Source organism: Gopherus evgoodei, chromosome 4 (assembly GCF_007399415.2).
Source record: "Gopherus evgoodei ecotype Sinaloan lineage chromosome 4, rGopEvg1_v1.p, whole genome shotgun sequence".
Lineage (NCBI taxonomy): Eukaryota > Metazoa > Chordata > Testudines > Testudinidae > Gopherus > Gopherus evgoodei.
The window spans coordinates 18,890,443-19,034,621 of NC_044325.1; the positions used below are offsets into that span (position 1 = coordinate 18,890,443).

Genomic DNA, 144,179 nt, shown 5'->3' on the forward strand with positions numbered 1-144,179 from the left:
TGTCTTTAAAAGAGCATAATTGACACTAATAAGTCAGCTATTTTATTCATAGATTCATAGTCTGAAGGCCAGAAGGGACACTGTGGCCAAAAAGCTAATGCGATCCATGGATGGATAATCTTATGTAGAAATAGAGAGGTTATTTTACCTCTGTATTTGGCACTGGTGGGACCGCTGCTCCAATACTGTGTCCAAATCTGGTGTCCATAATTCAAGAAAGATGTTGAAAAATTGGAGAGGGTTCAGAGAAGAGCTACAAGAATGATTAGAGGATTAGAAAATATTCCTTATAGCGGTGGACTCAAGGAGACCAAACCTATTTAGCTTAACAAAGAGAAGGTTACCGGGTGACTTGATTACAGTCTGCAAATACCTACATGGGGAACAAATATTGAATAATAGGCTCTGTCTTCTGGCACGATCCAATATCTGGAAGTTGAAGCTAGACAAATGCACATTGGAAAGAAGGTGTAAATTTTTAACAATGAGAATAATTAATCATTGGTGGTGGTGATGGTAGTGGAGGATTCTCCATCACTGACAAATTTTAAATCCAGATTGGATGTTTTCCTTAAAAGATCTGCTCTAGGAATTATTTTGGGGAAGTTCTATGGCCTGTGTTATAGTTGAGGCCAGACTAGATGATCACAATGGTCCCTTATGGTCTTGAAATCTATGAATTTACATATCATTAAATCATCTAGTCTGACCTACTGCATAACTCTGGTTATAGAATTTCACCCAGTTGTCCCAGTATTGAGCACAAAAACTCATGCTGGACTAGAGGATAGCTTCCTGAAAGGTATCTAGTCTTGATCTGAGGACATCAAGCTGCAGAGAATCTATCACTTCCCTTGCTAGTTTGTTCCAATGGAGAATCACCACTGGGAGATCTAGGTTCAGTTTGCTGGACAACCACCAATTTCCTGTGTGACTTTGTACTGATTTGAATGGGAATTAGGTGTCTTGGTGTTTTGCAAATCCCACTGTTAGCCTCTCTGTGCCTTAGTTCCCCCCACCACTACAATAGATTGGGATAATAGCATTTCCCTACCTCACAAAAGTATTAAATATTGTGAGGTGCTCAGAGCCACATTAGTACCTGAGATCAATTAGAATCATAGAATAATAGAATCATAGGACTGGAAGGGACCTCGAGAAGTCATCTAGTTCAGTCTCTTGCACTCATGGCAGGTCTAAATATTATCTATACCAGGGGTAGGCAACCTATGGCACGTATGCCGAAGGCAGCAAGTGAGCTGATTTTCGGTAGCACTCACACTGTCTGGGTCCTGGCCACTGGTTTGGGAGGCTCTGCATTTTAATTTAATTTTAAATGAAGCTTCTTAAACATTTTAAAAACCTTGCATGGTGTCAAGTATCAGAGGGTAGCCGTATTAGTCTGGATCTGTAAAAGCAGCAAAGAATCTTGTGGCACAGGATTCTTTGCTGCTTTTAAAAACCTTGTTCACTTTACATACAATGATAGTTTACTTATATATTATAGATTTAGAGGAAGAGAACTTCTAAAAATGTTAAAATGTATTACTGGCACGCAAAACCTTAAATTAGAGTGAATAAATGAAGACTCGGCACACCACTTCTGAAAGGTTGCCGACACCTGATCTATATCAATCCCTGACAGGGGTTTGTCTAACCTGCTTTTAAAAATCTCCAGTGATGGAGATTCCAGAACCTCCCTAGGCAATTTATTCCAGTGCTTAACCACCCTGACAGTTAGGAAGCTTTTCTTAATGTCCAACCTAAACTTCCCTTGCTTCAATTTAAGCCCCTGGCTTCTTGTCCTATTCCCAGAGGTTAAGGAGAAGAATTTTTCTTCTTCCTCCTTGTAACAATCTTTTATACTTGAAAACTGTTATCATGTCCCCTTTCAGACTTCTTTTACAGACTAAACAAACATAATTATTTCAATCTTCTCTCATAGGTCATGTTTTCTAGACCTTTAATCATTTTTGTTGCTCTTCTCTGGACTTTCTCCAATTTGTCCACATCCCTCCTGAAATGTGGCACCCAGAACTGGACACAATACTCCAGTTGCGCCCTAATCAGCACGGCGTAGAGTGGAAGAATTACTTCTCCTGTATTTATTATTATAATAAATGATTTCAGCATCTTTAGCCTAATATCCAAGTTGTATCAAAAGTACAGCAAGAGAGTGAAAATTAACTTGCAATTTTTCCTCAGTCAGTGCCATAAAATAATCTCAAGTTGAAATGGGTGTTGCACAATCCAGTTGTCAAACAGTGCTGCCACAGTACAAAGATGAATGTTTATTGGCTTAACTTTGAAACTGAAGCGAATGCACTTCTATTCAATTAAGTAAACAAATGCGATGTTGAGTATATAATAGGGTCCTTTCAAGTAAATTATGCTTCCTAACTCATGTGTAAAGAAAAATGCCTTTTAATGATTATATTCTTGTAAAAAAAAATCAAGGTTTTCTTTCTGTTAAATAAAAATTTAAAAAGGTTAAATTATGTTCATTTTGTGACAAACTGAGCAAAGCGAGGCAAGTCAGTGAGGCTGACAACCCGACCTTTAATCTCGCTGTCGTGATAGGGCCAGAAAACAAGTCCCAGTTCTGATCTTATTTACAGTGGCGTAAATCTCCACTAACTTCATTGACTCCAAGGAGTTACTCTGGACTGATGTGAGGATAAATGAGATCAGAATCTGGTCACATGTGAGCTGAGGACAGCATAGCGGCGTTCACTTAAAATTTCCTTTCCTTCCTCATGTAAAAACAAGAGATAAAACTGTTATTATGAGAAATGACTAATTGTATATTATTGGTTTAACCTGAAGGACTGGAATGGCTAGTTAGGTACAAAACAGAATGGCTTGGTCAGATAAATACTTAATTAGATGCTTGCCCTGCAAATGGATCCATCAGCACAGACATTTATGTCCATCCAGAGTTTCAGAGACTGCAGAATCGGGCCTTTAGGCAGTAGTTTAAAATGAATATATATTGTGCATCCAGTACATTGAAACCATCTCCTCCTGAGGTTACTTATTTTGCTTATGCCAAAGGTTGGCCCTATGTGAGCTGTTACATATTCTTATGAACTTACATATTTAGACCATGGATTATATATATATAACAACTTCCAAAAAGTGACTAATATGGATTCTTACTTAGCAGCTGATCTCATTATTATTAAAGTCACAGAGGGGTAACAAAACTAATACCAGAAAAAAAGCTATAAGATTGGTGACCCTGTAATTTTAAAAACATTTACCCTACTGGAGGGAGTGCACCCCTGTTCTGACCCAGACTCCCCAGTGGCTGGATAAAACTGTTCCAAAAACAAGGCAGGTTTCTCCTGCCCAGCTTACCTGTCCAGCTTCTTGACAGCCCACCTGATGGGCTGATGAGGAGTTCAGATTTTCAAGGGCCCCCAGGCTGGCAGTCCCCTCACCAGGCTCACTAGAGGTTCCAGGGTTCACGGTTCCAGGGCAGACAGACAGATAGCACTTTGTATTGTCAAAGGCCAGCTCCCACTAACTTCACCTGCAGCTGAGAGTACTCAGCACACCTACAAATCAGACCCCAGGATCTCAAGTTAGGTATCCAGAAAATGAGGAACACACAGCTAGTGAAATGTTTGGTTTAAGTGACATGCCCGGCATCATACACCACATCACACAGGAACTCCAAGGCAGAGGGAGAGAATCCAAATTTCCAGTGCAAGATTCAACTGCTTTAATCATGAGACCCTCCCTTTTGTTCCAGCAATCCCTGCCTCATTCATGGAACACCTTCCAACTTCTGCCATAAATGAAGTAAGGGTCTTACCGACAAGTCTTCTTCACTACACACCCCAGATTCATTCCCAGACCCAGTCCCAGGTGACCTTATCTGCTCACATGGCTTTAGCACCATCTCTTTGCTGATGATTTACAGATCTTCCATACCACTCTTAATTTGTCTCAGTCTAGTCTTGTATTTGGCCCATCTGTCTGACCTCGCTTCCCGAATGCCTTCCTGCCAATTTAAACTTAACACGGTCAAATCTGAACTCCTTCTCTTCTCTTCCAACTATCCCTTTCCAAAAAAGCAGCAAAGAATCCTGTGGCACCTTATAGACTAACAAACGTTTTGGAGCATGAGCTTTTACGCATGCATCTGACGAAGTGGGTATTCACCCACGAAAGCTCATGCTCCAAAATGTCTGTTAGTCTATAAGGTGCCACAGGACTCTTTGCTGCTTTTACAGATCCAGACTAACACGGCTACTCCTCTGATACTATCCCTTTCCAGTTCTCCATCACTGTCTACACTACCTTTCTTCCTGTCATACGAGCTCATAACCTGGGTGTCAGCTTTGCAAATCCAAATCATGTCCAAAACTCCATAACATTTCCTGCCTCTACTTTCTGCCCACACTGCCAACATTCTCTCATCCAAACCACAATCATTTTCATCCCATCTTGTCTGCTGCAGTCTCCTCCCTCTAGCCTTCCTGACTATCACCTTACTTCAACGGGCCCATTCAAAATATGGCTCTTACGATCGTCTTCCAGGCCCATCATTCTGACCATGGTACCCCTCCTTACCAAGTACCTCCTTTGGCTTCCATTTCCCCAAACTTCCAAAGTTTACTTTCAAGTCGCTTCACAATTTTGCCCCTTCCTATTGACTGTTCTTGTATCCTGTTGTCTCCCCTATTGCACCTGTGGTGCCAGCTTCTATTTTCTGCTTTATCAGTTTTTCCTGCAAGCACCTTTGCTCTTTGTTCCTTGCTGTCCCTAGTGTGTGGAACACACTCCTGGAAATAGTCTGTGGAGACCTTACCCTGTCTTCATTTGGATCTCTCCTCTAGACTCTCTTCTACTATGATGCCGATGGGAAACTGCCAGCTAAGCTCTTTGCGGGGTTTTGTTCTGTATTTGTACAGCACTTAGCACTATGTTGTCTTGGCCCTGACTGGAGCTCCAGGCACTACCTTAATACAGGAAGGTGACCAGTAGGGAGCTCTTATATTTATGTCTTAGAATGTATTTTTAATTTTTTTTTTAAATGTTTGAGACTGAAAACCCTTCTGTGCACTAGAGGTGGTCAGAGAAATTCTGATGAAACATTTTTTTTTGTTAGAATTGGCTTATTCATCTAAATGCTTCACAGAGATGGTTCAATTTTGATAGAACTGTTTCCAGAAACCAGGATGGTTTCACCTGCGCAGCTCCTTGGCAGTCCACCTGATGGGTTGACAGGGAGTTCAGTTTTCCCAGGCTGACTGTCCACAGCAGACTGTCCCACAGCTGGACTTTCTAGGGTGTCCAGGGTCCATGGCTGAAAGGCATCCAGAAAATTGCCCTGGGGCTGGAGTTTGATTCCCTTACATGGAGAATTTCAGAATTTTGGGGGTTTATTCCAAATCAGAACAAAACCAAATTTCAAGATATCAAAAACCTCCCCTGAATGAAATTACCTTCCTCAGTTGTTCTCAACCTATGCAGCCCACAATGTGTTACCTTTGCCACAAGTCGAGGATCAAGCAGGCCCCACTCCACCACACCCGGAACCCTCTCACAGACCACTATATCCAGCACCTCTCACCCAGAGATCCCTCCACAGAGTGGAGCCAGGGGCGGAGCCTGGGCCCTGCTATGCAGGGCCTGGTAGCAGCCCCAACCCTGGACCCAACTGCGTGGGGCTGGGTGGCAGAGGACCTGGGTGGCAACCCGGACCCTGACCCTGCGGGGCTGGGTGGCAGCCCTAATGCCAACCTCAGACTTTGATCTTGTGGGGCCAGGCGGCAGCCCTGGTATCATAACCTAGTCCCAGATTTGGACCTTAGCGTCCAAAATATGGGGGTTAGCATGAAAACCTCCAAGCTTAGTTACCAGCTTGGACCTGGTAAAGCTGCCACCACCCAAAAAATTAGAGTGTTTTGGGGCACTCTGGTTCCCCCAAACCTTCCCTGGGGACCCCAAGACCCAAATCCCTTGAGTCTCACAACAAAGGGAAATAAACCTTTTCCCTTCCCCCCCTCCAGGTGTTCCTGGAGAGATATACAGAAGCAAACTCCGTGAATCTAAACAGAGAGATTCCACCCTCCCCCCGTTTCCAGCCTTGGAAAACAGAATTACCGAGAGCTAATCTCTCTTCCCCCCTCACCCAGAGGGAATGCAAAGTCAGGCTAGTAAATCTAACACACACAGATTTCCCTCTGACTTCTTCCTCCCACCAATTCCCTGGTGAGCACAGACTCAATTCCCTGGAGTTCCCCACTAAAGAAAAACTCCAACAGATCTTAAAAAGAAAGCTTTATATAAAAAGAAAGAAAAATACATAAAAATGGTCTCTCTGTATTAAGGTGACAAATACAGGGTCAATTGCTTAAAAGAAATATGAATAAACAGCCTTATTCAAAAAGAATACAATTCAAAGCACTCCAGCAACTATAGACATGTAAATACAAAAGAAAAAAAACAATAACCCCTACTGTTTTTTATGATCTCTGTACTCACAACTTGGAAACAGAAGATTAGAAAGCAGGAAATAGAAATCCCCTCATAGCTGAGAGAGAGTCAGACAGAAGACCCAAGAACAAAGGACTCCCACACAAAGTACCCTCCACCCAGATTTGAAAAAGTCTTGTTTCCTGATTGGTCCTCTGGTCAGGTGGTTCAGATTACGTCTTTCTAGGTGAAAGAGACGTTAACCCTTAGCTATCTGTTTATGACACCTGGCCCCCGGACCACCACTGTGCGGGGCCAGGCAGCAGCCTTGACCCTGGACCTTGCATGGTCAGCCAGCAATCCCGACCCTGGGAACCATGGCCAACGGGAGCTGCAGGGGCACTTATGGGCAGCGTGAGTAGCCCCATGGCCCCTCTGCCTAGGGACCACAAGGACATGCTGGGAGCTGTGTGGAGCCAGGGCAGGTAGGGACCTGCCTTAGCCCTACTGTGCTGCCAGCCAGGAGCTGCCTGAGGTAAGCACCATCTGGCTGAAGCCCATGCCCTGATCGCCCTCCCACACTCCAACCCCCTGTCCCAGGTCGAAACCCCCTTCTGCATCCTAACTCCCTCCTAGAGACCGCATCTGTGCCCCAGCCCTGATCCCCCTCCTGGAGCCTGCACCCTGCACTCCCAGCCCTGAGCCACTCCCACACTCCGAATCCCTCGGTCCCAGCCTGGAGTCTCCTCCTGCAGCCCAAACCCCTCATCCCTGGCTCCACTTCAGAGCCCGCACCCCCTCCTGCACTCCATCTCCCTGCTCCAGAACAGAGCCCCCTCCTGCACCCTGAACCCCTAATTTCTGGCCGTACCCCAAAGCCCATACCCCCAGCCAGAGCCCTCATCGCCTCTTGCACCCTAACCTCCTGCCCCAGCCCAGTAAAAGTGAGTGAGGGTGGGAGTGAGCGAGCGACGGTGGGAGGGGGGATGGAGTGAGTGGTGGGAAGGGCCTCTTAGAAGGGGCAGGGCAGGAGAGTTCGGTTTTGTGAGATTAAAAAGTTGGCAACCCTAGGATACAGACACTGCTGTCTTTTCCTTCTTACTGTGTGTTACATTCTCTTGTACCTTTGTCTGAATTAGACTGTAATCTCTTAACGGGGAGAAACCATCTTTTAACCTGTGATGAACAGGTCCCAGTACAGTGATCCTAATTCCTCTATAGCCTCTAGCTGTAATACAAAATAAAAAAAAAAACGGACTGTTCTTATCTTTTTCTTTTCTCTCTCAGGAGTTTGTTGAAAAATAGAAGTCTTCCATGTAACCGTTTTCTTCTGATAGCTGCAGGCTACATTTGCTGGATAGTCATTAAAATAATTAAAACAGCATCTGAATTCTACATGCATATTGCTTCGTAGTTTTTCACAAGCTATGTTTTTGCTCATTCCCTAAAAAGCAAGAAAACGTAGCCATGATAAATACAGCAATAAGGTTTTGCTTCTTTTATTTCCCCTCCCTATAGCTAGGTTGTATCAAATAATAATTTGTCATACTGTATTATGAAATAATTTCTTGTAAATGATCTGATTGATTGTTTGAAATATATATTTATTTTGAGGACCTTTTTTCTAACAAATTTGAGCAGAACTGAATTTTATTTGTAATCATGCAAATATTTATTTTTATATTGCATGGCTTTTAGTTTCTTCTTTCTTAACTCATTTGGTGTAAGGATTTTAATGATGATATGCACTATAGTGATCAGTTTTTCATCAGCCCCCATCCCCAATGGGCTGATGGACATATTAAGGCCTCTATACTGCAAAGATATTTGCTTAACTTTATGTATCTGAGTAGTACAACTTTATGTATTGAAATCAGCAGGACACTACTCATGCTGGAGATTAAGCGTATGCATAAATCCTGCGTATGCAGGACTGGGAACTAAACAGTCTTTTCTTATTTAAAAAAGGCACATTTTGACTATGCTGACTAAATCCTTTGAATTTAAACTGCTCAAATATAAAAATAAAATCAGGCTGCAATATTCTTCTAGCTAAAGCAGGCACAGCTCAACATGTTATACATGACAAAGACCACACATACTACCTGCCTTACTCAAGCGTCCAGTTCCTATGAACCTGATTCTGCAAATATTGACACGAGTAGTCCTGCTGAACTCTTCTGATTGGGACTAACCATGTGACTAATGTAAGCAGGCCTGGGCACCTATGAAATTGTTGGATTATAATGGTATGTGCTGTAATGCTGACTTCTGATTGTGTACTTTGTAATGGGAAAGGAACAGGTATTACAAACTAAAATAAAAATTTTAAAAAATCACCAAATCCACCACTAAAACAAATCCAAGATGCTCCAGGTTTCTATTTACAATGCCAGAGGAATTGCGTAAGCATGATTCCTGAGTTTTACAGATATAACCAAGGTGGTTACGCCCCAGAACAGAATAATAATTAAAATCTAGGTATTGGCAGCTTTGGGCTTGCTTTTCAACAGTAGCCTAAGGGGTAAACTTCAGTAAGCAAGCTTTAGAGTAGCACCTTTATTGAAATAAGCTAGGGAAAGAAATTGTGTTTGATTCACAGAAAGCTATTCTGGCAGATGCCTCTTGTTATGCATGGAAGGCCCCAAACACAGTGAGATGCTTCAAGAATACCAGCTCCAAGAGTTCAAAAATCATGACTCAGGAATCCTGACCCAGGACCACCCAGAATCATGAGATTTTAAAAATATATATTGTTCTTAGCCTTTTTATTCACCTTCTGTTGTTTGATCTTTTAGGGATTATGTTTTCCAGCTTTTCTCCACAACCATATGGGTTAGAAACGTACTTTCTTTCTAAAATCATATAACTCCAGGAGCTGAGGCTTTAAGAAAAATCACCAGATGAAATCACCAGAGTTAGCCGCACTTACAGTGACATGGCGGTCATATGTCATTGCTTGCCTGCCAGCCAAGTGAGACAACAGCAAGTGAGACCCTATTTCACCCTTAGAGTTAAAAACTAACAAAAAGGCTGCAGTTAAAATGTGATTGTGCATGAATGAAATGGGCAGCTCAGGCACTTTGCTAAGCTGCAGCAAGAAGAGGGAAGCAGTGCGCAGCAAGGGACATTCTTCTGTGTCCAAGGTAAACATCAGGCTGCTGCCTGAGTAAATGGGCTGAGGCAGACAGCAGAGGGCTGCACTGACTCACTGCAGTCACACAGGCAGGTGCAGATGGGCGGGTGTACTCAGACCCTGCAGCTGCCAGAGGCGGGAGGAGGGCAGAGGCAGCAGGGTGTCTAGCGCCAGGCTCGCGCGGGAAACATTCCCCAGCAGCAAGACCCATTATATCCCAAAACAAACAGCCATAAAACAAACACTTCTTATAATGATGCAGCCAGACCCTCTGCAGAGCAACGGTATGCAGAGCCCTTGCTCAAAAAGTGGGATGGGGCAACAGCTTAGTCCCTGCTGAAATTGCACACTCTGGGCTTAACCAAAAGAATAATATTGTTTAGATGTATTTCTGGCAACAAATGGGGTGTACATGGCATCAATAGAGCGTACACCATGTTTTGCAAGAGGGTGAGTGTCAAGTGTGCCTCTGAAGTCCCTCTTAAGTCCCGTGGTTCCAGAGGTGCAACTACTAGGAGAGCAGCACGTCCTTTCCTCTCCTCCCAGTTGGTCCTATCTTGCTGATATACCCTCAAGAACAAATATGCTCATGCACCCCTCTTTCATCGCCTACTTGTTTTTAATGCAGTCACATCACTCAATTATTTGACCCTTAAGGACTTATGTGGGCAAAACTCCTCTCAATTTCAGTGGGATATTTTCCTGCACTGGGACTAAAAAGCTGGGTAACAAATCGGTAGCTCCTACATATACACAATAGTCCCACAGTCTGTCCTATTTCTTTTTGCTTTTTTTAATTAGTAGGCCTAGGAAATTAAAGAACTTTTGGGGAAAGCAGCTATGGCAACAGTTAAAAAGTAAAATGTGAAATGGGCAGGAGTGTAGCATATAATACATATGCTTTGTTTTTAAACACGATAACAAAAGAAATGTAGCTCTTACTGGAAATGGCAACCTGTCCATTCTGACCCCTTCCTGAACACATTTTTGGGAATAGGATTAACAATGAAACATACCGTCGGATGACACAGAGTACGTATTTCGCAATCATGTCAACAATTCATGGTGTAGCTTGTGCAAACTGAAAACTAAGGCATACATTTACAGATGGGGAAACTGGATGGCTAAATGTCCTGTCCTGCAAGATATTCATACTAATGGGAGTTAAAGGAAGCTCAGTATCTCTTAGGACTGGGTATATCATAGAATCATAGAATATTAGGGTTGGAAGAGACCTCAGGAGGTCATCTAGTCCAACCCCCTGCTCAAAGCAGAACCAATGCCAACTAAATCATCCTTAAAAACTTCTAAGGATGGAGATTCCACCACCTCCCTAGGTAACCCATTCCAGTGTTTCACTACCCTCCTACTGAAATAGTGTTTCCTAATATCCAACCTAGACCTCCCCCCTGCAATTTGAGACCATTGCCCCTTGTTCTGTCATCTGCCACCACTGAGAACAGTCTAGCTCCATCCTCTTTGGAACCCCCTTTCAGGTAGTTGAAAGCTGCTATCAAATCCCCCCTCATTCTTCTCTTCTGCAGACTAAACAACCCCAGTTCCCTCAGCCTCTCCTTGTAAGTCATGTCCCTAAGCCCCCTGATAATTTTTGTTGCCCTCCGCTGGACTGTCTCCAATTTGTCCACATCCCTTCTGCAGTGCGGGGACCAAAACTGGATGCAATACTCCAGATGTGGCCTCAACAGTGCCGAACAGAGGGGAATAATCACTTCCCTTGATCTGCTGGCAATGCTCCTACTAATGCAGCCTAATATGCCGTTAGCCTTCTTGGCAACAAGGGCACATTGCTGACTCATATCCAGCTTCTCGTCCACTGTAATCCCCAGGTCCTTTTCTGCAGAACTGCTGCTTAGCCAGTCAGTCCCCAGCCTGTAGCGGTGCATGGGATTCTTCCTTCCAAAGTGCAGGACTCTGCACTTGTCCTTCTTGAACCTCATGAGATTTCTTTTGGTCCAATTTGTCTAGGTCACTCTGGACCCTGTCCCTACCCTCCAGAGTATCTACCTCTCCCACCAGCTTAGCATCATCCACAAACTTGCTGAGGGTGCAATCCATCCCATCATCCAGATCATTAATAAAGATGTTGAACAAAACCGGCACCAGAATCGACCCCTGGGGCACTCTGCTTGATACTGGCTGCCAGCTAGACATCAAGTGGTTGATCACTACCCGTTGAGCCTGACAATCCAGCCAGCTTTCCATCCACCTTATAGTCCATTCATCCAGTCCATACTTTTTTTAACTTGCTGGCAAGAATACTGTGGGAGACCGTATCAAAAGCTTTGCTAAAGTCAAGATATATCACGTCCACTGCTTTCCCCATATTCACAGAACCAGTTGTCTCATCATAGAAGGCAATCAGGTTGGTCAGGCATGACTTGCCCTTGGTGAATCTATGTTGATTGTTCCTGATCACCTTCCTTTCTGCTAAGTGCTTCAAAATGATTTCCTTGAGGACCTGCTCCGTGATTTTTCCATAGGCTGAGGTGAGGCTGACCGGTCTGTAGTTCCCTGGATTCTCCTTCTTCCCTTTTTAAAGATAAGCACTATATTTGTCTTTTCCCAATCATCCGGGACCTCCCCCGATCACCATGAGTTTTCAAAGATAATGGCTAATGGCTTTGCAATCACATCAGCCAATTCCCTCAGCACCCTCGGATGCATTAGATCTGGTCCTATGGACGTGTGCATGTCCAGCTTTTCTAAATAGTCCTTAACCTGTTCTTTCACCACTGCGGGCTGCTCACCTCCTCCCCATACTGCCCATGTTGCCCAGGACAGCAGTGTGGAAGCTGATCTTGTCTGTGAAGACAGAGGCAAAAAAAAGCATTGAGTACTTCAGCTTTTTCCATATCAACTGTCACTAGGTTGCCTCCCCCATTCAGTAAGGGTCCTATACTTTCCATGACCTTTTTCTTGTTGCTAACATACCCGTAGAAACCTTCTGGTTAACCTTCATATCCCTTGCTAACTGCAACTCCAGTTGTGTTTTGGCCTTCCTGATTACACCCCTGCATGTTTGAGCAATATTCTTAAACTCCTCCCTAGTCATCTGACCAAGTTCCCACTTCCTGTAAACTTCCTTTCTGTGTTTAAGTTCACCGAACATTTCACTGTTAAGCGAAGCTGGTCGCTTGCCATATTTGCTATTCTTTCTGCACATCAGGATGATTTGTTCCTGAGCCCTCAATAAGGCTTCTTTAAAATACAGCCAGCTTTCCTGGACTCCTTTGCCCCTCATATTAGCCTCCCAGGGAATCCTGCCCATCAGTTCCCTAAAGAAGTCAAATGACTTGGTCAAGGCCACGGAAGAAGTTGGGATTAGAATTCAGGAGCTCAAGTGCATATTCTACATAGACTAATATGCTACACCACTCTCAAAGTTTACTTGTGATTATTCTGCTGTTTAAAGAAATGTTACTGACCACATGACAGAGGTGCTTGTGATGCTGAGCTCTTTGGAGAGTTACTATATATATAGTAACTAAGGCACTCTGGTGAGGGCTAAATCTAGTAGTTATTCTAACCTAGGATCAATATGTCTGCTGTTGTATCGATGGCATTTTGGGAGTTCAGGTGCAAGTCCTTCAGGATCAATCCATTTTTTTCCTTTATTTTTCCCTGGACTTCCATCTGAAAGGCCTTTTCTTCCAGCCAAGAGCTGGCTAAATGGATTCACTTGCCTACAAAGCCTTTCAACATTGGTTCAGAGCAGGCAAAGGGGTCTTGTAGTGGCTGGAAATGTCCACATCACTTACTCCTCCCCTCAGGCTGAATATGCCCACCTTAGAGATGGTATTTTAAAACTGAAGAGGTACGGTAAAAGCTGTTTTATCTGGCACTTTATCAACCAGAAAGCTCTATTAACCTGCATTTCTGATATCTCTGAATACAAATCTTCAGTCTAGTAACCGGGACTAGTATACTGCCCAGGAGGTTATGCAATTGCACATTCTGCACTCTACTTTGATATAAAAGAAGCAGAAGACAAGTAAGCAAGCTGATATCAGGGATTTATTCAAAAAAGCAGCTCCCAGGGTGTGTCATGGGGTCATTATAGATTCAGCCCAATCTCCTACACCTTCTACATCGACCATAATAATTGATGTTGATAATGATGATCCAGAGGCACTGCAAGATCCTGAAGTGCCCTTTGAATTATCAAAGAAAGATTAAATTATGTTCAGCATAGTTTTAGTGTCAGTGTATTTTTAGTGATCTGGGTGTATGCCATGCGCTGCCTATAGTGATAACTTACTGTATAGAAAACTTTACCTGTATACACCTAAGTGCTTCAAGAAACCAACCACTCTGCAGTGCAGTACTACTACTGGATTGGTGAGTACCTGTATACTATTTTATACATTATTTATTTTATTATATTCTAATTCTCTGAAAATTGGTATTCCATTGGTAAGTATAACTCTTAGTTAACCAGAATTTTTGACTAACCAGCACCCACTATTCTCCCAACATGTCGGATAACAAAGCTTTTACTGTATATGCACATTGATACTTACAGTCTCATAGCATTTTATTAATCACGACTAGATAGTGTGTTTTACTCACATATGGGAAAGTGAAACTCACTTCCATCTCCATTCTTGGCCTACTAGGTTCTTGAGTCTAGGTCTGGTACTGTGTGCAGCCCATTGTCCCAGGATACTCTCCCCTGTCAGCAAGTAGGTGGGTAGTGAGGTATAGCTTTGGTTCCCTGACCCCCTGCAACTTGCTGGTCAAAGTAGCTAGCCAAGCACAACATTGGTGGGAAAGTAAACATCATCCCTTTAAAGCCTGCAGCAAGTTAATTCCCCCTTCCCATCCTCCAAGGAAGATGTGGGACTAGGAGATGAACTGTGACTCTGTCCCACTGTTGTTAATTTCTATCCCTTCTCCCACTTGTACCATGTAACAAAATAAAGGAGACGGATACCTCATGTCTCCCTGCAGTATCAAAGCAAAATGAGTACTTTCCCGAGCTCCCCTCTCCTGCTTCAGGCATGCCAGAACCCAAGTACTGGGACTGGCTAGACCCCTCTGGAGTCAAAAAGAGGTCCTGGCTTACCATGTCACCACATGACCCTGTTGCCTGTCCCATATCCTCCTCCAATCCCACTTCCTTGTTCACCACTTCATCCTTAGGGTTGACTTCACTGGCCACAGCATCCAGGCCCCCTGAAGTATCTTGGTGGTGGAGGTGGAGTCGCTGCCAAAGATGGCATGCAGCTCCTTGTAGAAGTGGCATATCTTCGGTGCCACACCAGGGCGATGGGTGACCTCCCTTGCTTTTTGGTGTGCCTGCCTCAACTCCTTGAGCTTAGCTCAACACTGCTAAATGTCCCTTTCCTGCCTCTTCTCCTCCATGCCATGAGCAAGCTGCTCATAGGTATAAAAATTCCTACGGCTGGAGCAGAGCTGCAACTGCACAGCCTCCTCTCCTCACAGACCCAGCAGATCCAACAATTCCAGTGTAGTCTAGGCAGGAGCATGTTTGCTGCGGAAAGCCGACATGGTCAGTTGGGAAGATGCTATATCAATGCTGAGCAAACAGGAAGTGGAATTTCAAAAATTCCCAGGGCTTTAAAGAGGGAGGGGTGTATGCTTGTGTACCTGGCTGCAGGGCAGCAGAGTTGAAACCGCTGACCAGAGTGGTCAAGATGGGCACTGTGGGACACCTCCTGGAGCCAATTAGGGCAACATAAGCAAGCAGTGTTTACACTGAGATGGTGTCACTCTAACTTCATAGCAAAAAAGTTCTATTCCTCTACTCAAGGTGGTTTTATTATGTCAGTGTAGCAGGAAAGTTAAATCGGCATGAGGAGCAGTGCAGTGCATACACCCCCACTGTTTTGGTGACAAAAGCTGACTTTTGTCCACAAAACCGTGGACTGCTTCTGGGCTAGAGACTTTTACATGCCAGGTTCTACCCATGTCTGAGCCCAAAGGCTCAATCTGGCCCTTAATGAAGAAGCTTAATGAAATCTAAGCCCAGCTGCTCTGTACCAGTTCTGCCATTCATGTCATATTTTTTTGTAGAGACAAGATGGGTGGGGTAATATCTTTTATGGGACCAACTTCTGTTGGTGAGAGAGACAAACTTTTGAGCCACACTGAGCTCTTCTACACTGCATAAATTTTTCTGTTAATTTTCTCACTCAGATTTCAGACTACATAATGATAACTCTGAGCATGTTATGTAAGGGTCTGTTACTCACTCTCTATTCATTAGATCCTTAGCTCAGCTAGTACCTTCACAAAGAACATTGTAAACCCCTTTCATTATCAGAAGAGTTCCTTTTCTTTGGATTACAACAGCAATTCCACAACCCCAGAAAACATATGGCTTTTTCAATGAGAATTTTCTCAAATATATTTCCCATTCAACTTCCATTTATTATCAAAGATGATTTACTTCAATGCCTCCTGCTCAAAGTGAGGAACATGTGTGTTTGCAGAAGTTGGTCTATGAAGTATCACAGGTCATAAATACATATTTTAAAATTTTAAATTCTAAAAGCTTCCTGTACAGCACTGAGAATGGTATGAGCAATCCGTTATACACAATGATATCTTTCTAAAACAAAACAAAACAAATGTAAAGTGGGATCAGAATGTTTATGTCGCAGAGTAATCTGATTTGCTTAACAGATTCAGATGCTCTATACCTTTTAATATAAGTAAACAGTGTTACTGTAAACTTACTGCACATTGGAACTGTGTTTATATTCCAACTGGGCTTGAAAAATTGAAATAATTTTAAAATAAAAGTATTAGTTACAGTTCACTGGAATTTTGAATGATCTGAAGATTATTTTGACCAAAAGGATACGTAGGGACAAATTCATGTCTGGTGTAATTCCATCTATGCAAATGGAGTTATGACAGGGATTAATTTAACCGATGTTTTTCAAATCATATAATCCAAGAAAATCAACTAATAATATTCATTACAACATACATATTTTAAAATATAATACTATTCAGGCCCATAATATGAGTGACAAAATATTAAGATTTTATTAGAATTGACGGTAACTGCTCGTAATATAAAAGGTAAATAATTTATCACTAAGTAAATTTTATGATAGCAAAGACTCCTGTCATTTTAATCATATTGGTAAGGTTCTTACTATTATATGAGATGGCAATAAACTTTGTAGATGATGTAACAAAAAGGTATTAGATTAGAAGGCAAAAATAAACAGATGGCTGGCATATCAGAATATTGTCCTAGTGCAATCAATATATTGACAAAATAGTTTGAGTTATGTGGTGATTGCCGAATAGTTCTGCACACAGACATCTGCCTTAGGGTTGTATGGAAAGTGAATATAAATCACAGAGATAATAACTATGACAAATTGTGAGCTTCTGTTGTTCAAAAACCTAATGCTGTTAAATCAGTATTGGGAGTATCAAAAACATGAAAGAGATCCTAGCCTTCTGTTGTGTATTGATAGCCAAACTCCTGGTAAGACTAGTGACCTTCAAATCTAATGATGATCTATTTAAAAAAAACCATGAGAAAGATGATTAATAAGAATGTTTTTTGGTAGATGGGAATAGTGAAGTCAGACTAGATAATCACAATGGTCCCTTCTGACTTTGGAATCTATGAATCTAACAAAACTTCCGTTTATTCTTCTACTAGAGAAGATTGATGTTTATGTTACTTCCATTTCACATGCAGCAAATACTGCAACAAGGTATTTTATATTTAATAATAATGAAATTTTATTACCTTGCCTTTTACACTTCAGTGAATATGAAGATATTTTAGTTTTTGCAATATTGTGACAGTTTTTTTATTCCAAAACAGATTACTCAATGTTCACAAAATATTTTTAATTAAATAGCTTCAAGCAAGTACAAATGCAATTATAATATTTTTGCTCATATTCCATTTAAAGAATCCTAATCACTTTATAAATATTAACACATTTAGCCTCACAACAGCCGTATACTGTAGGCAATGTTTATTATCTACATTTTATACATGAACAAATTGAGGCTGAGAGATATTTCACTGCATCATTGAAGTCAATGGGAATTTTGCCACTGATTCAATCAGAATAGAACTGGACCCTAAATTCTGTCCAAAATTCATACGAGGTGGGAGACCCTTAGTTGGTAAAATTGTCATAGTGCCATTGAGGTAAATGGCGCTATGACCATGTACATCAGCTCAGGATCTGCCCCAAGACTGAGACAGAACTAGGAGTGTAATAATCCAGCTCTCCTGACTCCTAGTCTTGTAAATGAACCATAAGTCCATAATTCCCAAAGCACCAGAAACCCATCTGTTGACCTCAGAGGCATTGTGTAAGACCCTTTTCTTTTCTCAGGGCTTTGCCAACAGGTGTTGAATCTGAGGGTGGTATATAGTTTAGTGGGGACCAAGAGTCACCCAGTGTAAGCTATTTTTAAAAGTCACGCAGGCTCCAGATAGTATGTTTATAAATATATGTATACAAATTAAAATAACATGAACTAGAGGTGATATTACTGAAATAGCTTACAAGTCCAATGCACAATAACAAAAATAGTGAGTAAATATGGGGCACTCTTATAAAGTAACTAGGCCATAAGATCGATGATATCTGCTTAGAATTAGAAAGAAAAATTCAGACAAAATAGATATCAGTAAAGGAAAAAATTTGTTTCTGTTTATAAAATACTGTGAAATAAAATAACTGAATAGTACAAGTACCAAGTAGTATTATTTATAAAGTTTTGTCATTACTCCATAATCACCATCACAACATTGTAGGATATAAAAAAGTTGACAAATTGGAGATTAAGATTTGAATTTATTATTGGTTGATTGTATGTGTATATATTAACCATTGCATTGCAGTGAAGAATTCAAGATATTTCTGCCTGTATTGTACTTGCAAATATATAATAAACGAGGTAGGTTATGTGGATTGTGACATTGAACTAAACTAGCAAATTATACAGTTGACTTTAGGTCACTTGCATAATTCATTCTTACTGGCTAAAACATAACTTTTGGCTTTGATGTTGGAAACATTTAAAGTAATTGTATTTCACGACAAAAGCAATAAGCTCTGTTTAGGACACCTGTATCCCCCCAAAAATTAATTGCAGGCTCAAGCAAATATGTCAGAGACATGAAATGTACAGTTTACTTAGTTGTAAGATGCAGCTTTCTGGCTAATTGGCAATGGATTTTTTTGCACAATAAATCTTGTAATTAAAGTACAATAAATGTACTAGTAGTAGGCAGCAATTTTAACACAAGTCTTGCAATATGTGGAGTTTTTTCTTAAAGCTCCAGCTCCTGAAGTCATGTTACTTTGTGAGATTCTCAGCTTTCTTTTTCTTGGCCTCTGTGTGCAAAGTTAAACACAACACGTGTGCTAGTCTTTGCAAGACCAGGGCCTACAGTTTTATATAAAGGTGACAAAATGAAGCTGGTATATCAAAATACTAAGTTCTGAAATTTAATATCAATTTAAAAAAATTACTTCACAAATAAGTATGACATTTTGTGAACTATAAGAGTATAAGACTGAACCCCCCCCCCATGGTCTCTGCTACATCCTTGTTTTGCATATAGGATGTGGATATTCAAAGTCTGTTCAGAGATTAAGGAAAGCAAGAGACAGAAGCAATTTTTAATAGATTCATTATCAAGATACCTATCTATGTTAGAATGTCTATCTATGTTACATATCTATGCATAGCCTGGGACGTGGAGATTATATCCAAGGAAAATGTGAAGAGATATATATCTTTGTTTTTTGTGACACATAATCAGTGGTGCATGGGAATGTGTATGCTTTGAAGGGATGTTTGTAAGGTGAGGCGTTGTATCTTTGGGTGGAGATGTATTTTTCAGAAGGCAACATGTAGTGTACGGGGGTACAGCTTTGTGGCCTGATCCCATTTCCCATAAATACTCACAAACACATTTTATTTTAAGTAAATGAGGCCATTTCAGTGGGAGTACTCATGTGAGGACTTATCTATAGTTAACAATTAATTAGACCTAGCTGCATCACTCAAAGGTATGAAAAATTCACCCCTGCATGCTGGAGCTAAACTGACCTAACAAATTAGGGAGGAGGCTACTGCTGCTCAGGGAGGTGGATTGCCTATGTAGGTCTTACATCCACGGAACAATCCCTTCCAGTGACACAGGAAGTGCCTATACCAGTGGTTCTCAAACTGTGGTCCATAGATGACTAGTGGTCTGCAAGCTCCATTCAGGTGGTCGTGGATAGTTCCCTCTAAGGTGCACAGCTGGGCAGCCACATGAGAGAAGAAAGGGCCACCCATCTAATTAGTGAAGCCATGCAGGTGTGGCTCCACTAATTAGGTGCCTGGACTCTGGGGAAGTTGCACTTGTAAGGTGACGTGGTGGCCTTGGTGGGAATAGGGGGCAGTGGAGTGAAGCGAGGGGGTTGGAGGAATTTGGGATATGCAGGGCTGCGGAGGGAGAAACCCACCTTCAGCTCTGGGCTGCTGCCATGGCAGGGGAAAGAGGGTACGTCCATTGCATTAGAAAAGTGAGACTACTGACATTAAAATGAGTTGTGCGCTTTTATTTGTAGAACAAAAAAGTTTATTATTGTTTCTTTTTTTTAATATTGCACTTCTATCCAAAGCGCTTTACAATAGCTAGCTGAGGGTACAAGCATTTGGAAAGATCATTAAGTGATCTGCCGAGACCCTGAGCAATTTTCAAGTAGTCAGTGGGAAAAAAAAGTTTGAGGCCCACTGGTCTACGCTGCAGCAGCTTGTGTCCATAATGCAGACGTGCCCCTAGCCAGTGACGGAAGGGGGCCTGGAAAACACAGCAGCTGAAATCCAGGCTCCCCAGAAGCGGCTGGGATTTTTGCCATTGACCTAACCCCACATGTAGACAGGTGCTTGGGTGCACTCGGGGCAGGGAGAGGGGTTTCGGTTCCCTCTGGCTGTGGGGAAATGTGAGAGAAAACTCCCCTTCCCGCTTAGCTGGACGGCCTTGTGGGGGAGGGGGAGTCCAGTTCCCGCTCAGCTGGGGGTGGGTGATGTCCCTCCCTTCCCCGCTAGCTGGGCGGTTGGGGGGGGGGGGGTTCCTCTCTCCTTAGCCGAGGACGGTTGGCGCGCGGGCTGCGCGCGATGCCGCGCTGACTCCCTGCCTCTGGCGGAGCTGCCGCGCTACTCTGCTGGCCGCGGTGAGCGCCCGGAGGCTGCCCGCAGTCACGCCCCGGTTCCCGCGGCGAGGCGAGGCAAGGCCGGGCCGCTCCTGCCGCAGATGGAGGCCATAGAGGAGCTGGCGCTGGCGCCCTGCGCTTCCTCTCAGTACCTGCGGCCCTACCGGCTCCGCTACCGGCAGGTGAGTCCCGGCTCCTGCGGCGCGGCGAGCGGGAGTCCGGGGATACAGCTGGGCCTAGGAGCGCGCCGGAGCGCTGCCCTGCCAGGAAGTGCGGCCTGGCCCGTGGCGGAACGGTGCGTTCTCCCGCGGACCTGCCCCCTTGTCCTGCCAGCCCCTCCCAGCCCCCTGGCTCCGAGTCCTCACCAGCGGCCCGTTCGCACGGGTGTCTGCCAAACCTTTCCCTGCCCCTAGGGTCCCACTGGGCTCTGTCGCTGGTTTTCGTTGCTCTCCCAGCTGTGTCCAGTCAGGAGGAGGGGGGGAAGGTTGGCAATAACTGACACCTGAATGACCTCGACAAAGCGTTGGCAGAGGTGACTTTAGTTGTTCCTAATAGCTGAACAAGGCACGAGTGTCCCCCATTTAGGGGGGAGGGATAGCTGAGTGGTTTGCGCATTGGCCTGCTAAACCCAGGGGTGTGAGTTCAATCCTTGAGGGGGCCATTTAGGGAACTAGGTTAAAATCTGTCTGGGGATTGGTCCTGCTTTGAGCAGGGGGTTGGACTAGATGACCTCCTGAGGTCCCTTCCAACCCTGATATTCTGTTTCTATGATCACAATTTCTTCTCAGGCAGGTTTATCAGGATTGTGATGGCTTGTGGTATTTATGTGGCAGCAGTGATATTGTCCTGAAGAGTGCAGTAGTAGTCTTATAATGCATGTTAATTATGGTCTTTTATATGAATCTACTCTTATATACAGCATCTTTCATCCCCAAGCACTTTACTTTTGCTGTGTAAACAGGAACCACTTGATCCACCCACCACTGAAATACGGTCACCTCTGGGGTATAATGCAACTGTTGTAGGTTGCTGTGCGCTGTTAAACATCATAGTTTAGGACTGGAAGTGAAGGCAGATACCATATCTGATTGAAATTAAAGTTGATACTTTCATTGTAAACTGGAAATAGGCCAAAATACACCTGCCCTTGCAAAAAGTATCATTGGGTTTTGTAAAGGACTGCAAGTGGTCATGTATGCAGTGGTCAGACTCAGAACCTTGGTTTTATTTCTCATCTGAAAGACTGAATTATAGTGCCCCCTATTGCCGGTGCTTGGGCATTGGGTTGATACTGATTAGGGCTGAAACACTGCTGTCTGCAGCAACTTGATTTTCTTTGCAGGTCTCACTAAATACTAATCAATTTGGACCTCACTTCTTGGGTAATGTCGTGTAAAAAAGTCATTTTGTTGCAGGAATTGGAGTAAAGTTGGATGATTGTCTAGATCATCAAAAGTTATGAAACTGCCATCTATGGCCAACTTTACAGCACCTGTATGTGGGAAGCAATGGAAGTGTAATAGGAAATCCTTTTCCTTATTATGTCAATATAAACATGAACCACCTTTCAAATGATCCCTGAGAATTAGAGCCCTCAGCAATATAAAGAGTACATCTGATAAAATTAGATTAGTATCTGCTACTGTAACATACATACTGTGTTTTTCCCTGCAGAATCTGTTCTGTAAATAGGTTTACAAACACAGTTTTTTCTCTAATTAAATGTACTGTGGTGGTCACTCCAGTCTCAGTATTAACCTAGTCCATTAGTTTATTGCAATTCCATGGCTGTTGCAAATACAGCAGAACTCAGTCCCTTCAGAAGTTAGCAATGCCAAGCTACTTCTCTTCATTCTACTTCACCCTTTTATCCTTTCTTTTGTTCGTTTTTAGGCCTGGCCTACACTACGGAGTTACGTCAAATGTAAGGCAGCTTATGTTGGCATAACTCTGTAAGTCTCTATACTACTATGTTGTTTCCACTGATGTAAGTTGCCCACTACACTGACCTATTAACTCCACCTCTGTGAGAAGCATAGCATTTAGGTTGATGTAGTTAGGGTGACACAGTGTCTGTGTGGGCCCCAGGGCAGGCAGAGCTCCAGCTGTCAGTGCCCCACACAGTTAAGTCAGTGGAAGGGGCTTACTGTGGTGCCTGTGCGTTGACATAACTTAAGTCGACTTAATTTTGTAGTGAAGACTTGCTCTTAGGCCTGGTCCACACTACAGTGTTAAATCGATTTAAACAGCGTTAAATCGATTTAATGCTGTACCCGTCCACACTACAAGGCACTTTAAATCGATTTTAAGGGCTCTTAAAATCGATTTCTGTACTCCTCCCCAATGAGAGGAGTAACCCTAAAATCGATATTACTATATTGATTTAGGGTTAGTGTGGACGGAAATCGAAGCTATTGGTCTCATTCTTTTACTGAGCTACCCAGACTGCACCGCTCCGGAAATCGATGGTAGCCTAGGACCATGGACGCACACCACCGAATTAATGTGCCCTAGTGTGCACGCGTAAAATCGATTTTATAAAACCAGTTTTATAAAACCGGTTTTAATAATTTCGATTTTATGCTGTAGTGTAGACGTGGCCTTAGAGACACTCGTTAAGGAATGAAGAGCAGGTATATGTGTAGAGGAGATATATTTAAGATTAGGAGTTGGAGTGTCGGAAAAGGAAAAGCAGGACGTGATCAAATAGAAATGGACAGAGGAGGAGGGAACATTTTGAAGTTGGAAACTGCATATCACAAATAGTGTCTTCCTGTACAAATAGAAAATTAAAAAAATTCTTGTAAATAACTAAAGTTTCTGATCACGGATTACCTTTAAATATTGATGAACTCTAGGTACCTCCAGAACATCACTAGTGATCTTTAATTGGTCCATCTAAAGATTACAGTATTTGGCTGGAGATTCGATTGTAAATTCATGACTCTTTCTGGTCATATCTCCACAACTAAAACAATCAGTCAGACAACAGTGGTTAAACTTAATTTTGAGGTCTAGATGACTTAAATTACAATTTAGCCTGCAGGTATAGCCTTGTCCATGAAGGCTGGACCACATTTAGTTTTAAATCAGTAGGGCCACAGCCATGCTCAAAAGCCATTGTTGAACTTGCTTGTTTTCATAGTGTAATCAAGGCCAAAAATATCTGATGCAGAAAGTTGCCCTGATGTGTTTCAGAAATTGAGTTTCCCTTGGGGACTATATTCCCTTCAGTATAGTACATTTTATTCAGTACATATTTCTTATGATTTGATTTCATTGCAGAGAGAGATGTGGTCTAGTGTGCTAAGCACATGACTGAGAGCCAGAATCTCTTGACTTCTAATCCTGGTTCATACACTAACTCCCTGACTCGGGCTTTGTTTTAGAAGCCTGTTTTGACAAGACAGCTGTCATCACTGCTTCCTACCATTTAATTTTTAGTATATGATCTGTCAAGGAACTTTTGGAAGTGAACAGGCTAGACTAATATAAACTGCAATTTTAAATTCTCTAGTATATATGGACAAGCCTGTGCTTGACATTCAAACTCATTGCCATGAGATGTTATGATGGCAAAGAGTATAACTGCATTAAAAAAAGAACTAGATAAGCTCAAAACTTCATGGAGGATAGGTCTATCAGTGGCTGTTAGCCAAGATGGTCTGGCACTAGGGTGACTAGATGTCCTGATTTTATAGGGACAGTCCTAATTTTTGGGTCTTTTTCTTATATAGGCTCCTATTACCCCCTCACTCCTTGTCCTGATTTTTCACATTTGCTGTCTGATCACCCTATCTGGGATGTAACCTCATGCTCAGGGTGACCCTAAATCTCATACTACCAGAAGTTGGGAATGGAAGACAGGTGAATCACTCCATAATTGCCCTGTTCTATACGCTCCCCCTGAAGTTCTGGTGCGGGCCACTGTCAGAGACAGGATATTAGGAAAGATGGACTATGGTCTGACCCAGTATGGCAGCTCTTATGTTCCTATGACAAACCAGAAAAATTGTTCTAAGTTGCGGGTTAGGATCTAGTTTACTCACATAAGGGGATCAATTGTAACAAGAAACTTTGATTATTCTTACGTGAGCTTTACTCTGTTTTCAGAGCTTCAGATGGTTTAGTGTTTCGCTTTGTCATTTGGTTCTATATTGATTAACTAATGTTTCCAGTTATTCACTCCTGAGTTAAACATATAATACATAAAAATGAAATGAAAATGGGAAAAATCTTCTTAATGTGTGGCCTTTTCTTTTACTTTTAAGGGAATAAAAACATTTAAAGTTGTTAAAATTCTGTTTTTTAAGACAATGTTGTGGATCTGAATCCATGGTGTATTGAGTAGTGAACAGAAAATGCCCCATGTAACAAGGGAGTTGGGGGTAATTTAACAGTGGACTGTGAATGAGGATTCCTGATTTTGAAGAGATCTGACTCTGACTTTCTCCGTGGCCTTGAGCAAGCCCCTTAGTCTCTGTGTTTCCACACTTTAAAATAGGATTTAAGATTTACCTATCTCACTGGGATATGAGGATTAAGACCCAGTTCTGCAAGGAACTCCATGCAGGGGAAGCAAGATTGGGGCCTAATTAATGGCCTGAGAACTTTGAAGATGAAAAGCACTAAGCAGATGTTGTTATTATTATACTGTACCAACTAATTCCACATTTAGAAATATTTTTTATATAGTAGCATGAGTGTTCCCAGCTGCCTAAAATGGTTTCTGAAGCTTCATTCTGCTTTTGGGTAAACATATAACATTCTTTTCTAGTTTGACACTTAAAATGTTGCTATAAAAATAATAAACAGAATTTTAGGTAATCTGTTCAAACAAGTAGCACTGGTCTGTTAAATCTTCCAAGACTCCACTATTAGGAAGTGTTCATTTGTCAATTGTCAAAGCAATCATATTAAGGATGATGGTGTTATTTCTTTTGTAGAATTTTTCTGAATTCCTTCACCTTTTCTAGTACTCATGATAATATTATTACATGCAAAATAATAATAAGACAGCATAAACATAAGGAACCTTGAAGTTATAGTTTTCACAGCAGCATGAGAATACACTGCATTTTAGGTGAACAGTGATCTTTAAGTTAAGGCACAGGATTGGGGCTAGAAGTGAGGGGACCTGGATCTATTCATGGCACTGCCAAAGACTTCTGATGTAATGCTATTCAAATTTCAAAATAATTTTAGCATGGGATATAGTTGGGAGTTGCTGAAGGGAAGATATGAAGAAAACTTGGAAAGTCAGAGAAGTAGTAGAAGGGAAACATCAAGGTATTTTTGTGTGTGCTGTAATGAAGGTTTATTTTCATTCAACACACTTTGGCCGCCAGCCTTGCACCTGTTTCTAGTGTGAAATAGCTTAGAGACAGTTAGAAGGTAATGGTTGGTAATGGGAGATTGGTTAGCAGTGACAGAAATTTCCAGCATTTTAGGTTAAGCATAGTCTTTATATTAATTTTAACAAACTCTTAACAGTAAATATCATCTTAAATTGGGAATCTTGCTCCTAATGATTTCATGTATGCAACCTAATGAAACAAATTAACTGAACTTCATCTGTTGTGTCTGTTTAGTTGTATAAACCCAAGAGAATGGTAGGCATTTTACAGAACAGTAAGAAGAGACAACCTGTACATGTAAGAGATTGCAATCTGCATACAGTGGAGTACAATCATTTTTCATGTTACTTAGCTACAAACAGGGAGCAGCAATCTCAAATTATAAAGATGATAAAAATATTAAAAATAAATGTACTTGTACGAGTGTAGTGAGATAACTTAGGCTTCCTCAGGAACCAGGATCTTTAGGGGACATGAGAGTTGAGAGATTGTCGGGAATAATAGGCTAGGAAGGCAATGAGAAACTGAGGTAGAATTGTTTGTTGTGGACATATGGGTGTAGAGTTATGAGGGCAACAGCTGATCAGAGAGCAGGAATTCACTTTGCGTTCACTGAAGCCAGTAGCAAAGGTGCCAGTAATTACAGTAATGCAGGTCCAAGCCTGCAATATACATTCTCTGCATATAATTTTTACAAGTATGTCTACATTTTAGAAATAAATTAATTAAGCAAACAATGGCGTTCTAATTTAATGTCCAAAGGCCATTAGTAGCCAGAGCACAGGAACTGGCATATTGGTTATTGAAAAACAGCCATGCACTTATGCAAATCAGACTCCAAAGTTTAGAATAACTGTGAAATAACTGCACAGTTGAGTGCTAGTAAATGTATTTCACCCGTATGCTATGGTTAGGCTGGGGTTATTCCTCTTCAGAATAATGATTGCTAAGGGCTTGTCTAAATGGGTACATGCAGAAACATTTATCCAAATTAACTAAAGGTGTGAATTCAAAATAGGTTTGTTAAACTGCATTAAACTCCTGTGTAACACTCTCATTCAAAATTAAAGTGCTGTTAATTGGGTTTATCTTAATTCACTTCCAAATTAAGGCTGGGTCTAGTCTTAAAAATTAGACCGACATAGCTATGTTGCTCAGGGCTGTGAAAAATAATGTGTCCTTAGCACCATAGTTTGGTAGACCTAAGGCCTGGTGTAGGCACAGCTAAATCAACAGAATAAGTCTTTTGTCAACCTAGCTATCACGTCTCAGAGAGGTGGATTGCCTACATAGAAAGGAAAAATTCCTTCTGTCAACATAGGAAGGGTCTACACTATGCTACACTACAACATCTACACACATCTAAAATATGTTGGCACACCTGCAGCGCTGTAGCTGTTCTACTATAGTGGCTGTACTGTAGACATACTGCAAATTAAACCAAATTAAGGCCACTGGAATGCTAAAAGAGAGTGAGCACAGGAGTTTAATGAGGTTTAACTAATCCACTTTAAATTTATACCTTTAGTTAATTTGAATTAATTTTTCTGTGTGTCCCCAAGTACACAGGCCTCAGGATGGAAATAATCAGGTCCAGAGAAAACGAGCCGCTTTACAACATCTGGTGTAGATTTTTATTACAATTGCTATGTAAAAAAAAATGACTGGTGTTTTGTATACTCCTAGTAGTAGTCTCATCACATTTTTTGTACAATCTCTAATTTGTTTTTTGTTTAAACTCATGATTTTTTAATATAAATTGAGCGAGCTCGGAGAAATGTACCCATATATATCTGTAATTTTTTAATTGAGATTAAAAAGTAAAAATGGCTACTTATTTCCCAGTACAAAAAATTCTGTCATCTGAAGCAGCGTAGCATGTAGCGGTATACATATGGTGTACATTTTAATACAGATGATGAGCAGTAGTGTACAAACCTTTACAGTGGATTTGAATGTTCTGGAAGTTATAAAATCTTCTCTAAGTGGGAATATCGTGTAAAATGTAAAGACAGAAAAACAGATTTTAATGCTTTATATTAGATGAGTATAGCACAGTTTTAATGATACGAAATTACATGTAAATGGCTAGTTATATTGAATACACATTTTTACACTTTGCAGCCACAACTTGTATGTTTTTAAATTATTTGCTTTGAAAACGCTATATAGAAAATGATGATTTAGCACAAACAGGGACATTATATTTTTTATTCCACAGAATATGTAAAATAACTATCTGACTTAAATGTTTGTGTGAATTAATCTTTCTGCATAATTTATAGCTAAATCAAGCAGCATTCCCTGATCTCCAAGAACTTAGCTTTCAACATGTTGTCTCTTAAACATAGACCAAGGTCTTGTTAATATAGTAATACTGAACTTAAAACAAACTAAAGCTTACTTTTCATTAGTGGTCAACTAGTGTCACACGAAAGCCATGATGGCTGATCAAAACAACATTAATTATCTGTTTCACATTGTGCATGCTCCGTCAAAATCCTTCAAATGTTGCATATGAAGCTGAGAGGGAACCTTAAGGCCTGTGACAGAGCAGCTGGTCTGGACATGGGCTGATGCCCTCAGTTGACAGGTTGTTGGATTAGAAAGAATATCAAAGGCAGTGAGTAAGATTAGGGATAAGTGAACATCTGACAGCAGTTTGCAGCAGGGGAGAACAGATGATAAACAATGGGAGCTGGGTACTTGGGGGGTGGAGGGGGGACTGAGAGGTGAGAAGGCCATGGGAAAAGTGTGGCAGCAATCATTAAAGCTCCAGGTTGCTGAGCCTCATGAATAGAACAGGAAATAGGATTTGCTAGGACAGATGTGCTGAGTGGTGATGAATACATTATAGGGAAATGAGGGCAAACTCCTAAAGGTGAGGGCTATTCTTTCTCCGAAAATGTTAAATATAAATGTGGGAAAGATTCACCCTTCTGTAAAAAACAAAACATTTCAGTTTGTTTGAAAAATAATGCAGAAAAGGAGAGAATACAGCTTTTGATTTTGACTTCATTAAGTGTTTGTTCTTCAGTTATACTTTTAACAAACTACAGAACACTTACTGCTAAACCAATAATAATATCACAGGTACTTATTTTAACAGCCTAAAATGATGAAGAGATGGAAGTCATGGTTATTTTAGATGGTGTTTTGATGCTTTTTAATTTGTTTGCAGTGCACAATATCTACATAACATAGTGGTGGGGCATGTTGCAGATATCTACAATTATTTCTCAGAATAACTGTGTGGCACTTCTTGGGCTTTTTGTGCCACAAAACTGTTGTTTTTGTGGCTACTTCTTGCTGGATCCATTTCCTCTGTTCATGATATAGCCAGGTAGGCAAAGCCAATGGACTGGCAAATATGTTCTTTGTGTAGCTTCTAAGAAACATGGATGCTGATTTGTGTATTTCTGCCACTTTCGTTTGAGGCCTGAAAAAGTTCTTGAAATTTGAAACTGAATATATTAGTTTATCAAGAAGAAATGTGTGAAATATATGCAAGCCTTTGGTACCCACAGAGGGTATCAGTAAAGCTTGTTTCCAGACTTCTAGGTAGTTGTCCCACTAAATGAAATATTTCCCCAGATTGTAGAAGGCACTGCAGGCTCATTAAGCCAGAGTAGAAACTGAGATGATGTGAGAGTGTAGCTGCGAGACAACTCAGCGACTGGGGAACAACTGTGCAATCCAGGACCCTTTCCTCAGGGATGGCTTTATTTTCAAACAAGTGTTCCGAAACAGATGCAAATAAACTTGAAATAGTGGGTACTAACTACCTCAGACTTCCAGCTTCTGCCAGGTTGGGGGGCGGGGGGGGGGGGGGGGGGAGAGGACACACACTTCACAGTAGCAAGGGATGGGTGACTAACAGGGGAGGAACCCTGACTGGACTTTCCTGATCTTGAGTCTCTCATGTCTGTGCCCTTGTCCTAGAGATAAGAAATCTTATATCTGGCATTCTATAGGTCATATGCTTGCTCCTAGTCATATGCCCTGCAACTATAGCTCCCAGTTTTAAAGGACCCCAGGGCGGTAACAGGCACATTGGGATGCATGCATGTGCTCCAAGGTCCTATTGCAGGGAGAGTTGCCAAAATGTTATATACTGTATCTTGAGTGGAGCAGTAGCTTGAACAGTCTTTCTCTTCCAGGAAATTCTAAGAAGAATTGTACTCCAAACAGGTATATTAGAGTAGTAACATGTTAAAGGTGCTCAGATACAATGGTTATATTGTGTTCATAACATACTTAGATAAAGTATGCTTTAGTACTGTTTCGTTTCAGTGCCCAACATAACTCTATCACTACATTTGGACAAGTCACAATCTGAAGAACTCCTAGTTTGCTTCAGGTTCAACATTTGTTTAGGCTACTTAGAGATCATTTGACAGTATTGTTTCTTTGGAATAAATCTATGTATTTAAAATATTATGTTGCATTTATAGGGAGCCTTTTGTCCTTTGTCCTTTTCCCAAAAAACTTCAGTAACAATCAGAATATACATAAGCAAATCACTCAAGTTCAAGTCGTCATTTATATTTCTCTGTTAGGTAGCAGATGTTTTGCTTTGTACTCATATCTTCAATATAGGTGGTAAGTTAGCAGAAGCTGCTGCTTGAATCTTTCTTCATTTTCAGCTTTCTCAGATGGGAAGATGAAGAGTTGGTCTGTGTTACAGAAAACAGATGAACTTTTAGCTTTTTTAAATTAAAAGGTAATAAGAAAATATGAAAACATAGAGCTAGTTGCTTCTGTTAACTGTGCTGGTTTTGTTGATAGGGGGAGGGCGGGAGGATGAAAGGTCTTAAAGATCTTTGTGAGAAGTGCCTGTGAGAAAGTCTTAGGGGGAAATCTAAAGATTGTTACTAAGCCTTGGCTTCCATTAGCCCCCTGCTGCTGTTCTTCATCAAGTTATTTTAATAGCTTTCAAAGCAAGTGAGTGGAAAATGGTTTCTCTGGAACTTTAAGGAGACTGAACGGCAAACTGTCATTGCTTTACAAGTAAAACACATCAAAGATTGATGGAAGAATTGCTTGTTAAACACATTAAAGATTCTAATTAAAAAATGGAGATACAAAAGAGACATCACAGTCATCATAATTACTCAAAGGTGAAAGCTTAATGGCTTGTCATCTGCTGAGGATCCTGTGTTAAAATACCTCTTTCATATTTTTTGTATTCCTTTATATATTTGAGTTTTTTACATTTGCATGAATGAAGGACATGTATTAAAAAAAAAACCCTTAAAATGCAAAAATAAAATCTCAAATTAATATGCTTTTCAAAAATCCCCTTGCATATATTCAAGGATGCCTTTGAAGATATCTGAACCTTCAAATTCTGACATCTATGTATCTTTTAAATATCTAGCTGTTTCTCTAACTCTGTATAATACAAAATATTTTTATATACTGTATGTGTGTACTCTGTGAGAGACACATATGGATATTTTATATGTCATACACAGTAAATAACCTTGTAAGTATTTTCTGTAGAACCTGCTCTTCTCCATTTTCAAGCCCCCCCCATTAAAAAATATTGTACTCTGGATGTCAATGTGTTTTAGGGCTCTACAGTTGATATCTTCTGAATAGGAAAAAAAGGGTTCAGTGCATATAGATAATAACACTTCTACTGAGAGTTTAAAAGTCTGAGCTTTCTGCGTCAAAGCATGATGCATACTATAGTATGTAAGGCTGGTCAAGATCATTGTATATATTTAATAAACAAACATAATTTAATACACAAGCACCTTTCTACAATATGAAAACTATGATTTGCTAAATACTTTATTAGTAAGCACAAAAAGCACCTATTCCATTATGCTATTCACTAGTCCTTCTCCATACTGCAATTGCAAAAGTCTCATGTAAAGTTTCAGTCTAAATTCAGTTTTTTGTAGTTTCAGCAAGTGAAGTGATTTATTTCATTTATTCACATATTCTTAATTAAGAAAACAATTCTTGTCAGTAACCATAGCAGTGAGTGGATTTTTGCACATGCTGTGGTTAAAGAAAAATAGAAATAGTATAGATAGTCCTAATATGTTGTAATAGTAAAAAGTCTCTGAGGACTTCAGTGTCACAGTCTCATATTTAGAGGAGGAAGTAGGATGGTAGCTTGTTCAAAATTAGATTACTGAGAGTTTGGTAACATTTAGCTTAAGTATCTTAATTATCTACATTACAAATTATATCACTTAATGCTTAATTCTAATACTGGATAATCATTAAGCATCACTTCTCTCCTATCCTTCCCCGCTAAAGATGTGTAAATGTATTCTGAAAATCTATGTGAAACTAATTATTGAATTCACAAATCTTCTCCAGTTGTAACTTGAACCTTTAAAACTTACTTATCCCTGGTAGGTATTTTATCATTAGGTAATAAATGCAATTAACTTGAAAAGTAGTAAATAAGATGTTTTACTGAGCTTCATATTGTTTAAAAACACTACATAGTATAACAGATGTAATATACTAAAGTCCAAAACCTGAGGTTCTACTGTGTGTGTGTGTGTGTGTGTGTGTGTGTGTATATATATATATATATATATATATATATATATATATATATATATATATATATACAGAGAGAGAGAGAGAGAGAGAGAGAAATCTTAACCTCATTAAAGTCAGTGGAATTTTTACCATTGACTTCAATAGGACCCTGATTTTACTTAATCCTTTCTGAGACAAACTCCAAAACAGTAAAGCTAATGGATTACTTTTTCAGAAAGCAAACAGAATTATTGCCATTGGGATCATCAGTGTCCTTAGGAGGTGACCAGAAACTACACTTAGGAACAAAGTAAGCTTTAATTCAACACTTGGAGAAAATAAAATAAATAGTATAACTTCTTAAATGGTGTTGCTAACAATAATTATTTTATTAGAAGTTTATAAGATATACAGATGCTTCTGCTATTAAAGCTACTTTTAGCTGATTGCAAACAAATAGAAAAAAAACTGACTATAGTTCAATTTTCTTTTGATTTTAGTATACATCTCTGTGATTGTTTGACGGCTTAAAAACATATTGAGTTTGAAGCAGCAACATAGAGCAGCAGTGTGTGCAGAAGTCTTGTTTTCTGGTGGGTCTGTCATAGTTGTTTTTTATGTATGCAGCTGCACTTACGACTCTGCTTTTGGCATTATAACAATCATGATATTTGTAAACTATTGCGATTAATTTAATAAGTGGACTATTGTGGACAGCTTTCAATGAAAAGAGCCTTTCAGCACTACTTTAGGAAGCTCTTAATGAGTCCACCAATCAAAGTTTTTCAGTTCTTCGCATGTGTGATTTTTTTTTTTAAATGGAGCATCTGCTAGTGTGTTTTGTCTGAAGACATGTTTGTTTTTAAAAAGACTTAATACACCTTGAAGCTTGGTCAATAACTTGTCTGAGTTGGAGTGCTTAGATGAATCAATGGCAGGTCCATGAGAATCTTGACATTCTCTCAAGTTGGAGCAGCAGAAAACCTATCATCATAGTCCAAAAGAATGATCAGAATAACTGCTTACTGGATATTTATCACTGATCTTACTGTTTAAAGAGTTTTTAATGTACCGATATGCACAGCATTAATATTATAAAAGAGCTGTTAATGGTTCAATGTAAACATTGTTAAATGAGAGAAAATTTAAAGATCATCTTATCAGACCCAGCAGTTTAGGACTGGCCACAGCCTAATCAGGGGAAATGTTTCATCAGAAGAAAGAAAAACTAGAACACTTTTGTTTTTATTAAACGATGATAAAGTGAAAAAGAGGGAGGTTAAAAACTAGTGACCATTTTGCCAATGTGATATCTTCCCCTCTATTCTGTATAAATTATTGTACAGTCCAGATCTCTACACTAGGTGAGTGTCTTCCAGTACTGTATTGAGGGATGTGATGATATCTGTCTGGTGAGGTTTGTCTGTCTCTCATCTCCCAGGGGAGAACTGTGTATGCAGTGTGGATTTTGTTTTTAATTTTTTTCAAATGTACGTGGTGCTGTGTGTATGTTAGAGTAGGCAGGTCAAAAAAGTATGCCTTGCAGGAAGAGCTAAAGGTTAGTGATGGTCCTTAGTTCCTGGGTGAGTTTGTCCCTCTTGGTCTCCAGAGAAATCTCTTGTCTCCTTCATGGGTGAGCTTTACCCTTACAGTAAAAATGTCCATTGTGCCTGAGAACAGAGTTGTTGACCGTGCTCTTCATTGTGGAGCTGTAGGCTCTTTTGTTATGCTGGGTTTAGGTTGTTGAATGCCTGGAAGATAAGGACCAAGACCTTGACTTTCTAGTCCCTTGGAAGCAAGTGGAGAGAGCAACGGATAGGTTTGATGTGTATGCAGGAGCCTGTGTTGTTGAGGAGATGTACAGAATGCTGCAGTGTTAGCTAGAGGTTCCTAGGCCTTCACTATAAAAAGACATGGGGTTGAATTGATTGGCTGAACTTTCCTTGAGATTGTAAAGCAGAGTAGGGCTTCTTCTCTGCCTTCCTTGCACCATGGAGACACCTAGGTGCAGCAACTTTGTTCCCAACTTCACTGGAACTCACTAAGGGCCTACAGGAGTTTGTATATTGCTTGATAACCTTTTCTAATCTTGTTAATACTTGTTCTTTGTTGATCAAAACCAGATCTGTTTTTGATGCAAGGCATATTTCATTGAGCTGCACTCCTGAATTGACTTGATTTGTGCATCCAAAAACATTTTGTGTCTTAGAGGTCTTAAATAATAATTAGCAAACAGTCACTTTGTTAAATTTACATATCACATGCTGACTATTTTACAAGTGGATTTACAAAACTGTGTGGCCTAAGAGAAATCCAAACATCACAGATACTGCTTCCTAGTCCTGTTTTTAATAATCCATGACTAAACAGACAGGCACCATGCTTTTCCCAATCGAACATTCTGCTGCAGGTAATTTAGTGAAGAGATAAAATCAAGACAGAGCTTATTGGCTGCAATGAAAATGTAATAATGCTGTTGAAACTAGTATCCTCGCTCACCTGTCTCATGACTCCTGAATGCAGCTCTATCATATTTTCAATAGATTACGGAACAAGGATATGGAAGGGGTTATTTCTTTCCCTGCTGGTTACTCTACAGCTGAGGAAGATGTAATGGGGTTTACAAACTCCATACTGAGCATAGGCAGAAGAGAAAGGAGCATCTTTCCCTACTTACAGGCAATCAGGCTGACCACCCCCCAGCCCAGCTGCCAGAATTGCCAAATGCACCCTCACCTGGAGATGCAAAACAGCCAGGGATAGTAGAGGCACAGCAGCCCCACACCAGGCTGCCTCCAAGAAACTGATAGGTTGACAAAGGAAAACTGCAAGCCCTGGAGTTTAAGGGCTGATTGACTCATTTTAAGTTAAGTTGATGGACTAGGCTAATGGGAGACGAGTTAGGAGAAAGCTAGGACTTCTGGAGAGACTGCTCAAAAGAACTGTTGACAAAGTGGTACCAGAAGTCGGGTTGACTTTAATGGTCCTTGCAGAAAGAAAAGCTAAAACCAAACAAAGCGCAATACAAAATCTCTTAACTTTTTGCTGATATATACCGAAGAGCTAGGGAGGTGAATCAGCCCCTGCAATAGCTGCCTGACTCACAAGCACAGCAACAACAGAGGCAACAACAACTGTTTGAACAGATGGCATTGCACCAGCAACAGTTGTTGGCAGACTTGATACCAGATACTCCTCAGGATCCCGCCACCGGGAATGTGTCCCCTGCACTTCAGGGAACTACTCCAACCCTGATGCTTCCTTAGATGATGACAGATGATGACCTGGAGTCTTTCTTGGTGACTATGGCCTGTCAATGGCCACTGGCATAGTGGGCAATCCAGCTCCCTCCATTCCTTATTGAAGCCTGGCCAGCATACTGGGGACTTGAAGAAACAGCTGGTCAGGACTTTGAACAGGCGAAGGCTGCCATAGTGCATCACCTAGGTCTAGATGAAGAAACCTACTGTAAGCGTTTCTACTGTAAGAGATACCCCTGAAGGCATGGCCACAGGCAATCACCCAAAGACTAAAGGACTTCTGGCAGCGTTGGTTAAAACTAGAGTTTCAAACGGGACCCCAGATAGCAGAACACACAGTTATTGAGTAGTTTGGTGGGCTAAGACTGTTTGTAGACACTGACCGGTAATCCTAGTGGACGTAACCTGCCTTATAGGGGAACGACATGACTGCTCAAGCCATCCAGGGCTCCTCTGCTACAGAAATACCTGCTCCATACATATGGGAGAAGGAAACAGAGTTCCAAGGAGGGGGGGTCCCATTTTGGGTAAACCCCAAGAAAACAGACACCTGATTGGTCGTTAGGCCTGATAGGTGACAGATGTGCCTCTCAGGGTCTATGGGTAAGATTCCCTTGAGACAGCAAGCCTACAACTTTAAACAATACACTAACCGCATACTCCATGTCAACAAAGGAATAAGGGTTCAGTGAATCTTAGAAAGACAATTACAAGGCCACTAGAAGACAATGGACAGACTTGATCGTGTGTTACTCCTGTCAATGGCACGACTGGAATGTTGGTGTGGATGGGTATAGTTTGCTCAGGAAGGATAGACAGGGGAAAAAGGGAGGAGGTGTTGCCTTATATATTAAAAATGTACACACTTGGACTGAGGTGGAGATGGACATAGGAGATGGAAGTGTTGAGAGTCTCTGGGTTAGGCTAAAAGGGGCAAAAAACACGGGTGATGTCATGCTGGGAGTCTACTACAGGCCACCTAATCAGGTGGAAGAGGTGGATGAGGCTTTTTTCAAACAACTAACAAAATCATCCAAAGCCCAAGATTTGGTGGTGATGAGGGACTTCAACTATCCAGATATATGTTGGGAAAATAACACTGCGGGGCACAGACTATCCAATAAGTTCCTGGACTGCATTGCAGACAACTTTTTATTTCAGAAAGTTGAAAAAGCTACTAGGGGGGAAGCTGTTCTAGACTTGATTTTAACAAATAGGGAGGAACTTGTTGAGAATTTGAAAGTAGAAGGAAGCTTGAGTGAAGGTGATCATGAAATCATAAGAGTTTGCAATTCTAAGGAAGGGTAGAAGGGAGTACAGCAAAATAGAGACAATGGATTTCAGGAAGGCGGATTTTGGTAAGCTAAGAGAGCTGATAGGTAAGGTCCCATGGGAATCAAGACTGAGGGGAAAAACAACTGAGGAGAGTTGGCAGTTTTTCAAAGGGACTCTATTAAGGGCCCAAAAGCAAGCTATTCCGATGGTTAGGAAAGATAGAAAATGTGGCAAAAGACCAACTTGGCTTAACCACGAGATCTTGCGTGACCTACAAAATAAAAAGGCGTCATATAAAAAATGGAAACTAGGTCAGATTACAAAGGATGAATATAGGCAAATAACACAGGAATGCAGAGGCAAGATTAGAAAGGCAAAGGCACAAAATGAGCTCAAACTAGCTATGGGAATAAAGGGAAACAAGAAGACTTTTTATCAATACATTAGAAGCAAGAGGAAGACCAAGGACAGGGTAGGCCCACTGCTCAGTAAGGAGGGGGAAACAGTAACGGGAGACTTGGAAATGGCAGAGATGCTTAATGACTTCTTTGTTTCGGTCTTCACTGAGAAGTCTGAAGGAATGTCTAATATAGTGAATGCTTACGGGAAGAGGGTAGGTTTAGAAGAGAAAATAAAAAAAGAGCAAGTAAAAAATCACTTAGAAAAGTTAGTTGCCTGCAAGTCACCAGGGCCTGATGAAATGCATCCTAGAATACTCAAGGAGTTAATAGAGGAGGTATCTGAGCCTCTAGCTATTATCTTTGGGAAATCATGGGAGACGAGGGAGATTCCAGAAGACTGGAAGGGGGCAAATATAGTGCCCATCTATAAAAAGGGAAATAAAAACAACCCAGGAAACTACAGACCAGTTAGTTTAACTTTTGTGCCAGGGGAGATAATGGAGCAGGTAATTAAAGAAATCATCTGCAAACACTTGGAAGGTGGTAAGATGATAGGGAATAGCCAGCATGGATTTGTAAAGAACAAATCATGTCAAACTAATCTGATAGCATTCTTTGATAGGATAACAAGCCTTGTGGATAAGGGAGAAGCGGTGGATGTGATATACCTAGACTTTAGTAAGGCATTTGATACGGTCTCGCATGATATTCTTATAGATAAACTAGGAAAGTACAATTTAGATGGGGCTACTATAAGGTGGGTGCATAACTGGCTGGATAACCGTACTCAGAGAGTAGTTATTAATGGCTCCCAATCCTGCTGGAAAGGTATAACAAGTGGGGTTCCGCAGGGGTCTGTTTTGGGACCGGCTCTGTTCAATATCTTCATCAACGATTTAGATGTTGGCATAGAAAGTACGCTTATTAAGTTTGCAGACGATACCAAACTGGGAGGGATTGCAACTGCTTTGGAGGACAGGGTAAAAATTCAAAATGATCTGGACAAATTGGAGAAATGGTCTGAGGTAAACAGGATGAAGTTCAATAAAGATAAATGCAAAGTGCTTCACTTAGGAAGGAACAATCAGTTTCACCCATACAGAATGGGAAGAGACTGTCTAGGAAGGAGTATGGCAGAAAGAGATCTAGGGGTCATAGTAGACCACAAGCTTAATATAAGTAAACAGTGTGATACTGTTGCAAAAAAAGCAAACGTGATTCTGGGATGCATTAACAGGTGTGTTGTAAACAAGACACGAGAAGTCATTCTTCCGCTTTACTCTGCGCTGGTTAGGACTCAACTGGAGTATTGTGTCCAGTTCTGGGCACCGCATTTCAAGAAAGATGTGGAGAAATTGGAGAGGGTCCAGAGAAGTTCAACGAGAATGATTAAAGGTCTTGAGAACATGACCTATGAAGGAAGGCTGAAGGAATTGGGTTTGTTTAGTTTGGAAAAGAGAAGACTGAGAGGGGACATGATAGCAGTTTTCAGGTATCTAAAAGGGTGTCATCAGGAGGAGGGAGAAAACTTGTTCACCTTAGCCTCTAATGATAGAACAAGAAGCAATGGGCTTAAACTGCAGCAAGGGAGATTTAGGTTGGACATTAGGAAAAAGTTCCTAACTGTCAGGGTAGTTAAACACTGGAATAGATTGCCTAGGGAAGTTGTGGAATCTCCATCGCTGGAGATATTTAAGAGTAGGTTAGATAAATGTCTATTAGGGATGGTCTAGACAGTATTTGGTCCTGCCATGAGGGCAGGGGACTGGACTCGATGACCTCTCGAGGTCCCTTCCAGTCCTAGAGTCTATGAGTCTATGAGGTTTTGCAGCTGCCCCTCCATGGAATGTAATTTCGGGCAGGTGTGGACAGAGAGGATAGGGCCTGGCAAAAATCCTAGGAAAGTGAATGGCCCAGAAACACTGGCCCTCATAGAAGTGGTGTGTGACCAGTTGTTTGTTGGGGAGCAGGGGGGAACAGTAGGGAAGCCGGCAAAGGAGGAAGTTGCCCCTAAATTCATCCATGGAAATATTCTGTGGTATCCCAGCATGATAGTAAAATTTACTATTGACAGGAGCCAAGGTCATATGTAGGTATATGTGTTTCCAAATTATCTCTACCCATTGATATTAGCCTGAGCCTGGCCATATTTTCAAGAACTCTTACAGAAGTTTCCCTTAACACAGGAGCCTGAAGAAGGTGCTCCAACAGAAACATTAGAGCTCTTATTCCCTTTTAAGGACTCCCATCTATTTAAATACTGGCCTAGAAGGAAAAAGTTACATAGAAAGAAGTGGATAGACAGGAAAGAGTGGAGAAAGGTGAGAGGCTACCCCCTCCATAGGCATAATGGAGACCACAGACTATAGTCGATCCAGGCAATGCAGAAGTTGCAGGGGAAGAACCAAAACAAGACACTCCCTCTCAAACTGGACCCAGAGAGGCTAATAGGCTTCTAGGATTTCTGCATGGAACAAAGAAACTCAGGCTTTGAGCAAGTGGCAGTGACAGACCCCAAGAAAGCATGCTAGTACCCTCGTTTTGCCCTTAAGTAGGACTTGTTATATCACATAGACCAGACAAGCTGATGCAGGAGAAACAAACCAATTACAAGTGCCCTAGGTGTACTATTGTGTGCTAGATATAGAATCTGACACAATCCCATATGTGGGACACCCTGGGAAAGATAAGATACAGTCTAGGATCCTGTCCCGATACTTTTGGCCAGGGGTCCTTAAAGAAGTCAAGAATTTCTGTCCATCATGTTTTGAATGCTAATTAGTGGCCCCCAACGGAGTCCCATGGTCTCTACTAGTACCTCTTCCCTTGGTGGAGATCCCCTTTGAATGTCTAGGCATCAACCTTATAGGCCTCCTAGAGAAGTGCCTCCAGACACCAGCATATACGAGAGAGATATGTAGTATACTGAAGGTTAAGATACTATGTACGTCCGAGTATCCTCTTCAGACAGCGGGCCTAGTGGAAAGATTTAATCAGATGCTAAAGAGAAGTCTTAGGAAATTTATTACTCTGGACTCGACAGTGGGATCAATTACTCATGGCCCTACTCTTTGCCATTAGGGAAGTACCCCCAAGCTTCTGCAGGATTTTCACCTTTTGAACTGCTATATAGGTGATAGCCAAGAGGCATACTAAACCTGGTGCAGTATATAGGAAAACTAGGGTCCAAGAGCTGAAATCCTTGTACAATATGTCTTAAAGTTATGTGAGAGACTGGAGGCTATCGGGGCCTATGCTAAAGAAAACCTCAAAGAAGTACAGGAATGACAGTGACATTATAATAAAGAGTTACAACTATGCACCTTCCAGCCAGGTGACAGAGTTCTGCTGCTTTTTCCAAGCTCTGAATCAAAGCTGATCGCCAAGGCCCTTATGAGATGATAAAGAAGGTCGGAACAATGGACTATTTAATCAGACAGCCAAGGGGTGTGCCCTCCCCAAATTTACCATGTAAGTTTGCTAAAGTCAGGGAAAGTCTCTTCATCATGCCATGTCCTGAGAAACGAGAACTGGAACCCCAAATTAACAACTGCCTGAAAGAAAGCTCAGAAGCCTGAAAGAGAGAACTTAAACCAGAAGCAAAAGGAACAGACACTCCAACTGGTGGCCACTTTTACAAAGATATTCTCAGCCCATTCTGGGGAGATGTCCTTTTCTCACTATCACAATAATATGGAACCAAGTGAAGTAATATGGGAAGAGCTTTGACCAGTCCCCAACAAATTGACAAGAGCTGTTGAGAGAACTCAAGGTCATGTTAGAACTCATGACAACAGAAGAATCCCAAAGTGACTTGATGAATACAGTTGTGCTGGCTTCCAAAGCCAGATGACTCACTGCATTTCTGTATAGACTTCAGAAAGGTGAACACTGCTTGCCCTTCAGGTTACACAATGCAGCGGCTATTTTTCAACGTTTGATAGACCAGTTACTCCAACAGCATAATCAATATGTAATGGCATACTGGGAAGACATAGTAATTTATAGAAAGGATTCCCATCTGGACAAAATGGCTGCTATTCTCTAGTCACTGAGGGAAGCCAGGTTGACAGCTAACCCAGCCAGTGCATGATAGGAAAACAGGAAGCCCGTTACATGGTCAGTGGAGAGAAAATCCATCTCGGTTCATGCCTTACAGGTATATAAAACTCCCATCGTCAAAAGGCAAGTTCGGGCCATTCTAGGTCTAGCTAGCTACTATCACTGGTTCATATCGCATTTTGTCATGGTAGTCCCAGTAACCAACATAGCTAATCAGAATAGGTCTTATGGATACCCAGATGCAAACTTCAATAAGGAATTTGTATTGCAAACAGATGCACTGGATGTACAGCTAGGGGTGGTCTTTTCCGAAGAGGTAGATGGAGAAGAACACCCAATAGTGAACATCAGCCAGAAACTCTTTCCTCATGATGGAGTGTACTTGGTGATAGAGAAGGATTGCTTGGCCACCAAGTGGGCAATAGAAAGCTTATGGCACTACCTCCTGGGGAGTGTATACACATTAGTTACAGATCATGTCCCCTTGTGCAGGCTGAATGTACTGGAAGAGACAAACCAGAGTATCATGAAATGGTGCCTGTTGTATCCGGAAGGCATATGATTGCAACAGCCGGCAGGAAGTTTGTATCGCAATGCTGATTTTCTGTCAAGAGAAATAGCCTTTGCCAGTCAAGGCTGGGCCTCAGCCTTTAGGGGTGGATTTGTAATGGGGTTTATAAGCCTCATACTGAGCAGAAGGGAAAGGATAGTCCCCACTTACAGGCAATCAGGCTGAGCACCCCCCAGCCCAGCTTCCAGAATTGCCAATCATGCAGGCATGCACCCACTCCCACCCCCTCGGGACCAATACACAAACAAGCCCAGCTATAAAGGAAGGAGAAGAGAGAGAGATGAGGATGGAAAACATTTTGGGATAGTCGAGGTGCAACAGCTCCACACTAGGCTGCCTCCAAGAAACCGACAGGGTGATAAAGGAAAATGCAAGCCCTGGATTTTTAGGGGCTGATTGACTCATTTTAAGTTAAGTTGATGGACTGGGCTAATGGAAGATGAATAGAGAGAGACCAGTTAGGAGAATCTAGGATTTCTGGAAAAACTGCTTGAAAAAGCTGTTGACAAAGACTTCTAAGTGGGCAATATTTAAGGCACAGTAGCAAAATGGCTATAAAAGGAATAAGAAATATTAGCAAATGGTTGCTGTTGACATGTTCCTAAAATGTTAGTGGCAGCTTAAGCCATGGTTTTATTGTGTTCTCAGTGCTGTTTTCCTACTTCCATCCTCATGTGATCCAACCCTGCAGATCTGTAAAATTTGTATGGCACAGTAAGTGGGCGTATTGATGAAAGGACAGTTTCTTCCCTTCTCTTGAATGAGGGTCTTGACACTGGGCAGCAAAGACTGGAATGAAAGGAGAGATTAAATTTGTGTGGTAGTAGACTTGGGACTGATCATTTTAAGGTTCATTCTCTCACTCTACAAACTATTCTCATGTCTGCTGCTTGCCAGGTTGTTCTTAGCTACCCACCGAGAACCTCCCGCAAAGTCTCTAGAAGTCAGTGAAAAGACTCACTGAATTAAAGGGGCTCTGGATCAGACTGAGATGAGGTTTTGTCCTTCAGCAGCCACAGTTTCTTCTCTGTCTTATATCCCTGAAGCCTCAGGTGAGTAAATGGAATAAAGCTGCCAGGTTGTAACTTGTGCAGAGCGAGAGTTTGACTGTGTGCATCACTCTGAAGAGATTATCCCATTTGGCTTCTGTTTCAGTGTGGTCTCTTTGACTTTGTTTACTTCTGTGTGAATAGTTGCTGTTGTGTCTCACTCTACATTTTATTCTATGGCAGGCTCAGGTGTAAAATGATTTCCTCTGTCATTGGGTATCACTATTCTGAGATTCTCCAAAGATACCCTTTGTCTGTAGTTCTGCATCCAAAATGAACATGCTGCCAGTGGAAACAGAAGAGATTGATACAGAAGTTCTTGTTACAAAGAACATGAAATAAGCCTCAGAAACCCAGGAGATTTTCTTCTTTGTGGGTAAAATTTTCAAAAGTCACCTACCCCTGAAAGAAAGTGAATGGGATTTAGGAGATTTTGAAAATTGTACCCTAAATCTTAATTTTTACTGTGCTCACTGGCTGTGGAATGTGTACAGTAAACTTCAAAAATTTCTGACTATTATAGATGACAATTTCCTAACTGAAAAAGTGTTGTATTCAATATAGGAGAATTCTATATAAGATTTCATCTTGACAGATAAAAAGGAACTGATCACAGAACTAAAAATTAATAGTAACCTTGGTAAAGTAATCAGGACTGGATCACGTTCATAATGTATAAACAATAAAATCCAGAGTAATAATGTATATACTTGGTGCTCTAAAAGGGCCACTTTCACAAAGCTGAAAACAATTATGAGTTAAGTTAGCTGAGAGAGAGAATTTAATCAGAAAAATATGAATGATGATTGGGAATTGCTTTATTAGATTCCTAAAACAGCCACAGTTCCACAAATTGAGGAAGAAGACTTAATTGATTAAAAAACTGATTTAGAGAGGAAGTGAAGGTAGCTATAGTAGTGATATAAATTAGAAGCTAAGAATCCTAGAAAATTGATAAAGGAAGCAAAGGGACACAAGGAGAACTCTGGCCAGCAGAATTAAGAAAAAAGGAGGAGTTTATGTTAGGAATAAAAAGAATACTCTCAATTATATTTGTCCATTACTAGATGGAAGTGGCAGAATTATCAATAATAATACAGAAAAGGCAGAGGTGTTCAATAAATATTTCTGCTATTTGAAAAAAATCATGATGTAGTATCATGATACTAGTAGAATGGAAAGAGTATTATCTTAGGAGACTGTTAAAAATGTCTAACTTTAATAGCTGCTGTTTAAGTCAGTAGGTCCAAATAATTTGGATGCAAGAGTTTAAAAAGAGGTGGCTGAGGAGCTCACAGGATCATTTATATTGATTTTCAATGAGTCTTGGAACACTGGGGAAGTTCCAGAAGACTGAAAGAGAGCTAATGTGCCAATATTATTAAAAGATAAGCGGATGACCTGGGTAATTATAGGACTATCAGTCTGACATCGATCCTACACAAGATAATAGACTCAATAAATATTAAGGGAGGGTAATACAATTAGTGCCAATCTATATAGACTATACATCCACACAGACCACCTTAAGGACTTAACTGGAGAATGATCTGAGTTGCTCTCAATCTGAAAGAAGGCTTCATCCCTTTGGGTTTTGCCTTCATTTTAGTCACTTGGGTTTTTTGCATGCTGTGATTTTGCATAAACCCTCTGCTAGCTTGCTTACAAAACTGGGAGTGAGATTGTTCAGTAGCTGTACTTGACAGCAGACTTAGTTGAGATTCATGGCTTTAGTCAATAATAAGGATAATAAATGTCATGGAAACTTAAAGAATAAGTTAGAAAGGGTGAGTTTCTGTCTATTGTATGCTGGCGAGTTCAACTTGTTGCACATATTTTTTGTTAGGACTAAATAATGCTCTATAGACAAACATTACTGATATATAAATAATTTTTGAGCAACTGGCACATGAAGAGCAATAATGTAGATGAAGAAAGGCAGCAGAGTGTGTTAGACTTCTTGCAAAAGGGTTGCAAAGAAAAGTGAGAAAATCCAGGGGGAAAATTGCCCGAGGAGTGATTTTTGTACACTCGTTCTCTCTATATCAATTTGTTTTCATCAAGACACCAGGAAAAATTCAAATACTCATAGTTTGTAGTCTGTCTTGGTTTTTGTGTTTGCCATTTCCATAAGATTTCTATAAAATAAAAAGATTTAAAGCTCCTGTTAAGGTTGAGTTGGAAGCTTTCAGTTTAGGGAGTTGTGACCAGTGCCTGCATAATGTAGTTGCAAGAACTCAAGGAAAAAAAAGGTATTGAGCATGGTTAAATGAGAAGGTACAAGTAGTTAATGAAGCCCAACCGAGATCCTTCATAAATTGAAAGCCAAATGAAAGGAATATAAATTATTGTAGATAAAATATGAGCTGAAAATAGATCCTGTCAAACTAACCTGATATCTTTTTTTTTTTTAAGGAGATTAGAAGTTTGGTTGATAAAGGTAATAATGTTGATGCAATATAGTGTTGAAGTAATATACTTAGATTCCTAAAAAAGGTGTTTGACCTGATACTACACAACATTTTGATTAAAAATACCCCTAGAACAAATAAAATTAACATGGCACACATTACATGAGTTAAAAACAACCTAATTACAGATCTCAAAATGTAGTTTTAAATGGGAAATCATTGATGGGTTATATTTCTAGTAGGGTCCTGGAGGGATCAGTTCTTTGCCCTATGCTTTTAAACTTTTTTTTATCAATGATCTAAAGAAAACAAAATCTGATAAAGTTTGGAGATGACACAAAACTTGGGAGAATGGTAAATAATGACTAGAACAGGTTACTAATCCAGAGTAATCTGGATTGTTTGGTAAACTAGACACAAGCAAACAATATGCATTTTAATATGGCTAAATGTATACATCTAGGAACAAAGTATGTAGACCATAATTACAGAATGGGGTGCTTTATCCTGGGAAGCAGTGACTGAAAAAGATTTGGAGGTCATGGTGGATTATCAACTGAAATGAGTTCCCAGTGGAACGCTGTGGCCAAAAGTGCTAATGGGATCCTTGGATGCATAGATGGGAATCTTGAGTAGGAGTAGAGATGTTATTTTACCTCTGTATTTGGCACTGGAGTGACCACTTCTGGAATACTATGTTTCGTTCTAATGTCCACAGTTCAAGAAGGATGTTGATAAATTGGAGCAGGTTTAGAAAAGATCCACAAGAATGATTAAAGGATTAGAAAACCTGCTTTATAGTGAGACTCAGTGAGCTCAATCTATTTAGCTTAATGAAGAGAAAGTTAAGGGGTGACTTGATTGCAGTATATTAGCACCTACATTGGGAACAAGTATTTGATAACAGGTTTGTCAGTCTAGCAGAGAAAGCTATAACAATCCAATGACTAATTCAGACTGGAAATAAGGTGTAAATTTTTACCAGTAAGAGTAATTAACCACTGGAACAATTTGCCAAGGATTCTCCATCACCAACAATTTTCAAAATTCAGCTTGGATGTTTTTTTCTAAAACATACGATCTAGGAATTATTTTAGGAAAGTTCTATAGCCTATGTTGTATAGGAGTTCAACCTAGATGATCTCTGTGGTCCCTTCTGGCCCGGGAATCTGTGAACCTTTAAAAAAAAACAAAACAACCCACCCCAGAACGGATTCAGTACTCTGCCTTCTTTCTGTATAGCAGGAAAGGGTTAAAGATTTGCTTTTAATGTTAAATTTCCTGGTTATCATTTCTGCTCACCCGGATGGGTTACAGGCAATCTTCATGAAGGTCGAGCACAAAGCACCAAATGTCTGATAAAAGCCTTTATCTCAGCCCTTTGTAGGCCCTGATCTTGCAAACATTTAAGCACATGCTTAACTTTATGCATGTGCATTGTCCTATTGAACTGAATAAAATTAATGTTTTGCTTAACTACTTTCATAATTGGGCCCAGCGAGTATAAGAGTTGAGGTTAGCGTTAAGGCTGACATTTAACATGTAATGGGACTGACTTTACATTAACCGAACAATTTTAATTTTTGAAAATTCTTGGGCTTTGGTGTGTTTTTTTTTTTAATTTGTTTGGAGCCCGTGATCTTGCAAACTGAAATTGAAATTATTCTAGGCTGTGTTTAATTTCTTGTTTATTGTCAAGAAAAAGGGTATGGGGGGGGGGAAGGTGCTGAAGGCAATAGCTGGAAGTCCTTTGCTCTGCAGCCTTTCAGCAGCAGAACTTGTAAGTCCTTCAGCAAGTGCACATGTAATTGTCTGTGCCACGCATATGCAATAGATTTATATTTTAGTGTGCCTTGTAAACTTATAGAAACACTGTTCAAAACCACATGCTCAGTGCATAGATTTCAAAGGGTTATCTCTTTTATTTCAAACTATGCAAAGACTTTTGTTCCTCACGAGTGCTATGTCCAGACCAGGGCCAGCTCCAGGCACCAGCAAAGGAAGCAGGTTCTTGGGGCGGCCAGTGGAAAGGGGTTGCACATCCGGGTCTTCGGCGGCAATTCGACGGTGGGTCCCTCAGTCCCTCTCGTAGTGAAGGACCTGCAGCCAAATTATCGTCGAAGAATGAAGTAACGCAATAGAGCTGCTGCCGAAGTGCTGCTGATCACAGCTTTATTTCTCTTCTCTCCTGCCCCCTCCCCTGCTTCACCACTTGGGGCAGCAAACAAACTGGAGTCAGCCCTGGTCCAGACCAAGTTTCAGTATGGAAAATATCAGCACCAAAAATAAATATATAGGAAAGTTATGAGACTATGAAAATGGGGTAAAATCTATTTGCAATCAAACTCTAAATGCTAGGAAATTAGTCAAAATGCTATCAAGTTTAATATTCAATTTAAACTCTGCCTTATATATTAAATATCCTTACAGTTTTCTAAAGCAAACCATGTGACTTTGCAGTTTGTGACTTTTTCTGGAATTTATCAGAGTTAACATGGTGCCAGAAGAGCCACATGTGTATCCCAGATTATAATCTTAGTTTATGTGCTGAGCTGATGGTGTAAAATGATGTTCATGAAAAAAGTCGTAAGTTTGACCTGTGAATATATCATGTTTCTTAGTGCAAGCACCACATCCTGACTCCTAATATAGATTCCAATATGCTTGGAAATTAAGTATGTTTTATATGTAATGAGCAGTTGCTTTGCAATATAACATTGTAATTAAAATGTGACTGAATTTAGCATATAAATATAAGAAAGACGACACTGGTCAATTCTCATGTTTTTATTTAATTCAAATTTAAGTGATGGCAATAGTAGGCATACGCAAAACTAAACTTCAGCCACTACATTCTTGGAAAGGTACACACAAAAGATAAATTGTGTATCTGAAAAGCAAACTTCCCATGGTTTATAAGGGAAGCTTTACTTACACATCAGAAATCTTAGTTGTATGGGCAGTTGCTAGGTATGAAGTGGCTTGGCCCAGCTAATACATTAACAGTTGAATAAATGAATGTGTGTTCTCAACTGTTTGTTTGTATTACCTCCTGAAGTGTGAAAAAATGCACCTTTTAACAGTAAACTCTACTACTGTAACCATCTGGCTGCAGTTTCATTATGAACTCCCGCCAAACTCTCACTTTGAAGAGAAAAATTGATATGGGTTGTAAAAAATTATAGTCTCTGACCTCAGGTTGTGTGTTTTTCTGTGTTCCTCTGATGAGGTCTCTACTGATGTATACTATGACTTCTTTAAAACAGTAATTTAGCTGGCTAATGTGAGATACAGAATTACATCCAGGCATCATATTGGGTCTGATCTAGCAATGAGCAGAGCACCCTTAGCTCCTGTTCAAGTTACTTATGAACAAAATAGGTACTGCACAGATCACAACAGTGTTAGTTTGCCCAAAACTGCAGTGCCAGTGAGTCTCAACTATACTGGTGGGACCACCTATAGGGATAGTTCAGCCTCCAAGATCTATGCCATCCCTGGTCTCTGTCATTATATTTGTCAGTAAGTGCCAGCTGTAGCAGAAGTTTTTGTGATTTGGATGTGAACTAGGCTCATTTCACATAGACTGCTGAATTACCATCAGTTAGTTGGTTAAACCTCTAGGTTACGCCTCTACATTCACTTTATAGTTTACTCAATAATAATGGGGGATTTCAACTATCCCCATATTGACTGGATACATATCACCTAAGGAAAGGATGCAGAGATAAAGTTTCTTGACACCTTAAATGACTGCTTCTTGGAGCAGCTAGTCCTGGAACCTACAAGAGGAGAGGCAATTCTTGATTTAGTCCTAAGTGGAGCACAGGATCAGGTCCAAGAGGTGAATATAGCTGGACTACTTGGTAACAGTGACCCTAATATAATTAAATTTAACATCCCTGTGACGGGGAAAACCCCACAGTGGCCCAGCACTGTAGCATTTAATTTCAGAAAGGGGAACTACACAAAACTGAGATTAGTTAAACAGAAATTAAAAGGTACATCACCAAAAGTAAAATCCCTGCAAGCTGCATGGAAACTTTTTAAAGACACTATAATAGAGGCTCAACTTAAATGTATATCCCAAATTAAAAAACACAGCAAGAGAACCCAAAAAGAGCCACTGTGGCTAAACAACAAAATAAAAGAAGCCAAGAGAGGCAAAAAGGCATCCTTTAAAAAGTGGATATTAAATCCTAATGAGGAGAATAGAAAGGAGCATAAACTCTGGCAAATGAAGTGCAAAAATATAATTAGGAAGAAAGAATTTGAAGAATAGCTAGCCAAAGACTCAGAAAGCAATAGCAAAAAAATTTTTTAAGTACATTAGAAGCAGGAAGCCTGCTAAATAACCAGTGGCGCCAGTGGACAATCAAGATGCTAAAGGAGCGCTCAAGGATGATAAGGCCATTGCGGAGAAACTAAATGAATTCTTTGCATCAGTCTTCATGGATGTGAGGGAGATTCCCAAACCTGAGCCATTCCTTTTTAGGTGACAAATCTGAGGAACTGTCCCAGATCGAGGTGTCATTGGAGGAGGTTTTGGAACAAACTGATACTTTAAACAGTAATAAGTCATCAGGACAAGATGGTATTCACCCAAGAGTTCTGAAGGAACTCAAATGTGAAATTGCATAATTACTAAGTGTAGTCTGTCACCTATCATTTAAATCAGCTTCTGTACTAAATGACTGGAAGATAGCTAACGTGACACCAATTTTTAAAAAGGGCTCTAGAGGTGATCCTGGCAATTACAGGCCAGTAAGCCTAACTTCAGTACCGGGCAAACTAGTTGAAACTATAGTAAAGAACAATATTGTCAGACATATAGAAGAACATAATTTGTTGGGGAAGAGTCAACGTGGTTTTTGTAAAGGGAAATCATGCCTCACCAATCTACTAGAATTCTTTTAGAGGGTCAACAAGCATGTGGACAAGCGGGGGGCAGTGGATATAGTGTATGTAGATTTTCAGAAAGTTTTTGACAGGGTCCCTCACCAAAGGCCCTTAAGCAAAGTAAGGGATAAAAGGGAAGATCCTTTCATGTATTGGTAACCAGTTAAAAGATATGAAACAAAGGCTAAGAATAAATGGTCAGTGTTCAGAATGGAGAGAAGTAAATGGTGGTGTCCACTGGGGTCTGTACAGGTACCAGTACTGTTCAACATATTCATAAATGATCTGGTAAAAGGGGTAATCAGTGAGGTGGTGAAATTTGCAGATGATACAAAATTACTCAAGATCATTAAGTCCAAAGCAGACTGTGAAGAGTTACAAAGGGATCTCACAAAAATGGATGACTGGGTGACAAAATGACAGGTGAAATTCAATGTTGGCAACGGCAAAGTAAGGCACACTGAAAAACATAATCCCAACTATACATATAAAATGATGGGGTCTAAATTAGCTGTTACCACTCAAGAAAGAGAACTTGGAGTCATTGTCGATAGTTCTCTGAAAACATCCAGTCAATGTGCAGTGGCAGTCAAAAAAAACGAACAGAATGTTGGGAATCATTAAGAAAGGGATAGATAATAGGACAGATAATATCATATTGGCTCTATAGAAATCCATAATATGCCCACATCTTGAATACTGCCTGCAGATGTGGTCACCCTATCTCGATAAGGATGTATTGGACTTGGAAAAGGTTCAGAAAAGGGCAACAAAAATTATTAGGGGTATGGAATGGCTGCCATATGAGGAGAGATTAATAAAACTGGGACTTTTCAGCTTGAAAAAGAGATGACTAAGGGGGGATATGATAGAGGTCTATAAAATCATGACTGGTGTGGAGAAAGTAGATAAGGAAGTGTTATTTACTCCTTCTCATAACACAAGAACTAGGGGCCACCAAATGAAATTAATAGGCAGCAGGTTTAAAACACAAAAAAAAGGAAGTTTTTTTTTCATACAATACACAACTGGTGGAACTCCTTGCCAGAGGATGTTTTGAAGGCCAAGACTATAAAAGGATTCAAAAAAGAACTAGATAAATTAATGGAGGATAGGTCCATCAGTGGCTATTAGCTAGGATGGGCAGGGATGGTGTCCCTAGCCGCTGTTTGCCAGAAGCTGGGAATGAGCGATGGGATGGATCACTTGATGATTACCTGTTCTGTTCATTCTCACTGGGGCACTTGGCATTGGCTGCTGTTGGAAGACAGGATACTGGGCTAGATCAGTGTTTCTCAAACTGGGGTGGCCACTTGTGTAGGGAAAGTCCCTGGTGAGCTGGCTGGTTTGTTTACCTGCCCCGTCCACAGGTCCGGCCGATCGCGGCTCCCACTGGCCGTGGTTCGCCACTGCAAGCCAATGGGGGCTACTGGAAGTGGCGACCAGTAGGTCCCTCGGCTTGCTCCGCTTCCAGCAGCTCCCATTGGCCTGGAGCAGCAAACCACCGCCAGTGGGACCCGCAATGGCTGGACCTGCGGATGGGGCAGGCAAACAAACTGGCCCGGCCTGCCAGGGGCTTTCCCTAAACACACAGTGACCTCAGTTTGAAAAACACTGGACTAGATGGACCTTTGGTCTGATCCAGTATGGCCATTCTTATGTTCTTAATTATAAGAGATTGTTTCAAGTGGTTTCGCAGTTCCACCATTCTGTAATGCTTGCTCTTCTGTACGGAATTGCATCCAAAACACATTTTTCTGTTAGTAGTATGATTTTTTTTTTTTTAAGTAATGGATCTCAGTACCCCATTAATGGAATCAGAGAAACTTTGGAAATCCTCTTTCTTCTGGCTTTTACAGTACATACTAAAAAAAAAAAGACTTCGCCACTCCATAATTCTGAGAGACACATTCCTGATTCTTCCTAATAAGTTTATTGACTTTTAGAAACCTGTTAGTAGGAAATAATTCTTTGATATCACTACTTAATTCTGCAAACTGCTTTTGAAAATGAGACTCAATTCACCCCAGTGATGCAAATAGATAAGTGAGTGGAGACTGGGAATGATGCAGGCCTCTTGGCAACTCTGATTAATGCTGTTTCTGGTCAGAGGTTTCCTATCACTCTGAAATCTTTTTAGATAGGTCAGGAGTATTGTATTTGTTTAATATAAGAGCCCTCAAAAAACTAGCATATTAATATGTCATGCATGATTTTCCAAGTGTAAAAAGGAGAAACTTAGATCACACGTACTGGAGCAAGTTTTAAGTATGTGAAATTGGTTATGGGTGAGTGTAAACAATATATCTGGTTATTGAATTGTTCTTTCAGATTTAGCATGCTCTATAATAACATTACTAACTTAATTGATTTTCTTGTTTAATTATGGGACTGATAATTCTGTAACAGTTTCCTAGTTCTGATGCACATCTTCAAAAGGAAACAAAAGAAGATGAGCAGTCAGATTCTCACTTGATATAAATTGACATAGCTCCACGGACTTCCATGGAGCTACACTGATTTATGCTCTCTGGGAATTCATCCTGAGGTTCTGAAGACACTCCTACTATAGAAAATATGTTTTAAACACAGCGAAGGGCTATCACACTTCATGTCAGAAAGTAAACCCTTAAAAGTAAGCAAAGACAGAGTTTAAATTATACATCAATACTCCATAACAGAATTATTTGTTCAGATAAAAAGTAAATTCCTGTGCTGGACAGTGTTTATGAATGACAAGAACTCTTTGGAATCTATTACTGTCAGTTCTTTATCATCTATAAACATATGGTACAAAGTGTAAATCTTAAGGAAAAAATAAGTTTGAAACCTAAAAATATTTGACTGTTGTGATTAATCTATTAAAAGATGAAAGGTGTTATATAGTTTTGTTATACAGAAACCCATTGTATCATACCAGGGTTCAATCTAGACTAATGAGCAGCTGTCTCTCCCTTGCCCGGCAGTCTTGAGTGCCTTACAATGCCTTGTGGAAATAGCTCCCACCTGGGCCACGCATAGACAGCATTCAAACCACACTCTTGAGTGTCTGTGTGGAACTGCAGTCTGCCAGCCACACTTTAGGTTACACTCTGGCTCTCATTGGTCTTGGTTATACTTCAGGGTGACTCCAATGCACCCCCAGTCCCAGATTTCCCCCCAGAAATGTATGTCCTATACTGCCCAGCACTCTCCTGGACAGTACAAAATATTTAAGTTAATTATGCCTTAAGGGAATAATATGTCAGTTTATCTCAAATAGTTATTTAGACAATGATTTAAACACACTGAATTAGATAATCATAGATGTGTAAGACTGGAAGGGACCTCAGTAGGTCATCTAGTCCAGTCCCCTGCACTCAAGGCAGGACTATGTAATAACTAGATCATTCCTGACAGGTATTTGTTTAACCTTCAATGATGGCGATTCCACAACTTCTGTAGGCCAGAGGTTTTCACCTTTTTTTCATTTGTGAACCCCTAAAAAATTTCAAATGGAGGTGCAGACCCCTTTCTTCTGTGGCAACAACCACCTTTCATGGACCCCATAGATATAGTCCACTATCCCCAGGGGTCCAAAAACCACAGGTTGAAAAGCAGTGCCCTAGGTATACCACATCTACTTGCTTCCCCCCACTCCACAAGGCTTGTTACTCTGTCAAAGAAAGCTATTAGGTTGGTTTGACAGGGTTTGTTCTTGACAAATCTATGCTGACTGTTATTTATCACTGTCATAGCATTCTTTCTCAAATCTGAACCTTAGAGTCCAGGAATGAGATACTAGCATGAATTTCCCTAAGCTTAATTACCAGCTTAGATCTGATAGGCTGCCACCACCCAAAAATATAGTGTTTTGGGGCACTCTGACCTCCCCAACCTTCCCTGGGGACCCCAAGAACCCAGATCCCTTGGGTTCTTAAAACAAGGAGAAATAAACTATTCACCCACCTTCCCCCTCTCAGAACTTCCCTCCCTGGGCTATCCTGAGATACTGATCTAACCTCTTAAATCACTATACAGAGAAGCATCTCCCTTCCCTTCCACAAAGAGGCAAACAGATTCAAGGAAAACAGAGAAAGATTTTATCTCTCCCCCTCCCGTCTCCCCACCCGTCCTGGTGAGTTATCCCAATCCCCTGGGATAAAACAAGGGAAACAGAGAAAAAACAATCAATCAGGTTCTTTAAAAAGAAATCTTTTAATAAAAGAAAGGAAAAAGTAAAGAATTATCTCTGTAACTTCAAGATGTAAATATACAGGGTCCTATAGCTTACAGATACCAGAAAGAGACTTTCCCCCCAGTACCAATACAAATCAAAATATTCCCAGCAACTACACATATAAAAGTTAACCAGCCAGATCCACAAATGCAAATAGTGTAAAACAATTAAAAAGCCTAAACCGCCTGTTTTACTTATTATATGAAAAGAAACTTAGTGAACCAGTAGTAATGTCTGGTCTCTCTCAGACCCTCGGAGAGAAGAAGACACAACACACAAAGAACACACACAAAAGTTTCCCTCCGCCCAAATTTAGAAGTATCTTGTCTTCTGATTGGTCTTCTGGTCAGGTGTCCAGTTCTCTGCTTGTAACCCTTTACAGGTACAAGAGACATTAACCCTTAACAATCTGCTTATGACAATCACCTTTTAGGATTTGCAAGTTGCTTGCTTGATTATTTGCTCCATTAATTTTCTGGGTACTGAAGTTAAGATGACTAGTCTGTAATTCCACAGGTTGTCCTTGTGACATTGCACTCCATATGTTTATGGAAATTTGCTTATGAGTGTAAGTATAATGTAACTGGAATATGCTTTATGCAAAAGGTCTCTTGTAAGGTATCATTACAAAGTTTATAATCTACTGCGTGTGTTCATCCTATTTGTATGAATATATCATTCTTGTATCTGAAGCTAGAAATATGAAGTATTACTCTGAGATCCTATTGGAACTGCAAAGTGTGGACCATTAATGGTGGCTTGGAATCTTAATGGCTCCCATTAACTAGGACAATTGGTTGTAAATGGCTCTGTTTACTTGTAAGCCTTCCTTTATACGTGGGTGCCAGCCAGTGAGTAATGAAGTATCACAGGACGTGTGAACATGTCACATGATACTGGAATCCATCTCAAACCTGGTGCTTTTCCATTTAGAAGGAGGGGTGGGAATCCAGAGAAACAAAAGATTCCCACCTTGTGCCAAAGCTATAAAAGGGGGTGGAACAGAACAATGGAGGCGGCCAGTCATGAGAAATCCCCTAGTTACCACCTGAGCTGGAACTAACAAGAACTGTACCAGGGAAAAGGATTTGGCCCAGACTAAGAAGGAGTCTAGTCTGTGAAAGTAGCTTATTGGAACATCTCTGAGGGTGAGATTTACCTGTATTCAGTTTCTTAAATGTATTAGGCTTAGACTTGCATGTTCTGTTTTATTTTGCTTGGTAACTTACTTTGTTCTGTCTGTTATTACTTGAAACCACTTAAATCCTACCTTTTATACTTAATAAATTCACTTTTGTTTATTAATTAACCCAGAGTAAGTGATTAATACCTGGGGGAGCAAACAGCTGTGCATATCTCTCTCTCAGTGTTATAGAGGGCGGACAATTTATGAGTTTACCCCGTATAAGCTATATACAGAGTAAAATGGGTTTATTTGGGGTTTGGATCCCACTGTGAGCTGGGTGTCTGGGTGCTGGAGACAAGAGTACTTGCTAAGCTGTTTTCAGTTAAGTCTGCAGCTTTGGGGGTGTGGTTCAGACCCGGGGTCTGTGTTGCAGCAAACTAGCATGTCTGACTCAACAAGGCAGGGTTCTGGAGTCCCAAGCTGGCAGTGGAAAACAGGCTCAGAGGTAATTCCAGCACGTCAGGTGACAGCCTCACCACTCAGTCACAGTCCTTCTTATCCTTTTTATAGATTGGCACTGTATTTGCCCTCTTCCAGTCCTCTGGAATCTCTCTTGTCTTCCATGAGTTTTCAAAGATAATCAATAAGGTACCTTCTCAGTCTGTTCCTTGAATGTTCTAGGATGTGTTTCATCAGGCCGTACCAACTTGAAGACGTCTAACTTGTCTAAGTAATTTTTAACTTTCCCTAATTGAGCCTCAGATTCCAGTTCATTTTCACCAGTGTTCACTGTGTTAGATATCTGATTGCTACTAACCTTTTTTGTGAAAGTGGAAACAAAAGAGCTGTTTACCTGTTCTGCCATTTCCACATTTTCCATTCCAGGACAGATTGGTAGAGACCAGAAGGCCACTACTGTTCTGTCATAAGATGCTCACTACTCACAATTTGTCCATATAGGTTATCTGTACCAGAATATATTTGCCTTCCCTCCTCCACTCCTTCTGTTTATACCCACTTTGTCTTCCAAGTGGATTGTAAGGTCATTGGGGTGGGAATTGATCCCACTATATTTGTTTAGTGCCTCAATCTTTGGGTCGGTGGATGCTACTATAATGCAAACAATAGATAACAATTGCCATTGGAAGATTTCTCTGTGGTTTATGTGAAATTAATTTAGCTGTTTATTCTGGGTATATGTCCACAACACAGAAAATCCCACCATCATATGCAGCACTATCTGTAACCCTGATTGTCAGCCTCTTTAAAGAGGCCAAGGTTTGAATAGGCATGGAGTATGAAACCTTGTTGATGTTGGGGCAGACTGGTACATTATGCGGAAGTTTTCTGTTTGCCTGTTCAAGAAGTAGCTTCCTGTGACTAAGTACAGGTTTTAATAGTCAAGTGCCTTCAATCTATAGCTTCTCTGATTGTTAAATACCATAAGTATATCCAATAAAATAGAAGCTCCAAGTAATTATCCAGAGTTTGGTTAAATGTGGTTAAAACAAAATTGTTTAACTGTCTGTCCAAAACACATTGTCAATTTTTGCCCTTCTTCAAACCAGTGGAAATTTAGAGTAACTCTTGATTTCAGTTGTGGTGCACTTGATTTCCACCACAGAAAATGAGGGAAGAGCTTGGTCTCTCATCTCTAAATATTTAAGGTTTATAATATAGTGGATTATAGACACTAATAGTATTTAGCAATTATATGGTATTTAACATGTTTAAAATGCTGCCTTTAATTATGCTTGTTTTGTACATACTGCTATACATTTATACATAAGGATATAACTTCCAAAAAGACTAAGAAATGTAAACTTAAAGTAAAAATTGGAATTTACTTACTATATATTTGTTTATGTGGAAATTGCTGGGTTTACAGCCTTAAAGACTGAATCTCTGTCTTTACAGACAGAACAGGATACGTGCAAGCTTTTCAATACGGCCCAGCAATTGTGCTGCAAGACTGATCTCTTGGTTACACGACTCAGTCAATTCTTGATGCCTGTACTAAGACTTCCAAGTAATGGCAGTTGTGATCATGATTTTGTGGTGTGGGTACTTGTCCAGTGAAAACCACTAAACTCACGTCACTTAGGCCAACAAACACCTTTTGGATATGACCAACCTGTACTATTTTTCTGGCCTCTCTATCCTTGACTCAACCCATTGTGTGATATTTCTCATTCCGTATTTTACATATTTTCAGATTAACTGCAAGTTTGGGCACACAATGTTAAATTAAGGACAGCAGTAGCTGCCTATCCCTGTTCTAGGTGTCATTAGAAGTTACGTAATAAAATGAACAACATTTATCAGCTGAGATATCAGGGAGGGATAGAAAAGAAATCTGTATAAAATTTAAATTAAAGCTGTATAGAATTGTTTTATTTTCTTGAACAAAACATTTTAAAAGTGTATTTTACCCAGTGTGTAGCAAAGCAGGTAAGCAACAGGGCTAACATGCAAGGCTCCAATGAGCACTCATCTTCTCTCCGCAACAAAACTGACCTACTGTGTTCAATAGTGTTCTAAGTCTTGTAGTTAACTGCAACTGATGCAGTTTTTAGCAAGTTCGGTTTAGAATGTTCTTGTTAAAGTGCTAGAAGAAAATGCTGCTTTAACATGATCAATCTGGTTATATCCCAAATGCTCCTAAACATTTCAGGCTACAAAAAAATACAAAAATGCAGTGCAGCACAACTTTTGGTGTAGATGTTATTGGTATAATAGGCCACATTTTGCTTTCTATTAAACCAATGTTCAATGCTATTAATTTCAGTGGAGTTGCCCAGGGATAACAGCAGTATTTGACTCCATGTATGGACTATTCTATTGTAACAGAGAGCAAAATCTGTATACTTATAAAATTTTATTACCTGGACACATTTTCATCATTAAAGGCAAAGTTCTTTGTTGAGTGCTTGCTCATGTCCAGTCCACGTTAGGTGTGTGTATGCTGCATGCACAGTTGTTGGATATTTTTCCCTCAGTGGTATCCATCAGGCTGGCTAGAGCGCCGGCTCCACACCATCTCTGTTCCTTCTTACCGAACATGATAATCACTGGAAGAGCTCCTCTTGCTTCGGTAAACTCCTACTCAGTGGTCTTGGTTTAGTCATTTTTCCCTGGTTTCCCTATCCCAGTTCTTTATTTTCTCCGTTTGGACTGTTGTAAATTACGTGTATATAGTTAGTTGATACTTCTCACCCTATTGGATTTTCTTCTGCTCCTAGTGCTGGGCATGTCCCAGTCCCTGGGTTTCAAGCCATGAGCCTCCTGCAGCAAGTCCATGTCTGTGAGTGACCTGCACTCAAGTTGTCTGAAGGGCTTGGGAGAGAGTCATATCAGGGACTGCTGCCTAAACAGTTGAGACTTTAAGCCCTGTACCAAGGACGGGGAGGCCAGGTTGAAGTCCCTCTTGATGGAAGTGGTGCTCCCTCCCTCTTGGAGTCAAGCTGGTCCAGCTCGGCACTCGTTGAGAGCTGTTGGGAGAGACTCTTGGCATCATTCTTCTTCACCAGTGCCGAAGAGGAAATATAAGAAGCAGCTGGCCCTGAGGGAACGTTCCCCCACTCTGAAGAGAGCCAAGTATGGGGAGCACAGTGGAGTGCGATCTGAGTCTGGCTACTCATCTGCCCCCACTCCGAGGGCGGCACTATCAACTCCGCCTCATAGGCAGGACCATTGAATTCAGACCTGGACCATTCCTTGGCACAGGAGAGTCAATGTGGCACCAGCAGGACTGTGGTACTATTTACACCAGAGGCGTTCATTGAGACCAGGGACTTGCTGGCAACCCTGACACCACTCGCTCTACTCCCAGACCAGATCTCACAAGATCACAGCCAATTGTTACATCCGAACCTCAAGGCCCTTAACCTCACCATGTGGAAGCTCTATGGTTAAACTCAGCGGAGTGGGCCTATTCAGGGGAAGTCCACCGGGTATTGCTAGATAGTAGGAAACCATCTACTAGACACCCTTACCTTGCCAAGTGGAAGCATTTCTCTGTGTGGTCATCCCAACAAGGCCCCTTACCCCCTAGGTCACTTCTCCAGTCCATGACAGAGTATCTACTTCATCTGAAACAGAAGGGCTTAGCCATTTCATTGATTAAGTTACACCTAATGGCCATTTCCACCTTCCCCCTCTGGTGGATTGTACATTATTTTTTTTTCAAGGGCTTTGAGAGCCTATAAGTGCAGATCCATGAACCCGTTCCATCGTGGGATCTAAACCTGGTCCTGTTAAGACTCTCAGACTCTCCCTTTGAGCTGGTGGCATCATTCCCCTTGTTGTCAGGACCAGATTAACTCTCCTGTGGGCCTGGGGCTATTAGATTTTGTGATGTCCTTGTATGCAAGTCTTCTTCCTGGGAGGGAGGGACGGGGGTGTGGGCTCTGGGAGGGAGTTTGGGTAAAGGAGGGAGATTCTGATCTGGGGCAAGGAGTTGTGGGGAGGAAGGGTGTGTGTGTGAGGTGCAGGCTCCGGTTGGGAGGCACTTACCACAGGCGGCTCCCGGCCGGCAGCACAGCAGGGCTCAGGCAGGCTACCTGCCTGCCATAGCCCAGTGCTGCTCCCGGAAGCAGCTGGCTCCTAGCATGTCTCTGCGGGGAGGGGGTGGGGGGAGACAGTGTGTCTCTGTGTGCTGCCCGCACCTGCAAGCACTGTCCCTGTAGCTGTGAGGATGGTGGGGGCGGAGGCAGCGTGCATAGCCAGCGTGCAGAGCCACCTCCGCCAGAGGCCACAGAGACGTGCTAGGAGCCAGCCACTTCTGTGCTATCAGCCTGCCTGAGTGCCTGCTGCACCGTGGGACTTTTAGCGGTCCCGGAGTTGGAGATTGCTGCCACTGCCTTAATCCGTCCCTGCTTGTTGTACCTCTGAATAAAGAAAACAAACCACACCTTTAATTAGGCAAGCAATATTTATTTTGTTTATGATTTCCAAAGGAGATTAATGGAGATAGGCACTACTCCCATGGAATTTCGTTGAGAATTAGGCAGCTAAAATGCTGAAATCCCTCTCCAAAATCCCAGCCTATATCTTTTGTGTCATGAAGTCTGAGGCCATAAGTTTCATTACATACTTAACTGGAATTAAGAGGTTATTTAAATCTTTTATCTCTTTTTGTAAACTCTAAAAGGACTAATATTTTTATTTTTATTTTATTCCCCCACCGCCACCCAGTGAAAGGGGTTTAAAAAAGTAAAAGACTGACCATAATTTGTGCCCTGGTTTTTGAACTTGTGGAGCTTAATTAACAATAGGTTTAATATAAAACAGTTGTTTTCACACTGCTAAAGGTTTCATTCAGACTTGCTTTTCCAGAAAAAAAATGGATTATTTAGTTTCTCCCTATGTAATTTAATCTCTCTTTCAAGTAATATGAGACTGAAATTGTCTCACATACTGGCTTTCCTGAAATACAACTCTTGACTTAAAGATACCGTGTGGACTAGTGCAGTATTGCACCACAATAGAGCCTGATCACTAAATACAGAAAAGGGATATGGTTACTTTGTGCTTAGAGATTTATCAATTCACATAATATATATTATCCTAGGATATTGTTGGAATGCCAGCACTGCCACTTGAAACAGGTAAAGGCTAACATAACATGCAGTATATATTTTTCTGTGTAAGACATGTTTACCAGCCACTGCTGGAAGACAAGGTACTGGACTAGATGGACCATTGGTCTGAGCCAGTATGGCCATTCTTATGTTCCTGTTCTAAAATAATTGTTTAAATATATTTCAGATTTTATGTATTCATCTTTTTCACAGCATCTGTGTTTAAACCTTGCACAAGTCTGTTATAATTAATCTATATATATATATAGATTATATATCATTATATCATTGAGAGATATTTTGATCATTTTATAAGGTTTGTAAATGGCACTATTTTATAAATGTATGTATATGTTTTAATAAAATGAAAGTCTGATGTATTTTTAATTTCATGGAAAGATTATTCTGTTGGAATGATAATGAACATAGTTATTGGAGCTTCATTTCACCCAAACTCCACAACAGCATTGGGAGCAGAACACCATCAAAGGCAGAAATGAGTTATTTCCACACATATGGAGAAGCAAGAATAAAGTGACCTACTTCATCAGTGCAATTTTAAAAACTACAGTCTGTGTAGCAAAAAGCTTGTTTAGGATGACTTCTATATGTATAAAACTATGCATCATTTTATGCTGTGAATATATATCTTGTGTTAAAAAGAGAAAATAAGTCAATACAATGATTCTACTTACTGCTGGACAAAGCTGGTTAGATTTAATGTACTGTAAAGTACATAGAGCAGTATAGGAACCATTGGTAACTGTTTACATGCTATTAATAATTAGCAGGCTTTATGCTAGTCTGTTAGCAGAGAGCCAGGCATTTGGCACAATAGAAACTCAACTCCATACAGTTGACTTCAAATTACGTTAGACTTGGACAATAAAAGTGAATGGTGCTCATTTGAGTTTCTGCCACTGTAAACAATGGGATGTTGGAATGTTTCATTTGTTTATTGATTTATTTATTTGGACAGGTGCAGGTTGGATATATGAAATGGATTATTATTCAGATATAGCCACAAGATACACTTACAGCACTATCTGATCAATGCATGATGATGAACAGCACATTGAAGGACTCAAGGCAAATTAGTTTAACCCTTTTATGGGTGTGACACTGTACATTAAAAAGTCAGTAATAAGTAAACCTTTCAATGTATTTACCATCTAGATCAGGGGTAGGCAACCTATGGCACGTGTGCCAAAGGTGGCACGCAAGCTGATTTTCAGCGGCATTCACACTGCTCGGGTCCTGGCCACCGGTCTGGGAGGCTCTGCATTTTAATTTAATTATAAATGAAGCTTCTTAAACATTTTGAAATCTTATTTACTTTACATACAACAGTAGTTTAGATATATATTATAGACTTATAGAAAGAGACCTTCTAAAAATGTTAAAAACTATTACTGGTACACGAAACCTTAAATTAGAGTGAATAAATGAAGACTCGGCACACCACTTCTGAAAGGTTGCCGACCCCTGACCTAGATAATGAACTATATGTGTGCAAATGCTAGTCATTTTCACAGAAAACCTGGACTTCCTGTCCTAATAACTCCTTTATTTCTCAGAGGGGCAGCCGTGTTAGTCTGGATCTGTAAAAGCAGCAAAGAGTCCTGTGGCACCTTATAGACTAACAGACGTATTGGAGCATGAGCTTTCGTGGGTGAATACATCCGATGAAGTGGGTATTCACCGACGAAAGCGCATGCTCCAATACGTCTGTTAGTCTATAAAGTGCCACAGGATTCTTTGCTCCTTTATTTCTGAGTTTCTTATTTTCTGTTTAAAGTTATGTACAGTTCATAGGCCAGATCCCATTACTGTAAATGGGGGCATATTTTAGCAGAAGGGATTCAGATTTCGTGCATCTGTGTTGGGAGCACAGCAGACCATGGTACTAGCTCCACAGTATAATTTTCCTCAGCTCTGGAAACCCTTCTATAAGTGTTTCATGGCAGACAGGTTCTGTAATTTGCAAAAGAATAGGAGGGCAGTTGAGGCCAGGAGGATTGCTGCACCTCAAGGCATAATCTCAGCAATCCCACAGGGATTAATTGCCTAAATTTAAATGAATGGGATCTCTTCTCCCTCTCCATAATCTGAATATCTGCCTTCCTCAAAGGGATTCCTCAAGTGAGCAATAATAGTGGGGGGCATAAATGAAGGCATGATGGCTGCATTTAAGGTATACTGCAATATGGGGAGCAAATATAAAGGCCCAGGGGCTTCATGCAGATGTCTCTGGCCTCTAGAAGACTTCTTAAGATCTGCATTCCCCCCTGTCATGTGCACCAATGGGCATACTACAACATTCTCTGCAATTGTACAAAAGGAAATTCTTCTTCGAGTGATTGCTCATGTCAATTCCAGATAGGTGTGTGCGCACCACATGCACAGTTGCCAGAAGGATTTTCTCCTAGCGGTACCCATTGGGTTGGCTGTAGAGCCCCCTGGAGTCATGTCTTCAAGGCAGTGTATATAGGTCTCTGCTGACCTGCTGCCTCTTCAGTTCCTTCTTACTGCCAATGACAGTCATTGGAGCAGCTCCTCTCTTGCTAACAGCAAGCGATCCCCTAGTAGACTTTTTCTTATTGTTTCTTATAAATAGTTAAAAAAAAATAATATTAGTTAGTTCAAATAGTCTTAGTTAGATTTAGATAAGTTTCAGTTGAGGGTTGTCCCCCAACCAGCGAGGGCAGGAGATGGGCACACAGGCTGACACTGCTGCGGAACCTGGCACCAGGGCCAATACCAAGAAGGCTGCAGGCCTAGAAATCAGCAGCACTCCCATCATGGCATTTCAGTGCAAGAGGATCCCTGCGAACCAGAGGGTCAGGAAGGTCCAGTGCCCCTTTGAGCATCTTCCTCAGTCTCCCCAGATGAAGTGGTGGCGGGCACTTCCACTACACTGCCTACCATGGACAACAAGGCATACCAAGAGTTGCTCAGGAGGGTGGCTCAAAATTTGAGCATGCAGGCAAAGGAGGTGTTGGAGGAGGCCAACCCTATGGTTAACATTCTGGTCCCTGAAGGTCCTTCAGGGGTGTCTTTGCCCCTCATTAAGACTATACATTAAACCACTAAGGTGTTGTGGCAAAAACCCGCCTCTCTTTTCTCCCCACCCCCACAGCGAAAGGGGTGGAGAGGAAATATTTTGTGCCCTCCAAACAGTATGTTTACTCATCCTCAGCCAGTACTCTGGTGGTAGAGGCTGCCAACCAGAAGAAAAGGCAGAGACAACTGGGGCTGACTCCTAAATCCAAGGAGGTGAAGAAGCTGGATCTCTTTGGTAGGAAGGTGTATTGTACTGGGGGGCTCCAGCTTCACATTGCCAATCAGCAGGCAGTCCTTAGCCACTAAAACTGTAATTCCTGGAACCTGCTGTCCAAGTACCAGGAACTGCTTCTGGCAGATTCCCATTTAGAGTTTGTGGCTGTCCTGGAGCAGGGCAAGGTCATCGCGAGGATCTCCTTGCAGGCCTTCCCTGACTTGGTGGACTCAGAAAGCCATACGATGCAACTGCAATAGCAATGATACGGAGCTCATGGCTTCAGGTGTTGGGACTCACAAATGAAGTCCAACAGACGATTCAGGATTGCCTTTTGACTGTTTAGGACTCTTCTCGGAGCAAACAGACACTAGGCTCCACAGCCTGAAAGACTTGCGGGCAACCTTGAAGTCTCTGGGGCTTCATATGCCAGCCCATTAAAGAAAGCCATTTAAGCTGAAACCCGCCCCTCGCTTGTACTCAGATCCTCCTAGGCAGGACTATAGCAGAAAGCAAGGCTGGAGTAATAGACGGAGGCCCTCTCAGTCCTCCTCTGACCCAGGGCCAAGGTGCAGTAAAGCAGCCTTCCGCCTCCAAACCAAACTTTTGAAGGGGGTCATGCACAAGTTCAGATCCAGAATCCTTTCCTTCCCTTTGTGAATTTTCTATCCCATTTCTGCCACCCTTGGGCTCAGATCACCTCAGACCAATGAGTCTTGAGCATGGCAGAGTTGGGATTTTCTCTCCAATTCTGTTTCCTCTCACCTTCCCACCCACCTTCCCCATCCCTCTTCAGGGGCCCTTCTCAGAAGCAACTTCTAGTGCTGGATGTGCAAACACTCATACAACTCAGGGCAGTAGAAGAGGTCCCTCTGGAATTCAGGGGCAGGGAGTTCTACTCCCGGTGTTTCCTGATACCAAAGGCCAAAGGTGGGCTCAGGACTATTTTAGACTTGTGAAACAGATTCATGAAGAAGTTGAAGTTCCGCATGGGCTCGTTGTCTTTCATTATTCCCTCCCTGGATCCAGGGGACTGGAATACCCCCTCGACTTGAAGGATGAGAACTTTCACGTGTCCATAATTCAATCCCACAGACAGTTCCTCTGTTTCATGATCAAAAACACCCACTATCAGTTCACGGTCCTCTCCTTTGTCTTCTCGATGGCCCCTCGGATGTTCACCAAGTGCGTGGCAGTCGTGGCAGCCTTTCTACAGAAGTGACAAGTGCAAGGATTCCTATACCAGACCACTGGCTAACCAAGGGCCGCTCCCAGACCCAAGTAGAGGCCCACGTGAGCCTGGTGCAGACGACATTCCACAGGCTCAGCCTCATTCTGAACGTGGCAAATCAACCATAACCCCAACTCAGAGGAAAGAGTTAATCAGAGCTCTCCTAGACTCAGGTCGGGCTAGGGCATTCCTCCCGGAATCTCGCTTCCTTGCCATGGGCACCATCAGGAAAATTCCTCACTAATATGGCACAAAATTGCCTGAAACTGCTCAGCCATATGGCTGCTTGCACATATGTGATACAGCATGCCAGGCTACAGCTCCGTCCCCTTCAGGCTTGGCTAGCCCTGGTATACAGGCCGAACTGAGACCGCCTAGACAAATTGGTCTCACTCCTCCAGTCCTCGAGTCCCTCCCATAGTGGCATGATCCGCAAGCAGTATGTGCAGAAGTACCTTTCTCCAGGCCTCAACCATTGCTGTCCCTAGTCACAGATACATCGGCGATGGGATGGGGGGGACGCAGCCAGTCAGTCTCCTGTGGCCAGAGAAAAGGAACACTTTCTTACCCCACTGGCCCCCACCAGGAACTGACCTCCTCCTTTTAGCCAAGCCTGCTGAGCTCTGATTGGCTGCTTCCACAAGCCTCCTTTGGTCCTTCCTGGGGTGGGGTGGGGTGTAGTAAGACCACAGGTTCTCCAGTAGGGGGCCATGAAGGGCAAGGTACACCCCATCACAGTATCTTTTAGATATAAGTCCTCAACAGGTCTACCTCTTGTCTGTCCAGTTAAAGAGAGAGGCAGTTACCAAAAGAGGTGGTTCCTTCAGGTGGCTCCCAATTTATCATAAAAACCCAAAATATGATTTAAGGAGATAAATCTGTAGGCCACATTTCAGCTGATGCAAATTGGAATAGTTCCATTAGACTTCAGTGGAGCTTTGCTGATTTTCACCATCTGAGAACTTCTACTTAAGGTGATGGAAAAGGATTTATTCTTTTGTTGAGTTCAGCTGAGGTGTCTTAGTAGACATACCGTAGACTGTACAATGTGACGTTATATGTGTAAAACAAGTGTTAACATACCTATTAAATATGTGGGGGAAATGATTACAGTTTAGGGGGTGAAATTCAGCTGTGATGTTGGAAGCACAAGTCTATTGAATTTGGCCCAAGATTATCTTGGAAGTAAACAAGTGAATTGTAGCACAGTAGCTAGTTGATTATCAGTTTTCATAGGGTAACAATACAGAGATTTTATTCTGTTGCAAAATATTTGTAGCTGTTATGTGCATGCTTTTGCCATCTATAAATCAGGATAAGAATATTCAGTAACATATCCCTGTAAGTGAACATCGTTATACTGGAAACTAGAGCCCACATTGCCAAACACTCGGTCCCTAAAGCCAGTCTCCTTAAGCCATATGTGGATACTTAAATCAGAATAGACTGAAGTCACTGGGAGATACGGGCTCTTAGTACTTCTGAAAATCAGGCATCTTTGATTTAGGTGCCTAAATATAGTTAGGTGGCTACTTTAGGCACAGGTTTGCAACATATTTGCCTTTGCTCTTACAAAGTGGTAGGTAAGCATTTAGTCCCTTCCTCAGTCCTTTCCATTTTCTAGTTGAAAATTATATAGTTGTTCCTGCAACGCTACTGTTGTGGTCAAAAATCAATAAATATATTCCAGATACAGCCAGTCTTGCCAAGGAAGGAATTTGCTGTTGTTTAAATGATATTTGATTTCAGGTAGCCAATTTTCGCTGGGGATTAATTGTATTGATCAGTTTTTTGTTTTTTTTTCTAGAATGGCACTAAGAAGTTTTGGGACTTTATGAGGACACATGACAGGTAAATCTGAACAAATGAGCTCGTCTATTTTCTTTTACCTACGTGTCCTATTTCATTCAATATTATCTTCAACAATCCCAATCCCAATGTGCCAGATCCTTTTTCTCCTCATTTAGATCCCTCCTAAAGGCCCGCCTCTCCTGTGATGCTTGCAAATACTAGCCACCTTCAATAAAATGCCCTTTCAGACCCACAGTTTAAGACAGTGAATAAAAAGAATTGTCTACACAATGGGGTAATGCACACTATGGGGGTGAGAATTCTGAAGCACACTTTTGGTCCATGTAGACGAGGGATTCTCAAACTAGGGGTCAGGATCCCTCAAGGGATTGCGAGGTTATCACATGGGGGATCATGAGCTGTCAGCTTCCACCCCAAGCTCCGCTTTGCCTCCAGCATTTATAATGGTGTTAAATATATTAAAAAAGCATTTTTAATTTATAAGGGGGCTTGCTATGTGAAAGGGGTTACCAGTACAAATGTTTGAGAACCACTGATGTAGACTCTGCTGGTGCACACTAAAGATCCCCAGTGTGCTTTAGTGTAGTACTGTTTGAAAATATGCCATGTGCAATTATTTAGTTTACATGTGATGTAAGGAATTCTATTTTAAGTCTGATCAAGTCCTATTATTACAGTAGCCTAATTAATCTAGCAATGATGTATCAGGCAAAGCCTACCTCAAGTGACCTTGAAAAGAAAAGATTATAATCTCATAAAAATTCCCTAATCCTGCCACCCAATTTACATAACGCTGATAACAAATAGAGAATACATGCAGCAGACCTCATTCATGAGCTGTCCATTGCTTAAACATTCATTGAGTAATTTCCATCAAGTTTGTAAAATTCAAGTCTGATATTTGAAAAGTTCATGAATAAAAAATAAGGGTAAAATTAGACTAACCAATTTCCCAGCTCTATTTAAAGTAATAAATGTTTTACTGAACTGACCTTACTAGAAGTCAAATGGGAAGCTGCTTTGATGATGTGAGATCATCAGGTAAAACAACTGAGTGTTAGACTCAGTTGGACCCTTCTAGTAAATGGTGTCATGTGGCTACTTGAGAGATGAATGAAGTGGTAGGAGCAACCAGCCAGGCCTTTGCATATATTAATTTTTATCGAAATGGAGGATACAAAGGTACGAGTTACAGAAAGAATATTAAAAATTAGACGTATCTGGATCCATCAAAAAAAAAGTCTTTGCAGTACTTAAGGATGAGGATAAAAGGGATTGATATTTGAATATTACAGTTCACACTGACTGTTGAAATCTATCTGGAGGACAAACAGATTTCTCTCTACTTACTTATGGGTATGTATGTAGATTTTATGATCGTAGATACAAAAAATTGGACTGATAATTGATTGTTGGACATGCAATACTTGCCCTCTGGTTCCAGACAAACTAGTCCAGCTTCAGGTCATAGTGTTAATAATTTTTTTTTCTCGAAGGCAATTGCTTCTTATATGATTATTTTTTAATGTAAATCTTAGATTGTGCATACTAACAAAATGATAAACAGCTGGATGGAGATAAATACTATAGGACCAGTTTTCCATGAACTTCTTGAGAATATTATTTTTAAAGGACTTTTGTGGACATTTTTTAAATAGTTGGGAACATGACTGTATAAAAGGGCTACAGCCACATGTCACGCCATTCATCTCTGGTCACGTAACATTTGTTAGCTTAACATGTACAACAGCTGCCATCCTAACTTCTTAGTGATTACTGTGTTAAACTGTAGAATGTAGAATGTTAGTTTCACAAACAATTTAAATTCAACTTATGTCATTTCACTGGAACAACAAAACCTTCCTTTATTTGCAAGATTTCAGTTTTCTTACATAAGCCCTATCCATGAATATGAGACTAATCATAAACGGGTATAAAATGCTGTAAATTGACTGAAAACTGTTATTTTACCTGATTTTTTTAGTGGAACAGTTTGTGCTGGTTATATGGCTAAGTTTTTCTTTATAGTTGGAGATTTGTTGCTAATGTGTAATTGTTTGGTTGTCTCTGTTTTTGTGGCACAAAATACATGTACTCCATTTTGTTGTAAATTGTGTGCAGAGGGGAATGTTATTTTTTTATCATTTCACTAATATTATGAAAAGTGCTTTTTTAATTAGTCTATAATATTCTAAAATTGAATAAAAACACAACAAAACCAGATTGTAACTAAACCGATAATTGTTTTTGTAGTAGGGGTTCCCTTTGCTACTGGTCCCATGCGTCTGACAAAGTGGATATTCACCCACAAAAGCTTATGCTCCAATACATCTGTTAGTCTATAAGGTGCCACAGGACTCTTGGTTGCTTTTTACGTGAGTTTAATTGTACATATGTGTATTTGATGCAAGTATTTAAATGTATTTATTGATTATTTCAGTTCGTTACTGACAACTATTAAAAGAAACCTATCAACTTGAAAGCCACCTTTCTATCTGAAAATATTGTAATCTACTTTTGTTCTGATCCTACAGTAAGATCTGCTAGTGCAAACCCCTGTGGAGTTTCCTTGAAGGTAACAGGCCTTTGTGTTAGGCCTTTGTGTTAGGAGATCTGATTGCAAGATTGGGTCCTATAGTTAGAAATAACACCCAAGTGTATGGTAACTAAAAGAAGTTGGGTTAAAAAAATCCTTTAATTTTTTTCAGTTATTATTTAACATTTATATTGTGTTAGTGCTCAGAGGCCTCAACTATATCTGCGCCTCATTGTGGTAGGCCCCGCACATATAGTAAATGACAATTCCTGTCCAGTTGATCTAAACTTTATGCATTTGACAGCACATTGTTCATAGTCATTTCACTTTTTCCTCTGTGTTGTCTGTCAGTCAGTCAGTTTCTTTTCTGGAAAAATATTTGTAAGCATCAACAAGAGAACGATGGGGGAAAACATACATACAGGTTTTTTTAAATGGGATTTTTTGCTTATATTTCAGGGTGCTCTTTAGTGGGGGCTGTATCAGAAATAATTGCTTTTTTAAAATATCAGAATCTGAATTGTTTTGCTAAAATAGCATTGCTTATAGATCTTTGTAGTTAGAAGTCGTCCCAGGGTTTTTTGTAAGGCTCATTATTGTTAATGGAGGACAAGATTTTCAAAACTAGGAGTGAAATTCTGGCCTTTTTGACGTAAATGGGGTCAGCATTTCACCCAAAGTGTGTAAAGTTAGGCTCCCAAATCCATAAATTGACTTGACAGTGTCCCTCATACAAAAGTGTAATGGCTTCCTCGCAGAAATAAAAACAACTAAAATAATACAAATGAATAATTAATGCCTGTAAAAATAAACGGAAGTAATAAAACTAAAATTATCTTGACCCACTAAAACTAGATAGGTGTTCCCATTTAGATCATCCCTCACTCTAATACTGCTATATTTAGTACACTAAGAGTTTGAAATGTAATACTTTGGTTTTGTGTGCATCAACTTTGTAGAAGAATATACAGAATGTAAGAAGGTCAATACGCAGTGATAAAAATAGGAATAAGAAATAGTGTATGAGATGTAGAATTGGAACATAAGCATACAGTGCAGTGGTTGACACATAAGAGAATAGCTTTCAGGTTATGGTGTGAATTGGTATTAAGCAAAGGTGATGGAAGTTCACCAATTTAAACAGATGAAAAAATCAACATAAAGCACACTTCATGTTAAAAAAACAAACTTTGAAGTCACTGTAACATTAGTCACTGGAGTCAGTGGACATTGTCACGTAACTGGGTTATAATCTTTTGTAAATCTGAACAATGTCATGTGACTAGAGACAGGCAATAAAGGCCATTCTCTTACAAGTACTCTTGCGGCTCTTACCTAAATTCTAAACACACGTCAGATGTCACTGATCAGTGGCTTATTAGTAGTCCCTGAATTAAATATATGTTCTTAATGGAAAATTTTATGAAGTCATTCCTGAATATTTTAAGAGAGGGGAAAAAATCATCTCCTTTTAGAATTCAGTAGGGGATAAATTCACTTTATGGTTACAAAAGTAATCGCTATCTTACTTGATATATTTAATAAAAAGTCTCCACCCTTTAGCTGTTGCAAAGACTGCTGAAAAATACAGTTTTCCTGAAGGGCTTACAGGGAAGGATTTGCAAGGTCTGTAGGAAGTCCAAGAAATCAGTATTACGCTCCATAGTCTCCTGCAGATCTCACAGAAATTTTCTGTACTTCTCAACTGCTATGATGTATAGAGAAAAAGGTTCTTAAAACATACTCTTAAAGCTATTATAGACAGGAAGAGAAAAAATAGATATGTACTCATTTTACTACAACATGCTTTAAATTTAACTCAGTGAAGGGGGTCTGACCTGGCCCCTTTGCATCACCAAGCCCTGCAGTGGGCTTGAGCAATGCAGAGAGAAGGGGCACTGCCAGAGGAGCAGCTTCACTAAGAGATTTCTGCACCCCTTTCATGCCGTGAGGGCAGGCAAGATTTACGGGTCATGAGAGCTACACAAGTGGCATGAAGGAATTGTGGTCACTTTTTCCAGCCCATTGGCTGCAGCAAGCAGCTGTGGAGACTGCATTGCAGCCATATGCTCTGAGCACATTATGGGAGCGGATTACCATCCCTCTGCCTGTTCCCTGTGCTAGATCACTGGTGCTGTCTGTGAATGAAGTCGGTTTCATCCTGTGTGTATTTCCTATGTTATGTACGAATGTATTATGACATATTGTGAAATTTCACTTGTCTTCCTTTTGTATAAGAATTAATTTATTTTAACATGAAAACTAATATGATACATCAGTTATATGTTTTTGCTGGCTGACATGTGCTGCTGTGTGCCATGTCATGCTGCTATACCACAAATCATATTGTTCTCTGTAATGTAATGCCCTTAGGTTTGCCAGATTATGACAAGAGGCATTTTCATTATCGTGTTTCAAGTGGTGGTACAGAAGGTAGCACATATTTCAGCTCAGATAATTATATTATTTGTTTGCCTGCGATATTCTCAAATAACATGTACACCTCTACCCCGATATAACCCTGTACTCGGGAGCCAAGAAATCTTACTGTGTTATAGGTGAAGCTGTGTTATATCGAACTTGCTTTGATCTGCTGGAGTGCGCAGCCCTGCCCCCCCGGAGCTCTGCTTTACCGTGTTATATCCGAATTCGTGTTATATCAGGTCACGTTATATCAGGGTAGAGGTGTACTTAGGGCCTGGTTTTCAGCCGAGGCTTGGTAAGGCTTCTGTTTATGGGTCAGCAGTTTTACAGGAGGGTTCCTATGCTTTGGCTAGTACTTGATTACATCCTCAGGTCAGGTTCAGTCACTGTAATGAGGTAAAATTGACTGTATCTATATTTTTTCCTTTATTGTGTGGGAATAGGGTGGTAGTGAGCATCCGCTTATGTTTTAAAAAATTCTACTGAAAATCATTCTTAGATGGACTGATTAAAAAAATTTGTATAATTTGGTGCTTAACAAGTAGGTACTGTAGTTAAAATTTATATTTCAAATTATATATATGTTGATGGAATTGTTAATGCATCTTAAAAAATTGCTACAGTTCATTCTCCCACCAGCTTAGTGATTAACCAAACATGGGCTTCCTACTTTATGGTGTCATGAGCAACTTCCTGCTGCAGTTAGATTTACAGTGGGACAAATCTTCCTTTTCATTTTTTTCAAAGTAATGTTTGTTTTCGTAAATGTGCTTGTCTCATTTTGTATACAGAGTTTACTTAATATTAACTACATTTAAACAATGTTCGAAAATAACTTGGAAGTGTCATCAGAATTCATTAGTCTTTTAGACCTCTCTAATTATCTTTTGCCAAATCCACTTTATCTGTGATTAGTATGAAAGGCTGAATGTTTTTGTCAGAAGCTTATAGCTTTGCTTTTGTGATAGGCTGCATTTTAAGCATCTGTTTGGATTGGTGTTGGCCTTTGAAAAATGTAAAATGCTTTGAAGGAAGATTTAAATGAACCAATAAAGATTATGCATGCACACACGCATGCAATCTCAAGGCTATCTGTATTACAGTTAAAGTTCTGGGAAACTAAAGGTGTTGCATCGAAGGATAAATCAAAGGCTGCAGGTTTATTAAGTCTTCTGAAAATTTAAAGACTGTGTTTTTTCTGGCTTAAACTTCTAGGTACCTGATAAAAGAAAGAAGATAGCACTTAATATATCCCATTATACATTTCAGGGAAAATTCCAAATATTATTCAGGAGAAAAGAAGAGTTGAGCTGAGAAGTAACCTAGGGTCTTCATGTAATTGCCTGCTCTTCTGTGTTCACAAAGTCTTTTTTGGATAGGTTGTTCTAGGTGAACTGAGCTTCTTTGAAGTTTGTACCCCAAAAAATACTTAAGAATGTGACAGGTTTGGGATTGTGTTAGACCTCAATAGAAATTCTAATTTCATTTTTAAAAAAATAGTTTTAAAATTGCATGTATAGACATTTCTTAGTTGAATGGTAAAATTATGCAGTTTCTCTTCATCTCCTCTCGGACTGTAGCTTACTTCTCAAAGCTGCTTTATTTCTTACTAAATTTAAAGATGGACTCAATAGGAAGAACAGATGGAGAATTTGGGCTCCACTTTCTGATATGGGGGCGAGCAAAGAAAGCCAAAGTCTTGAAACTTCAAGAAAAAACAAGATCATGCTTTAAAACTGAAATATTTGAAGCAAAACTAAAATATTTTATTTCCCCTTCGTTTTTTCTTATCCGGTTTATTGGTGCTGGTATGTTGGCTCCCTTTCAAGCCAACCTAGGCAAAAACATTTTACATTAGTTTTTGGTATCCAAAAGTGCTCCACAAGGATCAAGTCTATAAAAGGTCATTTCTACAAAGATCTCTGTGGTTGCATGCTGTGCTTGGCTTTTTTCTGTGTACTGTACAAAGAAGATTCTTAACACTGGATATCACTTGAGAATTGAGATTCTGATTGATTCTGTTCTTTGCCCTATTTAGTCCTGCATGTCATCTTGGTATTTTTTTCCTAGGCATTTTCAGCTCTGACAATTTTTTGTTCTCTTCTCAGACCAATGCCAACTGAGTGCCCACACAATGCTCAGTAATACTCAAAGTAATGTATTCTGCCTAATGCCCTCACCAGGTGCTTCAGAATATATGAAAGTGGCCTGCAAGAATCATACTCATTATCAGTTAAAAAGTCTACTGGATTCTTAACCTTTTAGTAAAACAATCATGAGTGTCTGAGGAAGAAAACTAGTAAGTGGTTGCTTTTAATGTTTTTGTAGTGGGGGAGCTTGGATCATTCCATATTGATCAGATTATCCTAGATGTCTACAGGATGTGATATTGAGGTGCCTTGATATTGATTAAAGTTAAGGAAAGGTCAGTTTCTTTGCCCTTATTACCTCATCAACTACTTAGTATAGTATTAGTGTAAGCTCCTATAGAAACCTGGTCTCCAGCCTCTGGGAATCCTGTTTCATTCTCATGAAGACATGAGCCATCGCTGACAGTGCTGCTTTTAGCTGCTGTTATTATTTATTATATATATATTTTGCACATATGCATTTAAAGTTCCCATTGTTATGATACCTAGGGGCTATTAAAGGCCTTTCTTCCATTAAGAGATTTTTCAAGTTTTTTTGTTTCCAACATATGAAAAGCAATTAGTAAATGCTAGCAATTGCTTTATGGATTAACTATAACCCAAGTAATCAAGATAGCAGATTATGAAGCAAATTACTACATGGTGAAATTGTGCCCATACCAAAAAAACATACTGACAATCCTGAAATAAACATGATAATGGATTTGGCAAAGCAAATTTGAATTTTGCACTTGAAAAAAATATTTCAGTGGAATGGACTAAGCAGACTTTGTATTCCTCTTAGTATTGGACCGGTAGATCTTTACTCTTTTTTTAAATATAGCCCTTTGGAGATTCCACTTCCAGGAATATCATAAAATGTGTCAACTTCCACCATTACAAGGAATTTAGAGTTGGGCCAGATTTTTTGTTAAGGTGATAACTCAAAAAGTTTTCTAGTCCAATAATACAATTATAAAATTTATAGCTGAAGTTCTTGGCCAATAAAAGATGCATTTAGAGTGAACATCCTTCCTATTAATGAGAGTCTTAAATCTGGGAATAACTTTTTTTAAAAAGAGTTGTATCAAGGGACTGGGACTGCACCTCTGTACAGCCACTGGCCTGTGCTCCCCAATGCCATGTTGGAGCCTCCACATTTATTTGATAAATAAAATTTGCAGAATTTTAAAATATTGTGCACAGATTTTTTAATTTTGTGGTGCAGAGTTTTTAATTTTTTGGCACAGAATGCTCTCGGGAGTATTAAATGGTAGACTGAAATGAGCTTTGAGATTCTTGGCTGAATGGTGCTATATAAGTGTCATTACTGGCCTGTGAGTACTGGTCTCTCTCTGAACAAATGCCATATTTAAACACTTGAGTCCAAGTCATCATTTATTGTAAGTCCAGTCTCCTGTGCTGAGGTAGGACTAAATGAACTTAGATCATGATAAAGCAACCTCTAATTTTTCATATATTTATGGAAAAATAAAACCAGTGGCCCAGACCATCCCAGTGAACCCTGCACACAGATGGAACAGATGATTTTCTGCCTGCACAGCTTTGCTTCTTGGGAATCACAGGGGGAATGGCATGAGCAGCTGAAGGGGGCATGCGATCTCCCACAAACCCTGCGGTCATCACTTGTACTAGCTTATGATACCTTTTCTGCCAGTCCTCCCTGCTAAGTTTAGTCCTTAGGGCAGCTGCAGTCACAGTTACTGTGAAGAATCCTAACCCTCCTTCAGATCCAAGGTGATCTGTGGGGCTTGGTATCTCATTCTGAGGGGAAGCAAACACTAGCTTGCTCCTGGAATGATCCTGGGAGCATTTTGAGGAGTTTTCTTTTCCTGTAGGCTCCTTCCACAGGGTGAGCGAGGGCAGTATATTAGTCATATGTTCACTCTGTAACTTTTTTAAAATGATAGGGACTGGTTCTGGAGCTACCATCTTACACCTGGAATGAGTTTTCCTTGGGAATGACCATTAAATTTTCCAGGAAAGGAAGAACAACAAAAAGAAATCCTATGCATCTTTTTTCCATGTGTGCGCACACAATCTATTGTTAGACTAGGGTCTTTGATGTCAATATCAGATTAAATTCTGTGCAAACCTCATACATTCCAAGGAAAGTCTACAGTTTTCCTGTTCTTGTAGGTCTGTGTCATTGCTCTAATAACAGAAATCTTGGGCTGGGTAAATTTTGTATGTATTATGCTGCCAACCATTAATCACAAGGTTTGCTGTGTACATTTCCATTTTTACTGTTTTTACTTTTATCGTTTAAAGTCTATATTGTTTATATGTACTACTTTAAACCAAAGTTAACTGTAATGCTATTTTAAGAAATTTCTATGAAACATCAAACATGCATATAAATGAGTTACAATATTTGGTCAAAGACTGTTACAATTCTGCCTTTACACACATTAGGCCCATTCCACAGTATATATACACCATCCAAAAAATCTTCAGAGTAATTTTTTAAAATAAATTCACTCTCTCTCTCTCTCTGCATGCTTAACTGATTTAAAATTCAGGAACATAAAGATGTTTTTGTACCCTTAGAGGGCCAGATTCTGCATCTGAATCCACACTCGTGGCTACTGCACCCACATTGAGTCCCATTGAATTTAGTGGGAGCTCTTTGTGGGCTCAGGGATCTACCCATGGAAATCCAGTTGGATGATCTCCAAATACCTGATCCCCTGATTTTAGTAACATGGAGTTTCACAAGTAAAAAGGTACAGCCCTCATCATAAGTTGTGAAACTCTCAAGGATGAGGTCTGATGGATTTTTTTAAAAAAATCATACCAAATTGCACTCTTATTGAGCAAATGCATCTCTGAGAGATTTAAATCTTAACCTATTAGGTTGTGACTCTCAAGCTGTGTAAGAAAACATTAGAATTCATCTGCCATAATTTTAAAAAAGCTATAAACATTGTGTTCAGAATTTTGTCAGTCTCTGAGAAAATTAAAAGTAATGAAGAAATACGTTCTACAAATCTGTGGCATCTCTGTGCCTTTTTGTCTCAAGATGGTGTGAGAGACAGACAATTGTAATAACATGGTACTACTCCATTCCAGTTTAATTTGATCTTGTTCCTTAATTTTGACAGATTGTTTTTAAGTTTCCCATCTGTTCCATAGATATCTCAGATGATTGAGTCTTAGAAGGATCAGCTATTAGACATTTTCCTAAGTAGATGTAAGTTATTTAATGTGATATCTTCCTCTCCAGATGCTAAGGAGGCCCAACCAAAGTAAAGGTTGGACCTGCATTAGGGGTGTAAGGAAGGCTATACAACCTCAGAAACTAGTCTATCCTTCAAAGGGTTTCCACTATGCCATCTAACTTTACACTGTTGATTCAACTTCTCAGGTGACTTACACTGTTTTGTAGCCAGAATATAAAAGAAGAGAAGTTGTGACATGCCCTAGGGTGCAGTCTGGACTATGGAACCACTGTGCCCCCTTTAACTTTCCAGCCCAGGCTGTCTCCTACATTACTATGCTAGTGAACAGCAAACCCTACAGGCTCTGTTCACTGAGCCATCAGCATGCAGAAGCACGCCCAGCAATGTACCTGAATCCTCTCCCTAGCCACTCATGAACTGTATACAGGGCAACACCAGCAAATTCTCCCCCCAGCTGCAGCCTTAGTCTTACACTCCAGAAATGTGCCTTTTACAGTGCTCAAGACCTTGAGCAATGAAAGCTCATTAATTAGTGTGTTGTTCTGTCAAAGGGAAGTGGACATTCACCAGCCTTTGTAACCTAAATAGATTTCCCCAAACTTCAATCAAAAACACACTGTCTTAGATAAAACATTGGAATAAGTTTATTAACTAAAGAAAGATAAGTGATATAGGCATAAAAGTTCAGAATTGGTTACAAAAAGAAATGAACGATAAAATCGCAGTCTAATTCCTAAACTTTATCAGGCTAAATCAAATTTGAAGTAATAAAGTTTCTCTTACCCAAAAACTCTACACCAGTCTGTAGCCTTTCCAGTTAGGAACACTCCCCTCAGTCCAAATGTTTCTTTGTCTTCTGAATGATCTTGTTGCCTTCAGTGTAGGTGGGAGAAGAGAGGTGAAGTGTCGATGTCATTGTCCCTTATTTTATACTCTCTTCCAGGTGCTGGAAACATCGTTGCTGTGTCATGGGGGTTAGACAGCCCCATGGTGTATGTGCTCAAGCAACTGTCTTTCATGTGAATTGTAAATCTCTTGTTTACAACTCCCCTGCTGGTGAAGGGCCCTGAATGGCCAGTGATGGTTGCTTAACACCTGGCTGGATGTTGGTCACTCCTTTGTTGCAACTGAAGAGCTGGTCTGTGGGCATTTCCCAGTCTTACAAAATGTTTCAGTAACAAACATATAGCAAAATCTCATGACTTCATATACATTTTTCACCAAACAGTGATGTTCAACAGATTATAACTTTCTAAATGATGCCTCACAAGAGATACTTTGTACAAAACGTATTGTAATACTTAATCATATAATAGTGGTGAATGTTGGGGTTTAGGGTGCTATTTTGAGGTACAGTCTATCACAGAAGTTTAATAGAGCAACAAACAAAAAAATTACTCTTACACGGACAGAATAGTATCCAAAAAAAGAAAAAGAAATTGAAAATGGTCAAAGAACAATGCTGTGGAAGATCACATAATATACTGCAGTCCAGCAAACTGAAATCTTTTACAGCTTCAGACTTAAATTCAGTCCTTCTGTCTTTACACAATATTTGGCTAATAGCCTAATATTTAATCAAAGAGAGAATCTCCTATCTGTAAACAGAAAAAAAAAATCCATTCATGGACAATAGCACAAAAAAGCGGTGTCCCTCAGTTTAAATTACCCTGCAAATGACATCTGGGGCAGGAGCCATCAGTATCCAATAGATGTCTCTGTGTATCACCTCAGCTGAGCCAAACACAGGTTTCTAATGGGAGCAGCAGCACTCACTGGCGGCAGGCCTACTATCAACTTTCTCCAATGACAGCTGAACATTTCCACTTATGTCCTGTAAATGTGCATTTATATTATCGTTGCACTATAGGTGTTAGCATGTTTCATGTGGTTTTGTCCAGTTACGGACTTTAAGAGCAGTGACAAAGGTACACTTTGCCCAGGTTTGGACTTCATGACTGGGAGTATAGGGCACTTTTTTTTTTCCACAACATTGTAGGTTTGGAGGTGTGTATTAGTTGCTGGAGTTATGTTATCTTTCCAAATGGGATTAAAATCGGTGTGGGTGAGAAGTTGTTTTTGCCCCTGCAGTGGGGTCAGCCAAATTCCAGCATCTAGTGCCCCAATATGTACATTAGAGTCTAGTTTAAAATAGATTTCTATAGGGATAACTTATTCTTGTTATAGAAATGCTCTAAATGATCATTGTGACATAAGATGGAATTTAAAATATTGCTTAAGTTTCATAAAGATTTTGTATCTTGGTTGTTCCTTTAGTTATTTATATTCCTAGTAGTTGTTGTTTAAAAAAAAAATAGCAAGTGTGTGTTTGTATATACATTTTTACTATGGATTTACTATCATAATTACATTTCAAATATTGTTGAATACTTTGACTGCAAATATTCCATCATTAACTTAACCCACTGGATTGAAGAACTGTATGATTCATTGAATAATACATTATCTTTCCAGTGATATGTACTGCACCTTGGCATTGCAAATGAAGGACTGACACTATGATGATGAGTGATATAAACTTGCTTTTGTGAGTTTTAAAGGGACATCAATTAGCAATCACACTTTCATCTGAAAATGTTAAGTTGTCATGTGTTACAAATAAAACCTAAGATTAATTTCTTTCCATTATAGTAGAGAGAGAAAAATAATTCTCTACTTTTTCGGTACTCTGTGAAGAGTCAGTTTGTTTCCCCAGTATGGTGAGTTAGTCAGTTGAATGTGAGGCTTTCATATAGAAACGGAGGAGAAAAAAATCTTTAAATAATTTGTGAAACCACAAAAAGCTGGTAGTAGCTGAAACGATTTATAACTTGATTTTGCAAATAACTAGATTTCAGGTTAATGGTGTCTGTTTTAAAGCCATAGACAAGCATGTGGTCCCAAGCAGCAGGTAGACTTTTTAGTCCTTGCCTTCAGTGGGGTTCCTTGCGAGTGCTAGGGTGCACACATGAAGATTTGACTCCAGGTTTACAGCCTGTGTATGTCCCTGATATCAGAAATAACTTGATTTTGGAAGTTCTTCAGGCTGTTATAATTAATAACTGTATTCTTGGTCTTTTTTTTTCCTGCAAAGTGACTTAAGAGTGGATAAAGTCACCTGTGGTTTTGAGCCTGATTCTCAATCTACTGAAATCAATGGATTTTGGATCAGGCCCTTGTTGTATTGACCATCATGTCTATATAGTTTAAAATAAAATTCATGGGATGTAAGGTTAATAATACTGCATTAATCCATACTGGTTTATTCAGAGTGCATTGATCTGTTTTTTCCCCCTCTTCCTTAGTGTCTCAATCCTGATATTTAATTCCTCTCGGCAATGCTTTGTTGTGGTGAAGCAGTTCCGCCCAGGTAATCCTCTCCTTTAGCTTTACTTTTGCTCTCAAGTGAAGCAAGCTATTAAGGGTTTAGCAGTTAAAAGTTGAGGGTGTACGGATAGTTGTGGTGATAAAATCTTTGTTCCATATTCTATTCCTTTGTTCTATAGCCCATTCTATTCACTAGATCAGAATTCCACAGAATAGGAATTGCTTTACTAGATGAAACCAGTGATCCAAATAGCCCATTAGTCTGTCTTTTTTGGCTTTAGCTACTGCCATGCTTCAGGGGAAGTTGCAAGCAGCCCTGTAGTGAGCAATTATGGAATAAGCTGCTCCTTTAGGAAGTTTCTTCTTGACCTATGGTAATTAGCAGATGGTTTATGCCCTGAATCATTAAGTTTTATGTTCCTTATTTGAAAAAAATATAATCTTATCTAATGTGAGGCAATATATACTTGGGAATTTAAAACAAACCTCAAAATTAGGGAATATTGATACACTATGCACAAATATGTTTTTGCTTTATTGTATACTGCAATGTAATAGGTAGATTATTGGCTCTCTTACATGTAAGAGGTGTTGATACCTTAAGAAAGAATCTATTTAAATTAATTTTAGCGTTTTTGTATCAATTGTTATCACTTCTGACAATATTTATTTTTTTGGAGATTAAAAATAAGATGTATTTTTTCCTCAGCATGTTGGTTTTAACCAAAAAAAAGAAGAGAGCGAGAATCTAAAAGATATTTCTCTTTTTATCTCTGTTGCTAAGAGACTGTTTCAGGACCATTCTGGTAGATGTCATTGGAAACTTTCTGGTGCAGTTTCTTACCATCCGCACTTGCCTATAGTGATTGACAGGCAGTTCAGTGTAATGCAACAATATTGTAAATTGTAGCTCATGTTTTCCATTCAGCACTCTGTTGCCTATTGTAAGGAATAGGATTTATTTATATGTTTATTTAAAATCCTTATGTCTTTTATTTGCAACCAAATAGAAACTGCTAGTATGGCTAGTATGGTATTCTTAGGCGGCTGTAACTGCAAATATCTTTCATGATGTTTTTTTCAAATGACTTTACGAAATTCACTCCTTTGCAGAGGGCACAAGGCTCAATGCACACATTAGCCTTTTAATACTATGCAAGACAGAGCTGGACACATTTTGTCTTTGAATCAGGTCTAATGCATAATAAAGTTCATTATTTTTGCAAATAAAATAGTGTAATAAATAGTGTAATAAAATAGATTCTTTTCAGGATGAATTTCTCAAGACAAGAGAAACACATTAAACTGCTAGATAATATGAAATTAGGTTGGTCCATAAGCAAAGGGAATAGAGAAAATTGAATAAATGGAATACTGTAAGTGTTCTGGCCAGTTGGATACCTCCAGTACGCTATCTCCGTGGAAGTGTCAGATTCTGCTCACTCTAGAGGGCCTAGTCTCACAGAGATCAGAGAGGGCCCTGAATGTGCTCAGAATGGCTGGCCTTCTGTGCAAATGGGCAGTCAAAGTTCCAGTGCAGCTACTGCTCATACCCACTCCCACCAGAGTATATGTGATGGGATTAGATTTCCATTGCCGGGGGATGATTTGCCATGCTGTCTGTAAAAATGTATAAATTAAGTGATGATTCTCTCTGTGTGTCCTATTTGCTCCCCTGTCAGAATCCCATCAGAAAGAGGATAGGGGAAGGGCACGTTTCTATAGATATTTGAGAATTTGTGAACGATCAGCAGCAGTTTAAATCACTACGTGTGTCTACTACAAATGTGACTGTTGTATACGTGTGTCTGCCCCTCCTCAGACAGACGAGAGGGTAGGACTAATTGACTCTTCTGCTAAAATGAAAATCTAAAAGAATGCTGCAGTGGTTTCCACTTTAGTTCCTTACAGATGCCCCATTGAAATAGACTCTAGATATCATTAATTTGATAGTCAACGGACCACATCTTTCCAAATACAATTAAACAGTACGTAACTGGAGAAGACTTGGGTTAGTAGCACTAAACATACACCATGGGATTTTCAGGTTAACATATTACAACCTTTCAGTGGGTTGTTTGTATTTGCTGTTCCAGTGACTCAAAATACATAGCACCCAAGGCTTGTCACCAGCCACGTTTTACCTCCCAAAACAATTGGTGAAAACAAAAAGAAATCAAAAGTTTAAACAGCAAACCAATTCCCTCCCTAATCTGCTAAATTCCAGGAGCCTCTGCAAATCTATACTGCTGACTCTCCCTTCTTTTTCCTTGGAGAGCAAGCAAACCTTTTGTTTCAGTTACTTGAACGGGCTTGTTTTGGGTAACAATATCACCTGGTTTGACTAAGGCAGTTCAGCTTTCTTCCCTGTGTTGCGGCTGCACTGAAAGGAACTCACATGGTTAGGACTTTCCACTCTGAGAATCCACAAATCTTGCCTACGTGCTGGATCATTAATCAAGATTCATGATTAGGGCCCTACCAAATATACTGCCATGAAAAGCACGTCATGGACCTGTGAAATTTGTTAGAGTAATTCTGAGCTGAACTGCGGTTGTGTGTATCAGAGCTGCCTTGTCTGAAGTCAAGGCTGGTGAAATCTGACCTCACTAACCATGTCATGGCACTTTCCCATTTAAAGAGAGAAACTTTTTGGATATTTTCCCATACCTACCATCTGAGTCAAACTCAGATTTTGGATGTTGGAGCAAGCACATTAAAAATTCCCCCAGATTTGCTCAGTAAGATCCAACAAATAAAGCCAGATCCTCAGCTCGGGTAAATTGTCATACCTCTTGGAGCTATGGCGGTTTACACCAGTTAAGGAAGTGTCTTCAGGATCTCCTTGACTTAAGCCAAGTACCCTCAGTAGTGGGCTACTTCTTTGGAAGTAATATTCCTTTATAACCAAAGATAAAAAGGGACAATGAAACATTGGACCATTATTAAGGTATAATAACTGTCACAGATTATTAGATAAAACAGTAGTTTTCATGCTGGGTATCAGATTATTAAATAAAGTAACAGTTTTCATGATGGATATTTTAGAACATTTAAATATCATGTATTTCCTATATTAGTATCAAATTTGTTAATAAAAGAAAGGGGGTGAAAATGGGAAACGTTGCAAAGAAGAAGCAAATGGAGCTACATCTGTAAAAGATAGTTTGAATGGCTCTATATTTTTGGTAATGCTTCTCTGTGTTTTAGGACCCAATCTTGCAGGCTTTACTTTGGAAAAATGTCCACTGAGATCAGTGAGAGTTTTGACTAAAGACTGTAGAATTAGTATTTCCTTTAGGAGTGTATTATAGTGACAGCTGTTTCTAGATTAATGCAAAAGGTCCTTTGCAAATTCCATTCAAGAATCTGTGCAAGGAACTATATGTTCAAAAGAGGATTTTTCAAACAAACATACATGCTTTTCATAACCCTGTCCAAATAACAGCTGAGTTGACAGGCTGAAAGATTCATCACTGTGCACATGGTACAAAATGTACAGACCAACTTTCCAGCAGAGATAAATGCATAGATTAAAATAAACCCTGATATGTACATTGGCCAGCAAATGGTAGTTGTTTTGAACAATAGATTTTTGGGTTCAACCAGCTGCACTTAGTTTTGGTAGCATATATGAGACTTCCATATCAATATAAGCAGAACTAATGTTCAAAGGACCATTTCACAGAAATGAAATAGAAAACAAAAATTCCACTGCTATTTCAATTTTTCTCATTTTTACTAAAAATTGCCCCATCAGTAGTAAATGCTTCAGAATTGAGCAGTTTCAAAAACCCACATCTCCTAGCACTGGTGTATCTTTATGATATATTGTGGAAAGAGATTTTCAAAAGGTGTGAAATATTGCATGCTTCAGTTGCTTATATGGGTAGTTATTGTGGCCTGTCACTTTGGTATGCAAATCGTATAATTTATCCACACAAAACCCATCATTTGTGTGTAAAAGGGATTATGTGCAAATGTGTCTTAATGTGATTTTTTTTTTGCACACACACCAATGCAGGCAGCTGAACAATTTTTAGAATGTAGCCCTGCATGATTTATTGTGTCTATTAGTTGGATTTGTTATAAATTGCATGGTGAAATTCACTTGGAGTAAGGGGTCTTTTTATGCCACTTGAAATGGTATGGCAATAGTAGACTTTTCCAAGCACAGTTGTTTTTCTTTTGCATTTTTTTAGCTGTTTACATGTGTGAAATGGAACGGCACTGTCCTCAAGACTTTCAAAGTAAAGACCAGGATAGCTGGTTTCCTCTATTGGATCCCTTACCAGCTACAGAAGGCATGACCTATGAACTCTGCGCTGGCATAGTAGACAAGCCAGGACTTTCTTTGGAGGAAATTGCATGCAACGAAGTCTTAGAAGAGTGTGGTTATGACATTCCCATTACAAACCTGAAGAGAATCACTTCGTACAGGTAAACAGCAGCCAAGTTGATGCTTTGTATTTAATCTTTTTCAAATGACAATTGTAGAATAGCTTAGGGGTAAATTAATTTTCTTGCCAAATCAATGAGCTGGGAGAAACAGCCATCCACGATTGCTTAAGGGTGTAAACACCAAGAAAGAAGAAGAATTATTTAGGGAGCTATAAAGGGCTATAAACTGAGATTAATGAGATGAAATTCAAACTGAAGAAAATTGGGCTAGTAAAAACTATTAGACTGGGAATAGAGAACCTCAAGGGAATTGGAGGAAAACCCATTGCTTGGGGCTCTTAAATGTTGAGTGGTTGAAGTGCTAGAAAGTGTATTGTAAGAAACAATCCTATACTGACAGGATGATAGGCTAGCTGACCTATTGTATTAGATCTTTTCCATCTTTGCTTTCCTTTATTCTAATTAAAAACTGAGCTGCACAACATGGGCTCTGAGCCTACACCGATGGGACTCCAACATGAGGGTTTGTGCCACTGGATCTGTTTGCAGGATCAGGGCCATAACTGAAGCTCATATGAAATATGTATTAGGATACATTTTATATCACTTTTTTGCTGGCGCTGTTATGAACATTTTCACGTGTTTTTAATTTCATTGTAAAATATTTTAATAAATTACATCAGAAATAAGAGAATATATTTGTGCTGTTTAGAATTAAAGAAATGTCAAAAATTAAATACTTTCAGAAGAAAATGTTTTCACAGCCTTATTACCATTATATCTCCCAACCAGGCTGTAGCATTGTTAAAGGCATCTATTACCATTATCCAAAATACATGTACAAGAGAATGGCTGCAGGTTTTTTACTTACTTCATTTTTACTTGACAGCTCTATTGAACTAGACCCTGTCATTGGTTTTTAATTTGAGAATTGAATACAAATCCACAGCTGTCAATCCTGGCAAATGTTATTTCCTGCTGGATTAACAAGCAACGCTTCTGATGGAGGGGGTGTGTGAGGGGTGAATCACAGGAGTTGTCTCTTGCAACTCCTTGAAGATCAGTTAAGGGTTTTTTCTACTGAAAGAAACAATGCTTTCTAGAATTAACAAAAGCTGTTCATGGTATTTTGTATTTTGTGTGACACTGATGTGCTGAACCAATAGAGATATCTAAAAAAATCTTTTTAAAAAAAATAAGTTGTGACCCTATTTCCATTGTAAACCCTCTATTTTTAGGGTTTATAACTCAATAGTAAGAATTCACATTTAGCTGAAACAACATACATTTTCTGTTAACAAATTTCTTTTAATTTTACAGATTTTTTTTTTAGTTGAGTTGCCCAGGTTTTACTTGCGGTATGACTCCCAAATAGAATACATTAGGGTGATGATTAATCTTTAAGGCCCCTGTCCCACACTGTGGTGCTTATGGGCACAGCAGTTAGCCTGTGTGGAGGTCCACCAAGTGGGGCTCCAGGCAGGTGGAGTGATTCACTTTTGTAAATCAAAATGCAAGATTGTGGCCCTAAAGATGATATTTTTCTGGCATTTATTTTGCACCTTGAAATAGGGTATTGGTGGTTTGTTTCAGTTAAAAACTCATCTGTTGTTGGACTTTTTAGAACTCTGCACTGCCACTTGGGAGACAGAGTTGATTCCAAATCCTGTGTTCTTGCTCCCTTAAAAGGAATATGTTCAGCTTCTGTTGGGGAGAAGGGCTTTTGCATCATTCATGTCTGGGTCCTGTTCACTCTTTCTCAGCTTGCAGCGTGGTGGCCCAACATGAGCCTTGAGTATTGGGTGTAACAGCAGAATGTGAGAATTGGTCCCCTCTGTCAGGGACATTGAGTACCTCCAGAGGAAGTGGGGAGAACATTGAGCATACCAATATCAGTGTTTGAAAAAAATAGCTGTTCTTCAGATTGCTGAAATGCATTCTAGATAGTATCTTTATCAACCCTCTAATAGCCAATACAAAATGCTGACATAAGACATTATAATGGCTAGTATGTGTTCTTTCCATGATTTCTGGATTAACATATAGTACATTAATCAGATCCATTATTATAGTCTATCATCTCAGTGATCTCTATAACAATTTTTCCATTAAGTATTTATTGACCTGATATTTCAGGTCAGTATTTTGCAGAGTTCTTCACATTGTACAGCTTTGCATTTTCAGTCCCCACTGCTTTGTTCCTGGGAAACATCTCAACAGGTGTGCACTTGTGAAATCAGTCTGATGTGAACTAAGAGGAAAGTGTCTGGACATACAGTAAACAGTCGCATGTCAGTGCTCATTCTGAATTTCCTTCCTGTGGAAGTTTGAATTTAAGTAGTGAACAGTAATCTAATCTAGTTTTTATTTGTTTTCATAAGTGAAATCACTGTTTCAGTACAATAAAATTAGAAACGTTTTAAAGTCATGACTAGAAAAGTGACTATGCAAGAGTGACACCTTCTTACTCAACAGTATGACAGCTATTGGGAGTGAGACTGCAGCTTGCCCTATGGGCCTCCATAGGCAGTCAGAGGTTATAAAGTTTTAACCTCAGTCCCCTGCCTAGGCTTCCTACACTTGCACAGGTAGGAGGGGATTGTGGGGGAGGTTGTGAGCAGAGCCTTTACTCTGCCCCTCCTGATATGCTGACCGTCACAGCTGATACAGAACAGAGGAGAAAGTAATCTGTTGTTGTAGTCCAGGAGCATGAGTGTAACAGGAAGTGAATTATGGCTCTTAGAGACATAATTTGTTGTCTGGTCTGCTCTGGGGCTTTGCAGTTATGTATCATCTCTTACTCAGGGCAGCCTGCATAATCAGTCTAGCTTTATGCTATCTGAGTATTATAGTTGGGGTTAGTAGCCCCACATATTATTAAGACTGCCCGACACTTCCTATTATAAAGATTCTGGTTTTGGTTGCTTATAATTTTGTCAAACTTTAAGCATTTGGGCTGAATTCCCCCTCAGCCAAAATGGTTCAACCGTTTCTGAAAACCAGGCTAGTGAAACATATGTTGTTTTGACTATGTTAAAAAAAAATTCTGGTGCCCTCTTCTTTGAGAAATTTAGCACCCTGCTACTTTGGAGCACTAGAATACAGTCCCCTTCAGAGCCTTGAATGAAATCCATGATTTCTGAGTTTCACCATTCCTCTGCAGATAGCAGGTATCTATGAAACCCACTCACAAAGTGTCTCATCCCACTTATTTACTAATTTTTGAGTGCTTGGCTTTGCAACTTCAAAATGTTATTTTAACATAGTGTTTTTATGTGTCATTATTTATAGCTCCATCATTGTGTTAAGCACTTTAGAGGCATGTAAGAGAGTAAGACCTGTATTCCATTGGATGCAGCAAAAAGCAGTATGATTATCATCTTATAAAAAAATACCCAGTTTTTCTGATCCTACGACTGACCAGGTCTTTTGTGTTTTGCCTTTTATTAGATGGTGAAAAGCTTCCTCCTGATCCCCAGGTGGTTGACTGTGGTTCAAACTTGAACTTATATGAAGTTCACCTGTGAACTAGCTTTTTAGGCTTCAACACCCTCAGTGCCATGCTGAAGGCTTGTTTTATTGCACTGAAGAAAAAATAATGGAATTTTTCTTCCTGATTGCAAGGTATCTATTAACTTCTAGCACTCCCATGAGTTCTAACATTTTCAAAATCTTCACCAAGAATATTTGTAGAGTGCTTTAGATTTAAATAATTCAGCAGAACAAGATAAAAAATACCGATTGTTCTTCTTCGAGTGCTTGTTCATGTCCTTTCCATCATAGGTGTGTGCATGCACCGCATGCAGTCACTGGCGATTTTTTCCCTCAATGGTATCCGTCGGGCTGCCTCTAACATCCTGTAGTGTTGCATGCCCATGCGCTGGTATAAAGGGCCCGGCTAGCCCTACACCCTCTTAGTTCCTTCTTACAGCCTGTGATGATCACTGGAACAGCTTTTCTTGCTTTGGCCAGGTGTTCATGAGTGGTTCTTGGTTCATGAGTGGTTCCCTCCTTTCTTTTCAAGTTTTGTTGCCCTCTGTTTATTTTTTTTAGTAGTTGTCTAAATAGTTGGACTCTCACATTTGTTTAGAGGGCATCCTCTGTCCCTGGGGCCTGGCAGGCCCTGGTCTCCAGGCTTCAAAGCCAGTGCCTCCTGTGGCAAGCCCACATCGGTTAGCTTCTCACCTTTTGGCACACTTTGGCAGATCATTTCAGCAGATCTTTCTCTTCTCACCATGAGTGGTCCCTTCGTAACAAAACCAAGTCCATCTTCCCAAAGGTGAGAGTGTCCCCTTGTAGACCACAGAACAGGAAATGTCAGCAGTTTTGCTCGCTATGCAGTTGCAGCCTGGGCTCACTCAACAGATGCCTTCCTACTCCCATAGACAAAGCACCTGTTGCACACAAGAGGAACGGGAGGGGAATACGTGTACAAGGTCCTACTGAAAGTCAAGCGAGACAAAGCAAGGGTTATTCTTATAGCCCCTGCATGGCCGCATCAACACTGATTCGGCCTGTTGTTGGCCCTGTAAGTAGCGATCCTGTTTCCACTCCCTCCTGTCCCGGACCTGATCTCGCAAGATCAAGGCTGATTGCTCCACCTGAACCTCAAGGCCCTCCACCTGACTGTGTGGAAATGCCATGGTTAAATCTGACAAAGCTGGTCTGTTCTGCCAGGTCTTGCTAGGTAGTTGGAAACCTACTAGAGCTACTCACTTTGCAAAGTGGAAGCGTTTCTCTCCGTGGTCATCCCAAAAAGGCCTCTTACTGGCTCGGTCACCTCTCACCAACTCGGTCACCTCTCCAGTCTGTGCTGGACTACTTGCTCCATCTGAAACAATAGGGCCTAGCCATTTCATCAGTCAAGGTGCACCTAGAGGCAATCTCAGCCTTCTACCCTCTGGTGGATGGTAGGTCAGTCTTTTCATACTAAATGTCCATTTGCTTCCTCAAGGACTTAGAGAGACTTTACCCTCAAATTCATGAACCCATTCCCCCATGGGACCTAAACCTGGTCCTGTCAAGGCTCACGGGCCCTCCCTTTGACCCACTGGCGTCATGCCTTCTGTCATATCTCTCCTGGAAGGTCTCAGAAGTCTGGGCCCTTACATCAGAATCCCCATATACAATGTTCTTTAAGAACTCTCACCCTATGTTCCTCCCAAATTTGAACATTTACAGTAAATAGAAGGTGTGAAAGAAAGAAAGAACACAGCCCTTATCCTATGGAGATAGTATAGTGCATTGTAGTATTTTCAAAGGCATTTTTCCTTCTACATAGTAACCTATGAATACAATCCACTTTTACCTTACTGCATTGTGGTGAATAGCTGTGGTACAATAAAATGAATTATGATTAGAAAGATCACCTGCTAGTACACCTGTTTGTGGACGGTACTGTGTAAAATAATTTTGTGTTAATTGCATCTATTCTTTTTTTTTCCTGCACCTGCTGCTTATAACATTAAAACTGTATAAAGGTCTTAAGATATTACAGTGGAAATTGCACGAAATTTGTCTGAGTAGATTTGGAATGCAGTACAAAGGCCACTGAGATACTGTATTTGCTTGTACACATGACAGTATGAATTCTCTACATACCAGATTCTGCATCCAAATAAAAGTTGTATTTTATAAATAAGTTCCATGTAGAGAACTTCACCTTAATTACGTACATTTAAACTACAAAGAAGTCGGTGTGTGCCAGCTTCAAATGTGAACATGTAGCACTTTGAATGACTGTAAAATTAAAATGAATCAGTGTTTAAGAAAAAGTTAGTAGTTCCGCTTTTATATACTGCATACCAGATTTATGAATGAAATTGTATACAGAATCTCATCGTTGCTAACAAAGCCAGTTTACGTTTATTGTGCAGTATTGCAAGTGCCTCAACAGGGAATGGTCTAGGTGAGCACAGGCCCTACACACCTGAACCTCCAAGGTATATACCCTACGCAGCTCTACATGCCTAAGCAGCGCTTCCCACATCTACACCATTATTTTTAGCAGTGTAGTGTCCCGCTGCCTCCCTGCTGGTGGAGTAGTGGGGAAAGGCTCTGGCAGCGGGGAGGCACCCGGAAAAGGCTCCAGCAGCAGGACACACCGCAGTGATAAATGTAGATACAGCCTGCCTTTCACTACAGCACGTAGCTCCTGTACGCGATATGCCACCGTAAGTGTAGACACAGCCTGAAAGGAATGTATGAAAACCTGAAAGTTCCTTTTCACCCACCTCTTTATCCAGAGCTGTTCACTTACTTAGATGGTTAAGAAAGAGCCCATGAAGGGATGCTTGGTTTTCCCAGGGTTCTTGTTGACTGATATACACAATCTAAGTACATAATGCCATTATTACATATAAGCATCCACACTGGTTCTCCCCCCCCCAAAAAAAAATATTATATCTGTGTATATAGCACTCATTTTAAGGGACTGCATTCATTTTAGTCCAAGTCTCTTACATTCTACACACATTTGGTGTCATTTTATTGTCAAAAATTATTTAGATTGGAATGAAGAATTATGAAATTGAAGTTACAGAGTAATATACAGCAAAAGAACAAATCCTGCAGCACTGCAAGTTTCCTGCATTCATAATTTTTGTATACTCCTCACTTTGCACTTGTCTCCCATGTGTAGCATGTTAGTGCTTGGCAAGTTAAGATATATGCTTGTGTGTGTCAGTAATAAATACAGGTTTTATCTCTGTTCTTAGGAGGCTCACTGTGTGATCATGGGGAAAGCAATTTTTTTTATTTGAAATTATAGGAAAAGGCTAAGAAGAAAAAACGTATAGACGGTATATAGAGCAGGAAGGTGGCAGACATAATGTCAAAGAGAATAAAGGCAACTCAAAATTACTGGAATATTTTGTATAGTAAGTGCAAACAACCATGCAAGAGGATAACAGGAAAGTGGTAATGACTGAAGTTTGATATTACTAGAAACCTAAAGAAGTCTTTCTTTCTTTTCTAGAACCTCCCCCCTTTCTCTCACCTTCCCCCCCCTAAAAAAAAAACAAAAAAACAAAAAACTGCTGAAGGTCACATCCCTAATATACATTTTCAAAGGGGAATGTTAAAATGCTTTATGACTTCATCAGAGCAGAAGAGGCAGTTAAAGCTGCTTCAAAATAACAGGCCCCAGTGAGTTGCATTTGGGAATTCTGTAGGAAATAGCAAGGCAAATAAAACATTTTTTGTGGCAATTTTTTGATAGTTCTCTAAGGAAAGGGAGAGTACAAGAGGATGCAAGACAGGTTGGAAATATTGTAAAAGATGGCAGCGGTCAATATTCAGGAATATCTTTTTTAATAAAGGGCAGTTAGCCTAGTTGGGAATTGGTCTTGCTTTGAGCAGGGAGTTGGACTAGGTGACCTCCTGAGGTCCCTTCCAACCCTGATATTCTGTGATTCTAGATTCATGAGGAGAAGATGATACTTAACTGAATCAGAAGATAAGAAAGCCAAATCATCTAGACCAGTAGTCCCCAAATTGTGGGGCAGGCCCCCCTTAGGGGGGACACAGAGGAATGTTCGAGGGATCCAGGTCAGCCCCTATGGGGGGTGGGGAGGGAGCGCCACCCAGCCCAGATCTGGCCCCAGCCACAGCTCCACTCCATCCTAAACCCAGCTTTGGCCCCAGCCCCAGCCCAGTTCTGCCCTCATTCCCTCTCTGCCTCCAGGCCAGCTCTGCTTTTAGCCCCAGTTCCTCCCCATACCAATCTCCTCTGCTGAGCTAACTGTGCAGTGATGGGGGGAGTGGGTGGGGAGAGAAGACATGGACCAGGATGGCCAACCTGAGCCTGAGAAGGAATCAGAATTTACCAGTGTACATTGCCAAAGAGCCACACTAATATGTCAGCCCCTCATCAGCTCCTGCCCCTGCTCCCAGCGCCTCTCACCCACTGGCAGCCCTGCTGATCAGCGCGGTTAGCTCCAGCCCTGGGAGTCGGTGCCTATACAAGGAGCCGCACTTCTGAAGAGCCACGTGTGGCTCCAGAGCCACAGGTTGGCCACCCCTGATGTGGACAGATTCCATTACTGGTAAGGGAGGGTGCAGCAAGAAAAGGTTGGGAACCTAGACAAAAAATAGTAAGTGAGAAAATACTGGAAATAGATCCTTTTTGTGCAGCAAAATATATTGCTTTCTCTTTTGATCTCTTCTTGAAATAGATGACTTTTTTGGAAACCAAAGTGAGACAGATCTATAGTTTAACAATGAAAGCATTAGGCATAACTTAGTCAATTTAATGTTATACCAAATATAATGTAATATTATACGAAGTATTTAAAGTTAGTCAGTTTAAAAGTGAGAGGAGCTGTTGAATTAGTATATAAATAGATTTAAAAATATAAAGTCTTAGAGAGGAGTAAAATAAACTGCAGTTAAAAGTATTTATCAGACCCTTTGTTCTTGTACATTGTTATTTGGAGGCAGATATTTATTTTAAAACTAATAACTCAAAATGCAATTTAAGCTTGTCTTAAAACGGAATGGAGAGAATATAAATAGAAGAACAAACAATGAAGTTGTGGCCATATCCTACCACTAATTTTTATTTTTTTATCCCAAATGTTCCATTCAATTCAGTGGCAAACTCTATGCATAGATAGATGGCAAGATATGACCCAAACTGTGTGCAATTCCAGGTACTACAGTATAGGAAAGATATGAGATCCTGGTCAAACATCATTTAAAAACATTTAAGTTTGAGAATAACAGCCAGACTTGATATTTTGAACTTAGTACTAAGGAGGAGTATCATATAAATAATAATATCCTGATGTGAAATCAATAAGCTATTTGAGATCCTGTGGCAAGAAACTGAATCTCTCATGATGCTGTGACTTAGGAAACAATTTTCTTTTATGTTACAGAAAAGATGCATGGTGGGAGAACTCAGTGATTTCCACAGCTGCAGCTATTTCAAAAGTAAAAGGTCATGGGTAGCATAGGAAGAGATTACCTTGTAAATAATTAAGGCAGAGAGTTTGTATGGAAGGGTCTTTTGTATAAGGGTCATATGTTTTTAAACTTGGTGGATTGCAGACTGATCCTTTGCGTAATATCAAACTGACTAGGTTACCTCTATCTAATGCTTTCATTGTCTGTCTACAGATCTGCATCAGTTTGGTTTCTTGAACTTCAGAAGCGGGTTAAAAGAGAAGGGGATATATTTTTCTACTCAAAACTGTTTTTTCCCACTTGTTATTTTTTGGATGAAATACTATATGATACAAATTGCTAGAAGTAGTCCTAAAAAGAATTTGTGTAAATCAAGTTAAAGTGAGAGCAAATCAAGATCAGAAGGTGAGATAGCCATCAGCAATATTTTATTATGTATTTATTCATTTATTCTTAAACACCTATGTAATTCTGTAATTTACCATGGCACATGTAGAGATTAACAAGGGACATTCCCTGCCCTGAAATTGTACAGTCTAAATTAATCCAACATTTATTTTCATTTCTTTAGGTTTCTACTTAAAAATATCAAATCCTGGGCTCTGTGTGCTTTTCTTATTATTAAAAACACAATTCCTCAAAAAATAACCGATGAAGAACAAATCCTACCCTATATAAAAAACAGCAAGATATCCCCACTTCTTATAGACTGAAAAACAGAGTGCCCCTCATACAAACAACACAGATAACAGATAATAGAGAGAGGAAAATGAGGGCCAAGAATTAAAATAAATGTGATATAAAAACAATGTAATATTCCATGGCAAATAAGTCTTTTAAGTTATGATTTTGTTATACAGACTGAGGTAGGATTGGGAAAAGTTGATAGAACTCAGGGTGGAGCTCAGTGGTGAAAAGCAAGCCAAGGCATAGTTTGACTTCTGCATTTAGAGAGGCAGCTCCAGTCAGGCCAATGGGGCTACACATGGGGGTGCAAATTCCATACCAGCTTGAGGCTTGCAGTTTGAGGGGAGTAGCCCCACAACCCTCTTACTTTCGCTCTCAAAGCTACACCTATGAAACAAGGTGAATAAACTGGGGCTAGCGTCTTTACAGAACAACTTGGACTCCTCCTAGGATTTAAAGGGCTTACCTGTGGTGTATTCTGAAATAACCCTGTTTGTTCTTAATCAGTGATTCATATCCTGTGTTGCTTTTTAGTGCCGTGCATTATTGCTATTAGTACCAAGAAAATATATAAAAGTGTGTCATTGTCATTACAGCAGAGAGAACACTGATAGCATATTAGCATAAAAAATGGCATTCCAACTTTAGAAAACTGCGTGCTGGTAGCAACTTCATGAAAAATGGGTCTACCTTACTTTTATAATGAGATTAGAGTGATTAAACCAGCGTGGTGGACCCAGTGTGTAAATCCTGCTGCTTTCAAAGACTGCATTTCTGTTATGTCTTCTGCCAGTTGGATCGTCACTTGCAACTGAGATGAGTGGCAGCATGTGTGATGGGGTTATTCTTCCGAGCAGCTTCCCATTAGAGAAGGGAAAAGGGTGCAAAGGGCAAGGGGAGTCCAGAGAAGGCATTTGATCTTGTGCTAGTGGTGCATCAAGTCTGTGAATCATTGTCAGTGCTGGATAGCTTTTTTTATTGACAAGCCTGCAGCGATAGCCACCATAATAGGATTCAAATGCTAAGGACAGTGGCTGCAAAAACCAGGTCATTAGGGACAGTAAATAGTAATTCAGTTTTACTGAGAAAGCAGGTCACATCCTTCAGTAAGAGGCAGGCGAGAAAGGGGGAAGCCCATTAGATTCTTCTCTTGCTACCTCCCACTAGGTCACATTATCTTTTGGCCAAGGAATGTATCAGAAGAATATACAATCACAGAGAAAGCAGAGAATAGATTGAATATTACATAGCACCGTTCATCTTAGGGCTTGGCTACACTGGAGAGTTGCAGCGCTGGTGGTGGCTTTACAGCGCTGCAACTCACTCACCGTCCACACTTGCAAGGCACATACAGTGCTGTATCTCCCTGGCTACAGCGCTGGCTGTACTCCACCTCGGCCTGGCGAATAACGACGGCAGCGCTGGTGATGCAGCGCTGCTCCGCCAGCGTGGCCACCAAAAGCGCTGTTATTGGCCTCCAGAGGTATTCGGAGGTATCTCAGAATGCCTGTTCAGCCACTCTGCTCATCAGTTCGAACTCTACTGCCTTGGCCTCAGGTGACCTGCCCTTTAAATGCCGCAGGAATTTTAAAAATCCCCTTCCTGTTTGCTCAGCCAGGTGTGGAGTGCAATCAGTGAATCTTTCCAGGTGACCATGCCTCCACGCGCCAAACGAGCCCCAGCATGGAGCAGTGGCGAGTTGCTGGACCTCATCAGTGTTTGGGGGGAGGAAGCTGTGCAGTCCCAGCTGCACTCCAGCCATAGGAATTACGATACCTATAGGCAGATATCAAGGGCCATGCTGGAAAGGGGCCATGACTGTGACGCGCTGCTGTGCAGGGTTAAAGTGAAGGAGCTGCGGAGTGGCTATTGCAAAGCCCGCGGGGGAAACCACCGCTCTGGCACTGCCCCCGCAACCTGCCATTTTTACAAAGAGCTGGACGCGATACTTGGGGGTGACCCCACCGCCAATCCGAGGACCACGATGGACACTTCAGAGCAGAAGAGGAGGGAGGGTTAGGGCTGCATGCATGCATGCCTAGATGTGGAATAGCGCATTGATGTGGTCTATCACGTCGCAATAATCGGCCTCGGTAATCTCTTCAAAAGTTTCAGCCAGAGCGTGGGCAATGCGCTTGCGCAAGTTTATTGGGAGAGCCACTGTGGTCCTTGTCCCAGTCAGGCTAACGTGTCCGCGCCACTGTGTCATGAGGGGCCGGGGGATCATTGCAAGACACAGGCAAGCTGCATAGGGGCCAGGGCGGAATCCGCATTGCTGTAGAAGATCCTCTCGCTCTTCCCAGGTGACCCGCAGCAGCGAGATATCTTCCAGGATCAACTCCTGTGGAAAATGTTGGGAGAGTGTTCAGTGTAGGTGCCCCCTGCAGCTGTGTGCTTTCTCCAACGCACAGAAAGGACAGTACAGCCCTGAAGCAATCAGTCCCCCTTACTCACCATTTCGGGCCTCCTGTGGGTTATGTGCGCTCTCTTTGGTATGGGAAAATTATGCTATTGTGAAGACTGTAAACTCCTTCACTGTGTGGGAATAACTGTCTGATATAAACAATGCTGCCTCTGTTAAGTGTTGCCTTTTTTGCCTTTCCACAAGCAACCTTGAGATCTTGGCTGCCCATGTTATCAACAGCTCAAAGATTCCAAAACCTCCGGAAGAAGCCACGAAAAAGCAAAGAAGAAATGCTGCAAGCAGTTATGGATCTCTCTGTCGCAGAGAATCAAGAAGTGCAGGACTGGAGAGAAAGGGAAAGCAGGATCCGCCAGAAAAACGCAGCGATCAGGAAGAAAAGCACAAAGCAGCTGATAAGCATCCTGGCGTGCCAAGCGGACTCTATTCAGGCGCTCGTAGCCATGCAGGCAGAGCACTACTGCGCCACCCCCCCACCCCTGTCCCAAAGCTCTTTCCCTTGTGCCCCAATGTCAGCTCAAAACCCCCTTCCCCAGCATCCAGGTTCTTACCACCACCTGCTGCCTCCAACACCTGTACGTTCACCAACTAGCCCTGAGAACTACGACCCTTACCCTCTGCACTCAACTCCCATCACCATGCAGTATAGGCATCCTGAAATGCAGCAGTCATTGCACAGCACTCCAGACAGGACATATTCAAACCTGTGACTGTACACTTCCCCACGCTCTTTTAGGTTCCCAAAATGTTATGTCTGTCAATAAAGTTATTTTCTTTTCAGTAAATGAATTCTTGGCTTTGAAGACAGTCTTTATTGTTGCAGAAAGTCAAAGATACCTTAGCCCAGGAAAGAAACATGCACTGCAAATCAGCTTAGGAAACACAGATTCCTACTAACATTGTAACCACTGCACTTCACTCCTGTGCAAGGCACCAAACATTACTGTTGGTTTTCAGCCTCAAATTCCCCCCTCAAGGCATCCCTAATCCTTGCAGCCCTGTGCTGGGCCTCTCTAGTATCCCTGCTCTCTGGCTGTGCAAATTCAGCCTCAAAGCGTTGAACCTCAGAGGTCCATGCCTGACTGAACCTTTCACCCTTCCCTTCACAAATATTATGGAGGGTGCAGCACGCGGATATAACCGCAGGGATGCTGCTTTCCCCCAAGTCTAGCTTCCCATACAGAGATCACCAGCCCCCCTTTAAACAGCTAAAAGCATATTCCACAGTCATTTGGCACCGGCTCAGCCTGTAGTTGAACCGGTCCTTGCTCCTGTCAAGCTTCCATGTATACGGTTTCATGAGCCAAGGCATTAACGGGTAAGTGGGGTCTCCAAAGATCACAATGGGCATTTTGACTCCCCTACTGTGATATTCCGGTCTGGGAAAAAAGTCCCTGCCTGCAGCTTCCTGAACAGGCCAGTGTTCTGAAAGATGCGTGTATCATGCACCTTTCCAGGCCAGCCTGTGTTAATGTCAATGAAATGCTCATGGTGATCCACAAGTGCGTGGAGAACCATAGAGAAATACCCCTTCCGATTAACGTACTCGGATGCTAGGTGGGGTGGTGCCAGAATAGGAATATGCGTCCTATCTATCGCCCCTCCACAGTTAGGGAAACCCATTTGTGCAAAACCATCCACAATGTCCTGCACGTTCCCCAGAGTCATGGTTCTTCTGAGCAGGATGCGATTAATGGCCCTGCAAACTTGCATCAACACGATTCCAATGGTTGACTTTCCCACTCCAAGGTGGTTCCCGACCGATCGGTAGCTGTCTGGAGTTGCCAGCTTCCAGATTGCAATAGCCACCTGCTTCTCCACCGACAGGGCAGCTCTCAATCGCGTGTTCTTGTGCCGCAGGGTGGGGGCGAGCTCCTCACACAGTCCCATGAAAGTGGCTTTTCTCATCCGAAAGTTCTGCAGCCAGTGCTCGTCATCCCAGACTTCCATGACGATGTGATCCCACCACTCAGTACTTATTTCCCGAGCGCAGAAGTGGCATTCCATGGTGCTGAGCATTTCTGTGAATGCCAGAAGCAATTTAGTGTCATACACGTCAGGCGACTCGCTATCATCGTTGGACTCCTCATCACTTTGGATCTTAAGGAATAGCTCAACTGCCAAATGTGCTGTGCTGGCGAGACTCGTCAGCATACTCCTCAGCAGTTCGGGCTCCATTTCCCACAGAAATCGTGCTGCACAGAAACCGTTGAGAGAGTCAAGATGGCACCAAACATGGATGGAAAAACAGGGATTGCTGGGATGTGAAGCGATGCATCACGGGGCGTTGGGACAGGAAGCAGAATGACCCACACCCTCCACCCTCTTCCCACAATCCACGGCGCCAGAATGGGACGAGGTGCTCTGTGGGATAGCTGCCCATAATGCACCACTCCCAACAGCGCTGCAAATGTGGCCACACTGCAGTGCTGGTAGCTGTCAGTGTGGTCACACTCCAGCGCTTTCCCTACACAGCTGTACGAAGACAGCTGTAACTCCCAGTGCTGCACACCTGCAAGTGTAGTCAAACCCTTAGTCTCTTGTACGCTTTTCACACAGATAAGTAAGTTTCATTGTCCACTTTGTACAGATGCAGAAACTGAGGCACAGATAGCTGAAGTGCCTTGCCCAAGATCACTCAGTGGGAGAGTTAGGAAGAGAATGCAGCTTGTTGACCCCCAATTCTATTTTCATTAAGAAAAAGATTGTGGATATTGATGTAGCAACAAACTGACTAATTAATATTAGTTGTCCAGCCAAAATAATTAGATTTGTTTTAGAAGACTGAAAGAATAGAGCCTGGCTTGAATTCCTGCTGGGAATATGATTTCCCTTGGATTAACTGGGAGATTTAGTTATCTAGAGATTAAGTAAAAAATGGTTTATATACTATAAGATTTTTATTTTATTAGAACTATAATAAAACTATATGAATTGAATAAATAATTTTAATCTACTACAAATCTTTGAATCCTATGTACAATAATATTGAGGATAATTCTTCAGCATTCATGGCCTGATCCAGAACTTCAGTGGGCTTTGGATCAGCCCCCACTATGCCTTAAAAGTCATTTGTTGTCACAGGAAATGCAGAAGTTGCAATTGCAATGTGACTATTTTCCTGGAAGGACCAAGTGAGTGGATTATGTACTTAAATCTTATTTTTAAAAAAATCTAAATGAAATAGTTCTTAAGAAATAGAGGATTAACAAATAAGAAGTATAACACACAGCAAGTGGTCTATCTGAAGAAAGACTGCATAATCTAAGATATCTTAAAGTAAATCCATGATAACAAATTTAGCTGAGAGGCTGAATTACTTCAGATGTATTCATTCTTAGGGTGGTCCATTTGGGTCAAGGCAAAAGGGTTAGGCAGGGTGTAGAAAAGCATCTCACACTGTCACTCCATTCTTGCAATTATCCAGTGTGTGAATAGAGGACTCCAGCTGTGAATAGACCTAATCTTCTTAAGCATCAGAAATCTAAAATTTCTTATAAAAATAAGCAAACAAATGTAACATACAAATACCCTGGGGACCTTCACCCTATTGTTTGCAGGTTTCTATAGATGAGGGCCCAAACCAACTCCCACTGAAGTCAATTGAAGAATCTTCCATTTGTTATATCAATTATTCCTCCTTTTAAAATAAACATTCAGTGCAGCCACAGAATGTAGTTGTGGACATATCTGTGCTAAAGTGGAACTGAATTCAAAAGTGCACTAATTTCTGTATGACAATTTTAGTTAACTTTTTATGAATAAAAAGAGGTTCTACATTGTCACTTTGAATACTTAACATTAATTAATAAAGAATTATTTTTATTTTGGTATTGCTCAGGGGCACTAATTGAGGAGCAGGGTCCCAGTTTCCTAGGTACAAAATAACATTTTTCTTAAATAAATGTGAAGTTTTTCCTCTTCTGTTTTTTTTTTCCAGGTCCGGAGTTGGCGTGACAGGTTCTAAGCAAACCTTATTTTATGCAGAGGTAACAGATCAGATGAAAACTGGAGAAGGTGGAGGCCAGCCTGAAGAGGGAGAGCTGATTGAAGTTGTAGAAGTACCTTTACAGGACTCAATGAAATTTGCTTTTGATGAGCATTTCCCAAAGACAATGGGCATTATCTTCAGCTTCATGTGGTTCCAAAGCAATGTTGCCCTGAAGCTGCTTGAAAAATAAAAATGAGCCCCATGATTTTCTAACTTGACAAATGCCTTCCTGTTTGTTCTATGGATCACTGAGATATGGGTAGAGAAAACTTGGTTATTGAAGCAAGAGAGGGAGATGCATACAAAAAAACTGATCACAGATAGAATCTTTCTGGATTTTAAAATTAAAATGTAGTGTGAAATCCTGGCCCCAGTGAAATCCATCGCAAAACTCCTATTGACTTCAGTGGGGCTGGGATTTCACCCTAAGTATCAGGGCCAAATCTTGGTCCCCTGTACAAAGTGTAGTAAATATGTTTTGTGCAATGGATCTCTGTTTTGGTGGAAATCCTTTACCACCGTCCCTCAAAGCCACAGAGCAAAGTGTAGCTGCTACCGCAGTATGACCTATAGTACTGATGGCTGCTTCTCCTCTGTAGTATTTGCTGCTACCCCTACAAAGAGGGTTTTGGCCAGTAGACCTGGGTAGTCACAGACTTACCTGCCCAAATTCCCAACCCTTTGTACACACTGCCACAGAGAGAACTGCTCGCTCAGGCACAGGCCCAATGGGAAGAAATGTCATATATTTCTGAATATGATGAGATTTTATTTCATAAGCATGCACAAAGTGAGACATTTGCAAATGACCTTAATGGTGTTCATTTTCAAATATCTAAAAATATCTGAGTTAACATTGGTACAAATGCTTCCTTATTTGTTGTAGGGATAATCACTGGATTACTTAGGGTCAAATTTTACCCTTAATGCTCAATTCCCAATTAAATCATGTATCCTATCTCTTAATACAGATGCATATGATTATAAAATATCTGTTCTATCATAGATCTAACGTAGACCAGTTGTCATGTAAATGTGCTAAGTGCATGAATGGAAGAGAATCAAATCTTGCCACTTGATTGTGCATCACTTCTGGTTATTCACTCTGTTAACATTAATTACCATAGTAATATTATGTGTGCTAGGTGGACGAGAAAGGAATGACATTCTGTGAAGACTTGCAGTAGGATGTGCAGCTTTGTGCATATAAGTTAACTGGTTCAAATGCATTGCAGACTAGTAGTGAGTAGTTGTACCCAGTGACTGATGTGAAGTTAGCTGGTGGCACTAGTTCCATTCTAAATAGGTGTCTGAATCACAGAAGTTACCATTGATGTTGGTATTCACTGGCAGCATTGCTGGCTGTCATAGAAGAGAGCTTAAGTATTCAGAGATCATGGAGAATGAACTATCCACTTGTCTCTAGAGGTAAGTCTAACCTCATTAGGGTGAAAGCACATTTGTATCATTGCTGCATTTGTTGTAGCTGTTCTGTGGATCAACAGAGGACTTGGGTTCCTGGACTTGTCATGAGCACTAGATTCACTTTGTCTGTCTTTCATATTTTAAATTGTAAGCTCCTCGGGGCATTCATCCTTCTCCTAGGAATCTGTAGATCACGTAGCACAATTGGGCTTGGTCTCAGTTGCGGCAACTAGGTACTATAATATAAATAATTATTGTACCTGATATCGATTTTAATGCCTTTTATACAGACTGCTGTCACCACAATGTGTGTTTGATTACTTCAGAGTTATTACACAATAGCCTGTCGATCTGTGTAGTGTGGAGCTAATACTACTAATAAATATATGTACATCTGAAAATACTCTTGTAAAAAGTGTGTGCAAAATGTCTAAAGGGCCTCGTTTACAGCATATAATATAGTGGCCTGCAAAATATTTTAAAATACAAAAACACAAGCACAAGGATGTAAGAGAGGGAAACTGTACAAAATCACTTTTATTTATTAACTTTATGCACAGAGAAAATATTTTTTCTAAACCTTCTCTCAAAAATGTTTAATAAGGTGCATTAGCCTGTTTTCCAAGCATTAGATGACAGCAATTTGTGTGGCCAAATTACAACCCCGTGAAAAATATGATTTAGAACCATATCTGATTCCTAGTGAAATCAGTGGCATCCTTTCTATTGACTTCAAAAAGAGTTGGATCTGGGCCTTATAACAGAAATGCTGACACAGCCTTAGCTATAACACCACTCATTGCCACTGCTATAATACTACTTCTACACTACTTGCCATATACCCATGTGGCAATCAGAGTACTTGGGCTTTGGTCTCCTAGCCAAGTCTCTCAGCCTTCATTGCCGGGCTTCAATTTCACATCAGATTCTGCTTTGACCTGAGAGGTGAGCAGCTGCTTTCTACTGAGATTTGACTCTCGTTCCTTGTTCCATTCTTCATTCATCTCATTGGAATGATGCTGGGAGTGTTTTTTGCAAAGACAACAGCAAAAGTATGTGCACTGTTTTGATCATTGATAATGTTGCCATATGAACTCAGGCTGTAAAAGATGCATAGAGCTTCTTGAATTGTAGCCTCAGGTGATTTATTGGTTAATGTGATTGCTCAGGAAATTGAACTTGCATACTAAGGACTTTTTAAAAGAGCCTATTATGTGAAAATGGAAAAAGAAAAGTCAACAAACCAAAGACTATAAAGAATCTAGAGTAGCCATGAATCCAGAGGCTGTACATTTTATGCAAATTAATAGTTTCTGCATGAAAGTAAAGATATTGTAAACCAACATCTTAGCAAGCAGCTGTTCATTGCATCCACCTGAAAACGTATTTACTTAAGTTTTCTCTCAATTTTAATAAATGTTGAATAAGCCATTTACTTTAACCAAAACTGACAAATAAGTTTGATCAGATAACTCAGTCACTTTGGTGATGGTTGCATGACAAGTCTTAGGCTTAACATACGCTTACAGTAATTGGACTTGTTACTGGATATATATGTTGCATCCAATTGTTGAGAGAGTTGCTTTTCATAACTAAAGCTTTCACTTACTAAACAGCTATAAAATTGTCCTATTACATTTGCATGTCCCCAATGTAGGGACAGATTCAAAATTGTAATGTTTTCATAGTGATTGTCCACATAGATTCCATTTTTGGTGCACATGTGCCACATACATGGGAGATAGACTTATTGCAGCCAGCAGTATTTGTTGGGGCTGCCCCTGCACCCTAGATGCCCTCATGGCCCCTTCATCTAAGGCCATAAAGGGCGGAGGCGATGGGCCATCCCTCAGTTCCTTCTGGCCACCCGTGGCAGCAAGACCTTTTTTACTGGCCATTACCCCAGCTCAATAGATAGGTGTGATTCAGGCCCTCACCTTGGGTCCCCATACGTAGTGTTTCATAAGGACACAGTCTCTCTCAGACCTCATTCCAAGTGCATGCTCAGAGTTGTTTCAGAATTCCATCTGAATCAGTTTATTCATCCCCCAATATTCTTTCCCACACCTCACTCAAACTCAGGGAAACTACACTTGATATAGAATGGCCACTGTCTTTTTACACTGACAGGACACAAACATTGAAGAACACACTTGTGCCCTTTGCAGAGAGAATTTTGGGGCAGATAGATTATATAAGTGGGTTTCCAACTGTGTAACATGCTATGGATCTAGCCAGGTTAGATCCATATAGCCACATTCGAGCTCATTCCACTATAAAGAATGTCTCTATTTCTGAAATCTCAGTCCATGCCTTCACAAGACACTGCTCTTTGGCAGAGGCTTCCAGATTGGATGTCATGTAGTTATTGTTTAAGTAGGATTCGTACTGCTCACCTCCAAACAAACCAACAACTGCTTATTCACCACCAAGAGTGAAATCCATGAGGACAATCACTCAAAGAAGAAAGAACAGTTACCTCACAGCAACTGATTCTTCAAGATGTCCATGCAGATTTCACGACCCGTTCTCTTTTCCCACTATTATGGAGTCTTACTCCTCTGGAATTGTATATTGGCAAAGGAACTGAGCAATGGTTGGGCCTGCTCTGCCCTTCCCTCAGGTGAGGGGCATGAGGGCATCTAAGGGGAAGGTACAGTGGATGCTGCTGGCCAAAAGAATCCAGTCCTGCGCACATGAGGCATATTTGTACACCAAGAATGGAATCCATTTTGACAACACATCTCAAAGAGCAACAGTTACTCTAAGTAATGTTCTTTCTGATATAAAACTCTCACCTCCCCAAAAGTACTCTCTTCTGATAGTGATGAAAGAGTTGGTTATTTGAATTATGAAAGGAGGTATAATGTAGACCTCCCTGTTGCTTTCCTCCTCAGGCATCATTTTGGGATGATGCATTAGTTATCTGTCTTTAAACCCCACACCTGATTTGCAGGTTGGTTTTAAAGAAGCTATAAATGTCTACTCCTGTATCTGAAAATGCCTCCTTTTTCTTCTGCTAGGGCCTAATCCAAAATGCACTGAAGTCAAAAACTTTCAATGGGCTTCAAATCAGGCTCCTAATCCATTTCTAAGATCACTTTTTTCTGCTTGATTTCTGTCACTTATCTCACTTCCGACATGCTATGCCCTTTCTCACAGTTGATTTATGTTTTAAAAATTATCTATTTGAATTGTCTATAAATAGTGCTTCCTCAAGATAAATTTTTCTTTTCCTTAGCTTGGGCCAGATTCTCGGATGGTGTAAATTGGTGGAGGTTCAGTGACTTCATTGGTTACACTAGCAGAAATTTGGCCCTTTCTCTTTCATCTTTTCTCTTTCCCTTCTCTACTCCAGGTCTGTTTTCACTTGTTCGGTAATCTATGTATTTTGAGCCTAAACCTGATAGGTGCTTAGTGCCCTCAACTCACCCCGACTTGGCATTGTGGCTGAACTACAGGTTCATGGCAAGCTGGAATGTGAATCTCCCCTGCGCTAGTCTGCTATGGACTGTCTAGGTGGATCCTGCTAACACACACTGCCAGTTAGTTAATACTGTCTCATCTAGTCCTCTGAAATGGGACCAGTTCAAAGTGCGTTAACGAACTGTTAACATCAGCAGGGTCCACGCGGACAGTTAGTTCATGGAAATCTAGTGCTGGGTAGATTCGTACCCCAGCTTGTCATGGTCTAATTGTTGGGTAGGCAAGCCCTTACTTTGATATAAAGACTTCAAGCGATGGAATATTTACCTCATCCCTTGGCAAGCTATTCTAATGGTTAATTATACTCTCTACTTAAAACTGGTGTCTTATTACCAATTTGAATTCTTCTAGTTTCAAGTTCTATCAAGTTAGAACTCTTAAGTTTGCCACCTGCCATCCAACCCTCCCAGTTTTGAACACAGTTAGAAAAGAAGTTATGAAAATATATTCCAATTCCATTTTAAGCAAAAAAATAAAAACTAAAGAACCGCATCCCGCTTGATTGTTTTGCATGCACATTATCTCTACAGCCAAATAATCATACATGTACATACAAAGATGTAAGACCACTGTTTTGGGGAGAGGGACAGAAATTGTGTCTTACTGAATTTCCTCAATATAGTTTCTGATTTGGATCTTTAGCTACTTAGGGGCCAGATCCTCAGCTGGTGGAGCTATTCACTTCAGTGGAATGACACCAATTTACACCAATTGAGGTCCCTAAATCTTTTTGGCCATGTGTTTGAGGCTACACAGTTTCTAAATTTGGGGGGTTAATTCCATGGGGAATATTTCTGGGGTTTGTGCTTTTTATATCTGCAACACACTATTGAACACAAACATCAGTAATGGCAGAGGATGGATAAGATACAATAAGCCATACTCTAGATGTAATGCACTTTTGTATCCAACAGGTGCAGCTTAATAATCCCTTGTTTTATTTTCAAGTGCCTTCATTTTGCTCTTCAACATTAGAAATTAATGTTCTGAGAAAAATTAAAATGTCTTCTTATTTTCTTAACTGTTAATTCCTGCAGTGTTTTTATAAAATAAGTGGGAAGGTTTGAAAACACATGGGAAAGGTTTTTGTTGTTTCAAAATGGTAGATAATTCATATGTATAAAAAGGCAACTCGAGAGACTTGTGTACAGCTTCTCTAATCAGCATTCTTTTAGAAAAGCATAATTAGGGCAAATTAGATTTACATCTGCCAAGTCTGGGCAAAGTACCAAGAGGAAGGAGTGAGTGTTGCTAATGCAATCTTTAAATTCACATCTGCATTTTAAATACCCTTTTTTTAGGTTGCCACACATGCAGCTTTGGTTTTTAGAGAGTAAAAACTTAAAAACAAAACAGATAGTCCCTCTAAATTTGTAAATGGTCACTATAAAACCCGGATAACACAATTCATTCACATTTCATATAATCTACTGCTCAAAATGAGATTGGCTATCATTCTGTTATACAGTAAATCTGCTACATTTATAATTAAAGAAGGAAACCTTAATCAAGCAGAGTTGTCATATTAAATATATTTTAGCATTTATGGTGTGGCTAGAGGATATATGTATCAGCCAATGGGAATAAAAATGTACACAATTGCAAAACTGGGCAAATTGTAACGATTAGACTGGCCATTAGTTATGTCCTAAGATGTCATCAGTGCCTTTTAAACACATGGCTACCATTTCCCTCTATTTTTATCATTATTATTTGTATTAAAGTTGGACCTAGAGGCCCCCACTGGGACATGGGGACATAGTACTAGACATTGAACGTTCACATAATTAGAGACAATCCCAACCATAATACAGAGGGGGGAAAGGCAGGGAAAGACCCAGATCACACAGGTCAGTAGTAGCAGTGGGACTAGAACCCAGGTGTCCTGGATCCCAGTCTAATGGGAGATCTACTGGACTAGACCATTCTGAAACTAGTTATCTAGTTCCTTTCTAGAGGTGTAATACATTTCTCTTGTGGTCAGTCACTTGCCCTTCAGTCTTATGCCTTAGTACATAATCCTGGTCCTACTAACAACAAAGGTAAAGTTACCATTGACTCCAATAGGACCAGGACGTGGAGGCCATTCAATAAAAGGGGGTCCATTCAATACAGTAGAACAGGGGTGGCCAACCTTAGCCTGAGAAGGAGCCAGAATTTACCAATGTACATTGCCAAAAAGCCACAGTAATATGCCAGCAGCCCCCCATCAGCTCCTCACCCCACTCCCAGCGCCTCCCACCCACTAGCAGCCCCGCTGCTCAGCACCTCCCCCTCCCTCCCCGCACCTCCAGATCAGCTGTTTCGTGGCGTGCAGGAGGCTCGGGTGCGGGAGGGGGAAGGAGCTAGAGCATGGCAGGCTGAGGGGAGGAGGCAGGAAGGGGTGGACGGGGGGGGAAGGGCCTGTGGCAGAGCCAGGGGTTGAGCAGTGAACACCCCACAGCACACTGGAAAGTTGGCACCTATAGCTCTAGCCCCAGAGTCGATGCCTATACAAGGAGCCATATATTAACTTCTAAAGTGCCGCATGTGGCTCCAGAGCCACAGGTTGGCCACTCCTGCCTTAGAAGAATCCACTTATTCAACTGCTTGATAAATAGTATCTTTGCTTAATTAAGACAATTGCTAGGAACAATGCAAGGTATTGTTGTGGCTCTATACATAGGTTAAAGGCACACCCAGTAGTAAAATCAGTTTAAATGACACACCTGCTGCTGTTTGCCTGTGTATTCACAGGAGTTAGCAGGTGTGAATTGGCCTTTGTAGCATTACCTTACGGTACAGCCCGTCCTACATTTTATGCTGCTTCCCTTCTCTAGGATGACTGATAAATGCGCAGATCAAAGAGTAGTATAGTTGTCTAGGGGCAATCATGCCTTTTCCTCCAAGACAGCAGAATTGATAGGGTTGTGTGGTGCTGACAGAGACAGTTTGAGAGACCAGGCACCCTGAGCTAAATTCCATTCCTCCAGAGTGAGTGCAAAACTTCCACTGACTTCTGAGGGATCAGAATTCTACTCAGCTCCCCAGAACCTGCTTGCACCTCCTCCCCTAATGGATTGTGGCAGCAGAAGGATCTGCTGCTACACACAGTTGTTGGCTACTGTCCCCAGAAGAGCTAAGGTGTGCAAGTGGGAGATGAAAGAGGCTCAGGCTAAGTTGCAGAGTGGATCCATGACCTCTCGGGAAGATGACTTCCTTCCCCAGTCCTGTCATGCTTGCTCATGTCGAGCCCAGCTCCTTTGGGTTTGGCTCCAAGAAGGAGGGTTGAGCCATTAATGTTTTGTATGAGGCTCACTGTTAGAACAATTGATGAAACAAATATGAACTCCGCAGCACCTCAGCATTTCTAGGAGCCTTTGAAAACCAGGACAGTCACTTAAGGCCTGATCCAAATCCGATTGGAGTTAATGGAAAGGCTTCCATTGGAGCTGGGCAACATTTTCTAGCTGAAAAAAACAGATTTGGGTAGACCACAACATTTCAGGAATTCATCTCAAACTTGCCGAATGGTTTCAGTCAGGAAACAAACAAACAAAAATTCTGAAAAAAATCAAAATGTTTTGACGTTTTCTAAACAAAACATTTTGATTTTCCAATTTGAAATTACTTTTCTTTTTGAATTGTACTTCCATTTTATTTATTTTATTAAAAGGTAAAAAAAAATATTGAAAATGAAACATTTTGTTTTCAGTCAAACGAAACATTTTGTTTGACCTGAAATTAAATTGTTTTGACTTTTTTGGTTTGCAAAAAGCATAAAAAAAATTAATCTTATGTCAGCCTGAAACCATTTTTTAGTCACTGAATTAAAAAATCTATTTTGATAGGCTGCCAGTTATGAGACTTTCACTGTCTCATAAACAATAAAAAGATAGTACCAATCATGATGCTTACACAAATTCCTGCACTGCCAGGGCAAGTCAATTGTTGGTTTGTTTAATCCTTTTTAGTGGTCACATTCTTTAATTAAAAACATATCACTAGAGAACCTTTTAACCAATCTCCAAATAAAGAATGTGGGAAAAAGGAAAAGCCAGCAACTGGTCCCATTTTGCAGTGCTCTCATAGTCAGAGCTTCCAGATCTGGCTCATAAATGTTTCTAAGTATATTTCTTGTCATGCACTGATTTTTTTTTTTAACAATATATTTCTGTAGTGTTCTAGATACTCAATATCCTATGCTGGCTTTGGTATCTCATAAAATCTTCAATACCAATGTTGCTCTAAGTAACAGTTTTCAGACTCTCCATTGCAGAAATCAGTGACTTTTGCTGTTTATGGGTTCGTGTGAAAATGGGTTTGGGAATGTGCAGTGCTGGCTACACTGTTCAGTACTCAGCAAAAAGCAAATCATATCTTGGGTTGTGATCCCCAGGGGTTTGCCACCCACAGATTGAAAGAGAAACTTTGGATAAAAAAGCAGTGGTTCACCTGATTTTACATCAGAACCATATAAAAGTAAACCAATCAATAAAACATTAAAAAAAAACTTGGTTCAGCTCCACTTGAAAAGTATCAGAACCTTAGTGGATCTTTCCACAAACGGCTTGAGTTTCAGGTTTGTAGTGAAATACTCAACAACGTAACTTCTGTGTGGTTCCCTGTTGTGCTATGAGCCTTTGGCACAGCTCTGGATTACTCGGGTAGATTACATGTTCCCTTGACTGTAGGTATAAATGTTCTGTTTGATCTGACTGATAATATCCCCCCACCACTCCTGCATGATTATTTGTGTGATGTTGTTCTGAAATGGAATTCTGATTTCTGATCAACCTGGGGGTCTGGGGACAGGACGGGACAACATGAGGGCAATTAACATAACGGGAGTTAGCTGTTAATACAGTCTCCTGGGGATTATTTCATACAGCTTTCCTCCATCCTTCCATGTCACTTCCGTAGTTTCAGGAGCTTCTAAGCCCATTCCAAAAGGAGCAACTGGCTCCATCTGGCCGAGAAGCACCTGAGTCACTGTCAATTACTTGCAAGCGGGACAAACCATCTGCCATCTTTAAAACTACTTCCCCCTGAACCTCTGGGAGGTGCACCAGCCTTGCTCTTGGCTACTGCTTGAAACTAGTTGTTTTTACCTCCTTCAGTTGCTTTGAGCACACAGTGGTCGCTATGCTGATTCTCCATGGGAAAGGATGAGCTTCCTCCAACTGGCTGGCTGCAGCTGCTCTACCAGCTCGTGTGAGGAAAGGGAACCGTTTCAAGCGCCAAAACTACTAATAGAATTGCTGGCAAAATGGCACAGCCTTGAATAAAACATGTTGCAATGCCCCCCCCAGGAGGCAATTCTGGTTCCTTTGTTGGGACTACCCTTTGTATGGAGGTGGTATTTGACTAATACTTTCACTCATGCATTAATCAGTAAAATAACAGGGCACGTCACAATCAGGCACTTCAAAAGTGCTCGGAACAATTTAAGAAATGTTCTTACGACAAATGGCAGTCGTTCTGCAAACATCTCTGTGGGATTGCTGAAAGAGGCGCTGGTTTCCCCACTGCCACCTGACCCCAGAAGAATGCACTTGCGGTGCTGATAACCAGAAGGTTTGCTTCTTTAATAAAATCCTCATACACTTTTAATGGGCTGCTTCTTGCACACTTTATTTTCAGGGATTTTAGGAAATTCCTCTTGGTAATAAAACAAGGGCTTCAGATTTATGTGTGGGTTAAAAGTGAGGACAGTAAGGCCTGGTTACATTAGAAATTTAGGCCATCATAACTATGTTGCTCAGCGATGTGAAAAATCCACACCTTTGAGTGGTGTAGTTAAACCGACCTAAATCCCCATGTAGGCAGTGCTAGGTCAATGAAAGAATTCTTCCATTGACCCAGTTACCGCCTCTCTGGGAGATGGATTATCTACACCAATAAGAGAAGGCCTCCCATTGGCAAAGGTAGTGTCAATACTGAAGTGCTACAGCAGCACTGCTGTAGCGTTTTAAGTGCATACAAGCCCTAAGTCACCTCCAGTTCCTCTTCCTTTTAAAATAGAACAATAAATGGCAATGGGACTTGTGCTTCAAAGTCACTTAAGTGCTTCTGAAAATCCCACCTGGCGGTTTTGCACAAACCTGGCTGTGTAACATTGAGATAGATAGAGATATAAGGTACATTTTAGGGCCTGAGTTTCAAATGGTGATCTCCTCTTGAGCCATCATTGAAAACTGGGCTCTTTATGATTGTAGGTCATTGCATACATTGGCACAGATCATGCCCCAGCCTGCACTGTCAGCAGGTTCTGGACACAGAGCTGGTGTAAACCCCTCCCTCCCCTGGCCCTGGGAGAATCACCCCAATGTAGACGGACTCCTCAGATGGTGCAGAGTGGACAAAGCTGTTTCCTGCTATTGTAAGGGCTATGGCCAGAGCAAAGGGGATGTGACTGGAAATTCTCTACCCCATCTCTGTGGTTGGTTCAGCCCCTTGGGGCTGGAGCAGCTGGTATAATTTAGAGCAGGGAACCAAACTGCTGCATAGCTAGCCCAGAAATGGAGAGAGGACAAAGAGGGAGCACAGGCCAACTCCCTGGCCTGCTCTGTGTGCTCTGGACTATTTTGTGTTTTTTCACCTTCGAGTTTATTTCTCTTTATCTTCATCCCATTTTTTATGCTATTGGTTTCCTGTATAATGTGACCCTGGTTTCTCCAGTGAGCACTTTGAAAATAATAATACATCAAAATAGTAAGTACCACCTTACTGAGGGCTTTAGATTTCCCAAATTCTGTATGAGCATTAGCTGTGGCAGAGGTCAGAGCAGCGTCACCGTGCATACTCTGGCACAGAATTTGTCACACAACTGAACAGTAATATGAGACTCGGCCATTTTCCTCTGGAGAGACGGTGTGCAAATGTACCGCAGTTACTAATACAGCGCTGCTCACTGCAAAAGTCAGGTAGGGACAGTAAACATAAAAAGGAGATGAAATTTAAGGTCAAGTGACCTGCTTTCTAGTGATACATGACTGATCCCTAATGCTTGTCCTCTGTCTATCGTTCAGGACTGCCTGACAAAGCTTTTTAATTCAAGTCTCTAAGTAGGATGATCAGAGTTTGCTTAGCTAGTGTTGATTTCCACTTTACCAGAGTCTGGAGTAAGGTATCATTGTGTGCTACAAACCTTCTTACAAGGAATAAAGAAACTGAGACCTCATAGATCCCTTTCTTACCTCCTGGGACCTTTCAGTAATCCTTACAGAGATCTCTGTAGGTCTTACTTTACTGCGCTGTGTGGGGTGCAGAGTGTAGGTTGTCACAGAATAGTGCCATGTACCTCCCTGTGTGTGCCATTGTCATGGGGGAACATGCTAATTAGCATGATGCCCCATCAAACATGGCATGGTAGAAGCACCCTCTGCACGCAGGTCAAGGATCAGCATGATAATTGAGGATGTGGTTTGGGTCAATAACGAGGAGGGGATGTGTTCAGTCTGGCCTAGTGGGTAGGATCAGGAGTTAGGCCTAGTGGCCAGAGCAGGAGTCAGCGCTAGGAGTCAAGAAAGGACTCGGAGCCAGATTCAGAAACCAGGAGTCAGCATCAGGAGTCTAGCCACAGGACCACAGCCAGAGTCAGGAGTCAATCCAAGGGTCAGAGCCAGAAAACACAGCTAGAGACCAAAGCAGGAACCAAGAGCAGGGTCTGTTACGCAACAGGACAGATGCTGCCAGGTTGCAGACAGTTTCCTGGAATTCCCTCTGTTTTTAAATAGTGCACCTGGACAAATCAGATGTCACAGAAGGCTGCTGCCAATCGTGTCTTCCACGGGCTGTACTTCCTGTGATGCATAGTCTCCACAGGGTTTACAGCACATGGATGGGAACTCTGTTGTGGCGGTGTGGAAGCATCAGTCATCTGCAGACCTGGGTTCCAGTTCTCTGGTCCTTGTAGTAGGTGGCTCCAGTTATACATGTGATGCATCATGTGGTCTCTTTCTGATTTCAGCTGCCTCTTTCTTTTTTCTTTGGTGTGGGAGGTATTCACATGTGCCATGGGCCTGATTCTGATCTCACTTGCTTACTGGTGTAAATCAGGAGTAACTCCACTGAGTTGTCATGTAATTGTGAGTGAGATGAAAAGCTCTGCATCCCCTTTGTCACTTTCAAGTACCTATGCTGGATCTGCGTGCTGTACTGCTGCCCTGAAAGGATTTCCGTGGCGTGACGCTCTGAATACTGGTGTTCTAAAATTTCTTTCTAACCAGCTCCAAGAGCATGCTACAGGACATCTTTTCTTTCTATTTTTTCGTATACTTTCAATGAATTTTGCTTCCAGTGTTGTATTCTCGTGCCCCGCAGAACTGAAGCATGTGGCCTTGTACCTGTTAGTTCAGTTTCTTTAAACTTGCCTGTTAGGTATAATCCGTGAGAATAAAACTAGAGAGAACCTCTGCTGCTTCAGTTTTTTGAAATCTTGCCAAATGCTACGTCATGTCAGAGTCCACATCACTAAGTTGGCCCATGAAGGAGATCAAATGCACTTTCTGATTAAGTTACATAGCTTGGATCATATTTCTATGGTCATTCAGGGGAGAAAAGCCCCAGATATTCACTATATTTTTTAAATAGTAAATAAAAAAACCTCACTTTTGTGAACTAAAATTATTTTCTGGTAAAATGTGTTCTGCTCTAAGACCCCAATTCTGTGCTAAACTTTGTCATATTATTCAGTGAGTCCAAGCATATGCTTCAAGGTTAGCACATGCTTAACTCTTCACAGGACAGGAGTCTAAAACACAACTTTATCTGATCAGCTTCAAGTACTAATACAAGAACTTAGGATTGATGCTGACAATTTATCCTAGATGCACAGACTATCTCTGCACCTGATTTAGTACCAGATAATGCATTTACATTTTTGTATGCATAGCAAGGAGGTTTTTTAAATTAAAAAGAAAAGAAAAAAAGGAAGCACCCACTAATCTAGCTGAAGTCCAGTGGGAGCCATGAGAACCTCAACACTTCTGAAAATCAGGCCCAGCAAGCTTTAGGGCTAATCCTTTTACTTGTCTCTTGTATAATGGCTTTAAATGCTAATGACATTTTTCAGGCAAAAGTGTTTTGAACAAGATACACAAAGGACAAATGCAAACAGCTTGTTTTCAAGAAAGTAGCAGAATGCAACAAATATCCTGTACACTTCACAACTTGTCTCATTTTATTAGCAAAGAAATATGGGTTTTTATTATGTAACATAACACAGAGCTACTAGAATTATGTAGTGGAATTGATGAAAGCCATCTGTGCAGGTTAAGCACAAAATATGTCCTTCCCTTTAACCTGTTTTTCAAGCAACAATATTATTTTAGATCACAAAAGTGTAACGACCCTTTCATGCAACATGGAGGTATTAAGATCCATTGCAGCAGCATCTGATATGGCACAGCACTAAGGTATTCAGTATTATAAACTGATACAGTATTAGCACAGCAGCCAGCCATCTGTATTCAGATTACAAAGGCTTTAGATCAGACTAGTTCTTGTAAATTTCCTGTGATTTTTAATATTTTATATATAAAATTAGCATTTAAAGCCAACATTGAAACACCGGGTCATAGGAAATTCCGGGACAGAAAGAAGCCAAGACATTTGTTTATATCCATCCCTTTCTTTGAACCAGGAATTGCATTCCATGTGGGTTTTGTGTTTCCTTCTTGACTTTGAATTTGTTTGCATCTTGTGTGCAGAATTAAACTGTGTAGCGGTTTTATTTTGAATTTATCAGTGTATTCACATATTCAAAGCATATATGATCTTGGTTCATAATAGATTAAAATTCACAATTAAAGACGTTTACAGGCCTCAAACTAAAATGTTAAGAAATTTATCTATGCATTGCAACTGTATTAATATTCCTATTTGGGTATGAAATTGTACAGTTCATTATTAAACTGGAAGAATATTCCACAAATACCCCTTATAACAGCAGTCTGAGTTCTAGTACTTTGAAAGCTGCTTATCTGTTTCTTCTTTGTGAGGCTAAGAAGACTCACAAGCCTTTTAATTATTAAAGGATCTGAATTATATCCTGCTCTAAACTTGAAATAAGTCAGAGTCACAGAGCTGCTTTTCCCTAAGACCTGTAAATGAAACACTGTTGTTTAAATACATTCATTTACTGGAAAGTTGGTTATCTCCACAAGAGAGCCTTTACCTATTTTTTATATGAAGCTAATTCCAATACGGTTACTCCCACTTTTTATGAACCAGATCTTAATTATTAATTAATTATATATGGTAATACCCATTATGTGCCCAGCCCTTCGCAGTTACTTGAGGAAAATCTCAGCTCTGAGGACCTTGCAGTCCAAGGACAGACAATAGATGGGGTTACAGGAAGGAGAACAACAATAGGCTCTGTATATAAAATCAACTTGAGTCACTGCCAGCAGCATGGCAGAACTTACTCTGTTATTAGGGCCTTAAATATGGGCAAAGTAGGAGACATACAGATGAGCTGCTGTGGTTGTGAGGTACTGTACTATACGCATGTCAAACGTTAGCACAGAGCACTGACCAAATGCCGCGTTAAAGGCTTTGTGTTTCTGGAGGAAGTTTACTTGTCTGTGAAAGGATTTTGACCTGGTCTGGCACTTTTCCAGAAGTCAGACTGCAGAGTGTCTGCAAATGTGACAGTTGTAGTTATTGGGTGTGGGAGGAACCCACACACATTGACTTGGTGATCAAGAAGACCCCTAACTTTGCCCAAATAAGGAAATCTTGCGGTATTGACCGTGCCACTTACCCATCACAGAAGTCTTAAGAGGAATTTGCATTGGCTGCAGAAATGCAATCTTTGTTAAGAAACAAATATCACTTCCAGTGCTAGACCTCAGCTGGTGTAAACCGAAGTAGCTCTATTAGCTTTAGTGGAGTGACAGCAATTCACACCAGCTGAGGATCCGGCTCTGGCATTTATCTTAACTCAATGAGCTTAGCTTTTCATATTGCAATAACCAAGAGCTGTTTCTCATATCATGACTAAGTCTATATGCTTATGACTGCGTGAGTGGTTCCACAACAGGCACAGAGCAAGGTAGCAAAAATTGCATTGAATATTTTTTTAATAATAAATGCTTTTTTTTTCCATTTGGAGTCTGAGATTTTAAACTAACAAAGCTAAATCTGCTTGCTTAGTACAACCTAATACACTAATGTAATCCTGAGAGATTTCAGCATCAAAGGCAATCATTTCACTTACAAGCTGTTAAAGCTTTGAAAATGGAGTGCTGCTTTTTTTTATGTGTTTTGTAGGTCTCCGGCCTGGATAAAAGCCAAGGTTCTAAAGGTTAAAGGATGACAGACAAACACAACAGAGCTGTAGGACAACTGGATATGTTTTCTGTTTGCAGATTTATGTGTCTGTCCTGGCATGTGTTTTTTGTCATGTATGCCATATACGTGCTGTATTTGGCACTTTAAATCAAAGAACAAAGGAGTACAATTGTAGAGGAGGCTGAATTAAATTGAATTAATTTGTTTATCTTGCAGATCAGCATCTGCTAAGATCTATTTCTTTTAAACTCTGAAGCTGTCATGGAAAATTTCATTTTCTGCACAGTGTAATAATATATTTCATCTCAAAAACCAAAGGCCTGATTTTGCTCTCCTTGCAATCAGTGGCAGCTTTGCCATCAATTTCAGTGTGAGCAGGATGAAACCCAAGTTGCATTTAAAAGAGTTTGGGATTTTTTTAAGAATAAATTTCTCTTATGGTACGTTGTTTATACAGTACCCAGTGCAGTGAACATTTCAACGCTGAACTTGGCATTTTATTACCAACTGCAAAAACCAAAACACTTAAACCCAAAAACCAGATCTGCTCAGGCACAGCTGCGGTGAAGTTGGGGACATAAGTGGTTTTCGAACTTCTTCAGTGCCCAGATCCTAAGAGCAGCAGGGGGCTGATTCAACCCCTGCAATAAGTTACGGCAGCCCCACACCATTAACTTCCAGATATGGACAGGTTATTCTGTAATTATCCATGGGCATAATTTTTACGTTCCTCTGCAGCAGCTGGTAGTAGCCACTGCCAGAGCCAGGATATTGGAAGAGATGGATCACTGGTCTGATCCACTGTGGCATGTCCTGTGTACCTGTGTATAAGCCCCAGAGCTGGAATGCTTAAAGGGAAAGATAAGAGTTAACTCCAGCCAGAAGAAAGGACAAGAAAGCTACATCTGACAGACTTCACTTACTTCAATTGTCGTGTTGCCCCAGTGCAATTCTGTGCAGTGTTTCCTGTTGTATTGTTTGGAGTTTGTGTTCTGTTTTTGTAAATGACGTGAGATGACACATGGAAATGTATTTTTGAAAAGGGGAGATATTGTCAAAGGTATAGGGTGGGGAAAATGACTCTTCTTGAGTTGACATTGGTTAGGTAGAGAGCCCAAATGCAGCAAGAGGACCAAATGGATGTTGTGTGAAACCACAGAGGTTGTGTGCAGGACTTTCACTTTGCTGCGGGATACCCTCCCAGAGATTCTGAGCCCTGTTCAGAGCTGCCTCTGCGGGATTGAGCTTGACAGTGGAGCTCACTCTGTAGGATTGCGCCTGGCAGCTGCGCATTGGAATAGGCCTTGTGTGCCCTCAGGCTGTTTGCTCCAGTCCAGCAAAGGCCATAGGACAAGACCTCACTTTTGCCGCCTGCTCCTGTTCTACGAAATCAGCTCCACCAGCTTGATTGCTGCCTGGCCTGCTCCCCTGTGAAGTCAGCTCTTCCCCAGCCAAGTCTAATCCTACAAAGTCAGCTCCAGTGCTGCCTAGCCCAATCCTGCAGTGTGACTAGACATAGGAGGGGAAAACACCCATTCTAGGCGTTGTTTGTATTCCAGATCCAAAGGACCAGATTTTGCTCTGTTACCCTGTATAATAACTTCATTGCTATGGGTTGATTACAATAGAGATACTGTAGGGTAGCTGAGAACAGAATGCAGCCCTGTGTACGTCTAAATTAGGATATTTAAAACAAGAACAAACAATGGGGCGTGTGTGTGTAGAAATGGTGGAATTTTCAAAGGACTCTAAGTGGGTTAGACTCCCAAATCTGACTGACATTTATTGGGGTTTAACTGCCTAATCCCTTTAAAATTTGTTGACAATCCCAGCCAAAATGTGCATGTAACAAACATACATGAAACATATACATCATTTGATAGTTCTTCTCTCTCACACACCTTTCTCGTGTTGCTGTCGTCACTGTGGCCATGTTGCTCATTTGTTATGTCACACCGCACCTCCCTTTGCTGGTTTCCTTCTCCATTTAGACTGTAAGCTCTTTGGAGGAGAGGCTGCTTTCTACTATGTGTTTGTACAGTGCCTAGCACAATGGGATCTCTAGGTGCTACTGTAACATGCATAATAATTAAGAATAACAAGAATATTGTTCATTTGCTGTAAGTGTTTTAGTGGGTTTTCAGATGTTAGACCACTTAATGAGGATCTGTTTTCATAGAGGCTGGGGGAGAGACCTGGAATACACCAACAGATTGAAAAGACACCTGGCAAAGCAGACCTGATCATAGTTTCAGTCCTGCTTGGTGCCTGAGTTCCGCAAGTTTCCTAAATGTCATTTCCATTTGGGAATGGATTCTCTTTCTCTTCAGTTTGCACCAGCCTCATTCACCTCAAGTCTAATGTCGGGTGAGCTCCTTCCTTGGAAGCCTGGATAGATCAAATTGCTGATTCGCTATGATGATACCCTTTTAGTTGCTTCCTTATTGGAAGTTATAGTGTTCCACATCATGATGGTAAGGCCTCTTTGGCCAAAGGTCAGAGCTTAATCCTGCAGGGTTTATTGAGCTTTCTTAGGGCTTGTCTACATCACAAAGTTGCAGCGCTGGTGAGGGGGTTACAGCGCTGCAACTTAGGAGGTGTACACATCTGCAGGGCATCACCAGCGCTGCAACTCCCTGTTTGCAGCGCTGGCCGTACTCCCATTTTGTCTCGGGTGTAGAGGATCCAGCGCTGGTGATCCAGCGCTGGTAATCAAGTGTAGACACTTACCAGCGCTTTTCTTGACCTCCGTGGAACAAGCTGGTATCCCAGCATACCTGAGGATACCTCTCTGGTAATCAAGCAGGTCTCCTTCCCCGCGGTTTGCTCCGGTGTTCTCCGAATCCCCCCCCCCAAGCGGGTCTCCTTCCCCGCGGTTTGCAGAGGGGTTCGGGGAACGCGAGAGCAAACCGCGGGGAAGGAGACCTGCTTGCAGGGGGGTTCGGGGAACGCGATAGCAAACCGCGGGGAAGGAGACCTGCTTGCAGGGGGGTTCGGGGAACATGAGAGCAAACCGCGGGGAAGGAGACCTGCTTGCAGGGGGGTTCGGGGAACACGAGAGCAAACCGCGGGGAAGGAGACCTGCTTGCACGGGGGTTCGGGGAACGCTAGAGCAAACCGCGGGGAAGGAGATCTGCTTGCAGGGGGGTTCGGGGAACACTGGAGCAACCCGGGGAAGGAGACCTGCTTCCCCGCGGTTTGCTCTCGCGTTCCCCGAACCCCCCTTGAAGCCGCCCAACAGCACTGCAGTGTGGCCACATCTAACACCACTTGCAGCGCTGGTTGCTGTTAGAGTGGCCACTCTGCAGCGCTGGCCCTATACAGCTGTACTAATACAGCTGTAACAACCAGTGCTGCAAAATTGTAGATGTAGACATACCCTTAGTTATTGTGGAGGCCATGCTACTGGCGAGCTGCTGCCAAAGCGAGGTGAGGAGCTGCATAAAAATTTGTGGTTGACATTTTTTTTCACAGAAAAATGCAGAGTTGGGTCAACTGAAATATTTTGCAAAATTTGTGTTGATTTCAGCAAATTGTTTCAGTAAAAGAAAAATAGTGATCAGAAACATCAAAAGAGTTCATTTTGACCTTTCTGAAATGAAATGTTTGGATTGTTTGGGCTAGATTCATGATTACCTATTTTTTGGCCAGAGAGAGTGAGAATGACTCTCTAACCTGGTGGTTAGGGACTCCTGGGTTACAGTTCCTACTCCAATTAATATTTAATTAATTACAAAGTGGAACAGCTTCAAAACTGAGAGATTGAGAGCTACCCAACAGGCAATAGCCTGGTGCTTTGGGCACTCATCTGGGAAGGGAAAGACCTGGTTCAAATTCCTTCTCCAGAAAAGAGATCTGAACCTGCGTCCCCCATATCCCAGGTGAGTGCACTGACTATTGAATGGAAGAAGGATACCACCAACAAAATCTTCCTCCTCTGTTTTATGAATGGCACCCAAGTTCCCTTGTGAATCTTTCCTTTTGTTTCCAAATTTCCTTGAGTAAAAACAGTTAAAATGCCCAAAATAAGAATGAAATGTTTTGTTCTTCCTGAAATTAATTTTTTTTCAGAACTTTCACCAAAAATTTCATTTTGGGGTGGATCCAAAATGAATACTATTTTTTTTGGAACTTGCAATGAATTGAAAAGTCAGGTATCTGCCCACGTCTACAAGAGTGTGAATGTTTAACTTTAAACAGATTGCTGTCATAGAGTAACCTTTCAAAGTTTTATAGCTTTATTTCCCCTCATTAGCCCAAACTTAATGTGATGTAAATCAGCATAGCCCCACTGATGTCAAAGAGGACTAACCCACCTTACACTACCTGGGGGCCAACCCCAATAATTCTTCATGTTCTTTGGAGCATTTTTTTCAGTCATTTCAGTGCAAGTCTTGAAGTGAATCCTCTACCTACAATGAACTCCCTCCCGGTCTCTTGCTTCAGTAGATGGAGTGCAGACAGCATAAGTGCAGCATTTTAAAAAGTTCTCTTCACAGGTTGGACAAGGAAAGGGATTTGCATGGAGAAATTCTAAACAGAAAATGACCTTTGACCTGCTCCAGACTTGCAAAGTCTCTGTCTTCTGTGCCAAAACTTTATATCCATCTCCTGAGCTACTTGAAATGTATGAAATTAAATTAGACTTGTTGAGAATTTCCACATATTGCCTAGGGTGTTGCCCTGTCCATGGAAGAACAACACAAAACTGTCTAAGAAGATAGACTGGAGGATAGCTGTCTTTCTTCTGCCCTGCCCCCATTTTGTCCTCGTGTTCCCCTTTTCTTTGGGATGACTATATTGAAAGGAGTAGTTTTATCTGGCACAAAAGACTGTGTCTAAGAACACTATCTTGGACATATGTACCACAGTCTTAGGAAGCTCCAAACAGACACCTTCCCCCATTCCCTGATTCAGACACACGCTCAAGAGGTTATTTCAACAAACCCAGGACATTTCCTTGGCTTTCTGTTGAACTTTGTCATTCACACAATAGTCCTTTGCCTGCCCAGTGGGTTGATTCTACCAGTACTGTACATTCTTGATTCAGAAACAATGCCTGCAGCTGCTCTGGTTTCAACGTTATCTTTCTCCAGTCTTCCCATAAATTCATTCCGCCACTCTTCAGTCAGGATGTTGTCTCCAGCATCAGTCATCAACTGTACATGTTTGCTGCTCACTTTCTACAATCTCACCTTCTCAAGCATTGTGGGGACATGCTCTGATTGAGAAATGGACCAAGCTGAGGCTTCTCTAGATGTTTTCTCCTTTCTTTAGAAACTGTATTGCTGCTGCAGTTTATCAAAGGCCTTGGCTGGGGGCTGTCCTAGTAATTCCTTGCAAGCTTTTAATATCATGGCATCATTTCCTCTTTTGAGTTCCAGAGTTAGGTAAAAACAAGCCATACTTTCAGAAAATCACAGTTGTGGATTCCAAGCTAATTGCCTCCCTTATCTAAGGTCATCTTTACTACAGGCATTCACAGACCCACTCATCCACAGCCAAGATCTTTTGTATATAAGGTCCAATTTAAAAAGAAAAAATGTTCAAAATCCCTTTGGCAACACTGACATCCCTACATCTCAGAGTCTTATCAAGCAGACTTCAGTAGATACCGAGTGTTTCACTGTTCAGTCATGATCGTAGGCTTTGAGCTTGTTCTCTCAATTAGAAACCTGTCCTGGAAGAACAATCACTAAAAGCTATTTCTGTGGTTTATCTTGTCAACCATAAATTTGATAGGGCTTGGGGTATTTGCTTAATTTCTCGAGATGATCCAGCCGTGCTTAGTACAGTCCCTCACTTGCCTCTGTCTAGTTGATTCTCAGTCTCAGCCTGGTTATCTCAAATGCCATGCAGAATTTCATTTCTTGGTTTGAAGATAAACTTTGCAAAATAAAATCTGTGAAGTTCATGAGCCCACATCATTAATGAAACATATGTCTAAACCTGGCAATTAAAAATAATTACAATATCACATCAGATCCCCTGAAAACTCAGTCCGTTCAAGTATTGCACAAGGCTCAGTTCCAGGTTAATTGTTCCCCCTTCAGGAGTTGGTAACATCACAAACACAAATACTAAAGGAAAATGCAGGTTTGACACTGAAATTTCCTTTAAAACTGCAGATGGAGAAGGCATGATGTGGTGTTATTGCTGTGTTCAAAGTAGCTACTTTTCAAATAAGTAAGAGTGATCCCTATATAGGAAGCATGTAAAGCACCTTGAAATTCTTCTCCATCTATTGAGTTTTGCTTGGGTTAGCTCTGCATTAGGACATCAGGATTCAGCCGGCAATGTACAAAGTGTATTAAGCATAGTGGAAATTAAGGATCATATTCTAGGAGATATTGTAGACCCATTGAAGTTAATGTCAAAACTCCCACTGACCAACATGGACCCGATTTCACCTTCTGACTTTGTGTGGACATATGCCTAAAATGCTACAGTCTAGTGGAACTACTTGACACAACCATGGTATCCCACTAGGGGGGTCAAGCAATTAAAAAAATTAATGATTATTAATTGAATGATTAATTGGGCTGTTAAACAATAATAGAATATCATTTATTTAAATATTTAAATGTCACCTGAAAGTGAGAACAGGCATTCGCATGGTACTGTTGTAGCCAGCATTGCAAGATATTTACGTGCCAGATGCGCTAAAGATTCATATGTCCCTTCATGCTTCACCCAGCATTCCAGAGGACATGCGTCCATGCTGTGATGGGTTCTGCTCAATAATGATCCAAAGCAGAGCGGACCAACACATGTTCATTTTCATCATCTGAGTCAGATGCAACCAGCAGAAGGTTGATTTTCTTTTTTGCTGGTTCGGGTTCTGTAGTTTCCGCATCAGAGTGTTGCTCTTTTAAGACTTCTGAAAGCATGGTCACACCTCGTCCCTCTCAGATTTTGGCTGGAACTTCAGATTCTTAAACCTTGAGTCAGGGCCGGCGCTAACTTTTTTTTTCCTCCCCAAGCCAAAAAAAAAGCTCTGCTCCACCGTAACAACCCCCCTGAGTGCCGTGCTGCCCTGACAAAACAACCTCCCCAAGCGCTGCCCTGTCCCATCGAAACAACCCCTTCTGAGCACCGCCCTGCCCCGCCAAAACAGCCTCTCTGAGTGCCGCACTGCCCCACCAAAACAAACAACCCCCGAGTGCCACCCAGCTGAAACAAAAAAAAAACAACAAACCCAAGCGCCGCGCTGCCACCCGAAGATTGGCCGCTCCTTATAAGGTGTCGCCCCAAGCATGTGTTTGGTTGGCTGGTGCCTGGTGCCAGCCCTGTCTTGGGTCGAGTGCTGTAGATACTTTTAGAAATCTCACATTGGTACCTTCTTTGCGTTTTGTCAAATCTGCTGTGAAAGTGTTCTTAAAACAAATATGTGCTGGGTCATCATCTAAGACTGCTATAACATAAAATATATCGTAGAATGTGGGTAAAACAGAATGGGAGACGTACGTTTATCCCCCAAGGATTTCAGTCATAAATTTAATGAATGCATTTTTTTTAACAAGCATCATTATCATGTAAGCATGTCCTCTGAAATGGTGGCGAAGTATGAAGAGGCATATGAATATTTAGAATATCTGGCACATAAATACCTTGCCATGCTGCTACAACAGTGCCATGCAAATGCCTGTTCTCACTTTCAGGTGACATTGTAAATCAGAAACAGGCAGCAGTATCTCCCGTAAATGTAAACAAACTTGTTTGTCTTAGCGATTGGCTGAACAAGAAGTAGGACTGAGTGTACTTGTAGACTCTAAAGTTTTACATTGTTTTGTTTTGAGTGCAGTTACATATAAAAAATCTACATTTGTAAGCTGCACTTTCATGATAAAGAGATTGCATTACAATACTTATATGAGGTGAATTGAAAAATACTATTTCTTTTGTTTATCCTTTTTACAGTGCAAATATTTGTAATAAAAAATAATATAAAGTTAGCACTGTACACTTTGTATTCTGTGTTGTAATCAATATATTTGAAAATGTAGAAAAACATCCAAAAATATTTAATAAATTTCAATTGGTATTCTATTGTTTAACAGTGCGATTGTGATTAATTTTTTTAATCGCAATTACTTTTTTTGAGTTAATCACGTGAGTTAACTGCAATTAATCGACAGCTATACATCTCAAACATCTGTGGGGCTGACATTCTGCAGGTCTTCTCTGCCTTGACCTCGTGAAGGGCCTCCTGAAGCAAAAAAGCAGGCATTGGACGGGTGTGGCCCAATTTGCACCATGGGTGATATCCATCTGAGAGTCCGCACAAGAACTTTGGAACAGTTGAAAAAGTCTACAGCCTGAGACTCCTTTACAGGTTTTATGCTGGGCCCAAAGCAAGCTGAGACAAGACTTTAGAAGTTTCTAGTCAGTGCTGTATGCATACTCGTAGATATGATTGATAAAGCCCATAGTTATGTATTTTGCTATTGAATCACAGTGCTTTGATTTAAGGAGCTCCAAGTAAGTGAGGACATAGTCCATGTATTTTAGTTCAAACTGTCTTCCGCCAAGATACAGCTGCTATGCACCTTTCTCCTCTCAAATTACTCCTGGCACAAAGAATCCAGGTGGACTGCTGTGTAAACTCCCGTATCTGGAGACTACGGCATTAATTTGCAATCATTTGGAGATGTGGCAGAGCAGGGAGAAGGAAAGTGAAGGGGGCTAGTATTTTACTCAAATCCTATACTGAAATGACAAGATTCTTTCTATTCTGTATCCATTGTACCCTAAGAATATCACGATTAATTCTGTTCTATTGATGGTCACTACACTTTATTTTCCCATTAGAAATGTGTTCAGTCGGGAAGTCCTTTCTCATGCAAAACTCCCACTCAAACCAATGGAAGATTTGGCTGAGGAGCTGGGAGTTTATGGCCATGCTTTTCAAACTGGGGAGCCTAAACTTAGGCTCCCATATTTAGGCATCCAATAAGTGACCTGATTCTAAAATGTGCTAGGAGTTTTCAATGGAAGATATTGGGTGCTCAGCAGTTTTGGAAATCAGGTCAGAAAGTACCAATTTTGCAAACACATACATATACAAGTAACTTTACACATGGGTAGTCAACTCATGAGATTACTTGCATGTGTAAATTTGCTCATATGCATAGGTATCTGCCAGATTGACGTTTTATATAGGAGCCTAAATATGGATTTAGCAGCTGAACTTTAGATACCTAGTTTTGAAAATCATGACTGATATTTTATGTTTCCCAAAATAAATTTCATGAGTTTAGAGGATGCAAACAGCAAGTTCCATTGTCCGAGCTGCAGTGAACTTCTAAGAGGTGGCCAGAATTTGCTTCTGTTTTTTAAAAAATGTTTTATCAGTCTATCAATACATTTGCACCTGCTGCACCATGTCGCATATGTTTGTTTTTGACCAAGGTCATCAAATGAATTACATCCTCATTGCAGGGTTTGTTAAAAAGGTCTTTGAAAGCAAAGAAGATTGTGAAACATTCTTTTACTACACCTGAGGGATTGCCAATAACAGTGAAAAAACTAACAGCAGGCAGAGATGTTGAGAAAACTGCTTTGATAGATGAAAGTGTTTAAAATAAACGGTAACTTTATTGATTTGAATGCATGTCAGGAAACCTAAACAAGAAGCATTCTCGATAGTGTACAAAGAAATTAGCCCAGTTTAACCTCTTACTAAACTTAAAAAGAATCTAAAAAGATAGAATTACTCTAGGGGAAGCAAATAGAGCTCTCACTGTAATAATTATTTGGAACTATTTCCAGTTTTTTTAGTCTTCATGAAGAAAGTAAGACAGGCATTAAAGATATGGCAGTTTTGCTAGTATTCTCATGGGAAAAGTTCTTAATCAACACTCAAATACTCGCTTCCTAAGGACTGGATTTGAAAACAATCTCTCACACTTAGGAGTGCCTGCCCCTGTGTGAAACCCCGTTAAAGTCAATAAGCTTCATTCACCATTGCTCAGCATTTTGTGTGATCCTTTACACCAATACAAAGTGGGGGTGAAATGTTTCTATACCCACTTTGCACAGGTGTAAATGACTGTGTGAAATCCTGGCCCCCTTTGAAGTCAATAGGAGTTTTACCATTGACTTCAATGGAGTCAGGGTTTCACCCATGGTGAAGGGTAGCAGATAATCAAGCCCAAATGGAACTGATCTTGGAGCAAGGGTATCAGTAAGGGATCAGCATCTCTCCCTGGAGGTGTATTTTAAACAGTTTAGAAGTCATTTAGGCAAAAACAGGTTCCAAGTTATTTCTCATCTCTCTCAACCCAGGGAGGAATCAGCTCGTTAGCTATCAGTACTTGGGAACTTCATTGATTTCTCTTTAAAGTAGCTCTTTAAGGCTTTGGCTGTTACCGCTAACACCTAATGCTAATCTTCAGTTGTGGGTCAGGGTTACATGATGGTGGCAGTTTTTCTAGGTGTAATTAACTATTGTTTATTGTTATTCTCATTTAACATTTATATTCCAGTAGCACATAAAGGCCCCAAACACGTTGGGTCCCAAAGTCCTAGGCACTGTCCAAACCTCAGTGGCCGTCCCTGGAGTATACAGCTGAAAAGAGTATTATTCTTTATCTGCACTACAAAGGTACCTCGAGGCCTCAACAGGCCCTATTGTGTAAGGTGCTGTACGTATGTATAGCAGGAGGCAGAGCTTACTGCCTAAGACAAGCTGGTTTCACAAACCAATGAAGACAATGGAGGAGGGAGGAGGGCATGAATTACACACATAGCTAAGTGCACAATTCCCCATGCACACTGTTGAATGTTAATGGGCCAGTTCTTCAGCACGTTAAATTGACGTTATTCCATTTGGTCTATGCTCATTTACACCAGCTGAGGATCCGTAACGGGGCAAGCAGGAATCGCCCTACGCAAATATAGCTGGGATTCCCGGGTTAACAGCCTTACACTTGCAAAATTCTTCTGGAAGACTTTTAACATGGTCAGGATCTTGGTTTTACATCTCATCCAAAAGATGGCACCTGCAGCAGCACAGTGCCCCTTGGCAGCCAGAGATCAGAACTGACGGGCCATAAGAATCACCAGCTTTCCTTCCTGAAGCGCTTAGCTTTTCCTTGGACGTTTCCCAACCAACTGCTGACGTGGCTGGAGCCTGCTTAGCTTGTGAGATCTGATGAAATCATAATTGGAGGTAGTATGGCGGCAGGCCAAAATAAGAGAGTGGAATCCTATCCACAGATGCAGCAAAGACTCTGCTGGGATCTGTTTGATCTAGTTTCTGTAGAAATGCTGTGTGGCCTACTCAGGTACTGTAGTTGCACTACTATTTGCTGGAGGGAGCAGGCTGCTGCTACCCCTTCACACATTTTTGGTTCTTCTGTTGCAGAAGCACAGGATAACACTATATTTATCTCTCTGCTCCAATGAAACTTATTACACAAAGTTACTTTTGAATTCTTAAAAGCTGCATGTTCTTTCTCTTAGCACTAGAACCTAAGCTTGCTAAAGTGACAGAAAATCTCATGCACTTTGACCAGACTTTTTTGCTTTGTTAGAGGAATACAAGTATCTGAGAATTTGACACAACCGTTCCTTATCTTCTATGGTAAAAAAAAAAATGATGCTAAACCAAAACCTCTCTGATTGGTAAGTTATCTTTCAAATTGAGGGTCTTACAAAAAACTTGCACCGGCTTTGGTTTCTTAGATCAATTAAAACCAGTATAACAGCTAGCATTAAATTAGTGGATAAAAGCAGATTTTGGAGAAACCTCATGTTTATTTCTTAGCCAGATTTTCCCTTCAGGCCTGATCCAACTCCCACTGACATCAGTGTAAAAGTTCCCGTTGAACCTAAGCAAGCTCTTTATGTGGGTTGTACAACGCTGCATGAGATTGTATCATTCTGTGCTACTGACCGGCGTTGGCTGAATTAGAGCTGAGAAGCCAGTTGTGTTTTATAGAGCATGGGCCAAAAATGGCAGTGCCTGGAGTAATAGAGGGTGTGTAGTTTCTCCTGTGCCTGTATTTTTAGATTTACTATTTTAGATTACTCATCTGTGGCATAACATCTGATGGATCAGTTTAAAGCTGTAATTGTTTGTCAGTGGCTGATACTGACATCACAAGAATATTGTAATAGCGTTTTTCAATTTAGCTATAGTGAAGTGCTACTGTCAGCCGAGGGTCTTTGGAAGAGAGATGCATTTGAATGTCATTAACTAAATACATTTTTTAAAGTACCTATTTTCTTGCTATTTGTAAGCTGTGATGCTGTAATATAGAAAGACTAACAACAAGCTTTAGGTTAGTGTTTTCCATTCAAAGATTACCTTGAATCTGAATCGTCCATTTAATTTGCTTCGTCAAAGCTGCTGATATGGTCAAATCCAAATCCAATACAGAGTCAATTAATCCAGGGTTTACATTTCCAACTGTGTCCGTGGGCGCCATGGTTTCTGCATCATCAGTTCCTGTGAGACGTATCTGCAGTGCACATGTAACAAAAGGCAAAAGAGTGTTTTTAAGTGATCAAATTGGATTTTATTCCCCCCAAAATCCCAACCCCAAATGAGAAGGACTTCCAGGCAAAGACACTCAATCTGGCCAAAGTTTCCAGTTAGCTGCAGTAACGTGCAGCATGGAATGGAGATTACATAGATTTTCTTCCATTTACTGTAAGGTAACTGTGACTGAGACTGTAACAGGAAACTTACAAATGCTCTTCACAGAAGCTATATTTAGGCAGACACGTTGACATGATACTGCTGAGTAAAATGAACATGCAGGAGACAACCAGTCCTGAGGGACTTTCAGGTTCGTCCACATGACACACTAGTAATGAGTGAATTATTCTATGTGACCTTTACTACAGAAACATATATAAAGGGAGGCTGTTGTGCAACTACATAGATTGAGGTGCACCTCAATTAAAAAAAAAAAAAGTACTTGAATTGCGGACTGTGCTGCTCCAGGCTAAAAGAGAAGCTCTGCTAGCTGAACCAAGCGAGAGGTTGCTAGTCACAATTCCTTAGAGCTGCCAGTGTTCTCCTTTCTATAAAATGGGTGAAACATGGTTTGGTGATGGTAGAGAATTTAACCATTTGACCACAATGGAGGTTGATATGATTCAGTTATCGTAGAACTGTAATTCCCTTACAGACAGTTATCAGGCATCTAGCTGTTTCTTTAAGCATGTTGGCCATATGCATCACTCCCCAAGACACAGTTAACCCATGCTAAAGGGGCTTGATCAGCAATCTCAGTGATGCATTATTATAGTGAACTCTGTTGACCTGTTTGTCAGAAGTACTCGGCACCCACTGCTCTCATTAACGTCACTTGGAGTTTAATTATTTATTATTAAATTCCCTCCAGCAAGAGGTAATTTCTAAAACCTTGTGGCTTCAAAGATGTTAGAAGAGACAGCGTGGCACATGGCTTAGGGTACTGGAGGGGAGCCAGGAGATGTGCTCTCGTCCTTGCTCTGCCGCTTTCTTGGCAAAGAGACCATCGGGAAATGCATTTAGCCTCTCTGTGTTCTCTCCCATAAAAAGGGGGTTATGATACTTTCCCACCTTTGCCTTGAGATCCATGGATGAAACACGCTATGTAAAGGATAAATCTTATGATTTATTACTAAATACCTCAGTTTACAAGAACCACTCCAGTTTTACACAAGCCTTTCCCCACTCTCATTGTTACTGAAGATGTCAGAACCGCTTACTTGATATCACTCCAGCTATTGCTTGGCTGAACAGCACAAGCAAATATAATTTTGACAAGCATTATTCAGAATGAATAAATCCAGGAATGTAGCAAAGACTCCTGTTTATTTTTATGAGGTAAATATATGCCCTTTTCCCCTTCCTATGCTGTAGCTGTTGTGGTCTGATGTAAGGGGAGAGTATAAATGGCTGAGGGCTGTATTTCGTAAGGGCCTAGTCCTATTCTCTTTACATCCATACAGTTCCCACTGAAGTGAGTTTTGCATGTCAAAGGCACTACAGAATCAGACACACAAGATGAAATTCTTCTTTGAGTGGCTGCTCATGTTGATTCCAAGTAGGTGCGTGAGCACCACGTGCACAGTCGCCGAAAGATTTTTCCCCTAGTGGTACCTGTCGAGTCGGCTGTGGAGCCCCTTGGAGTTGTGCCTTCATGATGGTGAATACAGGACCCTGCTGACCCGGTGCCTCCTCAGTTCCTTCTTACCACCAGTGACGGTTGTTGGAGCAGCTACTCTCTTGCTAACAGCAACCGATCCCCTGGTGGACCTTTGTTAATTGTTACCTGTAAATAGTTAAAATCTTAGTGTTAGTTAGTTCAAATAGACTTAGTTAGTTTTAGATAAGTTTCAGTTGGGGGGTTCCCCCCTCACTTTGTTTCCGGGGACTTGGGCATGCCTCGGTCTCAGGGTTTCAAATGGTGCAGGTCCTGTCTGAAGCTTATGCCAAAGGGAGACCCACACGACTTCTGTCTGAAGTGCTTGGGGGAAGCTCATCAAATGGATAAGTATAAGATCTGCAGAGGCGTCCAACCAAGGACTAGGGTGACCAGATAGCAAGTGTGAAAAATCAGGACAGGGGTGGGGTAAGAGAGGCTGTGGCGCTGCGAAAGGACTTGGGCTCCAGGGACCTTCGGCACCGCCATTCCTCAGTATTAAAGACCTCCAGTGCAAGTGCCCAGCACTGCTCCCATTCGCCAGTGCAGCACAATAAGAAGAAGATGGACAGAGGTCGCTCTCCCACTAAAGTAGTTGAGCAAGTAGGCATTAACGTAGTGTGTCCCATGCGAGAACATCCTGCTCTGGGTCCGACTCTGCTGGCACCGTTGACTCAGATCTCACGGCGACGTCTGTCGAGTCCAGTTCTAGTGGACTCCCCAGTGCGGGAGTGTTGGAAGGAGGACATAGACCTTCTATCTACATCGAACACCTTTTGAGGTGGCTAGGGACCTCATAGCGATGACACTGCCCCCATCTGCATCAGTGCCACAAAGAGGCACCGTGTCCTTTAGAGGCAAGCTGATGATGACAGGCACCGCTCGCCCTCACCTCGACACAGTTCCCCAGCACTTTCTTGCTCCGCACTGCATTAGTCGCCTGGGTCGGAGTTCTTGTCAGACTCAGAGGCTGAGTCGTATGCCTCTACTGCCACTGCTCAAGGCAGGAGGAAGGGCAGACACTATCTATGATGTCCTGGCTTCTGCAATGGCATGCACCGGCTCAGTGGCCCTTCTGGATCCCATGGGCCTACCAGCCAGGGACCACCTCCTTGGTGGTGGTTTCAGAGGCACGGGCCCCTTCATCATCGACATTGGTAGCCTGGGAACCTCTGCGAGGGCAGGAGATGGGCATGCAGGCAGTCACTGAGACCACTGTGGGACCTAGCATCAGGGCCAGTACCGAGACAGCCCCAAGCCCGGCACTGCACAGGGCATTTCAGCGCAAGGGAATCCCCGTGAACCAGAGGGGCAGGAAGACCCGATGCTCCCATGGGCATCTTCCTCATCCTCCCAGGATGAAGCGGTGGCGGACACTTCCACCACACTGCCTGCCATGGACAACAGGGCATACCAGGAGTTGCTCAGAAAGGTGGCTCAAAACTTAAGCATGCAGGCGGAGGAGGTCTCGGAGCAGACTGAGCCTATGGCTGACATTCTGGTCCTTGAAGGTCCTTCGAGAGTGGCTTTGCTCCTCATTAAGACTATATATTACACCACTAAGGTATTGTGACAAACACCCACCTCTCTTCCCCTCCCATGGCAAAAGGGGTAGAGAGGAAGTACTTTGTGCCCTCTAAGGGTATGAGTATCTGTATACTCATCCTCAACTGGGTACTCTGGTAGTGGAGGTGGCCAACCAGAAAGAAAGGCAGGTCCATTACTACAGCGCAAAATTGCCTGAAACTGCTTGGACATATGGCTGCTTGCATGTATGTGGTACAGCATGCCAGACTACGGCTCCGTCCCTTTCAGGCTTGGCTAGCCCAGGTATACAGCCTGAACAGAGACCGCCTAGACAAATTGGTCTCACTCCTTCAGTCCTCGAGTCCCTCCAGTGGTGGCTTGATCCACAAGCCATGTATGCGGGAGTGCCCTTCTCCAGGCCTCAACCACTGCTGTCCCTAGTCACAGATGCGTGGGTGATGGGACGGGGGGGCACACCTAGGAAGTCTCAGAACCCAAGGTCTCTGGTCCCAGGCAGAACTTTCGCTGCACGTCAATGTCAGGGAGCTGTGTGTGGTTTGCCTCGTTTGCTAGACATTCCAAACCCATCTACAGGGTAGATATGTGTCAGTACTGACAGACAATGTGACAGTGATCTTTTATATAAACAGGCAGGGGGGTGCTCGCTCCTTCTTTGTCTCAGGAAGCCCTAAAGCTGTGGGACTTGATATATTTGGAGGCATCGTACCTTCTGGGCTTGCAGAATGAACTTGCCGGTCACCTCAACAGGTCCTTTCATGACCACGAGTGGTCCCTCCGCTCGGATGTCACAATCAACATCTTCCAAAGGTGGAGATTTCCCCAGAGAGGCCTGTTCATGACATGATGCATTAGGAAGTGTCAGCAGTTCTGTTCCTTCCTGAATCACAGCCCAGGCTTGCTCACGGACACCTTTCTCCTCTCTTGGAAGGGGCACCTGCTCTGCGCATTCCTGCCCTTCCCACTCATTTGGAAGGTCCTGCTGAAGGTCTGACGAGAGGGAGCAGCAATAATCTTGATAGCACCAGCATGGGCACACCAGCACTGGTTCACCACAGTTCTACATCTGTCGGTGGACACGCCTATAACTCTGCCTCCTGGACTTGAGCATGCAGGACCCCGACCACCTCCAGCATCCCAGTCTAGACTCTTTCCATCTCACAGCTGGAAACTGCATGGCTGAGCCCGTTAGAGCTTGCAAGCTCAGACTCAGTTAGGGAGGTTCTCCTCAGCAGCAGAAAGCCATCCACTCGGGCCACCTATCTGGCTGAGAGGAAGAGGTTCCCAATTTGGTCACTGCAGAAGGGCACTCCTCTGTTACAGTTATTGATTCCTTTCATCCTGGTCTATTTACTTCACCTAAAACAGTAGGGCCTGGCAGTGTCATCAGTAAAGGTGCACCTGGCTGCTATTTCGGCTTTCCATCCTGGCTCAGCTGGATGGTCAGTATTCACTAACACCATGGCTGGCCGCTTCTTCAAAGGGCTAGATAGACTGTACCCTCAAGTAAGTCAGCCGATTTCCCCAGGGGATCTCAACCTGGTGCTCTCGAGGCTGATAGGCCCTCTCTTCGAGTCCCTAGCAACATGCTCTCTACTTTACTTTCTTGGAAGTTGGCATTCCTAGTGGCTATAATGTCAGCCATGAGGGTGTCTGAGCTCAGGGCCCTGATGTCCGAGCCCCCTTATACTGTGTTTTATAAAGACAAGGTGCAGTTGCAGCCACACCCAGTTTTCCTCTCGAAGGTAGTTGCACAATTTCACGTGAATCAGGACATTATTCTTCCAGTGTTCTTCCGTAAGCCCCATGCTGATAACAGGGAATGGATGCTCCATTCCCTGGATGTCAGAGAAGTGTTAGCCTTTTACATTGAGTGGACAAAGCCATTTGGTAAATCAACACAGCTCTTCTTTGCAATTTGCTGACCAGATGAGGGGGCTCCCTGCGTCGTCCCAAAGGTTCTCTTCATGGTTCAGGTATTGGGGCGTGCTACGACCTAGCAAAGATACTGGCCCCAGCATTAACAGTGCACTCCACGAGAGCGCAAGCTTCATCTGCAGCATTCCTGGCGCAGGTTCCTATTCAAGACATCTGCAGGGTGGCAACATGGTCATCTCTTCACACCTTTACATTGCACTATGCCATTACATAGCAAGCTAGAGACCATGCTGCATTCTGTGACTCGGTGAACTCCGACCCCTACTCCTAGGGACTGCTTGGCAGTCACCTACTTGGAATCGACATGAGCAATCACTCAAAAAAGAAAAAAGTTACCTATCATTCATAACTGTTGTTCTTCGAGATGTGTTGCTCACGTCCATTCCAAGACCCATCTACTTCCCCTCTGTCGGAGTATCCGGCAAGAAGGAACTGAAGTGGCAGCAGGTCGACAGAAACTGAAGAGAAAGCAGCGCGATTCCAGGGGGCCCCACAGCCAACCCAACAGGTACCGCTAGGGGAAAACTTTCTGGTGACTGCCTTGAAAGCCTATTCCAGAGCTTAACTACCCTCATAGTTAAAAATTTGTTCTTAATATATAACCTAAATCTCCCTTGCTGCAGATTAAGCCCATTACTTCTTGTCCTACCTTCAATGACATGGAAAACATGGTCCTCTTTAACACATTTGAAGACTGTTACCGGGTTCCCCCCTCAGTCTTCTTTTCTCAAGACTAGACTTGCCCAATTTTTTTAACCTCTCCTCATAGGTCAGGTTTTCTAAATCTTTTATCATTTCTGTTGCTCTCCTCTGGACTCTCTCCAATTTGTCCACATATTTCCTAAGGAGTGGTGCCAGAATTGGACACAGTACTCCAGCTGAAGACTCACCTATTCCGAGTAGAGCAGGATGGTTACTTCCCATATCTTACATACAATACTCCTGTTCATACACCCCAGAATGATAATAGCTTTTCTTGCAACTGCATCACATTGCTGAATTATATTCAAATTGAGATCCGGACCAGAGTCTGCAAAGGAGTAGGGTGACCAGATGTCCCAATTTTATAGGGACAGTCCTGATATTTGGGGCTTTTTTTTATATGGGCTGCTATTACCCCCACCCCCGTCCCGATTTTTCATACTTGCTAGCTGGTCACCCTAGCAAAAGAGTCACGGAGTTGCTGCATCCAATTTTTCTTTGCCCTGGCTCCAGGTTGCAGGGCAGAATCCTTCCCTCCAGACCTTGAGTAGTAACTTGTGCAAAAACCAATTAGATGTGGTATGAATTTCATCCTAAGAAGTGGGACACATTAACTCAATTTCTTGTCATCAATTTAGCACATTGTTTTCGGTATCTTGGTTTGGTTCATTTGTGATAACTAGTTATGTGAGATACAACAGATTTTTTTGCAGCACCAGGTCTATTTTAATGCTACTTCTCCATACTGTTTTAAGCCAAAGCATTTATATTTATACCCACACAAGTTAAATTCACCACAGTTAAACACACTGGTCCAATTTTATCCCAGGCATAACTCCATCAGAACCAGCAAGGTTGTTCCAAAGATGCATTTGTCCCATTGTATTTATATATTTATAACATTTTCTGTTACATTAATCTCATGAGAACGATCACTGGGACATTTTTCCGACAGGCAGATGCAAAAGCCCTCACTCTGTGGTAACAGACTGCAGGACACACTAAGTGCTGAAGCCATGAGCTAAGATAAATATGTTGTGTAGATATTTCAAACATTTGCAATGGCTTCAAATCCAACTGTTTCCAAGACAAGTTCAGGGGCTGTAAGTGAACCATCTGTAAGGCATCTCCGATGCTTTTATCCTGTGCATGCTTTATCTTTCAAGTGACGAGTGTGGTAAATCAGCATGAGACATCTACTGTAAAAATCTGCTGCATGACAATTAGATGTGTTTGCTGGTGCCACTCAACCCTGCTATATTTAGCAACATGAGCACCAGGTGGGCCACTGTGGACTAACCCGTTAAAAGTAATGGAATGAGTGATCTCACTCTGTTGCTTTCAGAAGCACTGTCTTACTGTGCATGGAGGTTGGTATGTATGAACAGGGATTTGAGCTCTATAGAAACAAAAGTTTTATTTTATATACGATTTGTACCGATGAGGGCAGACAAACGAAAGCTCTTGTAGATGATCAACATGAGGCAAGATGTCAAGATGTTTTTAGCCTGCCAAGAACAAGGCTCTTACATTTTAAAGGCAACATTAGTATTTATGGTCTAAATGACAACCCTACTTTATAAGTCAGATGGGAGGTTTATGGCACAGCTGGGATTTTAACCCAAACTTGAAAACATCACTTTGGAAAATAGGGGCTGTTTTCCCTGTGGAAAATGTTGACAAATGATCTCTTTTTTTAATTGAAAACTAAAAGGTTAGGCTTAAATCCAAAATATTTTAATTCCAGTTGGTGCCATCATGCTTCCTGGAATTTGAAGTTTGAATACCTTATGCTCCTATTCTCCCCTATGGGCCAGGCTCTCTGGCTGGAGTACATCGCCCATGATGTCCCACTTTCTTCATTCTTGGTGAGGTGGAGGGATCCATCACAAGAGTTTCTGGTAGTCATGTATTATGGGAAATGTAGTCCAGCCAGAGAGCCCAGCCCATAGAGGAGAATGGGACTCTAAGATAGTTGAACCTACAAGTCCCACGAGACAAAGTTGAGCCATTGGGAATTGACATATTTCTGTTAACTCTCATTGCAAGCATACACTGTCTGGAAAAAAAAAAGTTTTGTTGAATACCCAGTTTTCCATCAAAAACTGTTTTGATGGGAAGATTTTTGACCAGCTGTACTTCAGAATTCCAACCCAGTGCCTTAGCCACAAGACCAGGGGTTCTCAAACTGGGGGTTGGGACCCCTCAGGGTGTCATGAGATTATTACATGGGGGTCGCGAGCTGTCAGCCTCTATCCCAAGGCCCGCTTTTCATCCAGCATTTATAATGGTGTTAAATAGATAAAAACATTTTTTTAATTGATAAGGGGGGGGTCACACTCAGAGGCTTGCCATGTGAAAGGGGACACCAATACAAAAGTTTGAAAACAGTGCACAAGACCATCGCTCCTCTCTCACTGACCCCAATTTTGCCAGCCAATTCCATTGCAGGTAACACATCACTTGGTCCTGTACATCATATCAGTGGCTACTGTGATATGCACTGGAGTGCAGGATTTCTGTTGAACACAGCAGGTTGAAAGAGTGATGATTAAACGGATAAAGTTTGAGGCTGACACAAAAATTGGGGGAGTGATAAATAATGAAGAGGACAGGTCGCTGACACATGGTGATTCGAATTGCTTGGTAAACTGGGTGAAAGCAAACAGATTGCATTTTAACACTGCCAAATGTAAATGTCTACATCTAGAAACATAGAGCGTAGGCCATACTTACAATGTGGGAGACTCTATCCTGGCTCCAGTGACTCCAAAAAAGATTTGGGGGTCATGGGGGATAATCAGCTAAACAAGAGCACCCAGTGCAATGCTGTGGTCAAAAGGGCTAATGCAATCCTTAGATGCACAGACAGGGGACTTTCAAGTAGGAGTTGCTGATTAATTGTATAGCCAATTGTTTTGATTATACTCACGGTTTGTTATTAAACATTTTCAAGAGCCCTAATAACCAAACTTAGCCAAATTTATTGTCTAATGACAAAACAGTGCAATATGAAAAGAAGACATACACATTCTCCTTCAAGGAAGCAATTCTTATCTCGCAGCATGTTCATCTTACACAGAAGGCATGCCCTGAAATATGCATTTAAGACCATGTATTTATAGCAGACTGATATACAAGCCAGAAAGTACGTTACAGAGTAACTAGGATATAACCCACTAGTGACTACAGGGCTCTGGGAGTACGGGTTAAGGAGTTTGGAGCGCAGGTGCTATTCTCTTCGATTCTTCCTGTTGAAGGTAGGGGTCCGGGCAGAGACAGATGCACCGTGGAGGTGAATGCCTGGCTGCGAAGATGGTGTCGCCAGGAGGGCTTTGGCTTCCTCGACCACGGGATGCTATTCGAGGAAGGACTGCTAGGAACAGATGGTGTTCACCTTTCGAAGAGGGGAAAGGCCTTATTTGCGCACAGACTGGCTAACCTAGTAAGGAGGGCTTTAAACTAGGTTCGACGGGGACAGGTGAGCAAAGCCCACAGGTAAGTGGGGAACAAGACCTGGGAGATGGGTTGGAAACAGGAGGGAGCACGGGCTATAATGGCAGAGAGGAAGGAGGGTCAGGGCAAAGCTGGGAGGCAAGATCAAACCAGTATCTTAGATGCCTATATACAAATGCAAGAAGTATGGGTAATAAGCAGGAGGAACTGGAAGTGCTAATAAATAAATACAACTATGACATTATTGGCATTACTGAAACTTGGTGGGATAATACACGTGACTGGAATGTTGGTGTAGATGGGTATAGTTTGCTCAGGAAGGATAGACAGGGGGAAAAAGGGAGGAGGTGTTGCCTTATATATTAAAAATGTACACACTTGGACTGAGGTGGAGATGGACATAGGAGACGGAAGTGTGGAGAGTCTCTGGGTTAGGCTAAAAGAGGTAAAAAACACGGGTGATGTCATGCTGGGAGTCTACTACAGGCCACCTAATCAGGTGGAAGAGGTGGATGAGGCTTTTTTCAAACAACTAACAAAATCATCCAAAGCCCAAGATTTGGTGGTGATGGGGGACTTCAACTATCCAGATATATGTTGGGAAAATAACACCGCGGGGCACAGACTATCCAATAAGTTCCTGGACTGCATAGCAGACAACTTTTTATTTTGGAAAGTTGAAAAAGCTACTAGGGGGGAAGCTGTTCTAGACTTGATTTTAACAAATAGGGAGGAACTTGTTGAGAATTTGAAAGTAGAAGGAAGCTTGGGTGAAAGTGATCATGAAATCATAGAATTTGCAATTCTAAGGAAGGGTAGAAGGGAGTACAGCAGAACAGAGACAATGGATTTCAGGAAGGTGGATTTTGGTAAGCTCAGAGAGCTGATAGGTAAGGTCCCATGGGAATCAAGACTGAGGGGAAAAACAACTGAGGAGAGTTGGCAGTTTTTCAAAGGGACTCTATTAAGGGCCCAAAAGCAAGCTATTCCGATGGTTAGGAAAGATAGAAAATGTGGCAAAAGACCAACTTGGCTTAACCACGAGATCTTGCGTGACCTACAAAATAAAAAGGCGTCATATAAAAAATGGAAACTAGGTCAGATCACGAAGGATGAATATAGGCAAATAACACAGGAATGCAGAGGCAAGATTAGAAAAGCAAAGGCACAGAATGAACTCAAACTAGCTATGGGAATAAAGGGAAACAAGAAGACTTTTTATCAGTACATTAGAAGCAAGAGGAAGACTAAGGACAGGGTAGGCCCACTGCTCAATGAGGAGGGGGAAACAGTAACGGGAGACTTGGAAATGGCAGAGATGCTTAATGACTTCTTTGTTTCGGTCTTCACTGAGAAGTCTGAAGGAATGTCTAGTATAGTGAATGCTTACGGGAAGAGGGTAGGTTTAGAAGATAAAATAAAAAAAGAGCAAGTAAAAAAATCACTTAGAAAAGTTAGATGCCTGCAAGTCACCAGGGCCTGATGAAATGCATCCTAGAATACTCAAGGAGTTAATAGAAGAGGTATCTGAGCCTCTAGCTATTATCTTTGGGAAATCATGGGAGACGGGGGAGATTCCAGAAGACTGGAAGGGGGCAAATATAGTGCCCATCTATAAAAAGGGAAATAAAAACAACCCAGGAAACTACAGACCAGTTAGTTTAACTTCTGTGCCAGGGAAGATAATGGAGCAGGTAATCAAAGAAATCATCTGCAAACACTTGGAAGGTGGTAAGGTGATAGGGAATAGCCAGCATGGATTTGTAAAGAACAAATCGTGTCAAACTAATCTGATAGCGTTCTTTGATAGGATAACGAGCCTTGTGGATAAGGGAGAAGCGGTGGATGTGATATACCTAGACTTTAGTAATGCATTTGATACGGTCTCGCATGATATTCTTATAGATAAACTAGGAAAGTACAATTTAGATGGGGCTACTATAAGGTGGGTGCATAACTGGCTGGATAACCGTACTCAGAGAGTAGTTGTTAATGGCTCCCAATCCTGCTGGAAAGGTATAATAAGTGGGGTTCCGCAGGGGTCTGTTTTGAGACCGGTTCTGTTCAATATCTTCATCAACGATTTAGATGTTGGCATAGAAAGTACGCTTATTAAGTTTGCGGACGATACCAAACTGGGAGGGATTGCAACTGCTTTGGAGGACAGGGTCAAAATTCAAAATGATCTGGACAAATTGGAGAAATGGTCTGAGGTAAACAGGATGAAGTTCAATAAAGATAAATGCAAAGTGATCCACCTAGGAAGGAACACTCAGTTTCACACATACAGAATGGGAAGAGACTGTCTAGGAAGGAGTATGGCAGAAAGAGATCTAGGGGTCATAGTAGACCACAAGCTTAATATGAGTCAACAGTGTGATACTGTTGCAAAAAAAGCAAACATGATTCTGGGATGCATTAACAGGTGTGTTGTAAACAAGACACGAGAAGTCATTCTTCCGCTTTACTCTGCGCTGGTTAGGCCTCAACTGGAGTATTGTGTCCAGTTCTGGGCACCGCATTTCAAGAAAGATGTGGAGAAATTGGAGAGGGTCCAGAGAAGAGCAACAAGAATGATTAAAGGTCTTGAGAACATGACCTATGAAGGAAGGCTGAAGGAATTGGGTTTATTTAGTTTGGAAAAGAGAAGACTGAGAGGGGACATGATAGCAGTTTTCAGGTATCTAAAAGGGTGTCATCAGGAGGAGGGAGAAAACTTATTCACCTTAGCCTCCAATGATAGAACAAGAAGCAATGGGCTTAAACTGCAGCAAGGGAGATTTAGGTTGGACATTAGGAAAAAGTTCCTAACTGTCAGGGTAGTTAAACACTGGAATAGATTGCCTAGGGAAGTTGTGGAATCTCCATCTCTGGAGATATTTAAGAGTAGGTTAGATAAATGTCTATTAGGGATGGTCTAGACAGTATTTGGTCCTGCCATGAGGGCAGGGGACTGGACTCTATGACCTCTCAAGGTCCCTTCCAGTCCTAGAGTCTATGAGTCTATGAGTTTGTACCAGTTCCTTAACTAGCTGTTCTGTCCCTTACTCTATATCCTGTTTTGGACAAGCTTCCTATTTTCTCATGTCAAAGCTAACTTCAGCTTTGCAAAGAATTGTGGGATACTTGACATTGGTGAACAGAATTATGGGTATATCATAATTTAGGCTGTGACTTCAGCCAGCACCGGCTGACAGCTCCAGCTGTGGGCAGCAGGCAGTGCCCCCACAGCTCCATGGGCAGCACAGGGAACCCTTGCCACTATCAGTCATGGCAGATAGCAGGGTGGACCCCTGCAGCTCCTGGCCACCCTGGGCAGCAAGGGGAAACCCCACTGCTCCCAGCCACGAGCAGTGGCAGAGGGGACCCCCACTGCTCCTGGCCAACCTGGGTGGCAAGGGAGAACCCTCAGAGCTCCCTGCCACCCCTGTGGCAGGGGAGACCCCTGGAGCTTGGAGCCACCAGTGGAGCCGGGGGGTGGCACCTCTGGAGTTCCCAGCCCACTGGCAGTTGCCCAGGCGCCACATTTTGTCATGGATATTTTTAGTAAAAGTCAGGGACAGGTCATGGGCTTCCATGAATTTTTCATTATTGCCCATGAGCTGTCCATGATTTTTACTAAAAATATCCATGACAGAATCTTAGCCTTAATCATAATACATTCAGTTAACATAACTTCTCAACACTTATCTATATAATGTATATTATATTAATATGGTGTGAATAATACCTATTACTGTGGTGTGTACTACATCTAATATATATAATGTTGGCTAACAGTGTAGAAAGGTTTTTTTACCTCTCTATTTGGCAGTGGTGTGACTGCTGCTGGAATACTGCGTCCAGTTCTGGTGTCCACAATTCAAGAAAGAGGTTGTAAAATTGGGGAGGGTTCAGAGAAGAGCCACGAGAACGATTAAAGGATTAGAAAACCTGCCTTATAGTGATAGACTTAAGGAACTTAATCTATTTAGCTTAACAATGAAAAGGTTGAGGGGCGACTTAATTATAGTCTGTAAGAACTTACATGGAAAACAAATATTTAATAATGAGCTTTTCAGTATAGCAAAGAAAGGTATAACATGAACTGGCTGGAAGTTGAAGCTAGACAAATTCAGATTGGAATTAAGGCATAAATTTTCAACAATAAATGTAATTATCGATTTGAACAATTTTCCAAGGGTCGTGGTGGATTCTCCATCACTGACAATTTTTAAATCAAGACTGGATATTTTCCTCTACTGGGAATTATTTTGGGGACGTTTTATAGCCTGTATGATATAGGAGGTCAGACGAGATTATCACAGTGTCCCTTCTGGCCTATGAATCTAAGAAAAAAATTAAGTATGTTCTAAAGTCTTCTATGTAGAAAGCCTTCTTGAA

At 41.2% G+C, this 144,179-nt stretch overlaps 1 protein-coding gene across 6 annotated transcripts; it reads left to right on the top strand.

Moving 5' to 3' along the window:
- The first annotated feature begins 20,219 nt into the window (after window positions 1-20,219).
- On the top strand, window positions 20,220-102,038 carry NUDT14 (nudix hydrolase 14). 6 transcript variants are annotated; one of them, XM_030558596.1, is made up of 6 exons: window positions 20,918-20,933; window positions 62,453-62,609; window positions 67,789-67,832; window positions 81,391-81,455; window positions 85,615-85,852; window positions 101,770-102,038. In XM_030558596.1, the coding sequence occupies exons 3-6, from the start codon at window positions 67,816-67,818 to the stop codon at window positions 102,008-102,010; spliced, it is 561 nt and encodes a 186-aa protein (XP_030414456.1). In that variant the 5' UTR covers window positions 20,918-20,933; window positions 62,453-62,609; window positions 67,789-67,815; the 3' UTR covers window positions 102,011-102,038. The 6 variants fall into 6 exon arrangements, with proteins under 6 accessions (XP_030414453.1, XP_030414455.1, XP_030414456.1 ...); XM_030558593.1 differs by lacking the exon at window positions 62,453-62,609 and having other exon boundaries at window positions 20,220-20,933; XM_030558595.1 differs by lacking the exons at window positions 20,918-20,933; window positions 62,453-62,609 and adding an exon at window positions 20,221-20,481.
- The last annotated feature ends 42,141 nt before the right edge of the window (window positions 102,039-144,179 follow it).

Coding starts and splice junctions, on each gene's coding strand:
- NUDT14 (XM_030558593.1), top strand. CDS start 20,853: ATGGAGGCCATAGAGGAGCTGGCGCTGGCGCCCTGCGCTTCCTCTCAG. Junction 67,833..81,390: donor TTTATGAGGACACATGACAG/GTAAATCTGAAC, acceptor CCTCTTCCTTAG/TGTCTCAATCCTGATATTTA. Junction 85,853..101,769: donor AAGAGAATCACTTCGTACAG/GTAAACAGCAGC, acceptor TTTTTTTTCCAG/GTCCGGAGTTGGCGTGACAG.